At 45.4% G+C, this 126,540-nt stretch overlaps 6 protein-coding genes and 1 non-coding gene across 13 annotated transcripts; 1 reads left to right on the top strand and 6 right to left on the bottom strand.

Moving 5' to 3' along the window:
* Nucleotides 1-726: 726 nt before the first annotated feature.
* LOC121548246 (putative inactive carboxylesterase 4) lies at nucleotides 727-8,447 on the bottom strand. Of its 4 annotated transcripts, none has more exons than XM_045214737.1 (11): nucleotides 8,246-8,447; nucleotides 7,986-8,091; nucleotides 7,587-7,791; nucleotides 7,265-7,403; nucleotides 7,033-7,166; nucleotides 6,746-6,899; nucleotides 6,532-6,636; nucleotides 6,243-6,347; nucleotides 5,933-6,077; nucleotides 5,750-5,830; nucleotides 727-766 (listed from the first exon to the last, which is right to left on the bottom strand). In XM_045214737.1, the coding sequence occupies exons 2-10, from the start codon at nucleotides 8,083-8,085 to the stop codon at nucleotides 5,790-5,792; spliced, it is 1,128 nt and encodes a 375-aa protein (XP_045070672.1). In that variant the 5' UTR covers nucleotides 8,086-8,091; nucleotides 8,246-8,447; the 3' UTR covers nucleotides 727-766; nucleotides 5,750-5,789. The 4 variants fall into 4 exon arrangements, with proteins under 4 accessions (XP_045070672.1, XP_045070670.1, XP_045070669.1 ...); XM_045214735.1 differs by having other exon boundaries at nucleotides 5,937-6,077; XM_045214734.1 differs by lacking the exon at nucleotides 727-766 and having other exon boundaries at nucleotides 5,673-5,830; nucleotides 5,937-6,077.
* A 24,306-nt stretch (nucleotides 8,448-32,753) lies between these two features.
* Nucleotides 32,754-37,641, bottom strand: LOC121548382 (dynein regulatory complex subunit 4-like). Its single transcript, XM_045214731.1, has 11 exons — nucleotides 37,510-37,641; nucleotides 36,865-36,957; nucleotides 36,448-36,645; nucleotides 36,160-36,366; nucleotides 35,957-36,011; nucleotides 35,633-35,838; nucleotides 35,086-35,253; nucleotides 34,717-34,803; nucleotides 33,951-34,160; nucleotides 33,343-33,408; nucleotides 32,754-33,128 (listed from the first exon to the last, which is right to left on the bottom strand). Exons 1-11 carry the CDS (start codon nucleotides 37,510-37,512, stop codon nucleotides 32,979-32,981), a joined length of 1,443 nt encoding a protein of 480 aa, XP_045070666.1. The 5' UTR covers nucleotides 37,513-37,641; the 3' UTR covers nucleotides 32,754-32,978.
* A 177-nt stretch (nucleotides 37,642-37,818) lies between these two features.
* On the bottom strand, nucleotides 37,819-37,891 carry trnav-cac. Its single transcript has one exon. It is a non-coding gene; the product is annotated as a tRNA-Val (tRNA).
* Nucleotides 37,892-45,774: 7,883 nt separating this feature from the next.
* On the top strand, nucleotides 45,775-80,588 carry LOC123484399 (dysbindin domain-containing protein 1-like). Of its 2 annotated transcripts, none has more exons than XM_045214742.1 (4): nucleotides 45,775-46,276; nucleotides 51,983-52,126; nucleotides 62,516-62,653; nucleotides 79,493-80,588. In XM_045214742.1, exons 1-4 carry the CDS (start codon nucleotides 46,246-46,248, stop codon nucleotides 79,618-79,620), a joined length of 441 nt encoding a protein of 146 aa, XP_045070677.1. In that variant the 5' UTR covers nucleotides 45,775-46,245; the 3' UTR covers nucleotides 79,621-80,588. The 2 variants fall into 2 exon arrangements, with proteins under 2 accessions (XP_045070677.1, XP_045070676.1); XM_045214741.1 differs by having other exon boundaries at nucleotides 51,983-52,138.
* A 5,220-nt stretch (nucleotides 80,589-85,808) lies between these two features.
* LOC121562206 (AFG3-like protein 1) lies at nucleotides 85,809-94,875 on the bottom strand. Of its 3 annotated transcripts, XM_045214740.1 has the most exons (18): nucleotides 94,626-94,714; nucleotides 94,339-94,406; nucleotides 93,641-93,728; nucleotides 93,439-93,507; nucleotides 93,200-93,318; nucleotides 92,652-92,801; nucleotides 92,388-92,462; nucleotides 91,998-92,122; nucleotides 91,504-91,774; nucleotides 91,074-91,211; nucleotides 90,627-90,780; nucleotides 90,312-90,419; nucleotides 88,450-88,575; nucleotides 87,827-87,937; nucleotides 87,438-87,553; nucleotides 87,086-87,286; nucleotides 86,788-86,982; nucleotides 85,809-86,570 (listed from the first exon to the last, which is right to left on the bottom strand). In XM_045214740.1, the coding sequence occupies exons 3-18, from the start codon at nucleotides 93,699-93,701 to the stop codon at nucleotides 86,325-86,327; spliced, it is 2,265 nt and encodes a 754-aa protein (XP_045070675.1). In that variant the 5' UTR covers nucleotides 93,702-93,728; nucleotides 94,339-94,406; nucleotides 94,626-94,714; the 3' UTR covers nucleotides 85,809-86,324. The 3 variants fall into 3 exon arrangements, with proteins under 3 accessions (XP_045070675.1, XP_045070673.1, XP_045070674.1); XM_045214738.1 differs by lacking the exon at nucleotides 94,339-94,406 and having other exon boundaries at nucleotides 94,626-94,875; XM_045214739.1 differs by lacking the exons at nucleotides 94,339-94,406; nucleotides 94,626-94,714 and adding an exon at nucleotides 94,752-94,874.
* Nucleotides 94,876-95,817: 942 nt separating this feature from the next.
* Nucleotides 95,818-113,184, bottom strand: LOC121548247 (differentially expressed in FDCP 8 homolog). The gene is given in 13 exon segments (XM_041859663.2): nucleotides 95,818-97,158; nucleotides 97,468-97,537; nucleotides 97,540-97,576; nucleotides 99,202-99,342; nucleotides 101,446-101,526; nucleotides 102,059-102,172; nucleotides 102,390-102,517; nucleotides 105,100-105,264; nucleotides 105,701-105,842; nucleotides 107,187-107,336; nucleotides 107,553-107,650; nucleotides 109,685-109,807; nucleotides 112,569-113,184. Coding segments are annotated over 12 exon segments (1,329 nt in total). The 5' UTR covers nucleotides 109,794-109,807; nucleotides 112,569-113,184; the 3' UTR covers nucleotides 95,818-97,064.
* A 5,124-nt stretch (nucleotides 113,185-118,308) lies between these two features.
* Nucleotides 118,309-123,833, bottom strand: LOC121548249 (tubulin beta-3 chain). The gene is made up of 4 exons (XM_041859664.1): nucleotides 123,742-123,833; nucleotides 120,337-120,445; nucleotides 119,992-120,102; nucleotides 118,309-119,702 (listed from the first exon to the last, which is right to left on the bottom strand). The coding sequence occupies exons 1-4, from the start codon at nucleotides 123,796-123,798 to the stop codon at nucleotides 118,630-118,632; spliced, it is 1,350 nt and encodes a 449-aa protein (XP_041715598.1). The 5' UTR covers nucleotides 123,799-123,833; the 3' UTR covers nucleotides 118,309-118,629.
* Nucleotides 123,834-126,540: the final 2,707 nt, after the last annotated feature.

The raw sequence follows: 126,540 nt of genomic DNA, 5'->3' as shown, positions 1-126,540 counted from the left end.
TTGTCAGTGTAGCTGTAGGTGGGTGTGGTGGTGGAATCAGCGCAGGACGCACAAAGTAAGTCCAAAAGACTTTAGTTGTTTGCAAACACAACACAGCACGAAAACAAATGCCCTGAGGCGAGAAACTCCGCACGCAGGCGAAATAAAGCGGGCGCACAAAATACGCGCACGACAAAATACTCCAATACACAGAAATGGAGCGCAGCTCAACCGAGCAAACTGTATATATAATAGCTAAACGCACGACAGTGAAAAACAATCACACACAACACTAGACAAACACAACGAGAACTTATAGGACACTAATTACACTAAATGATAACAGGTGTAACAACAATCAGACAAAAGCAAACGAACATAGAAACATGCAACGGTGGCAGCTAGTATTCCGGAGACGACAACGCCGAAGCCTGCCCAAGCAAGGAAGAGAGGCAGCCCGGCCGAAACCGTGACAGTACCCCCTTGACGCGCGGCTCCAGACGTGCGCCGACTCCGGCCTCGGGACGACCAGGAGGACGCGGAGCAGGGTGCGTCGGGTGCCCACGATGGAATTCCGTCAGGAGAGACTGGTCCAAAATGTCTCTCCTCGGCACCCAGCACCGTTCCTCCGGGCCGTACCCCTCCCACTCCACTAGATATTGAGACCCCCCATCCGACGTCTCAATCCAAGATGGACCGCACGGGCGCCAGTGCCCCCTCGATGTCCAATGGGGGCGGAGGAGTCTCCCTGATTTCACTTTCTTGGAGTGGGCCAGCTACCACCGGCCTGAGAAGAGACACATGGAACGCAGGGGTTAATACTCTTATACTCAACAGGTAGTTGTAATTTGTAACACACCTCGTTCAACCTTCTCAGGACTTTAAATGGCCCTACAAACCGCCGACCCAGTTTCCGACAGGGCAGGCGGAGGGGCAGGTTTCGTAGAGAGCCAGACTCGATCACCAGGTGCGTACACCGGTCCCTCACCGGTGGAGATCGGCGCTCGCCTTAGACGTCGGAGGGCCCGCTGCAGGTGGACGTGTGCAGCGTTCCATGTCTCCTCCGAGCGCCGCGCCCACTCATCCACCGCAGGAGCCCTCGATCTGGCTCTGCTGCCAAGGTGCCAGAACCGGCTGGTAACCTAACACACATTGAAAAGGGGTTAGGTTAGTGGAGGAATGGCGTAGGGAATTCTGGGCCATCTCGGCCCAGGGGAACGCACCTTGCCCACTCCTCCGGCTGGTCCTGGCAGTATGTTCTAAGAAACCTACCCACATCCTGGTTCACGCGTTCCACCTGCCCATTACTCTCCGGGTGGTAACCCGAGGTGAGGCTCACCGAGACCCCCAACCGCCTCCATAAAAGCTCTCCATACTCTGGAGGTAAATTGGGGACCTCGATCAGACACAATATCCTCGGGTACCCCGTGAGTGCCGGAACACATGGGTGAATAGTGCTTTGGCGGTTTGCAGGGCAGTAGGAAGGCCCGGCATAGGGAGCAAACGACAGGCCTTAGAAAACCGGTCCACAACGACCAGTATAGTGGTATTCCCTGTGAAGGAGGAAGGTCAGTGAGGAAATCCACCGAGAGGTGAGACCATGGTCGTTAGGAACGGGCAGGGGTAGTAACTTACCCCTAGGCAGATGTCTAGGCGCCTTACACTGGGCGCACACCGAGCAGGAGGAAACATAAACCCTCACATCCCTCGCCAACGTGGGCCACCAGTACTTGGTACTAAGACAGTGCACTGTCCGGCCGATACCAGGGTGTCCAGAGGAGGGTGACGTGTGAGCCCAATAGATCAATCGATCCCGAACTCTCGAGCGGAACGTACTTCCGACCCTCCGGGCATTGAGGTGGACTAGGGTCGGGTGCGCCACGCCCGCTCGAGTTCAGCATCGACCTCCCACACTACCGGTGCCACCAGACAAGACTCCGGCAGTATGGGGAGTGGGCTCCACGGACCTCTCCTCCGTGTCATACCGCCGAGACAGTGCGTCTGCCCTACCGTTCTGTGACCCAGGGATGTACGTGATCTTAAATGTGAACCGGGTCAAAAACATATTCCACCTCGCCTGGCGAGGGTTCAGCCTCCTCGCTGCCCGGATGTACCCAGGTTACGGTGGTCCGTCAAAATGAGGAAAGGGTGTTGAGCCCCTCAAGCCAGTGCCTCCACACCTTTAGGGCCTGTACCACGGCTAACAGCTCCCTGTCCCCACGTCATAGTTTCGCCTCCGCCGGACTGAGCTTCTTGGAATTAAAAGCACAGGGGCGGAGTTTAGGTGGCGCGCGGACCGTGCACAGCACGGCTCCTATACCGGCCTCTGACGCGTCCACCTCTACCTGAAATGGCAAAGAGGGATCCGGATGCGCCAGCACCGGAGCCGAGGTAAACAGGTCCTTCAGCCTCCCAAACGCCCTGTCCGCCTCGGCTGACCACTGCAGACGCACCGACCCCCTTCAAAAGAGACGTTATGGGAGCTGCCACCTGTCCAAAACCCCCCGGATAAACCCTCCGGTAATAATTCGCAAACCCCAAAAACTGCTGCACCTCCTTCACAGTAGTTGGCGTTTGCCAATTACGCACGGCTGACACCCGGTCTACCTCCATCTTCACCCCTGACGCAGACAACTGATAACCCAAAAAGGAGACAGACTCCTGGAAGAACAGACACTTCTCTGCCTTGACATACAGGTCGTGCTCCAACAGTCTCCGCAACACTCGGCGCACCAGGGCCACATGCTCGACTCGGGTGGGCGAGTACACGAGAATGTCATCGATGTACACGACCACCCCCTGCCCCTGCATGTCCCTGAAGATCTCATCCACGAATGATTGGAAAACTGAAGGAGCGTTCATCAACCCGTATGGCACGACAAGATACTCGTAAGGCCCGAGGTGGTACTAAAGGCTGTCTTCCATTCATCGCCCCCTATGCGCACTCAAGTTGTACGCGCTCCTGAGATCTAATTTAGTGAAGAAACGCGCCTCGTGCAATGACTCCGTCATGGTCGCAATCAGCGGGAGTGGATAACTGTACTTCACCGTGATCTGATTGAGACCACGGTAATCAATGCACGGGCGTAATCCTCCATCCTTTTTTCTTCACAAAAAAGAAACTCGAGACGCAGGGGAAGTGGGAGGGCCGTATGTATCCTTGTCTCAGAGATTCGTCTATGTACGTCTCCATAGCTCTCTTCTCCTCCTGAGACAGAGGATACACATGGCTCCGTGGGAGCGCAGCTCCTGCCTGGAGGTCTATCGCACAATCTCCTGCCTATGGGGAGGCAACCGCGTCGCCCTCGACTTACTGAACACAATACCCAAATCCCCATACTCAGGGGGAACGTGCAATGCGGGCACCTGGTTTGGACTCTCCACCGAGGCAGCCCCTCACGGAAACGCCTAAACATCGACCCACACACTGGGCAGACCACTCCATCAGAGCCCTCTCCTGCCACGAAATAGATGGGTTATGGGTACTCAACCAGGGCATGCCCAGCACCACCGGATACGCAGGCGAGTCGATCAGAAATAGCTGGATCATCTCCTGATGACCCCCCGCGCCACACATCCTAAGTGGCGCAGTGACCTCCCTGATCAAGCCCGCACCCAACGGACGGCTATCTAGGGCATGAACGGGAAGGGAACGTCAACAGGGAGAAGGGGAATCCCTAAGGCTAAACAAAACTTCTTATCAATAAAATTCCCAGCCGCGCCTGAATCTACCAGCGCCTTTATGCTGGGAATGAGGTGCTACCTGTGGAAAACGCACAGATATACAGAAATGTGCAACAGAGAGCTCTGGGTGAGTGGGGCGCCTACTCACCTGGAAGGACTCCCCCAGTGCGGGACCTGTCGTCCTCTCCCCGAGGAGGCCATCGCCAGCACCTGGCCGCGGTGTGTCCTCCCCGACCACAGTTGGTGCAGGAGATGGACCCCCTGTAAGCCGACCCTCCTCTCTCTAGCGCCAGCGCCCCGAGCTCCATTGGGCACGGCTCGGAGGCGTTGGAGGGTGAAATGGACGGACCCCCTCGGGACGTCCCCCGGGTAGCTAGCAGGGTATCCAGCCTGATGGACATGTCGACCAACTGGTCGAACGAGAGGCTGGTGTCCCTACAGGCCAGCTCCCACGGACGTCCTCGCGCAGACTACATCGGTAGTGATCGATGAGAGCCCGCTCATTCCACCCCTGCATCCGCCGCTAGGGTACGGAACTCCAAGGCGAACTCCTGGGCACTCCTCTTCCCCTGCCTGAGGCAGACCAGACGCTCCCCGCGCCCTCCGGGGATGGTCAAACACCGCCCTGAAGCGGCGGGAGAACTCGTCGAGGTGATGGTGTTAGCGCGATTCTCCTCCACTCTGCGTTGGCCCATTCCAACGCCTTCCCGGAAAGGCAGGAGATCAGGGCGGACACGCTCTCGTGTCCCGAGGGCGCCGGGTGCACGGTGGCCAGGTAAAGCTCCACCTGGAGAAGGAATCCCTGACACCCGGCCGCGGTCCCATCGTAGGCCCTCGGGAGCGAGAGTCGAACTCCTCTGGGTTCCGGAGCGGGAATGGGCTGACTTGCCGATGGTGCGGGCAGGGAGGATGGCGGTGGAGGAGTCCCTCGGGTCTCCCAGCCTCGGATGGTGGTGATCACCTCCTGCAGTGCGGACCCCATCCGCAGGATCTGGTCATTCTGTTCGCGGACCCTGTCCTCCAACGTCGCCTGTGCTGCTGCGGCTCCTGCTGATTCCATCGAGTATGGTGTGTGATTCTGTCAGTGTAGCTGTAGGTGGGTGTGGTGGTGGAATCAGGCGCAGGACGCACAAAGTAAGTCCAAAAGACTTTAGTTGTTTGCAAACACAACACAGCACAAAAACAAATGCCCTGAGGCGAGAAACTCCGCACGCAGGCGAAATAAAGCGGGCGCACAAAATACGCGCGACAAAATACTCCAATACACAGAAATGGAGCGCAGCTCAACCGAGCAAACTGTATATATAATAGCTAAACGCACGACAGTGAAAAACAATCACACACAACACTAGACAAACACAACGAGAACTTATAGGACACTAATTACACTAAACGATAACAGGTGTAACAACAATCAGACAAAAGCAAACGAACATAGAAACATGCAACGGTGGCAGCTAGTATTCCGGAGACGACGAACGCCGAAGCCTGCCCGAGCAAGGAAGAGAGGCAGCCTCGGCCGAAACCGTGACAATAATACTCTGTTATTTTCATCCCAGTGTGTATTTTCCTGCGTACATCATGGTACTAAAGAACTTGAAGTGAAGTTCCGATTGTTCTTTCACCAGCAAAAATATTGTAATCAGATTACAGATACTTTTTAAAAGCGAGATGATTACTTCATGGATTACTTTTACATTTAGAAAGAACGTTTGCGAAAAAAAATACATTATGACACCTTTCTGTTTTCTCAATGACATTCAAGTCAGCATTGAAAAAGGCGCAAGTTTAAGTTTGTTCCACCTGAGTGAGTCTGACTACAAGTCAGAGACCACTATGATGTCAGAGACCACTATGACGACACCAAATGTGTTTGATGGATCCTTTTCATCTTCTTCTAATGCCTCTTAAGGAGAAAGTAATCAAAAAGCAACTGAAAGTAATCAGATTACGTTACTGAGTTTGGGCAATCCAAAAGTTATGTAACTGATTACAATTTTGGACAGGTAACTAATTTAGTAACTCTAGTAGATTACATTTAGAAAGTAAACCTACCCAACCCTGTCTGCCACCATACTTTACTAACCACTTTCTGAAGCATTAATGCCAGTATCATCATCATGTTTTCACGGGTCATTCCAAGATCCCATCCAGGAAATAGGAAAAACTGGTGGAACACACAACAAGGTTCATGAAAAACAATGATAAAAGTACATTTACCTGTAAAATATATGACAGATAGTTTTCATATCTTCATGCAGGGACATACATACATGTGGGAGCATCCATCCATACTCATGGTTGTTGATCCCTATGATGCTGGGGAAGCCCAGGAAGCTATTGGTCTGCAGGACTTCCTCCAGGTTGGTAGGGATGACTGTCCCATCCCTGTGCACAGACAGAACCATCTCCCCCTGTGGAGAGAGAGGATGGACCCCAGAATGGAAGTCACAAACAACAGCCATGTTGTTGCATTCAACAGCGCCATACAGTACAAGTTAGCTAAAGCAACAGCCTGGCATTCAGATACATACATCCCACATACTGTAGGGTGAGTGTGAGGTTCAGACCAAACCTACCAGTGCAGGTGTAGCAGCCTCTATGTCCTGTTGGCTGAGGGTACTGAGGCAGGTCATGAGCTCTGCAGAGTCATCACTGGGACAGCCTGCTCTCTGTGCCACCAGCTGGAGGAGGGAGAGATTGAAACCAGAGCATTTGAATTACAACACGTTACATTGTACCAGAATAATAAATACATAGTCATAAGACCACTGAAGGTTTTACCAGTTATTATATTGTATATTAACCAATGTATGGGATGCTTGAGACATGCTGTTATGATCAGCACACAGTGAAACAGCAGACCACCTGTGCAGCAGGTTTGGGGTCATCCTGGATGAAGACAGGGATGAGGGGTACTCCACTCTGACTGATGGCCTTGTGGAACAGTCCTGATGACAGAGGGGACATCATCTGGACAGACAGAACAATGGATCAGTGCCCAAGGTAAGCCTACATACAGACAGCCAGTGCATCTTTCTGTATCAGCAAGTATCTGTTTTCCTAGATATACAGTGCACACATGTAAAAAGACGGCGACACCACCAGCAGACTCTCCGAAAATGGTGACAGATCCTGGGTCTCCACCGAAGCTGCTGATGGTCTCCTGCACCCAGCGCATGGCACACACCTGGTCCAGAATACCCATGTTCCCAGGGTACTGGCCATCCCCAGTGCTGGACAGTCAAGCAGATATGAGATCAGATATGCCAGGGTTGTGTTCAGTAGACACCAAACAGGAGAAAATGTTAGTCACCCAAATTTGTGCATTGATCATATTGACCAAATGCAGTACCAATAGAAGTGTACCTGAGGAACCCTGGGATACCCAGACGGTATTGGAGGATGACCACCACAACGTCCCCGAAGGCAGCCAATGAGGAGCCATCATAGAGTGAAGCCCCTCCCATGAGGAAGCCTCCACCATGGATCCAAATCATCACCTGCAGATATACTTTTTTAGACTAGACCACCAAACCAAAGACATGTATGCTTGTCTACTCTGAGGTAGATATGGGTACATTCTCATGTCTCTCCTCACTGGTAGTTTCCTTGGGTCTCCAGGTTTGACTGGTGTGTAGATGTTCAGGTAAAGGCAGTCCTCTGAGGTGGTTAGGACAGGGAACCGACCTCCGTACAGGTTCCCCATCTGTCTAGTGTGGTTCATGTTCTGCAGACACCTATGTGTTAAGAGGACAAGAGAGGTGACATCATCTTATACTATCAATAAAAACATGATTGGCAGAATGTTAATGTTTATCAGAATAAGCATGATTCAGAGTTCCCTATAAGACAGTGTAGGCTGTTTATCTGTCTGTCTCCCTGCCTGTCTCTCTCTAACAAATTACTGTTTAGGCTCATACAGAGGGGGGTAGGCCTTGGCGTCTCTCAGTCCCTGCCACACCCGAGGAGGCTGGGGGGCCTGGAACCTCAGGAGCCCGACAGGGGGCTCAGCGAAGGGGATCCCCAGATAGGCAGCCACATTCTTCTGGCTCTCTCTCACTCTGACCAGCCTGCCCTCCAGCAGACCATAACTGGTATGAAGCTGGAAGAGGCTCTCTCTGTCCCCTGGAAAATATTGAGATGTTATAGAAAAGGCATTGTAGTAGTCTGTCAACGGATGCATTAATTGTGAAAGGCGTGATTTACAACCATTTACAAGCATACCAAACTATAAAAAGTATATATAACGTCTTGTTTACAGCTAATCAATGTATTTCGTAGTTGCTAAGAAGTTAATTAAACAGGACATACATTCTTACCTGCGACCGTATGGAAACTCACAAACAGGCTCAGACTTATCCATGTGAGCAGGACTCTTCTGCCCTGACCTATCATAGTGGTGCCAGAGAGATTCTCCATTCACATCTGTAGAATATCAAACCACATGAAGATCTATTTCAGCAGTCGCCGATTTACACAATCTCTATACATTAATGCAAATTGCCTCCATATCCAGTGGGTAACCAAATATCAATACATCTGAGCGAAAAGTATGCCCTCCAGCAAATGGAATACGAACCGTATGGAGCTCCAATTCAGTTAAATGCCTTCAGTAGATCTGTGGGAGACTGAGGATTGAGCTGCTCTTTGTATCACAGGCTGGCATTGGAAACTCCAATAAAACCTGTTAAGGATTTTCTAAAAAGCCAGTCGAGTTGATTCAGTCGCGATCTAATGTCAAACAGCAGTTTGAAAGGGGGGAGTCCTCTGAAAGAACATCCTGGTTCGTTTTAATCTGATATAGCTGCCTGGACATGCACTTTGAAATTAGACGTCATGCTACCAACTCCACCTGTTTATCTTGGGTCTACTTTTCTGCCAAGTTCAGAGTGTGCAGAACATCAATAATTATATGATATCAGCCAATCAACTATGAATACATTAAGTACAGTTTTTACATGAATTTTTCAAACTTTCTAATTTCAATATCTCCTTGGTCATGTGACCTACTGACCTCAAACAAGGTTCAGAATGTACACTCAGTGGGCCTACACATTGCACACCCTTTAGTTTGTCAATTTTCATCTCACGCGGTTTTACAGGATTTTTTTACATTTTTAATTTCAATATTCCCTGGTCATGTGACCTACCACCCTAAAACACGCTTAGATTGTCCACTCACTATGCCTTCATATCGCACACTCTGTTGTTTGTCTACTTTCATCTCACGCTATTAAACTTAAATCTGTAAGCCTGAGACCAAGTAGGTGTGAACATTGCTGCACAGTGGACACCCACACTCAGAAGTATTATTCTCCTGTAAATGGTTCAGTGCCTATAATTTAGGCTGTGTGTAGAATGGGGCATCAAGGAAATTACCTCTACTAGATTATGCTGATAAGGAAAACAGCATACAGTTTTGGCCTGTGCATTCATTTGCCTATAACTAATCAGAATTCCAATATGTTTACATAAAAAAGAGAATACTTAAAAATGAGAAGATCCTGCCATGGAAAAAACGACTCGGTGGACATAAAGTGGAAAGGAGGGGAAATAACTCACTGTCACGAATTCAGCCGAGGCTGCCCCTCCTCCTTGCTCGGGCAGGTTTCGGCGTTCGTCGTCACCGGCTTACTAGCCACTACCGCTCCATTTATCATCACTCCATTTGTCTGGTCTTGTCTTGTCAATCACACACACCTGGTACTCATTCCCTCATTAGTCTGTATATAAGTGTTCCCTCTGCCCCCTTGTCCTTTGTGAGTCATTGTTCGTTGTGAGAGTGAGTAGCTCGGTTGAGCTACTCTTTACTTGTATGCAGCCAAGGTTGATTTTCCCTTGTGCTAGTTTCGTTCTGTCGCTATATGCGCTACATTATTGTACACTGAATAAACTCTTGATTTCTGTGTTTTACCTCCTGCGCCTGACTCCGTCATTCATACCTCATCACACTCACACCATGCAGCAGGACACCTTCAGCTGCGGGGTCTTTGTAATGCAGGTTTGATAGTTATATTTTCAATAATGAATGGTTAGCTGTTATGTGACAATTAGGTCAAAAACTCTATTTTCTTTTTTGGTGTAGATGGCCAAGGAAGTTGCACAGAACTTCCCCAACATCCCCTCCCAAATGGATATAGAACCTTCACAAAAACACATGGAGCAACTGCGAAAAGAAATGGCTGAGGATAAACTAAAAATGTCTGGTATGTAATGAAATTTCATTCAAAGTAAATGTCAATTCTTTATTTTTATGTAGTTGTGTGGGACAACCATATGTTCAGTTCATGCCTATGATTTCAGAGTTCAACAAAGCCAACAACTGCTTCTTGTGTGCCACTGATAAAGAACCTGGATGTGGCCCAAAGACTGACAGGGTTAGTAACTTTATTTAACATGTTTATAATCTTTTGACAACAGTGACGGCATGTAAGACAATTTATGATATAACACAATGGATGGCTAATTCATCATACTGCATTGATATTTGATATTATTTATAACGTGTTACCCTTTGTTCTGTTTTAGATTGAATGTTTTGCATGCCAACGGTGGTTCCATGTGCTGTGCTTAGGGATGAATACAAAAGAGTTCAACAGAGTGAAGAACACAAACTGGAAGTGCTGTCTTTGTTGTTGAAAATGTATGCTATACCCCATCCACACTGAAGAGGAGCTGAAATGTACATCAACCAGGGATAAAGAGAAAGTTAACACTGTGAAATGTTTTGTATTTATTTGAAGTAAAGTGTCTGACATGTTGGAAAAGATTAAAGGTCTACAATTTCTGTTGAATTTGTCAATATTCTATTTTAATTCATTGATTAACTGGCAACCATTATTGTGGTTACATGCAGTGGTGGAGAAAGTACCCAATTGTCAAAAATTAGATTTGTCACTATGTTGATGGTCCTAACTGCTGTTGGTGGACATAAGGAAAACTACAGGCGAATATCCATTGAATATCCAACCTGAATCTGTCTTTACCTCGGTGATTAGAGGCAGCTACTTCATATAATTTGCTAAATAAAATAAGTATCTTGGCTTCACTGGTTGAAAGCTGCTCTCCAGTTGATAACTCGGTGCAATATCAGGGATTGACATTATTAGTCTGTTTAGAAATGCCATAATTTGACAGTCTTTCAATACGAAGGAACTAGAAATAACAGTTTTAGGCTACCGGAATTCTGTGCAGTTTGGTTGTTTTCAGTAAAAAATAAAATGCGCCTGCCCAATGTGTCCACTAGAGACAACCTGTTCCTGCACCCAGAGGCAGTTACTATGAAGGTAGGAAAGACTGAGGCAGTTGTGCTGAATGCCGACAAAGGCATAAAAGGCAGAGGCAGCCTCAGTCTCAGGCTAGCAGGCTCGTGTAAAATGGATGTCTCTATTCCATTTAAGTAAATCAAGCTGCAGTCCACAACAGAAAAACACACCCACCACAAAACTTCTACCCCCAAGCCATGAGACTGCCAAATAGTTAACCAAATAGCTACCCGGACCTTCTGCATTGACCCCTTTTTGCACTAACTCTTTTGACTCATCACATATGCTGCTGCTACTGCTTATTATCTATCCTGTTACCTATATGTACATATCTACCTCACTTACCTTGTACCTCTGCACATATTTATGTATTTTTTATTCAACCTTTATTTTATCAGGGAGTCATACTGCGACCAAGGTCTCTTTTACAGATGAGCCCTGAATTACATAAATTACAGAAAATACACACATCAAAATATATTACAAAATGCAAGCAGAAAGAAAAACATGGTAATAAAAAACAAACACATCAATCAGTAAAAAGGTCCTCAATCAGCTTTTTGAATTGGCCTAGAGGCAGCAAAACATCACATTTCAGAACATTTTAAAGATTGTTCCACAGATAAGGTGCAAAAAAACTAAAAGCTGATTTACCTAACACATTAGAGACCAAAGGAATTTCCAGAGTTAGCCATCCTTTAGATCGGGTGTGGTAACTCGTATGTCTAAAGTTTAGTAATGATGTTAGGCACAATGGGACTTTTAGTAAAAGGGCTTTAAATGAAAACATAGCAATGTATCAACCTATTTGACATCAAAGAGGGCCAACCAACTTTCTGGTAGAGAATGCAGTGATGAGTACTAAAATTGTCACCCGTAATAAAGCGCAGTGTGCTATGATAACCTGTATCTAATGGCTTTAATGAAGTGGCAGCTACATTCATATAGATGATGTTGCCATAGTCTAGGACCGATAGGAACGTTGACTGAATAATCTGCTTTTTATTCTAAGCTTCTTAACTAACTCATCAATATGCTTTTTAAAAGACAGCTTTTCATCTATCCAGATGCCTAGATATTTGTAAGTAGGGACACGATCAATATGGGCACCTTCCAAAGTACATATGCTTAAATCATCAGAGTTATTTTTATGCGCTCTTGAGAACAACATATACTTAGTTTTACTGGCATTCAATACTCATTTCAGGTCAATAAAGTTTTTCTGTAATACAATGAAGGCAGACTGTAGTTCAGATAGAGCCTGGTCAACCGTGGGGGAAAAAGCATACACAACAGTATCATTGGCATACAAGTTCAGGTAAAATTATTTTACAGACAAGTCGATATTGTTAATGGAAACAGTAAAAAGTACAGGTCCCAGATATGACCCCTGTGGGACACCTTTCGTATTATCCAGGAAACCTGATTTAACACCATCAGTAGACACACATTGAGTTCTATCTGTCAAGTAATTTTTAAACCAGTTACATGCAGCCTGGTCTAGGCCAATTGAGGAAAGCCTCTGAATTAGCAATGAGTTATCAACAGTATCGAAAGCCTTTGAAATGTCAATGAAGAGGGCAGCACAATGTTGCCTTTTATCCATACAGTCAACCACGTCATTTATAACTAGGGATGCAGCAGAGATAGTTCTATGACCTGGTCTAAAACCCGACTGATGTACAGTACCAATCAAAAGTTTGGACACACCTACTCATTCAAGGGTTTTTCTTTCTTTTTACTATTTTCTACATTGTAGAATAACGGGCTCGTGCAGTGGAGGAGATCTTCATGGGCTATACTCAGCCTTGTCTCAGGTTAGTAGGTTGGTGGTCTGTTGATATCCCTCTGGTTGTGTGGGCGCTGTGCTTTGGCAAAGTGGGTGGGGTTATATCCTGCCTGTCCGGGGATATCGTTGAATGGGGCCACAGTGTCTCCCGACCCCCCCTGTCTCAGCCTCCAGTATCTATACTGCAATAGTCTATGTGCCGGGGGGCTAGGGTCAGTCTGTTATATCTGGTGTTATTCTCCTGTCTTATCCGGTGTCCTGTGTGAATTTAAGTATGCTCCCTCTAATTCTCTCTCTCTCCCTCTCTCCCTCCCCTTCCGGAGGACCTGAGCCCTAGGACCATGCCTCAGGACTACCTGGCCTGATGACTCCTTGCTGTCCCCAGTCCACCTGGTCGTGCTGCTGCTCCAGATCCACTCTTCTGCCTGCGGCTACGGAACCCTGACCTGTTCACCGGACATGCTACCTTGTCCCAGACCTGCTGTTTTCAACTCTCTCTCTCTAATGCACCTGCTATTTCAACCTCTAAATGCCTGACTATGAAAAGCCAAGTGACATTTACTCCTGATGTACTGACCTGTTGCAACCTCTACAACCACTGTGATTATTATTTGGCCCTGCTAGTCACAAATGAACGTTTGAACATCTTGGAGAAAAAACTGTCCTTAATGGCCATGTACTGTTATAATCTCCACCCGGCACAGTCAGAAGGGACCACCCTTTCAGAGCCTGGTTCCTCACTAGGTTTCTTCCTAGGTTTCTGCCTTTCTAGGGAGTTTTTTCTAGCCACCTTGCTTCTACATCTGCATTGCTTGCTGTTTGTGGTTTTAGGCTGGGTTTCTGTATAGTACTTTGTGACTTTTGCTGATTTAAAAAGGGCTTTATAAATAATTTGATTGATTGATTGATTGATGTAGTACCCTAAAAAGTGTTAAACAAATCAAAGTATATTTTTTATTTGTGATACTTCAAAGTAGCCACCCTTTGCCTTGATGACAGCTTTGCACACTCTTGGCATTCCCTCAACAAGCTTCATGAGGTAGTTACCTGGAATGCATTTCAATTAACAGGTGTGCCTTGTTAAAAGTTTTTTTGTGGAATTTATTTCCTTCTTAATGCGTTTGAGCCAATCAGTTGTGTTGTGAAAAGGTAGGGGTGGTATACAGAAGATAGCAATATTTGGTAAAAGACCAAGTCCATATTATGGCAAGAACAGCTCAAATAAGCAAAGAGAAACGACAGTCCATCATTACTTTAAGATATGAAGGTCAGTCAATCCGGAAAATTTCAAGAACTTTGAAAGTTTCTTCAAGTGCAGTCGCAAAAACCATCAAGCGCTATGATGAAACTGGCTCTCATGAGGACCACCACAGGAAAGGAAGACCCAGAGTTACCTCTGCTGCAGAGGATAAGTTAATTAGTTACCAGCCTCAGATTGCAGCCCAAATAAATGCTTCACAGAGTTCAAGTAACAGACACATCTCAACATCAACTGTTCAGAGGAGCCTGCGTGAATCAGGCCTTCATGGTCAAATTGCTGCAAAGAAACCACTACTAAAGGACACCAATAAGAAGAAGAGACTTGCTTGGGCCAAGAAACACGAGCAATGAACATTAGACCGGTGGAAATCTGTCCTTTGGTCTGATGAGTCCAAATGTGAGTTTTTGGTTCCAACCGCCGTGTCTTTGTGAGACGCAGAGTAGGTGAACGGATGATCTCCGCATGTGTGGTTCCCACCGTGAAGCATGGAGGAGGAGGTGTGATGGTGTGGGGGTGCTTTGCTGGTGACAATGTCTGTGATTTATTTCGAATTCAAGGCACACTTAACCAGCATGGCTACCACAGCATTCTGCAGCGATACGCCATCCCATCTGGTTTGGGCTTAATGGGACTATCATTTGTTTTTCAACAGGACAATGACCAAACACACCTCCAGGCTGTGTAAGGGCTATTTGACCAAGAAGGAGAGATGGAGTGCTGCATCAGATGACCTGGCCTCCACAATCACCTGACCTCAACCCAATTGAGATGGTTTGGGATGAATTGGACCGCAGAGTGAAGGAAAATCAGCCAACAAGTACTCAGCATATGTGGGAACTCAAGACTGTTGGAAAAGCATTCCTCATGAAGCTGGTTGAGAGAATGCCAAGAGAGTGCAAAGCCGTCATCAAGGCAAAGGGTGGCTACTTTGAAGAATCTCAAATATAAAATATATTTTGATTTGTTTAACACTTGTTTGGTTACTACATGATTTCATATGTGTTATTTAATAGTTTTGATGTCTTCACTATTATTCTACAATGTAGAAAATAGTAAAAATAAAGAAAAACCTTTGAATGAGTAGGTGTGTCCAAACGTTTGACTAGTACTGTACATTTAGTATACATTTAAAAGATAAGAAAGATCTTAGCTGAGAATTAATCAAGGATTCTAATATTTTAGCTAGGCAAGAAAGTTTAGAAATAGGGCGATAATTATTTAGGTCACAAAGGTCACCAACTTTGTGAAGGGGGAGTACATGCGCCGCCTTCCAAACCTTGGGTATAGTACCAGATTTAATTGTCAGTGAAAGCGAGCGACCCGGCTCTACATACACTATATATACAAAAGTATGTGGACACCCTTCAAATGAGTGGATTTGGCTATTTCAGCCACACCCGTTGCTGACAGGTGTATAAAATTGAGCACACAGCCATGCAATCTCCATAGGGAAACATTGGCAGTAGAATTGCCTTATTGAAGAGCTTAGTGACTTTCCAAGTGGCACCGTCATAGGATGCCACCTTTCCAACAAGTCAGTTTGTCAAACTTCTGCCCTGCTAGAGCTTCCCCGGTCAACTGTAAGTGCTGTTATTGTGAAGTGGAAATGTCTAGGAGCAACAACGGCTCAGCCACGATGTGCTAGGCCACACAAGCTCACTGTGGTGTAAAGTACTTAACTAAAAATACTTTAAAGTACTACTTAACTAGTTTTTTTGTGGTGTCTGTACTTTACTTTACTATTTATATGTTTGACTACTTTTAGTTTTACTCCTCTACATTCCTAAAGAAAATAATGTACTTTTTACTCCATACATGTTCCCTGACACCCAAAAGTACTCGTTACATTTCGAATGCTTAGTAAGACAGGAAAATGGTCTAATTCACACACGCATATACATTTACTTTTGATACTTAAGTATATTTAAAACCAAATACTTTTAGACTTTTACTCAAGTAGTATTTTACTTGAGTCATTTTCTATTAAGGTATCTTTACTTTTACTCAAGTATGACAATTGGGTACTTTTTCCACCACTGCAAGCTCACAGAATGGGACCGCCAAGTGCTGAAGCATGTAGCGCGTAAAAATCGTCTGTCCTCGGTTGCAACACTCACTACCGAATCGCCATAATAATCATTGGCCAGTACGGAGAATTAAATAAAACCACAAGTCCAAATCCCTATCTCCATCCATGGCTAATTTAGGAAAGGGCCAATTTTAGCTAGCTGGCTAGCTAGCCACCGGAGAACAACAACACAACGAGATGCAACAATTCAAGTTTCTCTGTCAATGATGTATGGTCTCAATGGGTTTTGATAGGAGTGATGCCAAATCCAAGCTGGCTTCCCTTGACACTTTTTTTTGGTACGCCAGGACCATTAACAGTTGAGCTCGCTCAATTTAGCTCAACGCTGATTGGCTAATTTTGTGTACTTTTTTGTCAAGGGAGGCCAGATGCTTGCTGGCTTCCCTAGCCTTCAATGCTATGGGCGGCAACAATGTCATACTCGTTTGGACCAGACAGCATCAGATAGACGGCCTACACGTAGAGAAACAGAAGGGCGCTGTTTCGCTAGCTTGGATGCTTTCTCCTGTGAGATGCATTCAGCCTCTTGCAAATTGAAGAAAAACTATGCAACACAAAGTGACGAAAGATAAATAATTTAATGTATTTTGTATTTTTCTTGGTCTTTTTTGGGGGAAGCATGGCTTCCCTTGGCATCCATGAATACATGCCACTGCACTAAAGGTAATAATAGCCAATACTAATAACAACTTCAGCATATAACATTGTAATTAGCTACGTAGTGATATACAAAGCCAAGTTAATCAACAACGATAACTTACTCTGTGTTCAAGCATTCATTTACATTTTAGTCATTTAGCAGACGCTCTTATCCAGAGCGACTTACAGTTAGTGAGTGCATACATTTTTCAAACTGGCCCCCTTGGGAAACTAACCCACAACCCTGGCATTGCAAATGCCATGCTCTACCAACTGAGCTATACAGGGACATTCCATGCACATATGTCCACCCACACTCACAGACTGGAATAACAAATTCAGGTATACCAATATTTATTCCCTTGGAGAGTGTGGGTCAGGCTGGCTAGCCAATCAGGATCTGGAGAGACTGCATGGCTAGAGCGTGCACAGGAGTGAATCACATAGCTATTGTCTGATTGGCTGAAGCCATGAGCTGGAGGAGAGATTGATCTCCCAAGTGAGGGGGAGAAAGGGTGAGGATGGGTGAGTGTCAGACAGCGCGGCTCCAGAAAGCAAATAATCAAACGCTCACACAAACAGTGATATAGCATCCTGTAGCGCCCTCGGCAGGGGGATTCTGTAACAGCCACCCCTAAATATGTGCAGCATATTTACAAAGAGAAAGGATTCCACTGCCTGAATGTCAGTAGTGGTGCTCCCCGCCTCCCCATGTAGTTACTCCATTCAGCCTCTCCATCAGCTGCAGGTCAGGAACAGCCAGAGGACAGAGGGCTTAAGGTAACCATGCGGGTGGGGGGGGGGGGGGGGGGGGGGAGCGGAGGTTCCCCAACTGAGGCATGCAAGTCCCCCAGTGCAGGAACCAGAGGAAGGCCCAGGGCAAGCCCCAGAGTAGGCCCCAACGGTAGACCCAGGGTCAGGGTCAGATCAGGAGGCAGTGCTGGTGAGTCCAGGGCAGATGGTGGATCAGCTCGGATTCCAGGAGCAGGAATGGGTAGCTCCTGGGACAGGACACTGGAGTGCGAAGTCTGGGTGGTCGGCCCCAGTGAGGTCTGGTGTGTCCACCACAATCACGTCAGGGGTTGAGTCCAGCGGCAGCAGGACCAGGATTGGAGCTGGGTCAGGTGGTGCACGCTGGGCAGGGGTATCCTGAACACAGAATGGGATCCAGGGCTGTGGCTAGGTCAGGTGAAGGTGCACTGTCAGTGCTGTGGTTGGGTCCCCCCATGGGCCCAGGCCATGGCTGGACCGGTCATCGGGTTAAGCAACAGACAGGTCTGTTGCTGCTGGAGGGTCCCCTAGTGCAGGGACAGGCAGAGAGTCAGAGGCAGACAGGTCCTCTGCTGCTGGCGACGACTCGCCGGGTTATTTTAGCTGGTGATGATCTGGTGGTGGTGAGGAACAGGGTCCAGTCAGCAACATAGACTCACTACCGTGTGGCGATGCTGCTGGAATCCCATAGGCCACCCGAGCCAGGGAGAGGGTTCCCCCAGACTCCACAGCAGTGGAGGGGGGATCGGGAATGATATACGGTGTGGGCTCAGTTTCCGTAGAAGGCAACTCCTGAGCACCAGCGGGGGCCGAGGACATGACATGTCCCTGCCCGGTCTCAGTCGAAGCCCCACCTGATGCTGAGTAGTATCCCACAGATGGAGGAGAGGGGACATAGGGTCCATGCTGCACCGTTGGCAGGTGTGGGGTTCCCATAGGCTCCAGAGAGGGGGTATAATCCACATGGTAGTAGTCCACTGGATACCCCGGAACCATACTCCACTGGACCGCAGGTGGGCAGTGCGGAAAGTACCCTGTGTAGTCTCTGTGGGCCGCCGTATTGTAGTGGTGTCAGAAAAAGTTACATATCCGGCGAGGCAAAGGACCATGAAAGAGTGACCCGGCTCTACATATTTTACTGGTTTGTGATTCACTGACACCGCCCCCGGTTAGAGGGGAATAAAGCAGGAACTATAATCACACACAGGAGAAGATTAACATGGGTATGTACATGGGTATGGTTCTGTACAGATGATAATTCTGTGGTGCAATAATAACAACAGCAGAGTTAATGTACACATATTACCTAATACCATAGAAATGGGCCATAGTTTGGTTAAAAATATGGATTAATGATTCAGCAATCGGGGGGCAGAGAGCTGCAGCAAAAATGTATCAAGCATATCAGCCCGTTATTTTTGTTTCATAAATCTTAAGCAAAGCATCTAGCACATCATAGATAGTAAATTGTTGAAATTAAAACAAAGATTCACTAGAAGTTGACAGGTTTACCATCGAGTCAGCTAGAGGCTGGCAGAGGGAAGAGCAGTTGATTGACTGACCAGGGTCAATTAAATCACTGTTTCTCTCAAATAAAAAGCCTGCAGAGATAAAATGATGATTAAAAGCATTATTTTCAGTTATGATGCCAGAATCAGACAGAACTTGCTTAGGCAAGGAAGAAGAGGAATTTGTACACTTTAGTCCATGTATTGTTTTCCAAAATGTAGAAGGATCACCAGCAGAGTCAGAGATAGAACTTAAATAGTAGCTTGATTTAGCTTTCTTGAGATAGTACATCTGTTTCTCAATTGTCTAAAATATTGCCAGTCCACTACAGAGTCAGTTGTCCTTGCTTTGGCCCTAGACAGAGTCTGACACTTCCCCGATCTACTGAGAGGGGGAGTCATCAGACTCGATCTGATTCACCTGAGTTCTGAGCACACCTGTCAGTAATTAGTATAGGATTTAAGGTGTGCTCAGAAGCTCAGTCGGCGCGAGGTATTGTTCCTTTGTGACTTGCTAAGCGTTTTGTTCCGAGTGAGAGAGAGAGAGAGAGTTTGTTGTTTTGATTACCCGTGTCTCCGACCAGTGCCTTGTTAGTTGACTCCCCGTATTGCTTAATCCTCTACTTGTCTACCCCAGTGATTATCGTTCTCGGATCCTGTGCCTGTGACCTCGACTACGACTAAGCCCGCTCCTTTGGTACCTCTGCCTGTCTATGCCTGGCCCGGTTTTGACCACAGCCCGCCCGACCACGATTAAGCCTTTCCCTTGTCTGTACTTTAATAAAGCATCGCTATTCTGCGATTGGATCTTACCACTCTGTCCGAGTATTCATTACAGAATACCTCGCCCTTACCATGGATCCAGCGGAATTACAGAGGCGATGGGAGATACAGGAGAAACGCATGGATGAACTCCTACAGCTACTCAACGCTGGTGCAGCGGAAGGCACCACCCCGAGTACGGTCAGTCCTCGTCATGCACCTCCGATTTCTATACCGACAAGGTACGACGGGGAACCTGGCAAATGTCAGGGGTTTCTACTCCAGATGTCCCTGTATACGTCGTATAATCATTCCATGTTTTCCCGATGACCGTAGCAGAGTGGATTTCATGATTTCTCTGCTAACGGGAAGAGCACTGGATTGGGCTACTGCGCTTTGGGCAGCTGAGGTCCCCGAGCTGAATGAGGAAGTTCAGTTCAAGAGACTGTTTCAAGAGGTGTTCGACCACCCAGTATCTGGGCGTAGTGTGGGAGATCAGCTATGCGAACTTCAGCAGGGCCGTCGCACAGTAGCCGACTATGCTTTAGAGTTCCGTACTATAGCAGCCGGTAGCGGATGGAGCGAGACTGCTTTGCTCACAGTTTTCCGTAGAGGGCTGCGCAAAGACGTACAGACTGAGTTGGCTTGTCGAGGAGATATCACTACGCTACATGAGTTTATCAAAATTGCCATCTCTATTGATAATCTTATAGTGCAACACCAGGCATCCACAGTTCGGGAGCCCTCGATCACTGGTCCTATGCAAGCGACAGAGCGGAGGAGAGAATCTGAGGAGGAACCTATGCAACTGGGACGGTCACCTCTACAAGGGTCGGTGAGACAACAACGTCGGCAAGACGGACTATGCCTGTATTGTGGTCAATCGGGTCATTTCGTGTCAATGTCCGGTACGACCTAACCGTACCTCAGGATATCGCCTCGGAACTGCCAAACCGGTGAGTGAGACTCCGTTTTGAACATTACAGCTAAACAAATGTATGTACCTGTTACCTTATCTGTCGGAGAGAAAGTGCGCCGTTGGAAGGACTTATTGATTCCGGAGCGGCGGCCAGCTTTCTGGATATGGGTCTTGCTGAGGAGTTGGGAGTTCAACTTATTCCTATTCAACCTCCCCTGCGAGTCAACGCGCTAGACGGTGAGCCCATGGGCACTGGGTTCATTACGCACCGTACCGGGGAGATCAAGTTACAAGTGGGCGCCATACACCAGGAGAACATCTTTTTTTTCGTAATCTCCGCTCCACGGGAGCCACTAGTTCTCGGCCACCCCTGGCTTGTCCTCCATGATCCGGTCATCTCCTGGAAATCTGGCGATATCACAGCTTGGAGTGAGGTATGTAGGGCAGAGTGCCTCAATTTACCGTGCAAAACGTCTACTGTGGAGGATGCGCAGGGTGCGGTGTCTACTGTGGTCCCTACAGAATACCAGGATTACGCGCAGGTGTTCTCCAAGGAGAGGGCTACCGTGTTACCACCTCATCGGGCCTGGGACTGCGGGATTGATCTACTATCCGGAGCTACACCTCCTCGTGGAAGAATCTACCCGTTGTCACAGCCTGAACGAGAAGCGATGAGTCAGTATGTTGATGAGGCGCTACAGCAAGGGGCCATTCGCCCATCAACGTCTCCCGCCGCATCCAGTTTTTTCTTTGTGAAGAAAGGATGGCGGACTGCGTCCCTTGTATCGACTATCGAGGGTTGAACGATATAACCATAAAAAAATCGTTACCCCCTTCCTTTGATTCCAGCCGCCCTTGAACAGGTAGGACAGGCCTCCATGTACAGTAAACTGGACCTCAGGAGTGCGTACAATCTGGTGCGTATTAGAGAGGGGGGATGAATGGAAGACCGCCTTCATCACACATCGAGGACACTACGAATATTGTGTCATGCCCTATGGACTTACCAACGCGCCTCAGTATTTCAGGCGTTCATGAATGACATTTTCAGAGACATGATTGATCGATTTGTCATAGTATACATTGATGACATCCTCATATATTCTAACTCGCTGAGTGAACATGTGTCCCATGTACGACAGGTTCTGGATCGGCTCCTACAACATTCTCTGTTTGTGAAGGCAGAAAAAAGCGAATTCCACGTCACTACGATTTCCTTCCTTGGGGCCATACTCACTCCCGACGGTGTTAAACTGGATGAATCTAAGGTGCAAGCGGTACAAGACTGGCCTCAACCCAAGACGGTGAAGGAGCTCCAGAGGTTCTTAGGGTTTGCCAATTACTATAGACGGTTCGTGCGTAATTTCAGCACAACCGCAGCGCCTCTGTCGGCGATGACCAGCTACAAGGGTCGTGGTCTGAACTGGACGGAGTGGGCAGTGCGTGCGTTTGAGACGCTGAAGCAACGTTTTACCACCGCTCCTATTCTATGTCAGCCGGACCCTACCTTACCGTTTATCGTGGAAGTGGACGCTTCGGAGGTTGGAGTTGGAGCCGTGTTATCCCAACGCCAAGGTGAGCCGCCTAAATCACGACCCTGTGCTTTCTTTTCCCGGAAATTGAATGCTGCCGAGCAGAACTATGACGTGGGTAATCGGGAATTACTGGCGGTGAAGTTAGCCCTGGAGGAGTGGAGACATTGGTTGGAGGGAGCAGAGCATCCGTTCCAGGTGCTCACGGACCACCGCAACCTGGAGTATCTTCACAGCGCCAAACGACTGAACTCCCGACAGGCCAGGTGGTCTTTATTCTTCAACCGGTTCCGATTCACTGTGTCTTATATCCCCGGGTCCAAGAATGGTAAGGCGGATGCGCTTTCCAGACGGTTCGAGCGCACGGAAAGACCCGTGGAGCCAGAAACTATTCTCCCCATGAGTTACCGTGCTGGACCGGTGAGGTGGGCTATTGATGACACGATTCAGGAGAGCTTACAAGCGGAACCAGCCCCTCCAGAAACCCCGGAGTCTAAGGTGTTTGTGCCAGCTTCTCTTCGCCCTCAACTGATGGAATGGTGCCACACGTCGCTGGGATCTGGTCATCCTGGAATCACTCGAACTACACGACTCATCAGCCGAAAATACTGGTGGGATTCCCTCGCAGATGACGTCAGAGACTATGTCTTATCCTGTCCAGTATGTGCCCAGTCCAAGGTACCTCGTGCACTACCGGAGGGTAAGCTGATGCCATTGCCAACTCCTCAACAACCATGGTCGCACATTGCTATGGACTTTATTACCGACCTACCTGAATCAGAGGGCCATACTGTAATTCTCGTGGTCATCGATCGTTTCTCCAAGATGTGTCGGTTAGTACCTATGACCCGTTTGCCTAACGCCACTCAGATGGCTGAGACTATGTTTACCCAGGTGTTCCGGCAGTTTGGTGTCCCGGAGGATATTGTTTCCGACCGGGGACCCCAGTTTGTATCCCGGGTATGGAAGGCGTTCTGCGAACGCTTGGGCATTTCGGTTAGCCTAACCTCCGGATATCATCCCCAGGCCAATGGGCAGACAGAACGGCTCAACCAGGAAATTGGGAAATATCTACGGCAACAATGTTCGCGGCAACCGCAAGAGTGGAGTCGATTCCTTCCTTGGGTAGAGTATGCTCAGAACTCACTCATTCACACCTCCCTACGTTTAACGCCCTTCCAGTGTGTTCTAGGGTATCAACCTCCCCTGTTTCCGTGGGATACCGCATCAGGGATGGTACCGGCGGTGGACGAGTGGTTCCGTCGGAGTGCGCAGGTCTGGGAGACGGCCCATCAACATCTCAGCCAAGCCTCACAACAACAAAAGACCTACGCCCGACCGACGCCGGAGACCTACTCCCATTTATCAACCCGGGCAACGAGTGTGGCTGTCTACCCGAGACCTGCGGTTCCGACGGAGCTGCAAGAAGCTCCAACCCAGGTACATTGGTCCCTTCAAAGTACAGAGGCGTATTAACCCTGTCACCTACCGTCTGTTCCTCCCTCGACACTACAGGATAAACCCTACGTTCCACGTCTCCCTGCTGAAACCTGTCCATTATAGCCCGATGTATCCACCAATCGCTCAACAACCTACTACACCACCTTTGGAGGATGAACAGGACACCATCTATACAGTCCACGAGATACTGGAGTCAAGACGGAGATGAGGGGGCATCGAATATCTCGTGGACTGGGAGGGATATGGACCTGAGGAACGGTCCTGGGTTCCGGCTAAGGATATACTGGATCCCGCTCTCAAGGCCACCTTCCACGCTGAGCACCCAGATCATCCAGGACCCCGACCCAGAGGAAGACCACCCGGTAGAGGTAGAAGGCCGTCAGGAGCCGGCCCTGGGGAGGGGGATACTGTAAGGGATCGGGGTTTGGCAGGATCTAGACAGAGTCTGACACTTCCCCGATCTACTGAGAGGGGGAGTCATCAGACTCGATCTGATTCACCTGAGTTCTGAGCACACCTGTCAGTAATTAGTATAGGATTTAAGGTGTGCTCAGAAGCTCAGTCGGCGCGAGGTATTGTTCCTTTGTGACTTGCTAAGCGTTTTGTTCCGAGTGAGAGAGAGAGAGTTTGTTGTTTTGATTACCCGTGTCTCCGACCAGTGCCTTGTTAGTTGACTCCCCGTATTGCTTAATCCTCTACTTGTCTACCCCAGTGATTATCGTTCTCGGATCCTGTGCCTGTGACCTCGACTACGACTAAGCCCGCTCCTTTGGTACCTCTGCCTGTCTATGCCTGGCCCGGTTTTGACCACAGCCCGCCCGACCACGATTAAGCCTTTCCCTTGTCTGTACTTTAATAAAGCATCGCTATTCTGCGATTGGATCTTACCACTCTGTCCGAGTATTCATTACACAGGCCTGATATCTCATCTGAATGAGATCAGATAGCTCTGAAGAAAACCAAGAGTTAGAGCTATCTTTGACTCTGAATTATTTTAAAGGGCCGTGTTTATCTGTCAGATAAATAAATATGGAGGATACATTTTCTAGAGCCAACAGTGGCTACAGTGAGGGAAAAAAGTATTTGAACCCCTGCTGATTTTATACGTTTGCCCACTGACAAAAACATGATCAGTCTATAAGTTTAATGGTAGGTTTATTTGAACAGTGAGAGACAGAATAACAAACAAAAAAATCCAGAAAAACGCATGTCAAAATGTTATAAATTGATTTGCATTTTAATGAAGGAAATAAGTATTTGACCCCTCTGCAAAACATCAATCAATCAATCAATCAATCAATTTTATTTTATATAGCCCTTCTTACATCAGCTAATATCTCGAAGTGCTGTACAGAAACCCAGCCTAAAACCCCCAAACAGCTAGTAATGCAGGTGTAGAAGCACGGTGGCTAGGAAAAACTCCCTAGAAAGGCAAAACCTAGGAAGAAACCTAGAGAGGAACCAGGCTATGAGGGGTGGCCAGTCCTCTTCTGGCTGTGCCGGGTGGAGATTATAACAGAACCATGCCAAGATGTTCAAAAATGTTCATAAGTGACAAGCATGGTCAAATAATAATCAGGAATAAATCTCAGTTGGCTTTTCATAGCCGATCATTTAGAGTTGAAAACAGCAGGTCTGGGACAGGTAGGGGTTTCGTAGCCGCAGGCAGAACAGTTGAAACTGGAATAGCAGCAAGGCCAGGCGGACTGGGGACAGCAAGGTGTCATCATGCCCGGTAGTCCTGACGTATGGTCCTAGGGCTCAGGTTCTCAGAGAAAGAGAGAACGAGAGAATTAGAGAGAGCATACTTAAATTCACACAGGACACTGGATAAGACAGGAGAAGTACTCCAGGTATAACCAACTAACCCCAGCCCCCCGACACATAAACTACTGCAGCATAAATACTGGAGGCTGAGACAGGAGCGGTCCGGGAGACACTGTGGCCCCATCCGAAGAAACCCCGGACAGGGCCAAACAGGAAGGGATATAACCCCACCCACTCCGCCAAAGCACAGCCCCCGCACCACTAGAGGGATATCCCCAACCACCAACTTACAATCCTGAGACAAGGCCAGTATAGCCCACAGAGGTCTCCACCACAGCACAAACCAAGGGGGCGCCAACCCAGACAGGAAGATCACGTCAGTAACTCAACCCCACTCAAGTGACGCACCCCCAGGGACGGCATGAAAGAGCACCAGCAAGCCAGTGACTCAGCCCCTGCAACAGGGTTAGAGGCAGAGAACCCCAGTGGAGAGGGGAACCGGCCCGGCAGAGACAGCAAGGGCTGTTCGTTGCTCCAGCCTTTCCGTTCACCTTCACACTCCTGGGCCAGACTACACTCCAATCATATGACCTACTGAAGAGATAAGTCTTCAGTAAAGACTTAAAGGTTGAGACCGAGTCTGCGTCTCTCACATGGGTAGGCAGACTGTTCCATAAAAATGGAGATCTATAGGAGAAAGCCCTGCCTCCCGCTGTTTGCTTAGAAATTCTAGGGACAATTAGGAGGCCTGCGCTTGTGACCGTAGCGTACGTATTGGTATGTACGGCAGGACCAACTCGGAAAGATAGGTAGGAGCAAGCCCATGTAACGCTTTATAGGTTAACAGTAAAACCTTGAAATCAGCCCTTGCCTTAACAGGAAGCCAGTGTAGGGAAGCTAGCACTGGAGTAATATGATCAAATTTCTTGGTTCTAGTCAGGATTCTAGCAGCCGTATTTAGCACTAACTGAAGTTTATTTAGTGCTTTATCCGGGTAGCCGGAAAATAGAGCATTGCAGTAGTCTAATCTAGAAGTAACAAATGCATGGATTAATTTTTCTGCATCATTTTTGGACAGAAAATTTCTGATTTTTGCAATGTTACGTAGATGGAAAAAAGCTGTCCTTGAAACAGTCTTGATATGTTCGCCAAAAGAGAGATCAGGGTCAAGAGTAACGCCTAGGTCCTTCACAGTTTTATTTGAGACGACTTTACAACCATCAAGATGAATTGTCAGATTTAACAGAAGATCTCTTTGTTTCTTGGGACCTAGAACAAGCATCTCTGTTTTGTCCGAGTTTAAAAGTAAAAAGTTTTCAGCCATCCACTTCCTTATGTCTGAAACACAGGCTTCTAGCGAGGGCAATTTTGGGGCTTCACCATGCTTCATTGAAATGTACAGCTGTGTGTCATCCGCATAGCAGTGAAAGTTAACATTATGTTTTCGAATAACATCCCCAAGAGGTAAAATATATAGTGAAAACAATAGTGGTCCTAAAACGGAACCTTGAGGAACACCGAAATGTACAGTTGATTTGTCGGAGGACAGACCATTCACAGAGACAAACTGATATCTTTCCGACAGGTAGGATCTAAACCAGGCCAGAACTTGTCCGTGTAGACCAATTTGGGTTTCCAGTCTCTCCAAAAGAATGTGGTGATCGATGGTGTCAAAGGCAGCACTAAGGTCTAGTAGCACGAGGACAGATGCAGAGCCTCGGTCTGACGCCATTAAAAGGTCATTTACCACCTTCACAAGTGCAGTCTCAGTGCTATGATGGGGTCTAAAAACCAGACTGAAGCATTTCGTATACATTGTTTGTCTTCAGAAAGGCAGTGAGTTGCTGCGCAACAGCTTTTCTAAAATTTTTGAGAGGAATGGAAGATTCGATATAGGCCGATAGTTTTTTATATTTTCCGGTCAAGGTTTGGCTTTTTCAAGAGAGGCTTTATCACTGCCACTTTTAGTGAGTTTGGTACACATCCGGTGGATAGAGAGCTGTTTATTATGTTCAACATAGGAGGGCCAAGCACAGGAAGCAGCTCCTTCAGCAGTTTAGTAGGAATAGGATCCAGTATGCAGCTTGAAGGTTTAGAGGCCATGATTATTTTCATCATTGTGTCAAGAGATATAGTACTAAAACACTTAAGTGTCTCTCCCGATCCCAGGCCCTCGCAGAGCTGTGCAGATCCAGGACAGCTAAGCCCTGGAGGAATACGCGAGATTCAAAGAGGAGTCCGTAATTTGCTTTCTAATGGTCATGATCTTTTCCTCAAAGAAGTTCATGAATTTATCACTGCTGAAGTGAAAACCATCCTCTCTTGGGAATGCTGCTTTTTAGTTAGCTTTGCAACAGTATCAAAAAGAAATTTTGGATTGTTCTTATTTTCCTCGATTAATTTGGAAAAGTAGGATGATCGAGCAGCAGTGAGGGCTCTTCTGTACTGCACGGTACTGTCTTTCCAAGCTAGTCGGAAGACTTCCAGTTTGGTGTGGCGCCATTTCGTTCCAATTTCCTGGAAGCTTGCTTCAAAGCTCGGGTATTTTCTGTATACCAGGGAGCTAGTTTCTTATGACAAATGTTTTTTCGTTTTTAGGGGTGCAACTGCATCTAGGGTATTGCGCAAGGTTAAATTGAGTTCCTCAGTTAAGTGGTTAACTGATTTTTGTCCTCTGACGTCCTTGGGTAGGCAGAAGGAGTCTGGAAGGGCATCAATGAATTTTTGTGTTGTCTGAGAATTTATAGCACGACTTTTGATGCTCCTTGGTTGGGGTCTGAGCAGATTATTTGTTGCGATTGCAAACGTAATAAAATGGTGGTCCGATAGTCCAGGATTTTGTGGAAAAACATTAAGATCTACAACATTTATTCCATGGGACAAAACTAGGTCCAGAGTATGACTGTGGCAGTGAGTAGGTCCAGAGACATGTTGGACAAAACCCACTGAGTCGATAATGGCTCCGAAAGACTTTTGGAGTGGGTCTGTGGACTTCTCCATGTGAATATTAAAATCACCAAAAATTAGAATATGATCTGCTATGACTACAAGGTCTGATAGGAATTCAGGAAACTCAGAGAGGAACGCTGTATATGGCCCAGGAGGCCTGTAAACAGTAGCTATAAAAAGTGATTGAGTAGGCTGCATAGATTTCATGACTAGAAGCTCGAAAGATGAAAACGTCATTTTTTTTTTTGTAAATTGAAATTTGCTATCGTAAATGTTAGCAACACCTCCGCCTTTGCGGGATGCACGGGAATATGGTCACTAGTGTAACCAGGAGGTGAGGCCTCATTTAACACAGCAAATTCATCAGGCTTAAGCCATGTTTCAGTCAGGCCAATCACATCAAGATTATGATCAGTGATTAGTTCATTGACTATGACTGCCTTTGAAGTGAGGGATCTAACATTAGTAACCCTATTTTGAGATGTGAGGTATCACGATCTCTTTCAATAATGGCAGGAATGGAGGAGGTCTTTATCCTAATAAGATTGCTAGGGTGAACACCACCATGTTTAGTTTTGCCCAACCTAGGTCGAGGCACAGACACAGTCTCAATGGGTATGGCTGAGCTGACTACACTGACTATGCTATTGGCAGACTCCACTAAGCTGGCAGGTTGGCTAACAGCCTGCTGCCTGGCCTGCACCCTATTTCACTGTGGGGCTAGAGGAGTTAGAGCCCTATCTATGTTGGTAGATAAGAGGAGAGCACCCCTCCAGTTAGGATGGAGTCCGTCACTCCTCAGCAGGTCAGGCTTGATCCTGTTTGTGGGTGAGTCCCAGAAAGAGGGCCAATTATCCACAAATGTTATCTTTTGGGAGGGGCAGAAAACAGTTTTCAACCAGCGATTGAGTGCTGAGACTCTGCTGTAGAGCTCGTCACTTCCCTAACTGGGAGGGGGGCCAGAGACAATTACTCGATGCCGACACATCTTTCTAGCTGATTTACACGCCTGAAGCTATGTTGCACTTGGTGACCTCTGACTGTTTCATCCTAACATCGTTGGTGCACGACGTGGATAACAATATCTCTATACTCTTACACTCGCCAGTTTTAGCTTTAGCCAGCACCATCTTTAGATTAGCCTTAACGTCGGTAGCCCTGCCCCCTGGTAAACAGTGTATGATCGCTGGGTGATTCGTTTTAAGTCTAATACTGCGGGTAATGGAGTCGCCAATGACTAGGGTTTTCAATTTGTCAGAGCTAATGGTGGGAGCCTTCGGAGTCTCAGACCCCGTAACGGGAGGAGTAGAGACTAGAGAAGACTCAGACTCAGACTCCGACTCGCTACATAATGGGGGAAAACCGGTTGAAGGTTTCTGTCGGCTGAATGAGCGACACCGGTTGAGCATTCCAACAGTATTTCCCTCCAGAAGCCATGAGAAAGTTGTCCGGCTCGCGGGGGACTGTGCGGGGGATTTATACTAACATTACTATCTGTACTTACTGGTGGCACAGACGCTGTTTCTTCCTTTCCTACACTGATATTACCCTTGCCAACGATTGCGTCTGAAGCTGGGCTTGTAGCACAGCTATTCTCGCCTTCGTAAGGCGAGAATTCTCCTGTATATTATGAGTACAGCGAGTACAGCGACTGCAATTAGAAGACATCATGTTAATGTTACTACTTAGCTTCGGGCTGTTGAAGATGTTGATGAACCATGTCCAGGTAAAGCGTCCGAGTGAAAAAGTTGAATAAGGGAAAAAAGTTGCGATGGAAAAAAGGAAAATAACGTAAAGTTGGCAGCTAAAACGCACAGGAAAATGACTCTTCTGTCTCGGGATAAACGTCCGGGGTGAAAAAGTTTAACGAAAAAAGATGAGTGAGGACAAAACTAAAAAGTTGGTAAATTTGTTGAACACAGAGATTGATTGAAAACATGACTTAGTACTTGGTGGCAAAACCCTTGTTGGCAATCACAGAGGTCAGACGTTTCTTGTAGTTGTCCACCAGGTTTGCACACATCTCAGGAGGGATTTTGTTCCACTCCTCTTTGCAGATCTTCTCCAAGTCATTACGGTTTCGAGGCTGACGTTTGGCAACTCGAACCTTCAGCTCCCTCCACAGATTTTCTATGGGATTAAGGTCTGGAGACTGGCTAGGCCACTCCAGGACCTTAATGTGCTTCTTCTTGAGCCACTCCTTTGTTGCCTTGGCCGTGTGTTTTGGGTCATTGTCATGCTGGAATACCCATCCACGACCCATTTTCAATGCCCTGGCTGAGGGAAGGAGGTTCTCACCCAAGATTTGACGGTACATGGCCCCGTCCATCGTCTCTTTGATGCAGTGAAGTTGTCCTGTCCCCTTAGCAGAAAAACACCCCCAAAGCATAATGTTTCCACCTCCATGTTTGACGGTGGGGATGGTGTTCTTGGGGTCATAGGCAGCATTCCTCCTCCTCCAAACACGGCGAGTTGAGTTGATGCCAAAGAGCTCCATTTTGGTCTCATCTGACCACAACACTTTCACCCAGATCTCCTCTGAATCATTCAGATGTTCATTGGCAAACTTCAAACGGCCCTGTATATCTGCTTTCTTGAGCAGGGGGACCTTGCGGGCGCTGCAGGATTTCAGTCCTTCACGGCGTAGTGTGTTACCAATTGTTTTCTTGGTGACTATGGTCCCAGCTGCCTTGAGATCATTGACAAGATCCTCTGTGTAGTTCTGGGCTGATTCCTCACTGTTCTCATGATCATTGCAACTCCACGAGGTGAGATCTTGCATGGAGCCCCAGGCCGAGGGAGATTGACAGGTCTTTTGTGTTTCTTCCATTTGCGAATAATCGCACCAACTGTTGTCACCTTCTCACCAAGCTGCTTGACGATGGTCTTGTAGCCCATTCCAGCCTTGTGTAGGTCTACAATCTTGTCCCTGACATCCTTGGAGAGCTCTTTGGTCTTGGCCATGGTGGAGAGTTTGGAATCTGATTGATTGATTGCTTCTGTGGACAGGTGTCTTTTATACAGGTAACAAGCTGAGATTAAGAGCACACCCTTTAAGAGTGTGCTCCTAATCTCAGCTCGTTACCTGTATAAAAGACACCTGGGAGCCAGAAATCTTTCTGATTGAGAGGGGGTCAAATACTTATTTCCCTCATTCAAATGCAAATCAATTTATAAAATTTTTGACATGCGTTTTTTTCTGGATTTTTTGTTGTTATTCTGTCTCTCACTGTTCAAATAAACCTACCATTAAAATTATAGACTGATAATTTCTTTGTCAGTGGGCAAACGTACAAAATCAGCAGGGGATCAAATACTTTTTTCCCTCACTGTAAATCAGAGTATAACATGTCATGTAAAAACCCTTGGGGAGAAAACGTTTTAAAAAGTGTCTTGAAATGAGAAACTTGAACCCTGTGTATATAGCCAAGTTAAGCCTACTCATTGTGTATTTATTCCTTGAGTTATTTTTCTATGATTTTCATATTTTTCTCTCTGCATTGTTGTAAGTAAGCATTTCACTGTTAGTCTACACTTGTTGTTTACGAAGCATGTGACAAATAAAATTTGATTTGAATGTGAAACTTGGCTGCAAAATGGAAAATGAACTTTTCCCCTCTTTCCTTTGTCAATAAAGCCAGTAGTATCACATACTGTACTCACAGTCTTTGGTAGTATAGAGCTCGCCAGCTTGTAGTCCTAAAAAGCGGAAATGATTTACCTCTGGTTCGTTCAGCCTTTTCCTATGGGCAAAATGAATGGGGAAAGAATAGGGTTTTGGAATAAACACAGAAAATAAGGTCTGAAGAAAACACAGGCTTATGAGCGCTTATACGTTTTGTTCTATGAGATAATATCAGTCAGTTAACGTGACCTTTTTGAATTATGAAGCCTTTATGTGTGTTTTTTTATTTATTACATAAATGCTTAAAAATTCACAAAAGTGATGTTAGCTGATGAATATTATCTTGTAGAACAAAACGTATAAGATCTCCTAAACCTGTGTTTACCAGACCTTATTTTTAGCATTAATCCAAAAACTCTACAAAAACACCATTCATTTTCCAATAGGCTTTGTTCAACGAACCATGCTAGAATTACTGCCTACAAAAAGACGCCATTACTATTGCTCTCTATAGCAGGCTCCTCAGAAAAATAACTTTGTTGGCAGTGAGATTCAGGAAATCCTGTTAGAGTTGGGGTTTGATGGTCCTGATGATATGCTTACATACCCTGGTGCCTATGTTGCAGGTTTTTGCCTGTCCTTCACATTTAGTGAGATGACTGGACCAACATGGATCTCATCTCGGCATAAAAACATAGATATTGTTGTTCATTCACCATGTGTGAGTATATACACATACAGCAGCTGAGATACTGTTTGAAATATTTTTATTTGGAAATGTTTACAGTGTGATGGAAAAAGACAAGTTAATCTTCGCAAATAGGAAGTTGCTGTTGATCTTCAGTAGTACTTCTATCAAACGTTACAATAAAGAGAGCGAGTGGTAGAAAGAAGAGTCACATTAGCACTGCAGTAAGTGATAGTCTGTGTGGGTCAGGGGAGTGTTTGTGTCTCTGAACCCAGGCTGGGGGCCTCTCATGTGGGGGCAGACACCAGGCCTGCGGGGCCCTGGCCCAGGGAGTGTCCAGCCACACTGCTCTCCAGTGGCTTGAAGCCCAGCTCCTCCATAGGGATCCCAAAGGCCTGCAGCTTGGCCTCATAGGTCCTCAGCAGGTCATTATGGGCCTGCCCATCAGACAGAGATGTTAACATTTGTAGAGAGAGTTACAGTATATTGACAGACGCTATTATCACTTTTGCCTCTAAAGATGAGAATGTATTGATTTTGGATTGGTTAGTTATTCTATTACATAGTTATAATACTGCAGTTTTCGCCTTAATGTACAAAACTAAATAGGGTTCAGACCCAAAAGGCATTGTATTCCGCCAATGTCCTCACCTTACAAACCCGCACCAACTCATACTGCAAGTCTTTGATCGCGATGTTCTTGGAGTCCAAAACTTCCTGTAAGAAAAAAAACAAATAGAGTTGTTCGGCTGCAGAATAGTCTACCGTAAGCTTCCTCCAGTTACTACATTCACAGGCAAGGTTTGCAATTTGATGTGGTTGAAGCCACTTGATTATCAGCTTCTAGGGCAGTAGAGTATAGAAACCTGATAGCAAGGACTTAGCAACAGCAAACATACTCACACGATGGAATGAAGATCACATTTTTCTGTTAAGAACACTTCTCTGTTTTAATCTTGAATGACAACTTGGCATTTATCCAGTATCCACCACAAAGCAGGATTTATGAGGTGTGGTGCTAGTTGTTTTCACAACTCTACTGTTAGCTCAACACAAGAGAGTAGGGTACTAGGGTAGCGTTTTTGGTATGATGGAGTTGTAGTCAGAGTGGTTAGGGTTAAGGTTGTGGTTAGGGTTGAACCAGGATGTGGACATGAAGCTGCAGTTAAGGTTAGGGTTGTGGTTGAGAGTTAGGGCTGAACCAGGATGTGGACATGAAGCTAGGGTTAGGGTTAGGTAGCACAGAGAGGGTAGCATACCTCCAGTTTGCGTGTGACCACACTGAGGGCGGTGTGGTCCAGGTTGGAGGCAGACAGCACCTCGTTGAGCTGAGCCTCCTTCTTCTCCAGGGTGTTGGTCAGAGCCCCCAGTTTCCTCTCCAACAGGAGGTTCTTAAAGCCACTCTTCTGCTGCACCTCCTGGATGGCCTGGGTGAACTTTTTATACAGGTCATCACGCTCCACCTGGACCTGCACCACACAGACAAAAGGGTTGGCTCCGCTCAGTTAGAAACACAGATCAATTAAGCATGGATCAATTTGATAGAATTACATTCGATTCAATTCTGTTCCATTTTATGGGGTAGCCATTGTATGGGTGCAAAGTGTCCAGTTACTAGGACGTTTTTAGTCACCCTAATAAACTGTCTGTGTAGTTGGTTTGTGCTGTGGTCTCAGAAAAAGACCTGTACACAGGGCAAAAGGACTCATCCTTGAACTCTGTAATCACGTCACAGGAAACAATTGTAGGAAAACTCCCCTTTTTTTTATTAGACTGGATCACAGATTTCAGTGTAGACGCCTTTTCAGTTCTAACCCTTAATAATTGGCACTGTGTTCATGATATTTTCTCAGATTCTCTCTGTCCCAAATTTGAAAAGGCTAAACTTTCTGTTGTCAATCAAGTGATAAGTTTATGGAACATGTGAGGACAAAAGCCTTTCTCATAACAAACCAGAGTTTGTGTGCATGTGTGTGTGCGAGCGTGTGTGTACGCTTGTACGTGTGTGTAATTGTAGCTTCTCACCTTACTAAACCTCTGTTCTAGCACTTCGTGTTCCCACCTTAGGTCTTTCATCTCCTTGTCTGCGACCTTCAGACGTGCTTTGGCCCCCTGTCAAGACAGGCACAGTCACCATCACTCCTGTTTACTTTTGCCAAGTACCCTACTACATTTTTAATCATTCTCAGATACACCCAACACAAACTATTCATCATAGAACATTTGAGGGAATTTTACTTCTCCATGTTGCTATATGAATCTTTTTTATGCATATTTGTCATACTGCAACATTGTTGCTCGTTGCTATAAATCTTCTGTTTAATTACCATATAACCAGATATCATGTATTCTATTCTGTGTTTATGTGTGTGTGTGTGTCTGTGTGTAACCCACCGCCAGTGAGGTCTTGTCCTTCTCGTAGTTGCCCAGTTGTTTCTGCAGCTCGGTCACCTCCTCCTTGGCCCTCTGCAGGGGCTCTGTCAAGCGCTTGTTCTGCAGCAGCACCTCTGCCATGTCCTTCTCCAGACGCTCCTCCTTCTTCTTCATTTCCTCCATTTGTTCCTGACACAGACAACACAGACCATGTAACCAACTGGTTGCTAGCTTGTATTGGATTGAAGTGTTAGTGTAACAAACACAGTTTGCCCTCCAGGGCTCCAAACCCTGGCCACTGTCAGTCAGGAACACCACACAGTGAACACTTCTGCTAAAGACCAGGCCCTATCAGTAATCATGCACCTCTCTGTTACCCCTCAGTGCATTGGTGATATCGTCTTGTAATACACAAGTGAGTTGTGAGTTGATGAGGCCTAGGTTAGGTTGGATGATACAGTACGTTGAGGAATTTCTAATCCTCAGTCAGTTGATTGGGCCTAGGTTACTGTTATTGAGTAGAACAAATACCTTAGTTATTAGCTGATATTGTTGTGGTATTGCTAACCTTGAGTGAGTTAATGAGGGCCAGGTTGTTGAGGGTGATGTCGTTGTAGTAGTTCTTGATGTCACTGAAGGCCTTCTCGTGGTTCTTCATCAGCGTGTTGATCTGGCTGTTCTTCCTCTCCTCGATCTCATGGATCTCTGTCTTCCTCCTCAGGTCCTGCTCCTGACGCAGCACCTGCATCTTCTTCTCATACTTGGCCTCAATTTCTACTCAGCAGGTCAGTCAAATGGCAATAGACACAGAGAGATGGCTATGTTTCATATTTTGGGTATATGTACGCATGTGAGTACAGTTTAACGGCAACACAGGTACAGGTATAATCACCTCTCACTTGTCTCTCAAAGTCATTTCTCGTTTTGGTAATTTCCTGGTCGTTTTTCTGTTAAAACAGAAATGGAAAGAATTTACAATCAATGCAATGTCACCATAGACATGTGTGGAAAGCAAATATGATAGAATGGCAGAATATTGATTTGAGTGGTGAGAAGCTCATATTAACAGAGAGAGAGAGAGACGAGGCCACGCACCAGTTTGAGGCCCTTGACGAGGTTCTCGTTAGAGAGCTCCTGCTCCTTAAAGTCCACCTTGAGGGTGCGCATGCCCTTGCAGAGCTCGTTCTCCAGGTCGGCGTGCTCTTTCTGCATCAGCTTGGTAGAGACCACGCCCTCTCCCTTCAGCTCTGAGATGCTGTTCTGGTGCTCATATAGCAGATGCTTCACTTTCTGCTTGTACACCTGAGGAACAGAACAGTAACAGTAAGGACCCTGATAATTATTATAATGTGGTTAAACACTGTTTGTGTGTCTGTACTATACCTTGATCTCTACTTGGTGGCACTCCTCAGCCTCTTCCATCTCCCGGTCTCTGTTCCGCAGGTCTGCCTTCCTCTCGTCCAGGTGTCTCTTGGTGATCTCCCAGAAGGTGTGGATCTTGTCCCTCTCCAGCTGGAAGTAGTTCCTCTCCTCCCTCTCTCTGTCCAGCTCCTCCCGCAGCCGCACAATGTGCTCCTCCAGCTGACACAAAGAACATCATCATGTAGATTCAGATAACCATATACTATGCAGCATAACCCATGGATTATCAAGCAAATGGTTGATTTGGTATAGTTGCTGCTCAGTAGCTAGTACAGTACTTGTTTGCACGATGTATGTTTGCACAGTTAGCTATCACTGAACTAGTAATGGAGCATCTGACTGTAGCTAATGTGTAGAGTTGCATGAAATAACACCTACCTGCTCCTTCGACATCTCCTCCGTGGAAAGGCCATCTACTACTGTGGGCGTCTTCCCTTTGGCAGACTTGGCTGCGGCCTTCTTTTTGGGTGGCTGTAATGCAACGAAATCTAAAAATGTTACTTCTAACTACCAAGCTAGATAAAAGGTAGCGGATTAAACTCCACTCCATGGTGAAGGAAGTTTCTGATCAATAGCCTTTGTGGAATCTAGCTAGCTAACATTACATCGATTCGCCCAAGGTCAATAACGTTAACAGTAACGTTAGTTCAAAAATGACGCCCACCATGTACCTATGTTTTTCCTCAGAAATTGCGTGCCTTTCTTTGATTGCTGAAATACACACTTTTTCAATAAACGTTAATCAAATACAACCACCGACTGGTCTCGGCTCCACTCCGTGGTTAAGTTAATTATAAACTTCCTTTATCATTGAGTGGAGTTTAGTCCGTTTACGTTAGCTAGCTACAATGCAGGCTTGCATGTATTCATGACGCTAGATTAACATTACAGTAGCATTGCTAGCTAACGTCAGTTAGCTAAACGCTAACGTTACCACACTGGCTTTCACACACCAGACTGCACTACAATGAGTCTGACTGTAACGCTTTACTATATTGTTGAAAAGAGAATACACGTACTTACCATTCTGAAATATTGCTACCACGCACAGATATAGCTGATTTCTGAAAGGGGACTATTTTTGAAAAAGTAAACAGCTAGCATGCTGCCTGGCTAAACACATCCATCTGTGATAGCCCGAACAACAACAAAGTATCGTCATGGTAACGTTGATGACTATCTCGCGAGAATGCTCTGTAACAGATCTTTTCGTTTCGCTACTTTTGTAATATCTCTCCTGACTGCATTTTCACTATGTTTTAGATAATGTAACGTTGGCCGAAGAAATTAAACCACTGAATTGTGTACTGATACGCATTAGAGCTAAAAATATGTTTCCGCCCGGTTTCGAACCGGGGACCTTTCGCGTGTGAGGCGAACGTGATAACCACTACACTACGGAAACCGTTACATGTATCTTAACTCAACTCTATCTTAATGGTCCTTCCAGTTTTCTCTCTTCACCTCATCTAATGTGTTTTGAGAAAGAGACATGGAGAAAGGATGTGAAGAGTCAAGGAAATATAATTTGAGATACACCCATGGACTGATCGAAGTAATCAGAAATCTGTATATAATGACGAGATGCTCATGTCTCCGCCCTAACAACGCCATAAGTGTAGGTCTGCTTAAACCCATAGCCCATAGAAACGCACTGGGTTTATTTTGAACAGATTTTGGCGAGAGATAGCTAACCCTCTCGCTTCGCCTCTTCTTCTCAAGTATTATATGTAAATTCAGTTTTCACTGTAAATTCTAACTAACTAAAATAATTATAACAGATTAGGTTTTCATTGGCATGATGATGGGAGCTAAGATATTATACTTTTTTTTATCAACATGACAAATAAATGTTTGAACTTTAGTTATATCGTCAACATCAACTTCGGAATGTGTGTTGAGAAATAATTAATTTAAGTTGGAATATTTGTGACATTTTGGCCTTACCCATGCCTCCTTTAAGACTCCATCATGTTTAATATGTAGGTACTACAGAGCAATAGTTGGTGTCATTAAGTTTTACCTCTTGCTCTGTAATTATGAGTAGTGTTTTGATTTCATATGTTTTTTTGCATTCATTGATGAATATTGAAAATATATAATCATGAATATAGAAATTACACAATTTGTGTCAATATATTGTTGAACATAATATACTCTACGGGCGTATCAAAGTTCCAGAGTGGGATCTCAGGAATGTATATTATCGTGAACAAAAACATAAACGCAACATGCAACAATTTCAAATCAAATTTTATTTGTCAAATGCGCTGAATACAACAGCTGTAGACCTTACCGTGAAATCCTTACTTACAAGCCCTTAACCAACAATGCAGTTCAAGAAATAGAGTTAAGAAAATATTTACTAAATAAACTAAAGTTAGAAATAAACTAAAAAGTAACACAAAAAAATAACAATAACGAGGCTATATACAGGGGGTACTGGTACTGAGTCAATGTGCCGGGGCACAGGTTAGTCGAGGTAATTTGTACATGTAGGTAGGGGTAAAGTGATTATGCAAAGATTAATTGACTATGCATTTGATTAATTGTTCAGCAGTCTTATGGCTTGGGGGTAGAAGCTGTTAAGGAGCCTTTTGGACCTAGACTTCGCACTCCGGTACCGCTTGCCGTGCGGTAGCAGAGAGAACAGTCTATGACTTGGGTGACTTGAGTCTTTGACCATTTTTTGGGCCTTCCTCTGACACCGCCTGGTATATAGGTCCTGGATGGCAGGAAGCTTGGCCCCAGTGATGTACTGGGCCATACGCATTACCCTCTGTAGAGCCTTATGGTTGGATGCCGAGCAGTTGCCATACCAGGCGGTGATGCAACCGGTCAGGATGCTCTCGATGGTGCAGCTCTGATCAGTCCCTACACCCAAACGAGGGCATTGCGTTCATCCACCTCTGGCCTGCTGGCTCCCCTTCCTCTGCGGAAGCATAGTTCCCGCTCAGCCCAGTCAAAACTGTTCGCTGCTCTGGCACCCCAATGGTGGAACAAGCTCCCTCACGACGCCAGGACAGCGGAGTCACTCACCACCTTCCGGAGACATTTGAAACCCCACCTCTTTAAGGAATACCTGGGATAGGATAAAGTAATCCTTCTAGCCCCCCAAAAAAAAAAAAAAAAAAAAAGTGTAAAATGGTTTTTCCACTGGCTATAGGGTGAATGCACCAATTTGTAAGTCGCTCTGGATAAGAGCGTCTGCTAAATGACGTAAATGTGCCCTTGAGCAAGGCACTTAACCCTAATTGCTCCTGTAAGTCGCTCTGGATAAGATCGTCTGCTAAATGACTAAAATGTAAAAATGTAAATGTAAATAACTTTGAGGCTCTGGGAACCCATGCCAAATCTTTTCAGTCTCCTGAGGGGGAAAAGGTGTTGTCGTGCCCTCTTCACGACTGTCTTAGTGTGTTTGGACCATGATAGTTTGTTAGTGATGTGGACACCAATTAACTTGAAACTCTCGACCCGCTCCACTACAGTCCCGTCGATGTGAATAGGGGCGTGTTTGGCCCTCCTTTTCCTGTAGTCCACGATCAGCTCCTTTGTCTTGCTCACATTGAGGGAGAGGTTGTTGTCCTGGCACCACACTGCCAGGTCTCTGACCTCCTCCCTATAGGCTGTCTCATCATTGTCGGGTGATCAGGCATACCACTGCTGTGTCGTCAGCAAACTTAATGATGGTGTTGGAGTCGTGCTTGGCCACGTAGTCGTGGGGGAACATGGGAGTACAGGAGGGGACTAAGCACACACCCCTGAGGGGCCCACATGTTGAGAATCAGTGTGGCAGATGTGTTGTTGCCTACCCTTACCACCTGGGGGCGGCCCGTCATGAAGTCCAGGATCCAGTTGCAGAGGGAGGTGTTTAGTCCCAGGGTCCTTAGCTTAGTGATGAGCTTTGTGGGCACTATGGTGTTGAACACTGAGCTTTAGTCAATGAACAGCATTCTCACATAGGTGTTCCTTTTGTCCAGTTGGGAAAGGGCAGTGTGGAGTGCGATTGAGATTGCATCATCTGTGGATCTGTTGGGGCGGTATGCGAATTGGAGTGGGTCTAGCATTTCCGGGATGATGGTGTTGATGTGAGCCATGACCAGCCATTCAAAGCACTTCATGGCTACCGACGTGAGTGCTACGGTTCGGTAGTCATTTAGGCAGGTTACCTTTGCTTTCTTGGGCACAAGGACCATGGTGGTCTGCTTGAAACATGTAGTATTACAGACTCGGTCAGGGAGAGGTTGAAAATGTCAGTGAAGACACTTGCCAGTTGGTCTGCGCATGCTCAGAGTATACGTCCTGGTAATCCGTCTGTCAATGTTGACCTGTTTAAAGGTCTTGCTCACATCGGCTACAGAGAGCGTGATCACACAGTCGTCCGGAACAGCTGGTGCTCTCATGCATGCTTCAGTGTTGCTTGCCTCGAAGCGAGCATAAAAGGCATTTAGCTCGTCTGATAGGCTCGCGTCACTGGGCAGCTTGCGGCTGGGTTTCCCTTTGTAGTCCGTAATAGTTTGCAAGCCCTGCCACATCCGACGAACGTCAGAGCTGGTGTAGTAGGATTCAATCTTAGTCCTGTATTGACGCTTTCCCTGTTTGATGGTTCGTCTGAGGGCATAGCGGGATTTCTTATAAGTGTCCGGATTAGTGTCCTGCTCCTTGAAAGCGGCAGCTCTAGCCTTTAGCTCGGTGCGGATGTTGCCTGTAATCCTTGGTTTTGGTTGGGATATGTACGTATGGTCACTGTGAGGACAACGTCGTTGATGCACTTATTGATGAAGCCAGTGACTGAGGTGGTATACTCCTCAATGCCATTGGATAAATCTGTTATAAACATCTTCATTTGAAGCAAACTTCATTTATTTGAACATTTCCTATAGAAGCATTAAAGCTACTCCTTGCATTTACCTACCTCGCTTTCTTCTTCTTCTTTGGTATCATGGCATTCGCACATTTAGTTTGTGCATGCCACCACCTACTGTGCGGTAGTGTGTGGTCAATCGTGTTAAATTCTTCATACAAAAATAAAAACCCTCCACCTATATACCACTATTACATACCACCCACTAACCCTCCGCCTATATACCGCTATTACATACCACCCACTAACCCTCCGCCTATATACCACTATTACATACCACCCACTAACCCTCCGCCTATATACCACTATTACATACCACCCACTAACCCTCCGCCTATATACCACTATTACATACCACCCACTAACCCTCCGCCTATATACCGCTATTACATACCACCCACTAACCCTCCGCCTATATACCGCTATTACATACCACCCACTAACCCTCCGCCTATATACCGCTATTACATACCACCCACTAACCCTCCGCCTATATACCGCTATTACATACCACCCACTAACCCCCCGCCTATATACCACTATTACATACCACCCACTAACCCTCCGCCTGTATACACCGCTATTACATACCACCCACTAACCCTCCGCCTATATACACCACTATTACATACCACCCACTAACCCTCCGCCTATATACCACTATTACATACCACCCACTAACCCTCCGCCTATATACCACTATTACATACCACCCACTAACCCTCCGCCTATATACCACTATTACATACCACCCACTAACCCTCCGCCTATATACCACTATTACATACCACCCACTAACCCTCCGCCTATATACCACTATTACATACCACCTACTAACCCTCCGCCTATATACCACTATTACATACCACCAACTAACCCTCTGCCTATATACCACTATTAAATAAAAATGTAAATCACCCCATTCCATTACCTTGACCCTAATGATCCTACCAGGCCGACGGTTTGGGAGGATGGGACTCTCATTCAACACATCTTGTAACTCTTCTGCAGTAAAACCTTGTACAGTCAAGTACTTCTCTGCAGCTGCCACCACAACATCTATTTTCTGTAATTTAAGTTCCATTTTTGCAGTACAGCTTATAACCATGGCAATGAATGCTAAGAAGCCAACCTTACTGAAGCACAAATTCATTTCACTCTGTATTGGCCTAGGCTTACTACTCACCCTTGACCCATCATCCTCCACTCTCTTCACTGCCTCAGCATACACCTTCTGTTCTACTCTGACCCTGGCAATCTCACCTTCTGTTCTACTCTGACCCTGGCAACTTCAACCTATGTGAGAATACTGTTCATTGCATTCAACACCATAGTGCCTTCCAAGCTCATCACTAAGCTCAGGACCCTGGGACTGAACACCTCCCTCTGCAACTGGATCCTGGACTTTCGGACGGGCCGCCCCCCAGGTAGTGAGGGTAGGCAACAACACATCTGACACGCTGACCCTCAACACGGGGACCCCTCTGGGGTGCGTGCTTAGTCTCCTCTTGTACTCCCTGTTCACCCACAACTGCGTGGCCGCACATGACTCCAACACCATCGTTAAGTTTGCTGACGACACAGTGGTGGTAGGCCTGATTGCAGACGACGATGAGACAGCCTATAGAGAGGAGGTCAGTTACCTGGCAGTGTGGTGCCAGGAGAACAAACCTCTCCCTCAACATCAGCAAGACAAAGGAGCTGATCGTGGACTACAGGAAACGGAGGGCCGAGCACGCCCCCATCCACATCGACGGGGCTGTAGTGAAGCGGTTCGAGAGCTTTAAGTTCCTCTGTGTCCACATCACTAAGGAATTAACATGGTCCACACACACCAACACAGTCGTGAAGAAGGCACCCTCAAGAGGCTGAAAATATTTGCCATGGGCCCTCAGATTCTCAAAAGGTTCTACAGCTGCACAATTGAGAGCATCTTGTCTGGCTGGTTGCATCACCGCCTGGTATGGCAATTGCTTGGCATCCAATCGCAAGGCGCTACAAAGGGTAGTGCGTACAGCCCAGTTTATCACTGAGGCTGAACTCCCTGCCATCCAGATCCTCTATACCAGGCAGTGTCAAAGGAAGGCCCTAAAAATTGTCAAAGACCAGCCACCCAAGTCATAGACTGTTTTCTCTGCTACCGCATAGCAATCAGTACCGATGCAACAAGTCTGGAACCAACAGGACCCTGAAAAGCTTCTACCCCCAAACCATAAGACTCATAAATAGTTACCCAAATTGCTACCCGGACTATCTGCATTGACACCCGGTTTTGACTCATCACATACGCTGCTGCTACTGCTTATTATCTATCTTGTTGCCTAGCCACTTTACCCCTACCTACAGTGGGGAGAACAAGTATTTGATACACTGCCGATTTTGCAGGTTTTCCTACTTACAAAGCATGTAGAGGTCTGTAATTTTTTATCATAGGTACACTTCAACTGTGAGAGACGGAATCTAAAACAAAAATCCAGAAAATCAAATTGTATGATTTTTAAGTAATTAATTTGCATTTTATTGCATGACATAAGTATTTGATCAGTAAGAAGGACCTGAAGGATCTGGAGAAGGTCTGTATGGAGGAGTGGGCCAAAATCCCTGCTGCAGTGTGTGCAAACCTGGTCAAGACCTACAGGAAACGTATGATCTCTGTAATTGCAAACAAAGGTTTCTGTACCAAATATTAAGTTCGGCTTTTCTGATGTATCAAATACTTATGTCATGCAATAAAATGCAAATGAATTACTTAGACATCATACAATGTGATTTTCTGGATTTTTGTTTTAGATTCCGTCTCTCACAGTTGAAGTGTACCTATGATAAAAATTACAGACCTCTACATGCTTTGTAAGTAGGAAAACCTGCAAAATCGGCAGTGTATCAGGGCGGCAGGTAGCTTAGTGGGTAAGAGCGTTGTGCCAGTAACCGAAAGGTCGCTGGTTCTAATTGCCGACTAGGTGAAAAATCTGTCGATGTGCCCTTGAGCAAGGCACTTAACCCTAATTGCTCCTGTAAGTCGCTCTGGATAAGAGCGTCTGCTAAATGACTAAAATGTAAATGTATCAAATACTTGTTCTCCCCACTGTATATGTATATATCTACCTCAATTACCACATACCCCTGCACATCGACTTGGTCCTGGTACGCTGTGTATATAGGCAAGTTATCGTTACTCATTGTGTATTTATTCCTCGTGTTATTATTTTTCTATTGGGAAGTAAGCATTTCACTGTTAGTCTACACCTATTGTTTACGAAGCATGTGACAAACACAATTTGATTCAATTTGATTTGACACACTCACACACAGACCAAACTCATGTGTCCGTCCATCCATGTTTTGTCTCCTGCACCTATGTTAGAGAGTGATGTACAGATGTAGGATCTTAATTTGAGCCAGTTAGCTACAACAGGAAAATAATCCTGCAGCAAAAGGAAATGTGATTTATTATGTAGATTATAATTCATGGACATTTTTGTGGTGTTGATACAGTTTTCGTAAGGGAAAATCAAGTCTGAAATTCAAAGTGGAAATTACAAACTTCAGATGCCTTTTCAAACCTCAAATACACTAAAAGTTGTATAATTCCTGTATCCACATTTCCAATGGGGAATGGGCATAGTGCCATCCTGTTTGTGTCTCTCTCTCTGCCTCGTCCCTCTACTAGAGTAAATGGTTTTCAGGAAACGAATCGGCAGTACTGTTGTCCTGTGCTTATCAAACTATTGTTATGCTGCTGTGGGACAAGGCTTAAAACTGGAGGGTTAAGATGTTTACCTAATAAGGTGTTCTTGTCACGGACATTTGCATACACAAGTGGAGAACGACTGCACCTCTCATTGAAACCATGGATGTTCAAGGCCGACTGCGGTACTGCAGGCATTGTTAGCAGAAAAATGGCCATCTTCGTGGTCAATCTTTGTGGTCAATCTTCGTGGTCAATCTTGGTGTAAACATTTTTTAAATGACAATCATGGTACCAATAGTTGCCTTTAATACACCAGATGTACAGTATGTCCTTGAACCAATTATTTTAAAATCACACAGAGAAGAAGGTATAAGGATAATTTAGTTGCTAATAGCCTGCAGTACCCCAGTCAGCCTTCAACTTGAGTTACTCAATGAGAGGGGACAGCACTGAGCTAGCAGGAGTAGCTCCACTTCCTGGAGTAGCTCAAACTGCGCATGTTATGTCTCCATGATATCCATCTTAACCGATTTCATTTGGCTATTGAGTCTTCACATGATCAATGGCTTTGTCCATTCATATATACAGTCATTGGCACACACAGACACACACTCACAAACACAGTGACTGTGATACTTCTCCACCACCCATGTGGTGTATCCAACCCTCCCCTCCTTCCCTTTATCCAAAGCCCCACCAACACCCCTCCCATAGCCCCCGTCTCTCTCTTTCAGTCTGGGCAGTCTGCCAGTGTGCCCATCCTGCTCTCTCTCAATCTCTCTCTCTCTCCCTCTCTCTCTAGATCTCTCTCTCTCTCTCCCTCTCTCTGTATTCTGCATTCGCCGAGCTCTTTCACAATGTGCTTATAGAACAAAGTGGTTCTGCGTTTTGCTGTGTGATCTCCCTCCGTCTCTCTCTCTCGCTGTCTCTGTGAGGCAGGCAGCGCAGCAGAGAGGTGTGTTCTCACGTCTGTATTGGGCAGGCTGGTGAGTGTGTGAGAGAGCACTGAGCAGGGATGAGCACCAGGCAGTAAGGAAGAGAACGACAGAGAAGTAAAAAAGGAGTGCAGCTGGAGTCAGATGCTGTGGAGAACGAGAGCTGGCACACCTCTCTCTCTCACTCTCCCTCCATCTCTCTCTCTCAGTCTGTGTCCCCCACTCCCATGCTGTTGTGATAGACAGCACGGCACTCTCGGCTTGGCTGCATGGAGGCACAGGGAGGGGCAGGGAGCCCAGGTAGGTGCAGCTTTACGTTATTCACTGTTAGCATAGAATCCATCAGCCTAGACCAGACTGTCTATCACCATGTCTTTCCAGACTGACTCTATGTTATTTTATGTCTATTCCACGGTAGTCTATCATACCAGCCTCTTTTACTCTATTGTCACATTTCAATTCTCTGTTAGCCCAGACTTGGTTTCTGAGAATAGGTTCTCTGTTTTAGCCCAGACATATACTCTAGCAGCCTAGACGGTTCTGATAGTTAAGCCATTTACTCTGCCAACTTTGACTGTATGTTAGTATATTAGTATAGTTAATTCTCTTATCAGTGGGTTCTGTTAATCTATTAGCCCACCTGCAGTGCACATCAGTGGACTGCAGATGATACTGTAGAGTAGATGAAACAGTAGCCAACATTTAGGATGGAAATAAGATAGTGGTGGATGTTTTTACAGGTCTGAATTAGAGAATATATCCATACTATTCTTAGTATGTTTAGACTAAATGCATATTAATTATGTATTGAATGCTTACATGTTGATGACATGGTTGGGAAAGGAAGGAAGATGAACACATGTTCAAGTTGCTGTTATCAGATATGGAGGATGTTGTTGTGTGCAGAGCTATTTTAGTGCCCTGTGTTGACACTGCATGTAGTTGATCAGATGTGATAAACAAGATATGATTTGTATGATATCAATTAGACATAATACCTTAATGACATTGGTATAACAGATCATAGCAACATCGTTTCCTGTAGGATGGATTGTTATCTGTGATAAAGGAAAAAATAATGGCTGTTAGAAGAGGGAAATAACAGTGTGGTGGGAGAAGGGTGTGGAGAGGCTTCATTCCTGCTGCCTTTACTGTTGAAAGATGATGGATTTTATTGAACCGATATGTTGAGTTTGAATAAACTGTTGTGGTGAATGCAGTCACTGTGTGTGTGTGTGTGTGTGTGTGTGTGTGTGTGTGTGTGTGTGTGTGTGTGTGTGTGTGTGTGTGTGTGTGTGTGTGTGTGTGTGTGTGTGTGTGTGAACCTCCCCAGGGAGGGCTGATTCAGAGGGTCATGTGTGATTGCTAGGAGCAGTGTGAGCCGAAGCCTGATAGAGCTTCGGACTACAGTCCTTTCACTGTTGGCTGGTGGTGTGTTGACCATGTCCCATTAAACATACTGTGTATGGATGGTCGGCTCATGACACACACACACTGAGTGCTCAGTCAGTAGGTATTTACGGTAGGGGCGCACTGGGTCAAGAGGAGCTTGAGGTAGTGTCAGCTCATTCATCATGTTGACTGACCTATTAGAGACTGTCCTAGTAAATAAGACCACATCCAATTACTCATTTGATATGGCTTGGTTATACCAGAGATATCTGCAGTAGGCTAGGTTAAGTTTATCGCTTTCATTTGATCAGTAGGATTGTACAATAAGCCATTCCAGAGTATTGAGAAACAGATCAACAGTCCTCTCTTTTGAAAAGTGTCTGGCTAGGCTAGCTACCTGACTCATTGACACATTTACCCTAGACCATGTAGGACTGACACTCATTCATCTAGGATTTCTGTCTGACCCACTAAGGACAAAGACACGTACAGCCTCAGTCCCCAGAATCACATATGTACAGTAGCTGGTTTAGTCAATGATTCCAATGAGTCCTCATATGTCACTACCACCGCACTACCCAGCAGATCCATCTAATTCTAGAGCATTCTTTACAGTACACAGATTTACAGTATCAACATTGACATGTGCCATGTACAATAATACTTGGTGGCTAACAAAATAAAGGAAGCAAGGCATTACATACTGTGATGTGCCTTTCATACTATGATGTGCCTTTGTGTAATGGGAATATTTAAGTTCATTTTACACAATGCTTAGCATATCTCTATGTTTTCCTTTTATGTTGGCTTATACACAAAATGTCCAGTGTTCTACTTCGGACACTCATTTGTGTATGGGTTGATGGTCACTAGACCTGATACGGAATGTTATGGATTGTTCTCATATCTGTTGATAGTGATTGACGCCAGACTGGAGGTACAAGGACAGAGGACCCTGACTGTTATTGTATTCTGTGACACTGTGTGATCCTGTAGTACTTGATGTTGTGACTTCCTACAAGGCTCTCGGTGGGTGTTTACAGAACATTGGTGTTGTGAGATTAGAATATGTTTTCTGCTTCTGTTCTGGAGGAGTCTCCCTGTTACAACTTGTATTAAACCAGATTGATTTTGATTGACTTTATCTGTGACTGCTCTTGAAATCCCTAATACACTTTGATTGAATACTATGCGTGTGTCTATGCATGTAAAACATGTACACGACTACACTTGGCAATTGAAATGAGGCGTAAACCACAGGAGGTTGGTGGCACCTTAATTGGGGAGGACGGGCCCGTGGTAATGGCTGGAGTGGAATCAGTGGAATGGTATCAAATATATCAAACACATGGTTTCCATGTATTTGATGCCATTCCATTTGCTCCGTTCCAGCCATTACTGTGAGCCGTCCTCCCCTCAGCAGCCTCCACTGGCGTAAACATTAATTGTGTGTGACTATGGGACAGAGTGGCAGACAGATGGGGGTAACAGACATGGGAAATGAAGCAGCAAACCCGAAATACCACCTCATTATAGAGAAGGGAAAGTGGAGCTGTATTCTCTCAGCTTGTTTGGACCCTCGCTGCAAAAATAAATCGATAGCCAACAGGGAATCCATCATGTTTAGTCTGCAACTTGCTTTGCCAACCCTTTGAAATGCCACACCCTTCTCTGTGTGTGACACACACACACACACACACACACACACACACACACACACACACACACACACACACACACACACACACTCTGTGCCAAAGATACTCTTCTCCATTCCTAAGGACGTGGATGTTTCCACAGTGATTGTGCAGTCTGAGGGACAGCATGATGATGATGTCCAACAGAGGGCTGGGGAGGGAAGCCCAGCAGGGAACCTCTAGAACGCTCCTGCTGCTACTTTCTCACCTATCTATTCTCATCTCTCTCCTCTTTTCACCCACACCTTCATCCCGCTCTCCCTCTCTTCTTTCTCACATATCTCCATCCCCCTCTCTGCTGTGTTCTGCTCTAACGCTTGTTGCTGCAGAGTCAGTGAGGTGGCAATGTGCCACATGACTCAGGGGAATCTGGAGATGGGCTAGAGTTAGTACAGGACACCACCCTGAGACCTGTGTGTGTGTGTGGGTGGGTGTGCGTGTGCACTTACGTGTGTGAAAATGTGCATGGTGTGTGAATGTGTGACAGTTTGATCTAGTGTGTATGGATTTCTACTAGAGGGAGGGAGAGTGCTCTGTCAATGACTGTGCATGTGAGTGTACCAAATGTTCAGGTGTATCTAGGCATGTGTGAGAGAGACTAGAGGTCTCTGTATGTGGCTGTGTGTTGGTTTGTGAGTCTTGTCAGATGCACCTCAGCTCCCTGGACAATATTCCGTGACTCAGAGCCTGGTGGAATGTTCTGTTACAGGAGGGGGTCGCAGTTCCAGAGCGTCCCACTAGGTGTCATCCTCCGACAACCTTAGGCACCTCCTCACATTTACATTTTAGTCATTTAGCAGATGCTCTTATCCAGAGCGACTTACAGTTAATGAGTGCATACATTATATATATACATTTTTTATACTGCCCCCCCGTGGAAATCGAACCCACAACCCTGGTGTTGCAAACGCCATGCTCTACCAACTGAGCTACATCCCTGCCGGCCATTCCCTCCCCTACCCTGGACAACGCTGGGCCAATTGTGCGCCGCCCCATGGGTCTCCCGGTCGCGGCCGGCTACGACAGAGCCTGGATTTGACTCACAGTCTGGACTAATCATCATCCTATTGGTGTCACCTGTGTATTTATGCCCTCACTTCCCTGTGTTCCCTTGCTCAGTTTTCTCTGCTAGTTTCTCTATGCTCAGCAGTACTAATCAGTGTCTGATCAGAGAAGTATGTACAGGTACTCGAGAAGTGTTCTCCCTGTTTCTTTATTATTTCAGTCATAGTTACTATTTCGTATTTTGTCTGTCAGCCTGTTTTTGGAGACTTATTTGCTCCGCCATTCTTTTATCATGTTAAGTCCGTTGTTTTGTATCCTGGCTTCAGGACCACCAGTAAAGATCCTTGTTTCACCATCTCTGCCTACTACCTACTGTCTATCCTGCACCGCACCTGGGTCACACCTCACACCAACCCTTACAGTCTTCCTCCAAGGAATGTGTTGTCTCAAAACATCAGATGAGACAGCTGTTTTCAATTGAAACCTATTTGAATGTCCACCTCAGCCTAGTACACAAACATACCCACATCAGTCTCTTTCCATCACTGTCTGTCCATGACTCACACACACTGGAAGAGATCTAAATTACCTTTACACACAACTTCATACATTCAAACACACACACACACAGAGAGAGAACGTCACAGATACTGTGCATACTACATTCATTTCTAGATAAAACAGATAGTGTATGTGTAAACCTGTCTATGGTAAAACCCACAGCATGCAGGGTTAAGGAAAAGGAACAGAGATATTCAGGGATTACTGTAGATACAGTAGGTGATGCAATAACCTGGGGATTAATGTTACTGTAGATTATCATCAGTACTCATGGTTAACCTTCTGTTCAACCCCTCTTATTACACTACATATTACACTAGATATTAGGGAGTTATTCAATAGAAAGTGGATAATCTAACTGTGTGAGCCTGATAGAAGAGTAATATGAACTTTGATTAAACTCTCATTTTGGTGCCATTTCATCCCCTTAGCCTCTTTGAAAAGCTACACAGAACAAGGGCCCTGTGGTAATTGTAGTCCAAAGGGATACAAATCTAAACACTGAAATTAGTGGGGAAATAAAGGGATAGAGACCACAGTAAAAAGGAGAGTTTGAGAGTGAAGTGGATGAAATGAGAGTTTGAACTCCCGATATTTCCTTTAAATAAAACATGGAGTGAGTGAGTGTATGGAGGCTCTGAGGCGGTGGTTAATTGAAACGGAGGTAGTGAAACTGAAACAGTAGAGCTACTGTCACAAGACAACCTTTTACACAACAACACACATTCTCTTTCCTCTGTGAACAAAGCACAGCACAGGACAGCTAAACAGGCTCTGTAGAAAACCAGGTGCACCAAGATATCTGAAAATAGAACAAGTAAGATAAACGCTTTCTCATCTGACAATTGAAATGCATAAAAACATAATATTCCACTTTGAAATGTGCACTGTGGGGTTATATTGCAGAAAACGTAATAATTATAGATTTTTCAACACTTTTTGAGATTCTAGATAGGTGGTTGTATTCACGTATGTGTGTACGTGTGTGTGCACGCATGTGTGTCTGTGTATAACAGTATTGTGCACAGCAGGGTGGGTCCGTAAACAATATCACACAAGACGTCCTCAGGAGAAGATGGACGGGCATGGCTACACAGAATAGCCTGCTAGTCACTCACTGCTTCCTGAGGCGAGATGCACAGGGGCTAAATATGATTACCAGCACACAGCGTGAATGCATCACAAAACACACCTGCCAAACATGAATAAAAGGAGATCATGGATGCAGGAAGGGTTAGAGAGTGACAACTAACACTCACTCTTTTCTGTCTCATTTTCTCTCTCCCTCTGTTTCTGTGTGTGTGCGTACGTGTGTACTTATGTGTGCATGCGTGTGTGTTTGCCACCACAGAGCCCAATAAAGACATCCAGAAGTTGCTGAAGCCCTCCAGCTCAGGGGACCTTTCGAAGGAGTTGTACCACCTCCCGGTGGGGGAAGAGGAGGGAGGGCTCCCAGGACATACCGCTGGCCTGCTGCATGTCAACGAGAGGAGACGTGAGTACCGGGGTAAGGGGAGCGATGGAGGAGAGGAGAGGAGTGGTGGATGGATGGATGGATGGAGGGGTGGATCGTATGGATAGAAAAAGGAGTGGCGGAGGATGGGGAGGATGGGGAGGATAGTAATTAAGGGATGGCTAGAGGAGGGAAGTTGGATGGAATTTAACAATATAATATGGCTAGTAAGCCAAAATAAAAAAAAGGTTCTACATACAGTAGTACCAAAAAAGGGTTCCGCTATGGTTACAACCCTTGGTTGGTTCTATAAAGGAACTTTCTCAATCTCAAAGGTTCTTTATAGAACTGTACAGGGTTTTTTATTTTGGCTTACTAGCCAAATTCCATAGCAGTTATTATTGTGTTTATTAACAAGTTAAATCAGGTGTGCTAGCTCTGGAACGGCTGGGGGTCCCTGAGGAGATTATTATTATCATTAAAAGAGGAAATAACCCTTTTTTGAGCTGCAAAGAACCATTGAAGGGCTCAAAGGGTTCTTTAGGTCGGTATGGTTCCACATAGAATCATCCCCCTTCCCAAAGAACCCTTGAGAAACCCTCATTTTTTGTGTGTAATAGGTGGGTCATTTTGGGGGGGTTGGCGTTGGGACACAGGTGCACACTGTGGTCAGTTCATCACTTCCTCTGGGGTTCAATTGGGATATATTGCACCCATCTTCCCAGTTCCCCTGACCCCTCTTCCACCCTGTCCTGTACCCTTCCCCACTTCCAAACCCCCCGCTAAAAGGCATCATTGTGTGTCTGTCCCCCCACAGAGGGAGCCCTCTGTGTCCCTGACACACACACAGACACAGGCCTCACAAGGAGGTCTTTATCTACCCAACAACTAAACACCCATTCAGGGAGACAGGGCCACTACAGCCCAGTATCTGTGTCCTCCTGCCTTAATGTGCCACCTGGCGCACAGTTACCCTACAGACAGAGAGGGAGGGAGAGGGAGGGTTAAAGGTGGCACACTCTGTCAAATCCTATGAGTGTCACTTTCCAGAAACCCTTTAGTTACATCATAAAACTAGTAAATGTTTATGTATTGTGGGGAGCGAATAACAATTGGATGAAGTTGTTAATAGCCCCCTTGCTGAGTTTGGCCGGACCCAATTACTTTCTGTTACTTCTAGATAAGGCCAATTCCAGTTCACTGGCTCTGAGCCAAGCATCACACTGCACTATAACCAATACTACTGAGACACAGTGGAAGCCCCTGTTAAAGCCTGAGTGTATGAGAGTTTTTGGGAGTCATTATAGCCTTATTATAGGCTGTTGTTGAGACTGGCTGTTCTATACCGTGCTCATCGTTGTGCTAAAGGGGGAGACCCTTACAACCGTCTCCCTAGCTTACCCCGTCTCCCCCTCGATCCTCATTATAGGCTGCTCCGGCTAGGCTAATGATCAGTGATCCATGGGGAGGCTGGGGGGCCTTAGGGGGGGGGTCAGATACAGAGGCATTGTACTTTTTGATAGAGCCCCCAGTCTCCCCTCCGCTCCCCTCAGCTAGACTACTGCTATTGACAGCCCAGCCTACCAGGCAATTATCTCAGTCTTCACGAGGGCATATTACCCCTCTTCTCCCTCATCTTTCTCTCCCCTGATTTGTTTTCCCAAACTCTTTCTTATCGCTCACTCTCTCTCAATTTTTCTTTCCAATTGAGTTTGTCCGTTCCCCTCCTCTTTTCCATGACATGTATACTCCTCCCTCTCCCCTCATCTTACATTCTATTACATTTTCAATATACAGTACATCCTGGCAGAGAGGCGAGACAGACAGACAGAGAGAATAGAGAGTGGAGGGCAGTGAGAGAAGGCAGTGACAAGAGAAGAAGGGAGAAGAACAATAAAAAGGAAAGACCTGAGGCTGCATTTAAGAACGGGCCAAAAGCCAAAGAAACAACAAAAGTCATTTCTAAGTCCACTTTATTTTTTCCCATTTTCAATTTGTAACCGTCAGCCAAAAACAGCAGGAGGGGTCAGGACAACAAGGACAAGTGGGTGGTTGGTTTGGGTGTGTGTGTGCTTCACAAGTGGGTTACTGCTTAGCATCCTTTAAACATCTGACATGCTGGCCTACTATATGTCTGACACCTTTCCTTCTCAGTGTGAATGTACTATGGGTCTAGTCCCGCCAATGGGCTCCCAGAGAGACACTTAATGAATTGAGAGAGAGCAGCAACCGTTTCTCTCCATCTCTCTCACCAACCTTGCTGGGAGAGAAAATGTGTTACTGATCAATTATTCAAGGAGAAATGGGGTGGGAGAGGGAGAAGACAGGAGAGGAGAGTAGAGGGGGGGGTAGAGGAGAGGGAGAAGACAGAAGAGGAGAGTAGAGGGGGGTAGAGGAGAGGGAGAAGACAGGAGAGGAGAGTAGAGGGGGGTAGAGGAGAGGGAGAAGACAGGAGAGGAGAGTAGAGGGGGGGGGGTAGAGGAGAGGGAGAAGACAGGAGAGGAGAGTATAGGGGGTAGAGGAGAGGGAGAAGACAGAAGAGGAGAGTAGAGGGGGGTAGAGGAGAGGGAGAAGACAGGAGAGGAGAGTAGAGGGGGTAGAGGAGAGGGAGAAGACAGGAGAGGAGAGTAGAGGGGGGGGTAGAGGAGAGGGAGAAGACAGGAGAGGAGAGTAGAGGGGGGTAGAGGAGAGGGAGAAGACAGGAGAGGAGAGTATAGGGGGTAGAGGAGAGGGAGAAGACAGGAGAGGAGAGTAGAGGGGGGTAGAGGAGAGGGAGAAGACAGGAGAGGAGAGTAGGGGGGGTAGAGGAGAGGGAGAAGACAGGAGAGGAGAGTAGAGGGGGGGGGGTAGAGGAGAGGGAGAAGACAGGAGAGGAGAGTAGAGGGGGGGTAGAGGAGAGGGAGAAGACAGGAGAGGAGAGGAGAGGGGGGTAGAGGAGAGGGAGAAGACCGAAGAGGAGAGTAGAGGGGGGTAGAGGAGAGGGAGAAGACAGGAGAGGAGAGTAGAGGGGGTAGATGAGAGGGAGAAGACAGGAGAGGATAGTAGAGGAGGGTAGAGGAGAGGGAGAAGACAGGAGAGGAGAGTAGGGGGGGTAGAGGAGAGGGAGAAGACAGGAGAGGAGAGTAGAGGGGGGGTAGAGGAGAGGGAGAAGACAGGAGAGGAGAGGAGAGGAGAGGGGGGTAGAGGAGAGAAAAGAAACAAAGGGGAGTGGAATGACTGTAACCAGTTTAGAGAGAGAGAAAAAGAGAGAGAGATAGAGTGGAGGTGGCATTTCTTTATAACCCCTTTCTGTCTTCATCTCCCCTCTCTCCCTTTCTCTCCTAACTAATTTTAACTACTTGTCTTCCCTCCCTCCCTCCTCTCTCTCTCACTCTCTCTCTCTCTCTCTCCCTTCCTCTCTACTTCTTTTGCTGGGAGATTCAAAGAGACAGACAGCCGTGGGCAAGCCTATTCCAGGCCTCTGGGGAGAACTCATCCAGTAGAAGCTATTCTCACAGTCTGATCTTAGGCCTGCCCTCCCTCCTTAACACACACACACACACACACACACACACACACACACACACACACACACACACACACACACACACACACACACACACACACACACACACACACACACACACACACACACACACACACACACACACACACACACACACACACACACACACACAGTACCCTACAGTCCTCTTCCATTTGCACACTTTCCCTCCCTCCATCCCTCAATACATTCTTAAACCCAGATCATTTTCTCAGGGAGGGGTTGCACCTGACACATGCCCTGAGGGTGTGTCGGCTTAGAGGACTGATCAAGTAGAATATAGTATGGGGGTATTAGAGTAGGACAGCACCCTCCATATAATAGATTTTGTAGATGTTTTAAAATATGCATGAGCACATTTCATTATCCAGCTTGCTTAGAATCTAGTCTAATGGCTAGAATTTAGCCAAAACTATGCCACATCCCAGCGCTATGGGCTTCATTCAGAACCAATATGGTGCAGGTGTTGCTTCTGTCAGCTCCGTTACTATGGCTATCATGACCCTGTTAATAGGGTAACTAAGGTTATCATGACCCTGTTAATAGGGTAACTAAGGTTATCATGACCCTGTTAATAGGGTAACTAAGGTTATCATGACCCTTTAGCCTTGTGTTATCTCAGCCCCAGAGCCTGATCGAGGCTAATGTCATGCTGTTACGCCTGACAGGCTTTGGTAATGCCTTTTATTAGAGTCGTAACATGGGTGACCGGACCAGCATATACTGTATATCTGGTGTGGTAGTTAAAGAGCCTGGCCTGCACAGATTTATTGGCTCTGCTTAAGACAGTCATGTCCAATTCAATTCCCCGTGTACCGTGTTTGCGCTAGGCTAGTCAAACCATTTCACACCATTATATCTAATTGACCTTATAAGCCCATGTCATCCACGTTGGTAAATATTGATACATTAACGCACGTCACAACCAGCTAAATACTAAAGATTGTTTACCGAGATGGGCTTTTTTTAATGCAGTGCATCTGAAGCATGGTAAATGGATTCAGTTGATTATTAATAATAATAATAATATATGTATTTTATAATAATAATAATAATAATAATATATAGCACTTTTCATACAGAATCTCACTTTGAAAAAACAAACAAAAACGAATTCAGGGAGCTGGCAGTTCATGGGAGATGGTTTCCCACAGCTGGATGATGATGCAGTTCAGTACAGGAGTAGCTTGACTGGAGGTGGCGTCGATGGTCCAGCCAGGGAGGGAGAAACATTGGTCAGACAGGCAGGTCCAGAGCGCTTCATCAGGCAGCTCTGTCTCTGAAGTTCACAGCTACTCCTCCTCTGTAGGTAGGCTGGAACAGATCCACCAACGAAAAGTGTAGCTCTCACCTGGGTGATGCTTCGACAGCTATAGGCACCTGAGCGACCACCACTCCTCTGCAGTAATCAGCAACAGCCCCCTATGAGGCGAGCCTCTGTCATCCCCTCACACCGCAGTCCACATCCTTCCAGAAACTGGGGCAGGTGGAACAAACAGCCAGTGAATCATTCAAATTTAGATTAGCTAAGTGAACCAAGCAGGCCTGTAAAGATTTGCTCTAAGGGAGGAAACAGCTAGCGCACCATGGAGACAGAGCTCTTGACATCCCATAATGCTAATCAGGCCTTTATCACTGCATATGGTTCAGCTGATGCTGTGGAGTTCAGTTAACCCCTCAGACACACACTGACTGACCCGCAGTCTCCCCTAGCTATACTGATCTAAGGTCAGTTGTGTGCTTTTCCATGTAAGCTGATCCTAGATCTGTACAGCAGGCTAGCCCACAGCCCTAGGGAGGTAGAAGTTACCCTTAACCAAAGTTTGAGGATCAGCTTACCCTCCCCAAATCCTAGCCTTCATCATTAAGGTTGGATAATGCAAAACAAACCATAGATCAGTGTCTAGTGGCAACGTCCTCCCATTCAGTGAGGGAGGAGTAGTGCAAAGGGGCAGCCTGAGCCTCCCACGTCATAAAATGAGTGGCTCATTAAGGAAAGGTGAGACAGGAGTGTCTGCTTCTCCGCCTCTGATCCTCTACGGCTGCAGTTGTCTCATTAGAAGACTTCAAACGCCGGTAGAATGTCAATCCACAATATATTTACCTTCCTCTCATCTCTCTCCTCACTAGCGTTCCTCTCATCTTTACTGTCTCCTTCTCCTCTCCTCTCCTCTGTCGTTCCACTTGTCTCCTCACATCTCCTCTCATGGGAGCTAGTGTCTGGAGCACACAGGCAGATGTAGTCAGTATTTGTACTGTCAGTGGACAGGTCTGGTAAAGAGGAACAAGACAATAGAGATTGTTGGAGGATTTATATTGTACTTTTCAGTAAGTCTTGCTGTAGATGTGTGTTGTTGTGAGTAACAGGGTATCCCATGAAAAACAAGGCCACCACTCACTGTAAGAGCCAAAGGTATACAGAGTTTAGCAAACCATCATCCATGTTGGCACACCGTCATCCATGTTGGCACACCGTCATCCATGTTGGCACACCGTCATCCATGTTGGCAAACCGTCATCCATGTTGGCAAAACATCATCCATGTTGGCACACCATCATCCATGTTGGCAAACAATCATCCATGTTGGCAAACCATCATCCATATTGGCACACCATCATTCATGTTGGCACACCATCATCCATGTTGGCACACCATCATCCATGTTGGCACCAAGCATTCAGTGACAATAATACTGTAATCGAGAGAAGGGCTTACCAGGAAAAACTTCCAAATTAGAGGCAGAAAGGAGTTGGAGCAGAAATGGATTTATTTGAGCTCACTTTAATCCATTGTTCAGGACAATTTATATTGTAGAATTCAATTGTCTGGGAACTTTTGGCACCCATTGAAATTCTCCATCTCAAATCCTCTGTGTATCTCTGCCCATATCCCCACACAAATGTGTGAAATACAGCAGAGCCACCACCAGGCTTGCTGATTTAGCATGATTATCGACTCTCTCTGACTTATAATAATGTGGTTAAAGGTTTTTATCTTCTTAAATCAATGTCTGCACTATATATTTATCAGGAGAATGAGAGAACAGTGAGAGAATGGAGCTGTGCAGCAACGGAACAAAGGAGTGTTGAGGAGAGGTCTGTGATGCACCCTGTGGCAGTATACTGACTGGCTGGTAGAGAGAAATTAGCTGGGGAACAGTATCCTTAAAAACCATCTACCCCCGCTCTCTCTCTACAGACACACAGCTATATACACCCACTCACAAGCCAAAAACACTGGCACAGAGACAAGCCTCCTTAAAGGCACATATATAAACACACACATACACGAAGTGCATAGAGTCCATTACTATTACAGTTTTTCTCAGTCGCTTTGGTGCATTTTTCACATCATCCCTAACATGTGCAAAATAATAAGTGCATTTCTCAGAACAATTTGTACAAACTGCAATATACAATAGATATGTTTCTAAAGCTAGCCAGTCACTAAAAATCCTTAGTACATCTCTCAAAAGTAAATATTCATGCCAATGATCATGTCAGTGTCATCAGAATGATAAGTCATTGAGTCATTGTTCACGAACAAGGTTGTCAAAATGTTTAGGCATGTTGTCAATGGAACTGTGTACTTTGACAGTATTACCTGATGTAAACTTAGGCTACAGTTTGGATGACAGTTACTGTATTGAAAATGCACAAGGCTGCACTTCTATGGCATATATCAATTTCAACAGTACTATTTACATATTACTGTATGTGGGTTATTGATTGAAAGAGACTGGACAACCCAAGGGGCACAAAGGAAAAAAACTAAATTAGAAAGAAACACAGGAAACCACCCCTAAGGCACAACTTTGCCCACAGCACTGTTCTAGTGCTGTCTCTACACATCCAGACGTTCCTGTCTGTCAGCCCACATATTCTCATCCACATCACACCGGATATTTTCCCTTCCAATGCAACGTGGAAAGAATCTTTTGGAATGCCTTATCCATCCTCTGCAGGCGTCTACTGTGGTGTCCTCACATGCTGCATCCATTGCAGCCAGCAGGGTCATCTGTGTGTGTGGCTGACGATCGTACACCTTCCACCTCCATGCTGAAAAGAACTCCTCAATTGGGTTAAGGAATGGTGAATAAGGTGGGAGGAATTCTATGAGCATCCTCGGGTGGGTCACAAACCATTGCCTTATGATGTTTGATCGATGGAAACTCACATTATCACAAATGACCACATACTTTGGCAAATCCTCTCTAAACAGACCCCTCTCATCATCAGGGATGAGAGCCCCTGTAGAGAGTCTCTAAAAAGTTGAGTAGATGCTGGGTGTTGTATGGCCCTAAAAGGGGGGATATGGGTTAGGACACCATGCTCCGAAATAGCAGCACACATGGTGATATTTCCTCCCCGTTGGCCTGGCAAATCCACAGTAGCTCTGTGACCGATGATATTCCGACCCCGCCTTCTGCATTTGGTCAGGTTGAAGCCAGCCTCATCCACGTATACAAAGTTGTGAGAGGGTTCACTTGATTCCAACTCCATTATACGCTATATCCCAGAACACACAGTTGAATTTGTTTTGGTAAGGAAGAGTGACATAAAATGTACATATATTGCATGTTCCTTCCACAGCAATGGAAATGTGTGCAGTTTATGCTTACTGTACTATGTAACACTATAAAATGTTGCTGTAAAGTAGTTACATAGATATATGTTTTACCTGTACATACTGGTACCGTAGCTCCTTAACTCTGTCCTCATTCCTTTGGAATGGTACACGGCACAGCTGTTTCATACTCATCTGGTTTCTATGCAGCACCCTGTCGATGGTTGAGATGCTAACCGTATGGATGTTTTCAAAGACATCGTTGTCTTCTATAATGGTCCTTTGTATTTCCCTGAGTCTCATGGCATTGTTTGCTCGGACCATGGTGCAAATAGCCTCCTCCTGTTGAGGTGTGAAAAGGCGTCCTCTGCCACCGGTTTGAGGTAATCTTGCAGTCCTATGTGTGGAAAAATGCAGTGATGCATCGCACACTTTCACATAGACAAAAACTATGCGAACACACATTTTACTGTAAAACATACAGGTGGGTGCATGTAAGGTGCAGTATGTATCTGTATAGAGTATATTTCTGTATGCTGTGAAATACAAGTGGACTACTGTAATATGAAGCATTGTAGGAAGTATACAGTATACTGCTTATATACAGTAACAGTGCACTGTACATTGGTGGACATACCTGTTCTCTCTTCGAAACGTTTGTACTATTGAGGACACGGTTGATCTCCCAATATTCGGCTGCACCCTTCGACCCGCCTCAGCCATTGTAAGGCCATGATTGACAACATGGTCTACAATAGTGGCCCTTATGTCATCAGATATGCGCCTATGTCCTCTTCTGCCTCTTCCTCTGTTTTGCCTTCCACCACGCATCCTTGCTCCTCTTCTTCCTCCTCTTGGCTGTTGACCCTGTTCGTTTCCTGGTCCATCCATTATTGGAAAATTGCAACTCTGTGTTGTGGTCTGTCTATATATGCTTGCCAATTGATTCTTCATGAGATGCACCTTTGAGCAATTTAGACAACTGGTTGATTGTTGGTTGAACTAACACTTTACATTCCTTCATGAGTGAGGGTTCATTTCACCTGCACGATTCAGCAATTTACGTTTTTGTACAAAAGGTCTAATAGAAATGTGTAAAACTATGCTTGACAGTTTATGACAAATAGTTCAACAATTTTGCATGTAATGGCTTATGCAAGGAACTAATGCCTAGATGTTTTGAGGGGTAAGACTATTCAACAGAGAACCATCTACTATATTTTGATCAACATGACATGAGCAATTGAAAATGTGGAAAAAAGCTGACACTTGTACATTATCAATTGCAATATGTACAAAAGCAATTGCAATTTGTTCAAAGGAATAAGAAATTGCTTTAATGATGTGCACAAGTGACTAGATGATTTGGAATTTGTACAAGTAGTATCAAGAATTGCACTTTTGATCTAAGAAATGCACCAAAGCGACTGAGAAAAACTGTAACACCGTATAGAACACACAGTCAGCCGTTATGCCTCACCAATGATCGCTAAAGAATGCCAACTCCACCCAGCCAGAAGCATTGTGTCAGACAAGCATGGTGCTGTAACACTCCATAGATGCTTAGCAAAGCATGTGTGACTAAAATATAAATGTAACTGCCATACTGCGTGAATGCTGCCAGTGTGGAATGTTGCGACTGTCATCCTCTTCTTTTAACGTGAATAAAAACAGTACATGTTAACGGCACCGTCGTGCCGCTCGGGTGTAACAATAGACATTGGAGCAGGGTCTGGGGTATCGGTGACTTTTGGAATCAAGAACAGGTGCCATACACTCAGGACAGAGGGTGAGGAGAAGGAACAGACTGGCCATGTTGTTTCAATACCCTCTATTTCTAGCTTCTCTGGACCTAGTCTTGATGCTCCAGTCAAGCATTGGCTGTTAAGATTGGCATCATTCTGACACAGAGGTCCATATCTCTTACACAGGACAGATCAGCACACAAAGCCAAGCTGTCTCTAGGCCTTCTTTTTATCTTTCTATCACAGTATGGCACAGAGCATCAAAAGAACACGAGAGATAACGTTTGTTTTAAAAAGACATGGATTCTACCGTGTCGACGGTATCGTTTTCAGTTCTACACCAGGGGGTACTGAGAATGTGAGGGAGGGTCAGGAGGGTGTGGGGGTTGTGTGTGTGTGGCGGAGGGGGTGTTCTGGGTGAGTTGTGTGGACAGCATTGAGTTGTAGTGAGATATTACACATCTACTGGGTTGTTATTGAGTTTATCATAAAATCCACCAGCTGCTCCATATCAGTCCATAACTATGACCTTACTAATTTCCTCTCTCTCTGACCCCAAACCCCTGACCCTGCAGAGCCTCTGAGCAGCGTATCCTCCCTGGAGGTGCACTTTGACCTCCTGGACCTGACGGAGCTAACCGACATGTCTGACCAGGAGCTGGCTGAGGTGTTCGCTGACTCTGATGAGGAGAACCACAACGATTCCCCAGCAGGTTAGACCATTTTCAGATACTCAATTAATTCAATTAATCAACCAATTAGCCAATCAATCTACTCAATTTAACCATTGAATGGTGGATTTAACAACCCCCTTGTTCTCCAACCAAGACGACCCTAGTGTGATGGACTGGCTAAAACATTGTCTTTATTCGCCTTGAGAGAACCATTACCCAAATTGAATTTCCTCCTACTTTGGTTGAACACAGTTGGATGTTAGAGTGGATGTTTTGCTCTCTGCAGGAGACAAAACAGAAACACTATCTCTGTTTACTCTGTTCTCCCTCTAAAAACTCTGTCCACTAGACAGACTAATTTACATATCATTCCCATTCTGTAGCATACGACCCCATTACATACAAATCTAAAAGGTTTAGCTGATCGCAAATGTGTGTGTGTGTGTATGTGTGTGTGCGCACGGTCTGTAGAGCAATGAGCACTCTAATAAAAAGCTTACAATTGTGGTCTCTTTGGCTGCAGGGAAAGGGACAATTGGGAGAACTCAATAAAACTTCAGCAGCACATTGGATTGAACATTCCTCTGAATTCTTACTGCAATTCAAGCAGTTCTTTATATTTTGTGATATTGACCAAGATACAGTATATTCCTGTTATGCGTCTCTGGGAGATTCTAATTTCAGTTTGTGTCCATGTCAATGTTGATAGTTATTGGCACCTGATCCCAGGCTGGGTGTCTGATACAGCACAATAGCCTAGCATAGCGCTAATTAGCATTAGTTAGAGGGGAGTCAGATTAACCTGTGATCAGGGATGCGTCCGGGCCCAGGCAAACTGCTCTCCTCACAACCAGAGGAAGCAGGAAATCCATCCCATTTATTATTTATGATCCATAGCCCCATGTTTCCTGCTGAGAGGTAGAACGATATTCATTGAGCTCCACATCATCACTCCGTTCAACTGCTTTATGCTCACACTCTCACCTCATCTCTCTTAAGAAGAGATATGCGTGCACTCTCAGGAGCTGACTTGGGAACGGTACTAAGATGTTCACTTTATAATACACCTGTTCTAAACTCCTGTATATTCTCAGCATGGGGAACCACAGAGAGCTATGTTCAGCTCTATGTGCAAAATATTAAAATGACTTCACAAAGTGGATGAACTTTGAGTAGGTGCACTTTAAGAAATACAGCAATCTTGCTTAGATATCACCCATGCTCCTTCTCCTTGTTGCCCTCAGGATTGACCCTTGCCAATTTATCACATTACTCCCCATAAAAAGGCATTGTGTTGCTCCCCTGTCTGACCTTGGCCCGTAAGTCAGGGGTTCCGAAACCTTCTTGGCCTACGACCCAATTTTTATATTGGAAAATTCTCGCTACCCCAACCATGTGAAAAAAAGTATGTAATTAACAGCCAATGTTAACTTTTTTATTTGGGGCTATGGCAGTCAATTGAAAAACATTCTAAGAGTATTTCTGATTGTCTTCTCAACTCACCATCACATACTTTTAATGTGGGGCTATGACAGTCAACTGCAAATTAATCTTACATAATGTATCTTATCTCACCACCACTAATGACATGGGTGTGCTTGATGCATGTCGTGTCGGAGCTTCTCAAAGTCCAGGGACATGTTCGACAGTGTGCACCTCAGATCTGCTGTCACATCCAACCTGGACCGATATTTGGTTTTAATGCAGACGAGAGCACTGAATCCAGTTTCATACAGATATGAGCTGTCAAAGGGTACCATGAGTTTTATGGTGCTTTCAAGACAACTGGGAACTCGGAAAAAAACAAGGTAAAATAATGATGTCAGTGATCTTCAGGTTGGAAAGTCGGAGCTCTAAGAGGCCCGAGTTCCAGAGTTGGAATTCCGAGTTGGATGACCGTTCACAACTATTATTCCCAGTCGGAGCTCGGAGTTCCCAGTTATCTTGAACGCACTGAAGTCGGAAGTCTGAGATTTCTGAGTTCCCAGTTCCGACTTCCTAGTTGTTTTGAACGCGGCATTAATGTCAGAGGGAGTCGGCAGGATGAGTCAGGAACCAAAACTCCTCCGTAGTGACCCGTGAATGACAGCTCAATCAGCTATTCGATTTTACTTACCAGCATGTAAATTGAGCCAGGATCACAGTAAAAATGGATTGGGAAGTAGGTCCCAAAGTGCTCATCCAAGCGTTGGAGTCATCAATCATGTGGGACACTTACTGATGCTGTTTTCTGTTGGAAACATGCACAGCCGAGGGAAGGGTGCATGGTTCGCTTTGAATGACTCTCCAATAAGAATCCTTTCCTCTGAATCCACTGATTTGGTCACTCATCTGTAGAATGTTTTTGTATTTCCCCTGCATGCTTGCGTTCAGTTCGTTCTATTTCCCAAATATGTCTGTTACATAGGCAAGGAGCCATATTTTCTTTTCATTACACAGAAAGTCAACCATGTCTGTTAATTTTTTTTTTACATCCATTGTGAATGACAACAGTTCTCTCAATGCGAAAAATCTTTCCAACACTCCCCCTCGCTAACCACCAAGCCTCGGTGTGAAATAGAACATTGTCATGCTCTGATCCCATATCTCCACATAGTTTTGCGAACAGTCGTGCGCGCAGTGGATGTTATTTTATGTAGTTTATAATCGAAGTTACCTGCTGCAGTATATCTCTGAGTTCTGTGCTCTGCTCTTTTGTCCCCAATTGTTCTCTGTGTACCATACAATGCGTCCGTCCATAAGGCAGAGGGAGACACATTCATAACTAGAGTGGCGGCCTGCCTGCCATCCCACCATAGATGGAGCCCCATCTGTGCAAAAGCCCACCATTCGATCCCATGGAATCTGTTTTTCGTCAATATAGCCACGCAGCACACTGAACATCCCCTGTGCTGTTTCATGCTCGGGAATCGTGAGACAGAACAATATGTCCTCGTGAATATCATCCCCCGACATGTATAGCGAACAAAGGTCAAGGCATGGGCATCTCGGCCCTCACAGCTAACGTCCATTTTGAGAGCATAAACTGGGGAGTTTTCAGTTGGGGTTTCCTCTTGATTGCTAGCGATAAACCTGTTAAACAAATAATTTATGCTATCTGACAAAGGTATTGATGTGAGTTTCTGTGCCTCTGTCTCCTCACACATTGTTTTCACCATACCGATAGCGGACAGTAATATCAAAGTCTCTGCAATAGTGTGTGGTTTCTTAGCTAGCTGGCCTAGCCATTCACCATGTGAATGCAACCTTTCGCATGATCTAAGGGCACTCTGGTTGAATTTTATATTTTGTATTTGAATAATTTTCATTTAGATTTTTAAGGTTAACCACATTACAATGATTTTGAGATACAAAGACGATGTCATAATATACACTGCTCAAAAAAATAAAAGGGAACACTTAAACAACACAATGTAACTTCAAGTCAATCACACTTCTGTGAAATCAAACTGTCCACTTAGGAAGCAACACTGATTGACAATACATTTCACATGCTGTTGTGCAAATGGAATAGACAACAGGTGGAAATTATAGGCAATTAGCAAGACACCCCCAATAAAGGACTGGTTTTGCAGGTGGTGACCACAGACCACTTCTCAGATCCTATGATTCCTGGCTGATGTTTTGGTCACTTTTGAATGCTGGCAGTGCTTTCACTCTAGTGGTAGCATGAGACGGAGTCTACAACCCACACAAGTGGCTCAGGTAGTGCAGCTCATCCAGGATGGCACATCAATGCGAGCTGTGGCAAGAAGGTTTGCTGTGTCTGTCAGCGTAGTGTCCAGAGCATGGAGGCGCTACCAGGAGACAGGCCAGTACATCAGGAGACGTGGAGGAGGCCGTAGGAGGGCAACAACCCAGCAGCAGGACTGCTACCTCCGCCTTTGTGCAAGGAGGAGCAGGAGGAGCACTGCCAGAGCCCTGCAAAATGACCTCCAGCAGGCCACAAATGTGCATGTGTCTGCTCAAACGATCAGAAACAGACTCCATGAGGGTGGTATGAGGGCCCGACGTCCAGAGGTGGGGGTTGTGCTTACAGCCCAACACCGTGCAGGACGTTTGGCATTTGCCAGAGAACACCAAGATTGGCAAATTCGCCACTGGCGCCCTGTGCTCTTCACAGATGAAAGCAGGTTCACACTGAGCACATGTGACAGACGTGACAGAGTCTGGAGACGCCGAGGAGAACGTTCTGCTGCCTGCAACATCCTCCAGCATGACCGGTTTGGCGGTGGGTCAGTCATGGTGTGGGGTGGCATTTCTTTGGTGGGCCTCCATGTGCTCGCCAGAGGTAGCCTGACTGCCATTAGGTACCGAGATGAGATCCTCAGACCCCTTGTGAGACCATATGCTGGTGCGGTTGGCCCTGGGTTCCTCCTAATGCAAGACAATGCTAGACCTCATGTGGCTGGAGTGTGTCAGCAGTTCCTGCAAGAGGAAGGCATTGATGCTATGGACTGGCCCGCCCGTTCCCCAGACCTGAATCCAATTGAGCACATCTGGGACATCATGTCTCGCTCCATCCACCAACGCCACGTTGCACCACAGACTGTCCAGGAGTTGGCGGATGCTTTAGTCCAGGTCTGGGAGGAGATCCCTCAGGAGACCATCCGCCACCTCATCAGGAGCATGCCCAGGTGTTGTAGGGAGGTCATACAGGCACGTGGAGGCCACACACACTACTGAGCCTCATTTTGACTTGTTTAAAGGACATTACATCAAAGTTGGATCAGCCTGTAGTGTGGTTTTACACTTTAATTTTGAGGGTGACTCCAAATCCAGACCTCCATGGGTTGATACATTTGATTTCCATTGATAATTTTTGTGTGATTTTGTTGTCAGCACATTCAACTATGTAAAGAAAAAAGTATTTAATAAGATTATTTCATTCATTCAGATCTAGGATGTGTTATTTCAGTGTTCTCTTTATTTTTTTGAGCAGTGTATATACACTGTATGTATACAGTACCAGTCAAAGGTTTGGACACACCTCCTCAATCAAGGGTTTTTCTTTATTTCTACTATTTTCTAAATTGTAGAATAATAATGAAGACATCAACACTATGAAATAACACACATGGAATCATGTAGTAACCAAAAAAGGGTTATACAAATCAAAATATATTTTATATTTGAGATTATTTATATAGCCACCCTTTGCCTTGATGCTTTTCCAACAGTCTTGAAGGAGTTCCCACATATGCTGAGCACTTGTTGACTGCTTTTCCTTCACTCTGCGGTCCGACTCATCCCAAACCATCTCAATTGGGTTGAGGTCGGGGGATTGTGGAGGCCAGGTCATCTGATGCAGCACTCCATCACTCTCCTTGGTCAAATAGCCCTTACACAGCCTGGAGGTGTGTTGGGTCATTGTCCTGTTGAAAAACAAATGATAGTGGGACTAAGCCCAAACCAGATGGGATGGCATATCACTGCAGAATGCTGTGGTAGCCATGCTGGTTAAGTGTGCCTTGAATTCTAAATAAATCACAGACAGTGTCACCAGCAAAGCACCCCCACACCATAACACCTCCTCCTCCATGCTTTACGGTGGGAAATACACATGCGGAGATCATCCGTTCACCCACACCGCATCTCACAAAGCCACGGCGGTTGGAACTCAAAATCTCCAATTTGGACTCCAGACCAAAGGACAAATTTCCACTGGTCTAATGTCCATTGCTCGTTTTTCTTGGCCCAAGCAGGTCTCTTCTTATTATTGGTGTCCTTTAGTAGTGGTTTCTTTGCAGCAATTCGACCATGAAGGCCTGATTCACACAGTCCCGTCTGAACAGTTGATGTTGAGATGTGTCTGTGACTTGAACTCTGTGAAGCATTTATTTGGGCTGCAATTTCTGAGGCTGGTAACTCTAATGAACTTATCCTTTGCAGCAGAGGTAACTCTGGGTCTTCCTTTCCTGTGGCGGTCCTCATGAGAGCCAGTTTCATCTTAGCGCTTGATGGTTTCTTCGACTGCACTTTCCGTATTGACTGACCTTCATGTCTTAAAGTAATGATGGACTGTCATTTCTCTTTGCTTATTTGAGCTGTTCTTGCCATAATATGGACTTGGTCTTTTACCAAATAGGGCCATCTTCTGTATACCACCCCTACCTTGTCACAACACAACTGATTGGCATTCAGAAGGAAAGAAATTCCACAAATTAACTTTTAAGAAGGCACACCTGTTAATTGAAATGCATTCCAGGTGACTACCTCATGAAGCTGGTTGAGAGAATGCCAAGAGTGTGCAAAGCTGTCATCAAGGCAAAGGGTGGCTATTTGAAGAATCTCATATATAAAATATATTTTGATTTGTTTAACACTTTTTTGGTTACTACATGATTCCATATGTGTTATTTAATAGTTTTGATGTCTTCGCTATTATTGTACAATGTAGAACATAGTGAAAATAAAGAAAAACCCTGGAATGAGTAGGTGTGTCCAAACTTTTGGCTGGTACTGTGTATATTTTTGGGGGGGATTTTGGAAATTCTCCCGCAACCCCATTTTCATATCAGGTGATCACACATGGGGTCACGACACCTAGTTTTGGAACTGCTGCCGTAAGTGCATGCATGCATCTGCACAGCCTTAATCCCCCAGTGACCCCACCCTCTCTCTATCTCTGTTTCTCTGTCATACACACACGCACGCACCCAGACAGACACACACACACACCTACAACTCTCAGGCTGCTTTAATCACTGCATTGTGCTGTACCCCATAACCTCCTCCTAGAATAATCCCATTTAGGGGGAGGAGAAGGAGGCACCTGACTGGGTAGATCAGTGTGCTGGGGACCCCTAGTGACAGATAGAGAGAGGAAGAGAGAGGCAGGAGGCAGAGAGGGGAGAAAGAGAGGGAGAGAGGGAGCATTAAAAAAGGGGAGGGGAAGAATTAGAGGGAGAGAGGAAGCATTTAAAAGGGAGAGAGGGAGAAACATGAAAGATAAATATATGAGAGGTGGTGATTCCCTCTCCACCGCAGCGAGGTTTCCCATTTCTCCACAGGAGACTTATGGCTCCCTGAGCTCCAGTAAATATACCAGATATCCTGGTCCTGACAGCAGGACCTCACCACAGGGCTCGTATAAACCAACCACAGCTGCTGCTACCGGAGCACCACAGCCCTAAAACTCACAGGGAGAACAACAGTCTGTCCCCATATCCCCAGACATACAGCTATGGCCTCTGATATAGTGCAGCAGTTTTACTGACGAATCGGACAATAAAAAGCCCAGCAGGAGTGTCACGTTCGTTCATAGACGGGTCGGACCAAGGCGCAGCGTGATATGCATACATGTTTATTTAAAAACTTAATAAACACTCGACAAAACAATAAACGAAACGTGAAGTCCAAGGTGAACACAAACAACATACCTTATACAGAACAAGATCCCACAACTCAATAGTGCCAATAGGCTGCCTAAGTATTGTCCCCAATCAGAGACAACAAGCGACAGCCACCTCTGATTGGGAACCACACCGGCCAACATAGAAATACCCATACTAGATAGAAAACATAGAACTACACAACATAGCATATACACACCCTGACTCAACATATAAGCGTCCCCTGAGTCAGGGCGTGACAGTACCCCCCCCAAAGGTGCGGACTCCGACCGCACAACATAAACATAACAGGGTAGGGGCCGGGTGGGCATTCCGTATTGGAGGCGGATCCGGCTCAGGGTGTGACGACCTCTCACTCTTCGCCTCCCTGTTGCGCCCCTGGTCTGGTCTAGACCACGGCGCGTTGCTTCCCCTCTCCTTCCTCCCACGATACGCCAGGCCCAGTCTGGACCCTGGTGTGGGAGACCCCGAACCTGGAGAGGGGCTGACGTCATGGTCTGGACTGGAGCCGCTGACCGGAGCTGGACTGGGCACCGGTGGAGCGGACTACTCTGGCTCCGGAGTGGAGCCGCTGACCGGAGCTGGATCAGGCACCGGTGGAGCGGACTGCTCTGGCTCCGAAGTGGAGCCGTTGACCGGAGCTGGACTAGACCCCGGTGGAGCGGACTGCTCTGGCTCCGGAGTGACGCAGCTGACCGGAGCTGGATCAGGCACCGGTGGAGCGGACTGCTCTGGCTCCGGAGTGGAGCAGCTGACCGGAGCTGGATCAGGCACCGGTGGAGCGGACTGCTCTGGCTCCGGAGTGGAGCAGCTGACCGGTGCCGGACCAGGTACCGGTGGAACGGGCACGGGCCGTGCCGGACTGGACAAACGCACCACTGGTCTGGTGCGAGGAGCAGGCACGGGCCGGACCGGACTGGCGACGCGCACCACTGGTTTGGTGCGAGGAGCAGGAACAGGCCGGGCCGGGCTGGCGACGCGCACCACTGGCTTGGTGTGAGGAGCAGGAACAGGCCGGGCCAGGCTCGCGACGCGCACCACTGGCTTGGTGCGAGGAGCAGGAACAGGCCGGGCCGGGCTGGCGACGCGCACCACTGGCTTGGTGCAAGGAGCAGGAACAGGCCGGGCCGGGCTGGCGACGCGCACCACTGGCTTGGTGCAAGGAGCAGGAACAGGCCGGGCCGGGCTGGCGACGCGCACCACTGGCTTGGTGCGAGGAGCAGGAACGGGTTGGGTCGTACTGGGAACACGCACCACTGGCTTAGTGCGGGGAGCGGGACTGGGTTCCTTTATTAACCCCCGCTCCTTCTGCTGCCTAACCAGCTCCTCTCGCTGTGCCTCTACACTTTCCTTCTCCCTTTTAGCCTCCTGTAGCGCCTCCCTCTGACCGAATAACTCCTGCTCCCTCTGAACCAATAGCCCCCGTAACATGGTGGCCTCCTCTCCTAACCTGCAGATTCGCCCTTCCACGGCCTCCTGCTGCCTCGTCATCCACCCCGTGTGCCCCCCCCAAAACATTTTCTTGGGGTTGCCTCTCGGGTCTCCGTCGTCAGCACGGTTGGCGCCGTTTCTCCTCTCCTACCTGGGCATCAACCTTCATCGCCTCCCGATAACGGACGGCCTCCTCCTCAGTAATTCTCCCTCAACCGAGGAGGACATCTACTAAAGTTACCTCCCGTTGAATCCCCGGCGTTTGCTCCTTCTGGGCACGCTGCTTGGTCCTTGTTTGGTGGGATCTTCTGTCACGTTCATTCATAGACGGGTCGGACCAAGGCGCAGCGTGATATGCATACATGTTTATTTAAACTTAATAAACACTCGACAAAACAATAAACGAAACGAAACGTGAAGTCCAAGGTAGACACAAACAACATACCTTATACGGAACAAGATCCCACAACTCAATAGTGCCAATAGGCTGCCTAAGTATGGTCCCCAATCAGAGACAACGAGCGACAGCTGCCTCTGATTGGGAACCACACCGGCCAACATAGAAATACCCATACTAGATAGAAAACATAGAACTACACAACATAGCATATACACACCCTGACTCAACATATAAGCGTCCCCTGAGTCAGGGCGTGACAGTACCCCCCCCCCCCCCAAAGGTGCGGACTCCGACCGCACAACATAAACATAACAGGGTAGGGGCTGGGTGGGCATTCCGCATCGGAGGCGGATCCGGCTCAGGGTGTGACGACCTCTCACTCTTCGCCTCCCTGTTGCGCCCCTGGTCTGGTCTAGACCACGGCGCGTTGCTTCCCCTCTCCTTCCTCCCACGATACGCCAGGCCCAGTCTGGACCCTGGTGTGGGAGACCCCGAACCTGGAGAGGGGCTGACGTCATGGTCTGGACTGGAACGCTGACCGGAGCTGGACTGGGCACCGGTGGAGCGGACTGCTCTTGCTCCGGAGTGGAGCCGCTGACCGGAGCTGGATCAGGCACCAGTGGAGCGGACTGCTCTGGCTCCGAAGTGAACGAAACGTGAAGTCCAAGGTAGACACAAACAACATACCTTATACGGAACAAGATCCCACAACTCAATAGTGCCAATAGGCTGCCTAAGTATGGTCCCCAATCAGAGACAACGAGCGACAGCTGCCTCTGATTGGGAACCACACCGGCCAACATAGAAATACCCATACTAGATAGAAAACATAGAACTACACAACATAGCATATACACACCCTGACTCAACATATAAGCGTCCCCTGAGTCAGGGCGTGACAAGGAGGAATAAGCAGCCTCATGGTGATGGCCACAATCTCACTCAGTGTCGAGGAGGTCAGGGACCGTGCGGAGATTCTAGGTGTCATATTAAGACCTATGTCTGGTGAATGGGAGTCAGGACTAGGGTACTAAGATAGCAGATAAATGCGATCAAAACACCAATAAGATTGTCTCACTGTGTAATACAGACCCTTATTTTCACATCTACACATGTACTATATGTAACTGAACGTATGCCCCTATACATTATGTTGAATTGGATAAAGTTGATCTTGCTTCACTGTGATCTATTTGCATTCAGTAGATGTATACTGGTTTGCATCCTATCTTCAGTGCCAAGTAGCTCAAAGTGCTTTGTCATTGGCTGGTGTTTTCTCTATTTCCCACTCATAGATCAGACAGTGACAATGTGGGGATCTCTGACTCACTCCAGCAGTGGCACACTGTGCTCAGATATGAGTGTGTTTTGCATTCGGACTCAAGAAGGGATACAGCGATACACAAACCCATGCAAACACACACATACCCATACACACATGCATGACTAACGACTACAGCTGCTCCCCAGTGTCCAGGCCGGATTTTTCCAGACTGTACAGCTGCTCCCCAGTGTCCAGGCCAGACTATCCAGACTGTACATGTTCTAGAGGAGCCAGAGCCAAGAACAGGCTTCTCTCTCCACATTTTTCTCTAGCAGCATCACTCTCTCTCTGGCTGCCTCAGTAGTGAGGATAGTGAGAGTGGGATAATAGCTCCAGATCAGGCTGAGGCTGGTCAATAGATGACCAGGTGTGATAGATGACAGAACCACAACACCAGGTGTTCTGCTCAGTGGGGATTCTTCTGGATCTCTCTCTCTCTCTCTCTCTCTCTCTCTCTCTCTCTCTCTCTCTCTCTCTCTCTCTCTCTCTCTCTCTCTCTCTCTCTCTCTCTCTCTCTCTCTCTCTCTCTCTCTCTCTCTCTCTCTCTCTCTCTCCCTCTCTCTCTCTCTCTCTCTCTCTCTCTCTCTCTCTCTCTCTCTCTCTCTCTCTCTCTCTCTCTCTCTCTCTCTCTCTCTCTCTCTCTCTCTCTCTCTCTCTCTCTCTCTCTCTCTCTCTCTCTCTCTCTCTCTCTCTCTCTCTCTCTCTCCCTCCCTCTCTCTCTCTCTCTCTCTCTCTCTCTCTCTCTCAAAGCTGTGTGGGCACTTATGTTTTGGACACCTGCCAGTCAGGACAGCCCAGGGATCAGAGGTGGCAGATGAGATGGTCAGGGTTAGAGAAGTGAGGGAGGACAATAAATTAGCTAAATGTGTACAGCTGCATTGGTAGGCCCCCACCCAATCCCACCCCTCTGTACAGGCAGTATCTGCTCTGTGTGTGAAATAGATAGATAACAAGAAATTACATACCAGATCTCTACAGAGACTACAACACCATTATCACCTCAGAAAGAGCCCTTTTAAACGAAAAACCCCAGGATCACTTTGACCACCTTAAAGCCCATCTGAGAGAGGAGGAGTGAGGCAGTAGGATGGAGTTGCCCCTAGACACTGATCTATGGTCAATTTTGTTTTCCCCCCCCCATGGTTAAGATTAGTATATGGGAAGGGAAAGCTGATCCCAGATCTGTGTGGGAGTGAGTCATTTCCTCTGCAGTGTTCTCCAGGAGAGCCCAGGCTCTGACAGTCACGCCCTGTGATGACACAGGAGGACAGAGGAGGACACTGCAGCTCTTACACTGAGGTTACCACTTTACCAGAGAGAGTCACAGGCTAGGTGGGTTCATTACCATATAGAATATACCCTTTTGCTGCCTTCAAATCTGCTACCATCGAAGGGGAATGGGCAACGCACAGAGAAGGGGCTTGGTGATGTTTTCAGATCAATACAATCTGTGTGTTTTGATGCTGTGGTTCCTCAGTGTTAACAAGGCAGGTTGAAGCTTTCCGAGCAGACAAAATAACACAACTACCCACTATGTAGCAGCAGCTGTGGGCAAGACTGGGGGAAAATATTTCCATTTAGGCTAACTGTAGTAGCCTTGCTCATAAATCTTTAGGAGTCCACTGGGGCCTCCGAAAGGACTCCACAAAGAGGGTTACCATCACTGACGTCCTAGTCCCAACATGAAACACACACACAACAAACACATACGTACACACGCAGGCACTCACACACACACACACACACACACACACACACACACACACACACACACACACACACACACACTGTACACACAGCACGTTGGCTCCATGCTAGCACTGTGCTTCCCTGTGGTTTAAGAGCCTTTGTAGAGCTCAGGCTGGTGTTTTCTGTGGACTTTGTTTTCACAGCAACACACTGGTTGTGGAATCTGATGGACTGGAGCCAACAGCACAGAAGGGCTTCTTAGACAGAGAGGTTTAGTACAGCTAGACATTGCACACATGGTGGCTGGGAGGGAGGGAGACAGTAGAAGGATGTGATAGAAGGGTGTGGGGGGGGATTGGTGGGTTGTGCCTTTGTGGGCTGATGGGGGATTGAGTTAAGGAAATTGGATTTGGATTGTTCCTGATATTTGGGGATGTTCTGAACTAAATGGGAGGACTCTCAAGGGAGTTGGTTATGAGTAGGTCCTGAGCAATAGGGTAAGGGGTGTTCGGTGGTCCTTATATGAAGGTCTGAGGGTAAGGGATGTTAAATGAGAGGTGTGTGTTTGTGGGGTGAGAGTTTCATCCTCTGATCTGTCTCTGTCAACACCCTGCAGGGAGAAGAGGAGGCTTCTCCCGCATCCATATTCATAGAGCTGTCAATCACAAAACACTGACCAGGGATGGGCTGACAAATACAGCAACTATAGCATTCTAGTCACACACAGACAGGGACACAGATAGAGACAGACTGGTAGAAATGCAGAGACACATCATGAAAGTAGGGACGTACACACACATAAAGACCAGTGGTGGCAGATACAAAGTGAAACATGTTTAACAAGCACTCACGCAAACAGAGCCTTTCAGAATGCAGATGGCCTTTTAAAATCCAATGGAGGCACCATCAATCTTCAGGGATCAATACCATCAATACGGTGTGTGTGTGTGTGTGTGTGTGTGTGTGTGTGTGTGTGTGTGTGTGTGTACGCGTGCCTGTGTGCACGTGAATGCGTGTTTTCGTGTGTATGCTTGTGTGAACATACATCACTGCTGGTTGATCCATAGTTACGGCATTTCACTTATAGAGAGTTAGGGCTGGGACGTGCCTTACCATTAGACAGTAATTGCATTGATGTGTGCAGTAAAGGAGGGTTTAGAAGTGTCTCCGGCTACACCCATTCATCCTGGGATCTCAGTGGTAGAGTGAACAGTGAACAGCACCACCAAGTGGTGTAAAGAGGCAGTGCCTCTTTATTTCTAATGCCCCTTTGTACGACCAATATTCATGTGAACCTGTTTGACACTGGTCCCTTCTGTGCCCTCAAGGACATGCATGCAGATGAACACATATGAGGGGAGAGGGGAGGGGGTTGATTCAAGAACAGAGAGAGTGGGTAGAGGGAGAGAAAGGAGAGAGGTGGGGGGGAAAGGGGAGATCGACACAAAGAAAGAGAGAGGTACAGGGGGAGAGAGACAGAGAAAGAAAGGGTGTAGTAGAGGAGAGAGAGAGAGATGTCGAGGGATATGAAGTGCAGAAGATCAAGTGCAGCATCCTATTTGCCAAAACATTTCATGAACACATTCCTCTGATGTCATCACCTCCTAGCTTCATCACCTAAACACCAATCAGCTTCTCATTTCTACTCACCCTAGTAGTTAGCGAACCAATCATATTCTCCATCCATCATATCACCACTCTACAAAACTGAAGTGGTAGAATCTCTATCTAGCATGCTGATGGTTATAGACCAAAGAGACACTGGAGAGTTGTGTAGTGGTTCTGAGAACTCAAGAACAAACAGACAGGCACGATGAATGGTGGAGTTCTGTTGCCTTGAGCCAGCGAAAAATAAGTATGAGACAAATGTCTGTGACATCCAAAACAAGCAGCCTTTGTGAGCATAATGACCTTGAGAAAACAGCCAGCAGGCTAAATGGAGCTGATGATTGGAGGAGAGGTGACCATGTGACTGTTTAAGAGCAATAACAATGACAGGAGAGGAGATGAGGAGCAGAGAGAGATCAAACTAAAATGATCTATCATCTACTACAGACACATGCACGCGCTTACACACACAGCGCTCCTAGTTTTCTAAACTCCTCCATTTCTCTTGGGATTCGGTGTCCTTGAGACACATTCATGTATAAGCTACACATTAACACACACTAACGCACACTCATTTCACTGCACACTGCCTCTCTGACAAGGTACTTTACATTTTTATCTGCCTCTATATTCAGAGTAACTAAATCATGCTGTAAGGACCTATCAGAATCCCAGAGGAATAGGTCATGTGGAGCTGCATGAACTACATTCTATCTGTACTTTACTGTGTTTGCGATCGAGATGCCTTTCAACCATAGCCAATTTATCTATTCTACAGTAGGGAAACACTGTACCACTGTGTGCTGTTCTAAACTATTTTTGGAGAACCTTGAGCAAACATAATTGAGTGAACAATGGCATAGAGAAAGGAAGCTTGTAGATGCATTAGGTGATTTCAGGGAGTTGACAGCCCCTGCTGACTTGATTTACTTTGTTAAATGAGTTACAGTATCGTGGCCATTGGGGAAAGTGGCAGGTAGCCTAGCGGTTAAGAGCGTTGGGCCAGTAATGGAAAAGTCGCTGGTTGGAATCCCCAAACCGACTAGGTGAAAAATGGGTTGCTGTGCCCTTGAGCAAGGCACTTAAACCTAATTGCTCCTGTAAGTCGATCTGGATAAGTGTGAATGTTAAACTCTTTCGTCACTGTCCTGACCAAATGTTATTTATCACATACACGTGTTTAGCAGATGTTATTGCGGGTGTGGTGAAATGCTTGCGCTTCTAGCTCCGACAGTGCAGTAATATCTAACAAGTAATATCTAACAATTTCACAACATATACCCAATACACACAAATCTAAGTAAGGAATGGAATTTAAGAATATATACATATATGGACAAGCAATGACAGAGCGGCATGGACTATGATACAGTAGAATATTATAGAATACAGTATATACAATGAGATGAGTAGTTCAAGATATGTAAACATTATTAAAGTGACTAGTGTTCCATTTCTTAAAGTGCCAGTTATTTCAATAGGCAGCAGCAGCCTCTAATGTGCTAGTGATTGCTATTTAACAGTCTGATGGACTTGAGATAGAAGCTGTTTTTCATTCTCTCGGTTCCAGCTTTGATGCACCTGTACTGACCTCGCCTTCTGGATGATAACGGGGTGAACAGGCAGTGGCTCGGGTGGTTGATGTCCTTGATCTTTTTGGCCTTCCTGTGACATCGGGTGCTGTAGGTGTCCTGGAGGGCGGGTAGTTTGCCCCCCGGTAATGCGTTCGGCAGACCGCACCACCCTCTGGAGAGCCCTGCGGTTGCGGGCGGTGCAGTTGCCGTACCAGGCGGTGATACAGCCCGACAGGATGCTCTCAATTGTGCATCTGTAAAAGTTTGTGAGGGTTTTAGGTGCCAAGCCAAATTTCTTCAGCCTCCTGAGGTTGAAGAGGCTCTGTTGTGCCTTCTTCACCACACTGTCTGCGTGGGTGGACCATTTCAGTTTGTCAGTGATATGTACGCCAAGGAACTTGAAGCTTTCCACCTTCTCTACTGCGGTCCCATCGATGTGGATAGGGGGGTGCACCCTCTGCTGTTTCCTGTTTGGGACAGACGTGTGTATGTACAGTATAGGCCTATTATGTGACTGGTATGTAGGCTATGTGTTTTCAGACATGCATGGACTCACTGAGTGTACAAAACATTAGGAACACCTTTCTAATATATTTTGTGCTCAGAACAGCATCAATTCGTCGGGGCATGGACTCTACAAGGTGTCAAAAGCGTTCCACAGGGATGCTGGCCCATGTTGACTCCAATGCTTCCCATGGTTGTGTCCAGTTGGCTGGATTTCCTTTGGGTGGTGGACCATTCTTGATACACACAGGAAACTGTTGAGCGTGAAAAACCGAGCAGTGTTGCAGTTCTTGACACACTCAAACCAGTGTGCCTGGCACCTACTACCATATCCTGTTCAAAGGCACTTAAATATTTTGCCCATTCACCCTCTAAATGGCACACATACACAATCCATGTCTCAAGGCTTAAAAATCTTTCTTTAACCTCTCTCCTCCCCTTCATCTATACTGATTGAAGTGGATTTAACAAGGGATCATAGCGTTCACCTGGATTCACCTGGTCAGTCTATGTCATGGAAATGTTCCTAATGTTTTGTACACTCAGTGTATATGCTGTACATGTGACAGACAGGAAGGTGCGGAAACTTAATCCAGGGCCTCTGGTCAGCATGTTTGAGCTCTATAGAGCGGTTTTAGTCATTTAGCAGACGCTCTTATCCAGAGCGACTTACATGAGCAATTAGTGTTAAGTGCCTTGCTCAAGGGCACATCGACAGATTTTTCACCTAGTCGGCTCTGGGATTAGAACCAGCGACTTTTCGGTTACTGGCACAACACTCTTAACCACTAAGCTACCTGCCGCCCCTAGGCTGTTAAAAATATCAGGATACGTGAGAGGCGTGCACCTTGTCCTCACCTTGTGTGTACATGAGTTTTATGTGTGTGTTTAAGAGACGTGCATGTCTGTATGTGTGTGATCCCTAACCTACCCCCTCTCATCACATGTATGTCATGTGCATAGCTTGACCCTTCTCCTCATTATCATCCCCAGGCCACCACCAGCCACCCCTGCCCAGAGGAGGCTACATGCGCTCCCCCTCGTGGACCCGCTGCAGCAAGGCTGAGCCCCCAGGGAGAGGAAGCACCACAGCGACTCCGACACCACTGCAGAGCCCTTAATGAAGCTGGAGAGGCCTAAGCAGCCCTGAGAGCCTGCGGGACTGGGGGAAAGGCCCAGGGCCCGGAAAGAGCGAACACACCGAGAGCAGGCACAGAGACCACACCAACTGCCCCACCCCCTGCGCCAGGCACTGAGACAACCATGGTGCTGAAGACACTACAGACTGTATTATAAACTAAACATGAAACGATGGCTGTGAGTGAAATACACACAGATACACATGCAAACACACACAAAATGACACACGCGTATCTGCAAAACCACACACATGAACACACATGCATATCTATTGTGTTTTCCATGCAAGGGGTTCCTCTGGCACAAACACTGGATGGTCAGTGTGCTTTTTGAGGCTTTGTTTGGGGTGAACAACAGGGTATGAGGCTGTCCCAGTGTGGGGAGAATGCTTGGCTACAAGCCTCTCCATCCCTGCAGCATCTTAGGGGTGGGAGAGTGGGCTTGGAGGGGTGGGACAGACCCTGAAATCCGTGACAACCTCGACTACAAAATATAATGTGGCGAGGTGAGGTTAAGGAGAATACCCACTCCATATGCAAATAAATGACTGGAATATGGAGGTCATTATGGGATAGTACAGCAGGCAATCTGGAAGTATTTTTTGTAATTAGAATAAGAGTCCAACCTGAATCTATTGCACAATGTTCTTCCTTAAAGTAACAGGGCCATCTGCTCTCCCTGAACTAACAGGACACAATGGGGCCACTCTCCATCGCTCTCTTTTCTTTCCATCCTCTCTTTTTCTCTCTTCTTCTACCTCTCTCTACCTGAGAGGAAACCAGTGTGGCCCCAGTAAACTAAATGTCTCTGCAGATATGATATGTGATAAGACAGCACCCCTTCTCACCAACATTACATTCAACACTGTGGATCTCGTCCTTTGCCAAACCAAGTGATGTGGGGATGGGTGGTGAAAAAATTAAAGAATTTAATGCAAACAAAGTGAATTTTCTCTGTGGGTGATTTTTGCATTAGAGCACTAACCAAACTGTGCAGCTGTAGGTTGTCTGATAGGGTATTATGAACAGCAGTCTGAGCTTTCCATTATTTATGCCCAACACACCAAACAAACAACTCTCTCGGATTCCTGCCAGGAACACCGTGGAAGAAAACCAGCATCAGCAACATGAAAAGAGTTACATTGAAACCACAATGAAATACTTCAGAGTACACACTTAATCACACAGTGGATAGAGAAGTACTGAATAGCCATAATGCTTAAATGTTCAAAGAAATAACTTTAAATTTACTATTGTCAGCTTTGCCTAAATCAATGGGCTCTGGCACTTCTGTAGAGGTTTAAAATGCTTGCTTTTTAAATCGTGACTGCAGGTTCCTAACTGAGCAGATAGAGGGCAGAACAGAATAAAGTGGGGAATGCAGATAGACGTACAGTATACAGTCATACACATATCCATAAACAGCTTCATACCATGGCATTGTTGAATACATTTTTCCTTTTGGCTTGAAGGGCATTCTAGAGCGTGCATTATTTCCTTATAAAGCAAGGTATATTTGCACGGTAGAATTCAATGGCTATAGTTCATTCTTACATGTTCTATGTTTGAGCTGCTTTTGAAAGCAAAAGTCGAATTGAAACATTATTGGCCTTGTTGAATTTGATTTTCATAATGGCAAACTAGGACTGATGGTTTGGTTAGCTAAACCAAAGATGTTTAACTAAACCAAGATAGACCACTGCCTGTCCTTTCCAATGGGAACAAATTAGTCATAGTGGGCAGAACAAGCAAGGAGGTGGGCAGAGCCAAGCACGCGCTAGCGAGGTCCTATTGGCGCGTTCTAGCATAAATCTGCATATTTCCGTTAGGGAACGCCTACTCTGCGAAGTGCGCGTGTGCAATAACTCATTTCGCTTTTGCACTCCTACATAGCATGATTTTTAAAAACTTTTGTGAAGGGTAAAGTCTACAAAACTTAGTCCACTCTGTTCATAGCAGATTCTAGTTTTGGGAACAGAAAACTGTATTCAGAGCAAATGCTTCATCGATGAGAAAATGTGCAGAATGTTGGCCAAAATTCATCTCGTTCCATCTTCTCCCACTGCCCGCCATTGGGCTTCCTCTCACTAACATATTTGGCAGTGAGTGGAAACGCCATTCGGATGCTTCACATTTATACATCCAGTGAAATATCTGTCTCATTGTTCTATCTATGGCTAAACTACCAAGTATGTTGGTTTGGTTACCACGGCAACTACTGTAGCCATCTAGTAAACTTGCTAGCTACTTCAGTGGATGTTCAGCATTTCTACCGGCAAATTAACACATTTCTAGCAGCAAATGTGTTAAATTATAGCCATGGTATAAAAGTGACTCGGGGCTCTATGCGTTCTCTGGAAAATAATGCAATTCCAGTGGAAGGCCAAAGTCCTTCCCCCATTCCCCCTCTCCTTTCTGTGAATCCCCAATGTTTGGCATGACAACAACCTAGGAGTTGGCTATTCAGCACAAACATATCTGGGCCAGGCTACTGTATCTATGGAGCATATATGGAAATGTTGCCCAGTCACTCAGCTGCTGTACCCATCAGAAGGAGTGGAGGGGAGTTGGAGCTGGCAGGTGGTGTGACAACAGAACAGACGATAGTTTCATCTGTCTTCCTTCCCCACCAAGATGGTATGTGCCACAGAGGTGTGGCGGGTAGAATATAGGGCAAGGCAGTTAGACACCATGAAGGCTCTGCCAACACATAGGAGTGATACTGCTGCAGCCATAATAGTGACACATGATAAACCTGTATTTGCGCTAGTGGCTAGTTGAAAGGGCAAGGAGTGATACAGGTTATATGTTTCACATCCCCTTTGTGAGTAGAATGAGGGAGAGTGAAGTCTGTTTACCAGCACCTGTTGCAGACACCATCACACATGTATAAAGGAACCACAGGAGGCTGCTGAGGGGAGGACAGTTCATAATAATGGCTGGAATGAAGTGAATGGAATGGTATCAACAACATGGAAACCATGTGTTTGATGTGTTTGATACCATTCCATTTATTCCGTTACAGCCATTACTATGAGCCCGTCCTCCCCAATTAAGGTGCCACCAACCTCCTGTGATAGGAACACAAAGAGGCATGGACTGTGTACAGGTAACTGCCAAAATATAGGAAACACATGAGTAAATGAGGCATACAAAGTATATTAAAAGCAGGTGCTTCCACATAGGTGTGGTTCCTGAGTTAATTAAGCAATTAACATTCCATCATGCTTTGGCTCATGTATAAAATTGCTGCCCATTATTTTTGGCTACCATCCACAGGGCACGGGTGCTCACTGAATGATTTGATTAGCATTAAACGATGTAAACCATATGCCATGGCCATCTCAGTCACCAGATCTCAGCCCGATTTAACACTTATGGGAGATTCTGGAGCGGCGCCTGAGACAGCTATTCCACCACCACCCTATTAAGACACTATGTTAGTGTTTCCTTCACTTTGGCAGTTACCTGTACACTACTGTATATAAATCACAACAAAATGTGCCCTCTGTTCCTATGGTATGGGATCCCACATCCGGTATAACCAGTGGCACCAATACTCCTGAATTAGGTCATCCTTACAATACTGTGAGGTCAGATAACTAATAATATTACATAGATAAGCATTAACACTGGGACAAAAATTATGATTTTTTATTGGTGAATGTCAGATGTTGATTAATATATCACATCACAAACTTCACATTTCTGAATGTATTTTAGTGTTCACTTTTAAATCCACACAAAAGGCTGCTTTTTGCATTGAAACAGTCATATCCACATTCCTTATAGTGCTTTAAGCAAGATCACTATAGCCAAGCTGAGCCACAAGAACCAGCATTCAGTCAAGCAGGCAGAAAAGCAGGACTGGAATTTAAACACAGTTTAGGCTACACCAAGACATCTGGGATGTACTCTAAAAACATTTGTCTTTTTTGTATACGGTAACCCACACAACTAGGCATAGAAGTAGAAATGTACGAATCCATGAATCAATGTAGGTAATTGCGGAGTTCCAAAAACGGTCAGAAATACTGAGATTGAGTGAGGTAGTGACACCTTCATATTCGGCAGTAAAAGAAGGTTAAAAAAATAAACTTTACTGCAGATCGGTACAACATCATCTCATTACTTCTCCCAAACCCCCAAATTCTGAGAGGTGAATACCAAAACCCCTCTACAGGGTTTCCCCAGGGGTGTGGGAGTAAGCACGGCTCGGCTGGCATCGCTATGGAGATATAGTTTCATTATCCCTGTCCTAGATCTGACAAGACGGTGTCACAACACTATGGGATACCAGGGACTGGGAGAGAGAGAACAGCGGGGCACCCAACCAACTTTCTGTGAGACCCAACTGCAAATGTTAGTCCCATGTTTTCCATACACACAAAAAGCTTATTTCTCTCAAATTTGTTTACATCCCTGTTAGTGAGCATTTCTCCTTTGCCAATATAATCCATCCACCTGACAGGTGTGGCATATCAAGAAGCTGATTAAACAGCATGATCATTACACAGGTGCACCTTGTTCAAGGGACAAGAAAAGGCCACTCTAAAATGTGCAGTTTTGTCACACAACACAATGCCACCGATGTCTCAAGTTGAGGGAGCCTGCAATTGGCATGCTGACTGCAGGAATGTCCACCAGAGCTGTTGCCAGAGAATGTAATGTTCATTTCCCTACCATAAGCTGCCTCCGACGTTGTTTTCGAGAATTTGGCAGTACGTCCAACCGGCCTCACAACCGCAGACCACGTGTAACCACGCCAGCCCAGGACCTCCACATTCGGCTTCTTCACCTGCGAGATCGTCTGAGACCAGCCACCCGGACAGCTGATGAAACTGAGGACTATTTCTGTCTGTAACAAAGCCCTTTTTGGGGGAATAACTCATTCTGATTGGCTGGGCCTGGCTCCCAAGTGGGTGGGCCTATGCCCTCCCAGGCACACCCATGGCTGCGCCCCTGCCCAGTCATGTGAAATCCATAGATTAGGGCCTTTATTATTTCAATTGACTGATTTCCGTTTAAATTGTTGCGTTTATATTTTTTGCTCAGTATGTATCAATAATTACAAAAGACGTGTGAAGCTCATCTGTTGTCAGTTGACTTGAGTTATAGCAGCATTGAGAGAGCATAAGTGAGAGGTGAGGTATTTTACACTAGTCATACTCAGAAATAAAGCTTGTCGGAAGCTGTTTTCCTGTGGGGAAAAGTGGGCAGGTAGAGGTGTGGCTGTTGTTTCTTTCAAAAGACTGAAAAATGACATTCAGAAGATGTGTTTTTCTTCAATTAGGCCTAGTAACAGTTTGAACCTCACAATCAGAAACAGAGGATAAAAATCTGTTGATGTGCCATTGAGCAATGCACTTAACCTAATTGCTCCAGAGTCGCCGTTGATAATGGCAGACCCTGGCTGTGACCCCACTCTCAGAGGGGAGTTGGGATTTGCAAAAAAAAACTTTTCCAATTCACACATGCGTATTAATACACATATGTGAAATAGGACAAATATGTATTATTACAATGGTGCAACGCACACGTACATAGACCTTCATGTTCCAATCTGAAAGAAAACATCTCACTTCAAATGAAATATGTACATCAGGGATGGGCAACTTTGATGGGGGTGGGGGACACAAAAAAAACTTAACTTATCATGAGGGGCCGCAGTTGCTCGCGGGTCTGCGTACCTACATCATCCCCCCCTTCCCCTTATGAGCAAAACATTTTAGTGCCCCCCTCTTGACAGTGGAGACTTTTTTTTAAACGTTTATTCCTGCAATGCAACACGGTTTACCATAGGGTGGAGAGAAATGTTTGTAGTTTTTAATATGATATCTGAGTGAGACTGACTAACAAAATCAATGGGGGCCTCCCGGCCGGTAGTTCGACCATGACATCGAGTTTAGATAGCTGGCCGCTAAACTAACTCTGCAATCTAAAAAAAAATAGCTGACATTGGCTAATTTACTAACTGTCAGTGACTGACATAACAGGAAAAACTGCTGATGAGCAACCAAATTTAGAAATTGCACCTTGTGTATTCTAACTTGGGGGGGTTGATCCAAGGGCCTTCAAAAGGGGGGCTGCCGCCAGTTGCCCATTCCTGATGTACATGATCATATATTCATAAAAATTGTGTCTGTCAGACATACTCATCCAACACACAATGAAAAGGTCAAATAATGACTTTATGAATACTATACAACTATAAAAACAATATAATTTCTCTGTGAGGAAGATGTATCCAAGGGCGACAGGATGTGACGACCATGGACCATGGTCTCTAGGGCCTTAGTGCATTCCAGGCCCTGAGCGGTCATTCTATGGTCAGGATAAAGGAGGAACATAGCACAGCAGTGAATCTCCAGGGAAGGAAAGAAGCGGCATGGTGAAGTGGATATCCTTCACAGATTGACGAATCTCATTATGCCCTGCATTCCCATATGAATTTTAAAAAGTCTACATGAGAAATTGCACAATCTAGGCTGGTGCAGCAGACCCCCTGCTGCACCCCACAACCCTCAATCTGTAGCCATCAGGGACACGGTGCCGTATTGCCTATTTAAACCTGACACCCTCCCCTGATATCAGTCTGTCTGGGTCATGTCAAGTGCCCTCCACTCCCCCCAACCCTATGAAGTCTCAACATGTCCCTCCAGTGGCCTGGTTGGGTGGGGGCCAGGTCAGACGTGGTGTGTGTCAAACAGGTAGAGAGCCTGTTTGCGTTGCTGCTCCTGAGGGGGCTCTTCCGTCCCCCGGTCCTTGTTCCAGTTCTTGAGGCCCTCAGGAAGGGAGGTGTCCTCCTCCATGGCCCCCGTCCCCTCCACAAACTCTTCATACGTAGACTTCTCCTCGTAGGGGCGAGGACCCAGCAGCTCCAGCATATCAGCCTTGTCCAGAACCTCCTTCTCCAGGAGACGCCTCCCCACCTGGAGGGGAAACACAGGGGAGGGGATGGAGGTTACTGCAGAGTAGACCACTTTTCAACCATGTTCTATACCTTTCTGATACACTGTCGATGCGATTGCCATCCTATTTCTCCCCGTCTTAGGGTTAGGAGATTTGGACCTCCTCTCTCTATCCCTCTCCATGTCGCCCTCCTCTGTCACCATCTCTCTCCTACATAGCCCTCTCTTTCCCCCTCACCTTCTCCACCACATCTCTCTTCTCAGTGATGAGCTGGTGTGTGCGTTGGAAGGCAGTGTCTATGAGCGAGCGGACCTCCTGGTCTATGAGCTGGGCCGTGGGCTCGCTGTAAGGCTTCTCCATCACCATCTCTCCCTGCCTGGGGAGCTCAAAAGACACTTGGCCCACTGCCTCACTCATCCCAAACTGAACCACCTGAGAGAGGGATCGAGGGGGAGAGCGAGAGGTTAATTAGTGTGTGTGTGTGTGTATATATATATATATGTGTGTGTGTGTGTGTGTGTGTGCGTGCGTTTACCTGTGCGTAGGCAGACTGCGTGACCTTCCTGAGGTCATCCTGTGCCCCTGTGGTGATCTTCCCAAAGAAGACCTGCTCTGCCACGCGTCCCCCCAGCATCATACACATCCTGTCAAACAGCTGCTCCCGCGTGAACAGGTACTGCTCCTTAGGGAGGTACTGAGCGTACCCCAAACCCTTCCCCCGGGGGATGATTGACACCTGGGACAGGAGTGCAAACCAACAGGTAAGATCCTACATTCTGCTCAGGATGAAATTGAGGGATAGGTAGAACAGGGACAGTAAGGACAGAGAAGAGACAGTGGGTGGGAATAAAAGGCGATAGAAGAGAGTGGAGGAGAGGGCCGCCCACCTTGAGCAGAGGGTCAGCGTGTTCCAGGTACCAGCCCACCACAGCATGGCCAGCCTCGTGGTATGCTACAGTGGTCTTCTCTAATGGCTGTAGCACCTGGGTCTTCTTCTCCAGACCTGGGGGGAAAGGAGGGCATGTTGACAACCACTAAAAGTGTGTGTGAGTTTAAGGTCTCAAGGCTGTACTTGTGTGTGTTAGGGGAGGAGGCTTGGTTACTTGTTCAGGAGTAAAAGAGTGGCCTCACTGGCCCCAGACAGACAGACAGACAGGAAGGTCATGTCAACACCAGTCAGTCTGATAGTTACATTCCAAATATTAACTTCCTGTTTGAGCCTTGATCCCTGACATCCACACTCCCCACCATCCCCCAGTCAGTGACAGTAGCTTACCTCCGATGACCCTCTCGATGGCCTGTTCAAAGTGCTTGACGTTGATAGACTCGTTAAGGTAGCGTGCTGCTATCAGGGCCGCCTCATTACACACATTGGCAATATCAGCTCCTGTAACAACAAGGGAAGATTATAGATTACCCACACAACTACCTGTAACATGACCAGGAGATACTGTAAAGGTTTATGACAAGCAGCATGATTACTTCAGGGGCTTCGAATACATACAGTATGTACTTAGCGCAGTATGTTGAAAGAACCATGTACTGTGTTCATTACGTCATTACTTTTAAAGGGGTAGTTCGGGATTTTGGCAATGAAGCCCTTTTTCTACTTCCCTCGCGAGCCAATGCTAACTAGCTTAGCGCAAAGACTGGAAGTCTTTGGGTAAAGCTGGCGCAAAGACGAAGTCTTGCTAACACTAGTCAGGATTGGCCTGCAAAGCTAACTCTAACTTCCTTTCTACTGGACGTAGAGTCATAAGAATGGTATCCACAAGTTCATCTGACTCTATGGAAGTAGATAAACGGCTTCATTGCCAAAATCCCGAACTATCCCTTTAAAACGCAACACAGCTAGCTGTCAACGTTCATACAGACAAACACACCTGGCCCTGCACTCACCAGTGAAGCCAGGTGTGAGGGCAGCTAGTTTCCTGGCCAAAGCTTCAGAGTCTATCCTGGAGTCCAGCTTCAGAGGCCTCAGATGGACCTTAAAGATGGACGCTCTGCCCTTTATGTCTGGTGGACCTGAGAGGAGAAGAGAAGGAGAGAGAGAATTTGAAATACAGTAGGGATAGAAAGGGAAAAAGAGGGGGATCAGGTTTGACAGGGAGGAAGTGAAACAGAGTTATGGGGATGACTACTGGCCCAGGCGGGAGAGGAAGAGGGAAAATATTTACACCCTAGTGAGATGGCCCAGGGGAGCAGCTTGCCTCGCCTCCTATCCCTAATGGTTACTGTCCCCCGGTTACATAACCTTTCAGTTTATAGAAGCTCTCACTCACGCTGCAGTTAGTTTCCATGACAGACAGAAGAATGCAGGCCAGTGAGGCCAGGCCGGAGCTGCCTACCATTGTACAGCTGGACTGGACTAGGGGGAAAATGGATCCCAGCCATCAGAAATCTCACCTCACCCACAAAGAGTACATCCACATAGCTGACATAACACGTTACTGCAATGTTGGGCACAGCTAAAATCAGACTGCTATCAACACAGATAAGGCAATTAGGTAAGTTATGATAGCGCTGATGATGGCAAAACATTTTGCACAGTCAGTGCTTTTGCACCTGCACTTTTGCCAAGAATGTGACCAAATATGTTTGTTTTTTTATCTCTGTGCACTTATAGTTTTCACTTCTAAAATGGTTTGATTACAAGGACTAATTGTGAGGACAATTTGCATTGCTTTTATTGTATTGATGAAATGGGGTCATGTCAAATTCTAATCATGTCGGCAAGGGCTGTAGGAAGTGGTTTCACTACCCAGGGAAAGGTGACAAAAAAAGCCTCTGTGTATTAACCACAGTAATTTCAGCCAGGGCTGTCTGGTACTAGAATATGGAGACTGGACAGTGGTCTAACATACATAGACCTGGAGTTTTTCCCTGACCACATGACCCAACCGCAAAAAACTCTGGGCTCTAGTTAGAATTTATAGCGCTGAGTTTCTTGTTCAGGTCAAACTCCTTTCCCTAAACACACAGGACCAGGCTAGCTCGTTGCTATGGTAATGGCGGTCAGGTCAGGAGAGGCGGGACGACACTGAACAGGCATGGCGTGCTAATGTCATGAGATAGGCCGGCCGGCTCAGGCTGGGTAATCCCTCAATACAACGCGCTGAAGATTGCTAATCCAATGACAGGGCAGAAAAACTCATTCTGCTTGTGAGCTGTGTTGACCAGAGAGTGGATGGAGGAATAGTTGTCAGAGAGCAGAGCCAGAACAAAGAAAGAAAGGCAAATGCCACGTTAATCCAGGGGACTGTAATCCAGGTAAACTATGTTTAATCCAGGTAAACTTTGCTCTTTGTGTCACAGTACTGAACACACTGATAAAGTAGCCTATACTGTAGAAGTAAACAGCATTGTGTATACACTACAGCGGCTAGGTAGCAGCATCTACCCTACTCCACATACTGTGGCTTATATCTAGAATGTACTGTATATGTGAGGTACTGATAGAGTTGGACTCTGAAAGAGGGGCCAATGAATTGTCTGATAGTCTGTATCAATGGCTGTGTTGATCTGTGCCGACAGGTAGAGACAGATTAGGCCCTGCTAAAATTAGACTCTCTCTACCTACTACAGTATTTAGATCATTGACAGAATGTAGATCTATGACATAATGTAAATCTATGACATAATGTAAATCTATGACATAATGTAAATCTATGACAATGGGTACAGTACAGTTCAAGGCAAATAAACAGTTACAGGCCACACAGATTTTACTTATAGCAATTTATGGAGTGGAGTGACTGTACCTATGTAAATCTGTCTGTCGAAGCGCCCAGGTCTCATCAGTGCTGGGTCCAGGATATCTGGTCGGTTGGTTCCAGCCAAGACGACCACATTAGTGCTTGTGTTGAACCCTACAGACCCAATAGAGAAGTGATGAAAAAACAGTTGAGATTGTATGGAAGGGTCACATAATATACAGGACACAGATAACTATGGTTAATTAAACATGGCACAGTCATTGAGTGTCTTTGGGAATAATTTCCCTTTTCTGGAAAGAAAGTTGCTTCAGTTAACCACCATATTGTACCTACAGTGTAAGACCATAAAACCAGACCTACCATCCATCTCCACTAACAGCTGGTTGAGTGTGTTCTCCTGTTCACTCTGTCCCCCAAAGTTCCCTCTGCCTCTCTTCCTGCCCACAGCATCTATCTCATCGATGAACAGGATGCAGGGAGCGTTCTTACGGGCCATGGCAAACATGTCCCTCACCTGGGAAAAAAAAGGCATGGGTTACATTACTGGGAAAGGCATGGGTTACATTACTGGATAGGTCCACAGTACAACAAATCAACACTTTAGCAAAGTTTTGCATGCTTATTGTATAAAACTGATGTCAATACAGTGATTCAGAGAGACACATTAATTTATTCCCATAGAGGAGTGAAACAAGTGCGTGACCTCAAAGCAAATATTTAGACAAAGAGAGGAAAAGCGAACAGAAATACACCCTGTAATCCAACTGTCCCTCCTCTTCCTCCCCTCTCCCCTGGGGTAGTACTCACCCTGGCTGGGCCCACGCCAACAAACATCTCCTGGAACTCAGATCCGTTGACGATGATGAAGGGGACATTGGCCTCTCCGGCTGTGGCCTTGGCCAGCAGGGTCTTCCCTGTGCCGGGGGGACCCGACAACACTGCACCCTGGGAAGCACATGGTCATAGCTGGTATAGGTGGACACTCTTGTGAGTACTTGGAGGTTAGAGTGCAGCGGTGAATGAGATGCAAAGGAAATGTCTATGCAAACAAACAGCCAATTAACTATAATCTCAGCTCATCATACTGCATAGACAAATTAAACTGCACAGTGTTTTCCTGACATGGCCATGAAATTCAACATACTGCTATTTTTTCTCTTGGTGAGCATCATCCTGTACAACAGGGTTATATGAGTAGTGTTTCAGATGCTGGTATGGCTTCTAAGGAAAGTGTTACCTTGGGGATCTTGGCCCCCAGGTCCTGGTACTGCCGGGGGTTCTTCAGGAAGTTGACAAACTCTAGGATCTCCAGCTTTGCCTCTTCGCAGCCCGCCACATCCTTAAACCTCACGTCAATGTTGTCCTTCATGATCTTGGCCTTGGATTCGCTCATGCTGAAGGGGTTGCCCCGCCCACCGCCACGGCCTCCTGCCATTGGTCCCTGGCGCATGGTGAAGAGCAGGAAGCCAACCAGCAGCAGGGTTGGAAGAATGCTCATCAGGAAAGTACTATATATATATATATATATATATATATAAATAAATAAATAAATAAGAGAGAGAGAGAGAGATTAGCATTAATGGGCCAATAACTCTATCAACATCTCCAGGGTCAGTGAGAGTATGACAGAGAGGACCTTCAAATGAGCTCCAACCCCACAGCTCCTAATCTGAACAACATTCAAATAAAGTCTTCCTGCTCCCACAGCTCTCCATCCCTCCCATGTCTCACCCGTCACTCTCGCTTCCGTAGACCACAGGTACTCTGTGTGTAGAGTCCAGGCCCATGTCCTGCTGGGCCAGCTCCAGGTTGCGTTCAAATGTTTCCACGCTGCCGATGTTGAACCACAGGTAGCTCTGTGACACACAGAGAGACAAGGGGATGTGAACACACTTATAACTGTTGGCATTCCTCATTCCTTATTAGTTAAGTTCTAAGCAAACATTATGGAACATCACCACATCAGACTAAAGAATAGAAAAGCATACTAAATCCAAATGCATATCTTACTAACTTGTAAACTCTCTATACATGTCTTAAATGTCCAAAGGGGGCCTATGGATAGTGTCAACAAAAAAACAAGGCTCCCAAATGTCTCCCTTGTGATTATTTGGTACGTACCACCTCTGACGTATTGACTCCATGCACTGGGATGACTCGGACATACTGTTTGTTGACTACCTCCAGACGTTCCACCTGTACAGAGAACACATCAGACACATCAAAGAACGAAGACCTCAGACTCACTGTTTCACACACAAACAATGACATAACAGCACCAGGCATGAAAACACATGCAATTATACTTTACTTATGGGTCTTATAAAATGTTATTACATAGTAACTAGTGAAGAACAGTAACCTAGTATATCCCCCGTCTCTCACCAGTCCTCTGGCCAGGTAGCTATGCACAAAGTCCTTCCAGGAGACTTCCTTTCCTGTCTCTCGGAAGTAGAAATACAGGAACGCAGAGGCCATGCCGGCGAATCCGATCACGACATTGCGCATGGTCTTCTCATCCCAGGGGAAATAATTCTGTCAGATTCAGAGAAAACAATGAGAGGGGAAACAGGGTGGAAATCAACACACGCACAAGCGCACACACACAGACACAGACTGCCTCCCTCTCATGGCAACTGTCAACACCCATTAGCAGTATGATAAAAGGTGACCCTTTATCATCTTACACAGCAGCCCTTTATAAATAGGAACTCAACTTTTTTTTACATTCCTCTCCCATCCATTACATAACAGGCTGCCAAACAAGGCATTACTGACTGATGTGTTTAGGTAGTCTCTGGTTCAGATCAGGTAGCTTAAGGGGTGGAAAATCAAACATGAGTGATGACAGAGTGCTGTTGTTGTGGAGAAAACAGGCACATCTTGTTTGTTTACATGTCTGATCTGTAGGTAGCTGAGGCTTTGAAACAGACCTGGAAGCGTGTCCACCAGTCTGATTCATCCTTCCTTCCGCCTCTCCTTTCCCTCTTGCCACCTCCATTTGGCCCCCCTTCTCCTCCGCCCTGAGATTCTGGCTCTTTGGTCTTCTCATCTAAACAAGCAAATTGCCACAGGAAATTAAATCACAGACAACTGGCTGTCCATCGTTGACATCCCAGTGTTTGAACAGTGGGCCAGCAGAGACACACAGGATGTAGGCCATCAGTCATACCTCTGGTCTCTTCAGATGATTTGTTGACTCCAGGAGTGTCCTCACTCTTTGGAAAGAACTTCTCAAATCCTGAAGCAATTAAAACATTGAATTAGGACACAATCAAACAACAAAAATGAATTGCACAGTCAATGGTAATTGCCATGGTCATTACATGCATAGATGATAACATCAACATATTCCTGGTGTTAGAGTAATTTACCTGTTGGGGGTTTGGAACTGAGCAATCGAGCCAATGTGAAAGGGCATTGATTTAATCCCATGGCATTGATTTGTTTTAATGCGGAACACTGTGAGGAGAGAGCAGGATTTGATTAACACAGCCTACCTTGAATCTCATACTCAAAGGGGTTAAAATATCTGCATTAAGCTACTGATATTCAAGAATACACAGTTGAAGACTATTCAGATGTTATTCACTGAATATTCTAATTATGCTCCCAAACATTTAATGGGGATAGCAACCGACTTTATTTTTATAGTTTACTCTCCTTTAGGCAGCCCCTCTACAAAACATTTTGGGGTGTGCATCATTTTATGCCTTTTACTATTCAATGAATAAACAACACATCATGATAACTCAACCAGGCAAAATTATTATTACAGTAAATAATATTAAAGTCCTTCATAAACAGATGAACTCATTGAACTGATGTTGGGCTATAAAACCATCGATTTGGCAAAAGGCACTAGAATGTTTCACACTATTTGGATCATGGCTAGAATCATACGAAATTCTCTGAGACCGTTGCAACCGGATCCAGTTTGTCAGATTTAGCTACGTAAAAAGTTTTTTTTATTTTAGCTAACCCTAGCTATTTTCCTAACCTTAACCCAATGATCCTAACCTGCTACGAAAAGTCAAATCTGACGTTAGTTTGACAAAAACTGGAGTGATACCTTCTAGCCATGACCCACAACTTGCTGCAGCTGAGACGCCCCCTTCCCCACAGAACGCAGCAACTCGCCTTGTTATGAAATGAATGAGGGAAAAAAGTTTCATAAACAAGGACGAGACCTTTATGCAAGAAACTATTGATGACAGAGTTCACCAAGCAAAGACAAACAAGGCTTAATCATGCATTTTTAAATATATTGTAAATCTGTCATCAATGTTGTATGAGAACATTACATGGTTATTTTGCAAGTTGACGGCCGAAGCATTATTTAAAGAAATTACACTCTACCTTCGATAATGCGCTAACGTTACTGTGGCGAAAAGCTGCAGGGATGGTGGCACAGCCTCTGCCCCAAGCCTGCACCCCGTTCCGCAGGGGCCCAACACTCACTGAAAGCAGCCCCATCATACGAACCATATTTCGGCTGGAGCAGGCAGAGTATCCCCGCTGTTGTTGAGGTGGATCGACTCCCGAGCCTCAACAGTTTACAACTAGCTGCGATTACACCGAGTGAGAAAAACCAAGTCACCAACCTTATATAAGCCTGATGTAAAAAATAATGTTTAAAAAATAACATGATTACAAATATGTATCTATACATGTATCATTGCTGTCAATCATTAGTTTTGTGAATTGTACAATGAGAAAATTCGATGAATTCGAGTTAAAGTCTTTCGATTGTTATTGCATTTATGTTCGTGCATGCCCACGACCTCCTCGGGTCCTTCGAAGGACCGGACTGCTGCTTTGCGATTGGTCTATATGCGTGGAACGATAACAACAACAACAAGTGAAGCTTATGAAAATGAGGGAGTTCTATTAACCTGAGCCGCGGTGCACCGGACTATGACCCGTGACGTGAACGGGAAATAACTGTGAGGCAGGAGCGCCCCTCTTAAACCGAACAGTAATCTGCGCCGCTCGGCCATGTTGTCAACAAGGCAGCTTGGTCCAGAAATATACATCTCCTTTCCATAAAATATATGTTCGAATTTTCAAACTAGTTTTCATTGTGCAGATAAAACGTTTTTATAAAAATAAATCACTTATACATGTGAAAATACCGAATCCTACTCTTTACTCCACGTGCTTGATCTAGCCTAGGCTACATCACTTTTCTTTGGAGCAGAATTCACCGTGGGTTTGAACCACTGAGGTGGGGGCACCTGGCTCACGCCCGGGAGGCAGCCCGGTTCCAAAACGAATGCTCACCAAAAAACTCCTCGCAACGGGGTAAACCGGGCCATATAATTTAATCCCCTCATTCACTGGTCACATTTTCCACGATGATCTTTTTTATTTTTTTGATCAGACAGAAACAATCCCTCTCACCTGTTCCCATTTTTTCAAAATACAGTTTACTGTTGCTACACTGTTCAAAACAACATTCAGTAGCCTCTGTCACCGGCCTGGAGCCGAGGGCTACATTGGCAAAGGCTGCCACAGTGTTAGCTTATAAAACACTCTTCACAACATAGAATTTATTAATACATTATTCACAACATAGAATTTATTAATACATTATTCATGCTTAACTTCACATGATCTTACAATTCATGTCTATATCTGGATTTTCACTAACACATGGAACATTACATTTGCATGTTATCAAGATCATTATGTAGAGAAAAACATAACACAGCCAAACATTCATTATTTTAAAACAAATAATTTTTTGTCAACATCAACATTTACATGCTCATGTGTCCCGAGGTATCATTCGCCAGCTTTCTCATCTCTGAAAATAATGTGCTATACTTTGAGGCGGGCTGCAAAAAAACAAAAATACTGTAAATAGATTACTTGATCAATGGGTAAATGTACAGTGTTCAATTATAAATCCAAACATTTCAGCACACACTATGTCAACTTAAGATATGGTTAATCAGTGCATCATAATGAGCTCTCCTTCACTTTACCCTTGACATGCTTGACATTACATGACTGCCCAATAATTATACTGTAAAAAGGTACTGGATTAAAAGCTCCCTAGGACATAACATACAAACCACATGTTCTCTCCTCAAGTGTTTCAGGCAGATCATTTTATGTTCAAACAAATAAACAATAAAAACCTATTTTAGTGTCATTGTCCATCACGTAACGCCTCGTTTCACAACAGGGGGGTGACATACCTCATGCTCATAAGGAGGTCGTTTTGAAGAGCTATGTCATAACCTCACTAAAAATAACTGGCTCTTGTTATCGATGTCAGTTAAGGCCTGGAGGTGAATAGTAGTTTTGTTAAATTGATTTGTTAAGAAGAATTTGGAATTTAACACCTACTTCAGGGTAGTTAAAGATATTAGATTGTTAAGAGGTAAAGACAGTTATGTGACTCGCATTACAATTCATGCCTGCAACATGATGCCTATACAGTACTCTCACACACAGTAACACATAGTCACACACATACTGTACAACATTGGCTTAGTGCTCAGAGTGTGTTTCTGTGGGCTATACAATGCAGCCAGTCTCAGAGTATCACACTTCATCACCGTATCATATAAAACTCTAGTATCCTGCTACCATCTTCCGTAGTCCACTGAACTGGAACAAAGACACTTAAAAACATCCCCACAAAACAACAAAGACAGAGAGAGCGCAAGAGGGAAAGCTAGTCATGTTTGTGTCAGAAGAATGTCTTGATGGTCCGCAACATAAGAAAAAGTGCCATGGCCACTCCCACAGGTTGTCAGTCACAGTGACAGGATTGGATCGACAGGGCTACGTGTCTTTCAGATCCGGCGGTTCGTCGTGCTTGCGCTCGGTCATCCGGGCACATTTTGGGCAAGTTGTGGAATTGTCATAGAAACAGTCCCTAAAGAGAAACAGCACACAGGAAATAGCCAAGTGTCAACCAATCATTGATTTTACACATAAACACTACATATGTTTGATAAACGTGTCTGCCAGGGGAGGCTGGTGGGAGGAGCTATAGGAGGACGGGCTCATTGTAATGGCTGAAATGGAATAAATGCAACAGAGTCGAAGATGTGGTTTCCATATATTTGATGTGTTTGATACCGTTCCATTTATTCCATTCCAGCCATTACCATGAACTAGTCCTCCTATAGCTCCACCCACCAGCCTCCTCTGGTGTCTGCATATAGCGGACTAGGGGACTGACCTGTGGAAGACAGCAGAGCAGTCGTGGCACACTGTGGTGTGGCTGTCAAAAGGGAACAGGATGTCTCCTCCTTACACAGCTCACACACAAAGCCTTTGGCTTGGCACCGCTGGAGGGAGACAGGGCAAAAGACAGGGCACAGGTCAGTATCACAGGTCTCTACAGATTCAGTAAAACATCTGCCTGCTCTGTTTCATTGGTTTTCTCCCCAGAACGATTCCCTTTCTTCCTCACCTTTGTGCTCAGATGAGATGAGTAACATTGTTTATTAGCTCTTTGCCACATTTTCCTCCCTGCTGAATCCCCCCTCCTCTCTCAGTGGATGACTTCGCTCAACCACTTTGAAAAGAAGGTTGACGACATCCGATCCTCGTTTGTTAAGTCTAATGACACTGCTGGTCTTACTCACACTGCCCTACCCTATGCTTTGACTTCTTTCTCCCCTCTCTCTCCAGATAAAATCCTGCGACTTGTGACTGCAGGCCGCCCAACAACCTGCCCACTTGACCCCATCCCCTCCACTCTTCTCCAGACCATCTCCGGTGACCTTCTCCCCTACCTCACCTCGCTGATCAACTCATCCTTGACCGCTGGCCATGTCCCTTCCGTCTTCAAGAAAGCGAGAGTTGCACCCCTTCTCAAAAAACCAACACTCGATCCCACTGATGTCAACAACTACAGACCAGTATCCCTTCTTTCGTTTCTTTCCAAAACTATTGAGCGTGCCGTCTTTAGCCAACTCTCTTGCTATCTCTCTCAGAATGACCTTCTTGATCCAAACCAGTCAGGTTTCAGGACTGGTCATTCAACTGAGACTGCTCTTCTCTGTGTCACGGAGGCTCTCCGCACTGCTAAAGCTAACTCTCTCTCCTCTGCTCTTGTCCTTCTAGACCTGTCTGCTGCCTTTGATACTGTGAACCATCAGATCCTCCTCTCCACCCTCTCCGAGCTGGGCATCTCCGGCGCGGCTCACTCCTGGATTGCGTCCTACCTGACCGGTCGCCCCTGCCTGTGCCATTAAACCCCTACAACTCATCCAGAATGCCGCAGCCCGTCTGGTGTTCAACCTTCCCAAGTTCTCTCACGTCACCCCCCTCCTCCGCACACTCCACTGGCTTCCAGTTGAAGCTCACATCCGTTACAAGACCATGGTGCTTGCCTATGGAGCAGTGAGGGGAACGGCACCTCCGTACCTTCGGGCTCTGATCAGTCCCTACACCCAAACGAGGGCATTGCGTTCATCCACCTCTGGCCTGCTGGCTCCCTTCCTCTGCGGAAGCATAGTTCCCGCTCAGCCCAGTCAAAACTGTTCGCTGCTCTGGCACCCCAATGGTGGAACAAGCTCCCTCACGACGCCAGGACAGCGGAGTCACTCACCACCTTCCGGAGACATTTGAAACCCCCACCTCTTTAAGGAATACCTGGGATAGGATAAAGTAATCCTTCTACCCCCAAAAAAAAAAAAAAAAAAAAGAAGTGTAAAGTGGTTATCCCACTGGCTATAGGGTGAATGCACCAATTTGTAAGTCGCTCTGGATAAGAGCGTCTGCTAAATGACGTAAATGTGCCCTTGAGCAAGGCACTTAACCCTAATTGCTCCTGTAAGTCGCTCTGGATAAGAGCGTCTGCTAAATGACTAAAATGTAAATGTAAATGTATTACGAACTACATTAGCTAACCATTGGGCATATTGTCCAAGAGACCGTTTAGACAAGTCCCGTATATAAAACTCACGTCACAGTCCAGTTTGATGTGCTTGGCAAAGGTAGTGTGGATCTCTGTGAGAGAGCAGCTGAGTCTGCCACTGGAGATGTCAATCAAATCCTGCAGCGAGTACATGTCATTGTTCTCCACAAAGTGCTGGCGATCATGGAGCTAAGAGGGGAAGAGAGATTCATATATCCATTTCCATATCCATTAAATTAGGTTAACTGACTGTAACCAAATGTTAATTAATAGAATGTAATAACTAAAAGCATTGCCTGAAATTTGAGTCCCTTTCACTGTTAAAACAAACCCTTACTTGGGACAATATTTTCTAACCCCCTTTTTTTAAAACATTTGCATATGAACTAGAATAATCCCCTCTAGTGCTGTATGTATCATATACCATAACTGCTCACAACTCTACATACAATGCATGTCAGAATGTACAGTAGCTGTGCAACATCGAGGTCACCCATTCATTCACATATCTTGACATTTATATATGGCCTCGCATTACCAAGACCATTAGCCCTACCTATATGTACATATCTACTTCCATTTCCTCGTACCCTTGAACATCGACTCGGTACTGGTACCCCATGTATACTGAACAAAAATGTAAACGCAAAATGCAACAATTTCAAATGTTTTACTGAGTTTCAGTTCATAAGGAAATCAGTCAATGGCTGTGCAAAAACGCTGGATATTGGTGGAACTGGAACACGCTGTCGTACACGTCGATCCAGAGCATCCCAAACATCATCAATGGGTGACATGTCTGTTGAGTATGCAGGCCATGGAAGAACTGGAACATTTTCAGCTTCCAGGAATTGTGTACAGATCCTTGCAACATGGAGGCGTGCATTATCATGCTGAAACATGAGGTGATGGTGGTGGATGAATGGCACGACAATGGGCGTCAGGCTCTCGTCACAGTATCTCTGTGCATTCAAATTGCCATAGATAAAATGCAATTGTGTTCGTTGTCCGTAGCTTATGCCTTCCCATACCATAACCCCACCGCCACCAGCAAACCACTCACCCAATCGACGCCATACACACAGTCAGCCATCTGTCCGGTACAGTTGAAACCGGGATGAATCTGTGAAGAGCACACTTCTCCAGCGTGCCAGTGGCTATCGAAGGTGAGCATTTGCCCACTGAAGTCAGTTACGACGCCGAACTGCAATCAGGTCAAGAAGATGAGCATGCAGATGAGCTTCCCTGAGATGGTTTCTGACAGTTTGTGCAGAAATTCTTCAGTTTGTCAAACCCACAGTTTCATCAGCTGTCCGGGTGGCTGGTCTTAGATGATTGTGCAGGTGGAGGTCCTGGGCTAGCGTGGTTACACGTGGTCTGCGGTTGTGAGGCCGGTTTGACATACTGCCAAATTCTCTAAAACGATGGCTTATGGTAGAGAAATTAACATTACATTCTCTGGCAACAGCTCTGGTGGACATTCCTGCTGTCAGCATGCCAATTGCACGCTCCCTCAAAACTTGAGACATCTGTGGCATTGTGTGTGACAAAACAGCACATTTTACAGTGGCCTTTTATTGTCCCCAGCACAAGGTGCACCTGTGTAATGATGATGCTGTTTAATCAGCTTCTTGATATGCCACACCTGTCAGGTGGATGGATTATCTTGGCAAAGGAGAAATGCTCACTAACAGGGATGTAAACAAATTTGTGCACAAAATTTGAGAGAAATAAGCTTTTTGTGTATATGGACAATTTCTGGGATCTTTTATTTCAGCTCATGAAACATGGGACCAACACTTTACATGTTGCGTTTGTATCTTTGTTCAGTATTTATAGCCAAGCTATCATTGCTCATTGTGTATTTATTCCTCATGTTACTAGTTTTTTTCTATTATTATTATTTTATTGTATTCTGCATTGTTGGGAAAGGCCCGTAAGTAAGCATTTCACTTAGTCTACATCTGTTGTTTAAGAAGCATGTGACAATTTAAACTTGATTTGATTCTTAGATCAGTATGTTATTAATAAAAGGCCAGAGGGTGGCGCTGTTGCAGCACATACTTTCAGCCATGACCTCAGAATAAATAGGTTCCTCTGGGTTGTTTAACAATACTGCTGGAAGATCATTATGCAAGGCACTGGACGCAAATGCAATGTCCTTTATACAGAGATTGTAATGTGTCATGTTTATGTGATGTTTTGGCTGTGTTGATGATGTCGTGGGGGTGTTGGGATGATGTTGTGGGGGTGTTGGGATGATGTGTTGATATTGCGGGGGATGTTGCTGACCTGCAGTAGTAGCCGTGCCTCCATGGCCTCCTTACAGGTGATGAAGTAGGGCTTCATCAGTAGGATGTCCTGACGGAGCTTCTGCAGGGAGGAACACATTCACATACTAGCGGTCAGTCACACCTGGATTCCATGGGCCAATGTCAGACACAACATGTTCTATGGGAAATCGCTTTTGAATGTGCCCCCCATCCCATATTTCTCATTTCATGGAACTATCTGATGAAGCTACTTCTTTTATTTTTGATACACCATTAGCAAGTGTTTTTCTTCTCTGGCCCTACAATCTCCCCACTGACAGAAACAGCTGTCTATCTCCCTCAGTAATCTAATCCCTCACCACAAAACACACTGGCACAAATAGAACTGCTGACTGGTGAGAATCTCCTGAAAACAAAAGCCTGGTCTACTGTTTGGTAATACAGAGAAGGTAGAGCTCCCAAAATAAGTTCTATAGCAAAACCAGACTTAATCCCAGTTTAGATGGAGTGGAAATGGAGGGCAAGACAAACCCCAAAACTGTACAAAAAGACAAAAACATTTGAATGAATTTATGTCAAACATTCAGTACACTCTATTCATGCAGAGTCCCTGTTGCTGATATGTCACCCACCCTGATCTCCACTAGTTCCTCCACAAAGTTGAAGAGCAGTGGGTTGATCTCCCTCAGTTTCAGTACAGGCCGGGGTATCATCAGGGCCAGGTAACGCATGGAGGAACGACATACCTGACCAGAGAGCAGGGGACACACTGTTAGAGATAGGACTGCACAGAGTGCAAATAGGCATTACATGGTCACCAAAGGAAACAGCGGTGCATTCTCTTACCAGCTGCTCATCATGTAATATAATGTAGAGTTTGTTGAAGTTCCTGGTTGTGTAAAAAAAATCAATATTGATAAGGAAAAACAGTGTGCTATTAGCATCTCTCTCTCTCTTTGGTACCTTGCGTGGCTCAAACTCCCAGTTGTGGATGACGCGTGCAGGGATGACAGCGGTGTCATTCCAGTGGCAGGTACTGCAGTAGTATTGGCCCGTGTAGTCACACTGCCTGGCCTCGCTGGGCACGCCCCCTACCGGACAACACAACACAGCGCAGCATGGGGCTCCGTGAGCGATTATAACACCACCCCACACAACTCTCACTGATGTAACGGTCTCAGAGACAACTCTCACAGTGTCACACACAACTCACTGATCATGCAACTAACACTGACACACAACACATTATAGAACAAATATCTTCTTAATCACAACATGATTAAACTCTTAATGAGATACAACTCAGCATAGCTTTTGATGAATATTCAACACATCTCCCAGGGAGGAAAATCCTGGCAAGTAAGTAGATTGCGGTAACTTTTAATTATCACATTACACGATCAAAGCTGATTTAACTCTCCAAGCTTGATGTGAGTGCATTAGATCAGCAGGCTGAGTTAAGTACCATCTGTTCTATTAGCATAGAGAATGAATGAGAATGACTAAGTGCTCTAGCTAAATCTCTTTAGATCCCCACAGAGGAACACTAACAGTTATTGGGCTCCAGGTTTATCTTGTATAGTAGGTTTAGTCACATTAGTCTGTGAGAGGAGAAGAATGTCCACACAGCCTTTTACAGGCCATTGACCCAGAGGTTAGCCATTCAAGGACACTTACTGCTTTTATAACTGTGATTGTGTTATTAATACAACAATGGTCCATAGACATCATGCCCGGCTGGGCATTTTGCTTCGGCTGGCCATGCTTTCCACCTGGCTACCCCTACCCCGGCCACCAGCTCTGCAACTTGCCCATGCCCCCCCCTACCCTCCGAGCTGGTCATGGTTGTACCTCAGCCACGCTCAAGGTCCTAAATGATATTATAACCCCGATCGATAAAATACAGTACTGTGCAGCCGTCTTCATCGACCTGGCCAAGGCTTTCGACTCTGTCAATCACCGCATTCTTATTGGCAGACTAAATAGCCTTAGTTCTCAAATGACTGCCTCGCTTGGTTCACCAACTACTTCTCAGATAGAGTTCAATGTGTCAAATCGGAGGGCCTGTTGTCTGGACCTCTGGCAGTCTCTATGGGGGTGCCGCAGGGTTCAATTCTCGGGGCCGACTCTATTCTCTGTGTATATCAATGATGTCGTTCTTGCTGCTGGTGACTCTCAGATCCACCTCTACGCAGACGACACCATTTTGTATACATCTGGCCCCTTCATTGGACACTGTGTTAACAAACCTCCAAATGAGCTTCAATGCCAATACATACATCAGTGGCCTCCTTGTAGCTCAGTTGGTAGAGCATGGCGCTTGCAACGCCAGGGTTGTGGGTTCGATTCCCACGGGGGGCCAGTATGAAAAATATATGCACTCACTAACTGTAAGTCGCTCTGGATAAGAGCGTCTGCTAAATGACTAAAATGTTCAAACTGAACATGACCCAAGCACTCCTTCCGTAGCCTCCAACTGCTCTTAAAACGCTAGTAAAACTAAATGCATGCTCTTCAATCGAACGCTGCTTGCACCCGCCCGCCCGACTAAAATCTCTACTCTCGGCGGGTCTGACTTAGAATATATGGACAACTACAAATACCTAGGTGTCTGGTTAGACCGTAAACTCTCCTTCCATACTCACATTAAGCATCTCCAATCCAAAGTTAAATCTAGAATCGGCTTCCTATTTCGCAACAAAGCCTCCTTCACTCATACTGCCAAACATGCCCTCGTAAAACTGACTATCCTACCGATCCTAGACTTCGGCGATGTCATTTACAAAATAGCCTCCAACACTCTACTCAGCAAATCGGATGTAGTCTATCACAGTGCCATCCGTTTTTGTCACCAAAGCCCCATATACTACCCACCATTGTGACCTGTACGCTCTTGTTGGCTGGCCCTCACTACATATTCGTCGCCAAACCCACTGGCTCCAGGTCATCTATAAATCACTGCTAGGCAAATCCCTGCCTTAACTTAGCTCATTGGTCACCATAGCAACACACACCCGTAGTATGCGCTCCAGCAGGTATATCTCACTGGTCATCCCCAAAGCCAACACCTCCTTTGGCCGCCATTCCTTCCAGTTCTCTGCTGCCAATGACTGGAACGAACTGCAAAAATCTCTGAAGCTGGAGACTCTTATCTCCCTCACTAACTTTAAGCATCAGTTGTCAGAGCACCTTACCGATCACTGCACCTGTACACAGCCCATCTGAAATTAGCCCACCCAACTACCTCATCCCATATTGTTATTTATTTTGCTAATTTGCACCCCAGTATCTCTATTTGCACATCATCTTCTGCACATCTATCACTCCAGTGTTAATACTAAATTGTAATTATTTTGCACTATGGCCTATTTATTGCCTTACCTCCATAACTTACTACATTTGCACACACTGTATATAGATTTTCTATTTTCTATTGTGTTATTGACTGTACGTTTTGTTTACCCCATATGTAACTCTGTGTTGTTGTTGTTTTTATCGCACTGCTTTGCTTTATCTTGGCCAGGTCGCAGTTGTAAATGAGAACTTGTTCTCAACTGGCTTACCTGGTTAAATAAAGGTGAAAAAAAACCAACTATATATATATATATAGATTTCAATTTGTGCTGACTGCTAATTGGCTATCAAGTCGGTATATTAAAAGCTGAACACTCACTTAGTGACACAGGCGTGCGGCACTCGGCACAGCGGTAGTCCTGCCGGTCCAGCCCGATCTCTGGGCAGATGCTGAGCTCGTACGCCGACTGGTGGCTGACCTTTGACCTCACACAGGGCTTGTTGATGAGGTTCAAGCACTTGCTATGGCAACGGTAGTAACAACCTGCGAGAGGGACAGGGGAACAGAGACAGTCAACAGCTAACTACCCTTTTAAAATTCAATATGTGACTTAAGATTCTTTAGAGAAAGTTGGCCATACTTTACACCAATTCATTCCACTTTTCTCTCCTACTCAATTCATCCTTCAGGGCCAACGTCGACCAATAGAAGGCCACAGGAGGGCAGTGTTGCCTAGCAACTGAACGCTATTCAGTTTTGGTTGCTTAGCAATGCTCTCTCTTTCATATGTTTACCCAAGTTCATTTACATTTACATTTACATTTTAGTCATTTAGCAGACGCTCTTATCCAGAGCGACTTACAGTTAGCGCATACATTATTTTATCGAACCCACAACCCAGCCATACAGCTGTAACCGTTCAGTGTCCATTAGGTTTTACCACTGAGAACATTTTGGCTTAGTTTTAATGCACTCTTACCTGTGCAGGTGTACCAGGTCTGGATGAGGCCCCAGATGATAGTGCTGCACTTGTCACACGTCTGTTTCACACTCTTACTCTTCTCCTTGGAGAAACGATGCTCCAATAGCACCCTCAGGTTTGGCTCATCCTCCTCAGGGTCCTGTTGAGTGACAAGGAGCAGAGCCAATCAGAATGCAGCACAAGAGCACAGCATTGTGTCAGAGAACTACACTACAGTATCTGTTATTAATCAACTGGACGAGTTCACTGCAGCACTTTCAACCCACTCATTCTCCCAATGTGTGAATGACACCAAAACAACCCATATATGTTGAAAGCAATTCAGGCAATCCCAGCAGAATCCAGAGACTGCATGAGCTAAAAGGGTGGTTTCACATGTTCTTTTTTAAGTTAGACGTGACACAACCACAGTGAGAGACTGCCATAAAATGAGGAAACATGGACACGAAGACCAAAACAAGAAGTACAGTGCCTTCAGAAAGTATTCATACCCCTTAACTTATTCCACATTTTGTTATTACAGCTTGAATTAAAAATGGATTAAATACCCCATAATGACAAAGTGAAAACATGTTTTTAGAAATGTTTGCAAATGTATTGAAAATGAAAAATCTACATAAGTATACATTTTTTGCAGTCTTACTTTAGTGCCTTATTGCAAACAGGATGCATGTTTTGGAATATATTTTATTCTGTACAGGCGTCATTCTTTTCACTCTGTCATTTAAGTTAGTATTGTGGAGTAACTACAATGTTGTTGATCCATCTTCAGTTTACTCCCATTACAGCCATTAAACTCTGTAACTGTTTTAAAGTCACCATTGGCCTCATGGTGAAATTCCTGAGCGGTTTCCTTCCTCTCCGGCAACTGAGTTAGGAAGGACGCCTGTATCATTGTAGTGACTGAGTGTATTGTCACACCATCCAAAGTGTAATTAATAACTTCATCATGCTCATGCAGCTTATTATGAGACTTGTTAAGCAAATGTTTACTCCTGAACTTATTTAGGCTTGCCATAACAAAGGGGTTGAATACTTACTGACCCAAGACATTTCAGCTTTTCATTTTTTATTAATTTGTAAAAATTAATAAAAACATAATTCCACTTTCACATTATGGGGTATTGTGTGTAGGCCAGTGACACAAAATCTTAATTTAATAAATGTTTAATTCAGGCTGTAAAACAACAAAATGTGTAAAAAGTAAAGGGGTGTGAATACTTTCTGAAGGCACAGTAATATTGTATTGACATTTCCTGGGGTAGTGAATGATTTGTGAATGGCTTTCATGCATACACAGTTCATGTTCACAAATAAGTGCTCTGAAAACAGGTATTTAGTTGGTTGACTCTATTCTACATAGATACGATTACCTTATTGCCATTTACCTCCAATGACCAATTCCTTACCCCCTTCACTCATGGCCCCTGGGTAGGTCAATACTTCCCTCCAGCCTCCCCTCTTCCCCTCCCCCTGGTCTTACCTTGAGCTCCTGTAGTTTGAGGCGTAGGTGGATGAGTTTGACCACAGTGTCCTTCTGTCTCTCTGAGTGCTCAGGCAGCTCCAGTATTAGTCTCTTACACTCCTCTATGGCCATCTTCAGCTGCTCAATGTCCGATGCTACAAATGAGCCCTGCACAGGGACATACAGTAAAAAACACATGCACGGACAGACACAGGCACCAAATCTTACATTAGCACCTATTGATTGCCATTTAAACTGCACATAGACAGACAAGTGTATCCATCACAGTCGTGTTTTCACTAAGAATTACTTTTCATACAACCACACCGACTCTGGTCAGTGGTTCACCAACATCCAAAATGGCCGTATAAGGATTGTCCTTACGACAGGTCGAGAGAAGTGGTCCTCTGCCAGCCCCAGGTCCATGGCTCGGTCCAAACTCTGGCTTCTGCTCTCAGAGGAGAAGAGCTCAGGTCTCATCTCTGAGGAAAGACGGACAAGAAGTACTGTAAGCATTGTTCTCCCTCTCTCACACACACAGGCCTATACACACTCAGTAAAGCTCACACGCCCACTTAAACCTCACACATGACTAAACACACACCAACCTTTTACAGAACACACATTTGTCTAAAAGGAGTTTCACCCTCAGGGCAGATAAAGGAGTCACAACATACTGTTTTTATCCAAATATGTGCTCTGTTTAAATCCAGAAGGAAACAGGAAAGGGCTACTGCCTTTGAAGTGCAAAGGTTGCTAGGTAATAGATTTAGGCTTTACAGCCTCCAGATTAACAGGCAGAAATGATTAACCTAACAGTCCCACTGTACGGATGAGGTTATGGATATGGGCCAGACATCAGTTTACGGTCCCACAATTTACACCTCACCTATTGGATTTAACAAAGGCTATCATCCATGATCTGTAATAATCTGATATAATCTTATTCTTCTTCATAAAACTACTTGGGCTTGACAACAAAGAACTTGAAAATTATAGTACAAAGATAAGTAATGACAGATAGAAGCCTTATTCTCTGACACCAACTCAAATGTGGGTTGCTGTATTATGAGACTAATCACACAAATCAAAGCAATCTGACAATCTGATACAAAAAGTTATCCTTGGTTTAGCTCGGCTCTCAACTCCAGCACCAGAGCATACACAGTTCAGCACTTCAGCCATTAAATCAAAGGGAGTGCTGATAGGCCTGGGGGCATGTAAACTGATCAAATATTTAAAGCCTTAGAGGAACCAGAGAGAGGCTTTAAGCCATTTTGTGTGGTTTTGTGCCAGGGTACAGAGTGCCAGATATTGGCTTAGGGCTAAACTCTTTGAAGCTCTAAGCTTCTACATCTCCAAAGAACGCTCCCTGATAAAAGGCTGCTTCCCAAAGCTTTTACTTTTGGCTGGAACAGACGCCTCAACACAGTAAGAAGCAGATCAATTAGACCTAAAGATCCTGAGGGACAAGTTTCCCCTCCTATCATCATTAAAAAAAACATTACGAAAATACAGAGATGCTACATCTCATATGCTATTACATCAGCAGTTAGCCTGGATCACAAACAGATGTTTACGATCAGCAAGAAGCATTTTGGGTGTCTAACAACTGACTAGTTCGTCAGATAAGCCTAAAGCCAGAACATCTCATTACAAACATAAACAACATTCAGCAGGGCGCAGTCTCAAGTTAGCCTGTATCAAGTAAACCCATAGCCAATCTCACTATCTAGGCCTGCATATTGTTTGTACCTGCGTACACCTCAGATGACATCATGGTAGTGAGAGACAGGATATCCTGAGTTGCTAGCTGCCAGAGAGAGATGAAGAGGCAGACAAATGCAGCTGCAGCCTAGACAGTGTTCTAGTGAACTGAGCTAAGTGTAGGGATACGATTACAGAAACTGTTCTGAACCACAGCACCACCTAATGATCCTGTCTCAGTTCCTCTCATTACTTTTGGCTACAGATCCAGGGTCAGTTGATGTTGTTGATTAGCTCATAATGGTTAGGGCTGTTGCAAGAGTGGCACTAAATCAGATAGTAAGAAACAGAGATATGGAAAAAACAGCAGCCTTCCTCTTTCAGTCTATGCTGTTGTCCAGCTGTACAGTCAGTCACATCATTTCAAAATGTATAGATTGTTGCATCTCTTGCAGACTATAGTTCTGCAGACAAAGCTTGCTCTGGTATAGGATGCAGCTCTAATCTTGCAGATGCAGCCTGGCTGCACAGACAACATGAACTGACTTCACCCCAGGCTACTGCACTACTCCATCTTCATACTCATACGCAATAAGAGACTGCTGCAGTGTCATCAGGTTGTCGGCCTATCCATTCTCCATGCCTTTGCTGAGATGAGTAAAACACACAGAATCTGCCTCTGCAATCTCTTCTCATCACATGGCAATCACATTCAGCACTGGTGTTAATACATTTCACGTTCTATTACACATGTATACTGTGACCCATCAATGAACTAGGCTACTACCCAACCCGCCAGTCACACTCACCATCTCGAGGGGGGGTTTTACCCCCTGGGGGGCCGTCCTCCTCCTCCCCCCGATCAAAGGGGTTGAGGCGGGCTTGGCGAAAAGAAGCAGGTCTCTCATGATATTCCATCTCACCAGCTACATCTGTGGAAGACACACAACACATGGGCAAACAGTCGTGAACCAGAAGGATGAGAGACACATGGTCTAGGCTACCTACCACCAAGCCAAGCCTCATGAGAAAGAGAGGGGGGGGGGGGGTCAAACTCAGTCTCACTTGACACTCCCTCAAGGACAGAGTGGTTATTTTGCTACTCCGGCATGGTTGATCTGCCATGTTATGATGTCTTGTAGGGATCAGATATTGACACATCTAGTATGCATTATCATAGACACATAACCGTAGCAGTCATCAGAGCTGCATGATCAGCTCAGATGAGCCACTACACAGTCTGAAAACAAGCAAGACTCCCATTAAAAGCACTAGTTGAGGGGGTTGTCACTGTTTTTGCTTTGACTTGTTTATAGCCTAAACATATCCTCAAACACTTTTTTTTTTTACATGCATTTTAGAGCCTATTTATCAGAGGTGGGACCAAGTCACTATTATTCGAGTCACAAGCAAGTGTCAAGTCACAAGGTCCGAGTCTCAAGTCGAGTCCCAAGTAGAACGGGTCAAGCCTCAAGTCAAGTCCAAGTCGTGCATTCTAAGAGAAAGTAAAGTCCATTCAAGTAAAAAAATAAAATCTATACATGCAACGCCTTGTTCAACTACAAATCTTTGTCTATATATTGAGGACAGTTCATTACCAGACAGCCCTTTTCATTATTTTGTCTACAACACATTTTGATTAGACTATGTAATTGTAAAACAGGGACCTTGTAGAAGTCGTAAGGGCATGAAATCAGCAGAAGGCAAGGCAGTTTGACGTGCTCAGAGTGTAGATTTATTTACAGGTCTTGGTGATCCAATGGTGAAAGCACCATATCATACAAAATATACAAGTAGATTTACCAAATATACACCGGCAATAGCCCAAAACAAATAGCCTCTGTATCATGCTTAACCGGTCTTATCTGAATGGACACAAGTAAAGGGCAAGACTGTACAGCCTCCCCCTGTGACATGCTGACCAGACCGCACGCGCATGTTGATTTTGTCCATCCACACCAAACGCGATCAGGACATGCAGGTTGAACTATCAAAACGAACTCTGAACCAACTATATTAACTTCGGGACAGGTCGAAAACCATTAAACATGTATGGCAATTTAGCTAGCTAGCTTGCTGTTGCTAGCTCATTTGTCCTGGGATATAAACATTGGGTTGTTATTTTACCTGAAATGCAGAAGGTCCTCTACTCCGACAATTCATCCACAGATAAAAGGGTAAACCGAGTTAGTTTCTAGTAATCTCTCCTCCTTCAGGCTTCTTCTTCTGACTTTATATGGCGGTTGGCAACCAACTTTAAGGTGCATTACCACCACCAACTGGACTGGAGTGTGGACCTCAGTTCATCTTTCAATCACCCACGTGGGTATGCGTTCCTAAAAACCAATGAGGAGATGGGAGAGGCGGGACTTGCAGCGCATCAAGTGTCACAAATAGAACCAAATTCTATTTTAGCGCCTGGCTACGCAGACGCTTGTTGACGCGCACGAGCAGTTTAGATGCAATGATTGAATAACATGTATGAGTACATTTATTTTGCCAAGCTCAAGAAGTAACGCGAGCTGTGTGTCAGCATGTCGGTGCGTCTTCGCCACAGTAATAATTCATTTTAACAACAAATTCAAAATGCAAACTTCATAAGTAAATTAACAATTTCAAGCAATTGTTACATACCAGAAGACCAGTAGACCTATGCTAGTAATTGTTGCCCCATTGCTGGTGAGCTTACAAAGTAAACAGTTAATATTCTTGTTCACCAAACAATTTTTGGAGCTGCATATGTATTTATTATGGCAATCATCTCTTCCTACAATTTGACGTTTGCGCTGCACTCAATCTTATAGTTGTCACAAATCAGCAATCTCTTCGCTAGCTCACCCGACCTGTGTTGAATGACAGTTTGCTGGTCCAATCAGAGTGGCGAGTGTGCGTTTCACTAGCCAATCTGTTGCAGGTTTTTTGCAAGGGTGATGCTGCGGCTACCATCTCTGGCTACGTGTATAGTAATCAATCCACGTATACTCTGTGCCACAAAATGAGTGACAAAACCTGGACATCAATCTCAGGTCAAAGTCGACTCCCGAGTCTTGAGGCTCCAAGTCAAGTCACTTTATTTTCTATCAAGTCGAGTCTCAAGTCATCAAATGTGTGACTTGAGTCAGACTTGAGTCCAAGTCATGTGACGCAAGTCCACAACTCTGCTATTTATACAGAAAATGTGTATAAAACCCATATAATTATATGACAATATTTTAGGTTGACAATTCTATTAAACACATGCCTTACTTTTATTTTCCTGCATAACTAAAATCAGAAGTATTCCTCTACTGCCGTTTATTCTTGCCTAGTTAAATAAATATATATCTATTCCATTTAGACAGGTTTGGATTTCTCCCTGACCAACATGGCTGCCATATCACCCCATTCGGGAACTTCCGAGGGTTTATGACATAACCCCTCTAGCTAGTAATTTAATAGCATCTCAATTAGCTAGTTAGCTAACGTTACCTACAAAACGAAAGGGTGACACGCACGAAGGGTCAGACTTTTAAAACATTGGAAGACTTGCATGAGACAGGCAGCCAGCAACTATACACTGCAATGGTATCAACAATGTTAGCTACGAAAACTAAAATCAATGTAAATATTAATAGCCAGCTTGCTAGCAAAACAGTCGTTAACTTAGCTAGCTAGCTCGCCTGCTTGCTAACATTCCTAGACAGGAATACTTACCCCATTGTCGACCTCCAAACAACACGACTTATTCGGATTTCATCCGTATATGATTGATGTTGGACACTTTGAAAGCTGTGCATTCAGTTTTCTTCGCAAATATAGCCTGTATCCTTCTTGTGTTTTCTGTCATCAGCATCACACAGAATGATTCCAATGTTTTTCTCTGGATGTGTCATCGCAGGAATACTGCTCGGAAGCGACACCTCGCGGACAGTGTATGTAACAACAACCATGACGGGTGTTTTGCAGGCAATATTGGTATGCATTCATGCGTGCATTAAATATGGAGCCAGATAGCTGCCAAAAGGTTGAACGTACGTATCGTTAGGATCGTATGAAAATCCATACGTAAATTGATAGGATCGTAAGAAAAGCCATGCGTGAAACATGAAATGTAACCGTTAAATTAGATCTGTAAACGTACAAACCCTATGTTACAACTATGAATGAATATTTGCACGTTCAATTAATATTACTTTATGTCTCCCTTTACTCGGTTACAGATCTGTTTTATACGTACAAACTTTTGTCAGGAATGTGGCATCATGAACCGAATGTAGCTAGTTGGAGTTAGCTAGTCAATCAAGCAACTCTAGCCCAGACGTTAGAGTTGTTTTGCGGCTTCCGGTTTCATTTCCAAAATAAATGTCTAGAGCTTGTTTTAGAATGGTATTCAATAACAACGTTATACCAGTAGATGGCGTAGTATAGGCTTCGGCCTTCAGCAAATGACTTATGTGAGAATGATACTATAAAGACACAGAAGAGCCTTGTCTAGAATAACTGCCTGAGCTGCAAAATAGAAAGTAAATAAAATGTAAATGTAAATGTAGGCTTATTCCATTATCTAAATATGCCATGCTGTTGTGTGTTATTTAATGGCCATATAATTGCATAAATTATTTTTATAGCCGCTTGGGGCTGCTGTGGTGATCATGTAACCTAATGAATCACACTTTCTCCAGTATTTGGGAGCACGGACTGTAGGCCTTATATTAGGCATTTTGACTGTTGTATTTGCGAATTCCACTGTATGTAGGCTTGTTATAGCCATTTGAGTTGCACAACCCCATCACGCAAAGGCTATATCCATATCAATAAATCAGACAAAACAAAATATGGATTAGGTCTTGGCTATAACCTGTCCTGAGGAAATAGCCAAGGGGTCCCAAATGGGCAAGACTTTCTATAGCCTATTCTTATTACCAGATCTGTTTTCCCTATCAGCCACTGCATGTGCTTCTTCAACTAATTTGTTGAAAATGTATTTAATGGCTATATTTAGAGGCCTGTGAGCTAGGGTCTCTTTTTAAGGGGAGGCCTATAATAAAAACAGATATAAAACTCAAATAGAGTTTTAAAATTATTCCGCAAGACACCAGTACTCAAAATGATAGCCTAAATTACAATGCCTACAAGTTGAAGGCCTGTTTTTTGGGGGGATAGGTCTAAATGAAACATTGAATTATTAAAGTGATAGGCTAAATAACTTTGGAGAATTTAGATAATTTTGAATACACACATGGATTTCAATAAACAAATGGATAAGACTCTTCTATTCTCTTTGATTTAGTTCCTATTGCAACTCAGACAAATGACAGAATGGATGACATACTGACTGACTGAACTGAATGAAGGATGAATTAAATGTTCAAATATGTTGGAATGATGAGTTGCATGCATCATGCATGCTCTGCACTTTATTTGGCTAGTAGGCAAATAGGTCTACATTAGGGTATAATGACTCTATGGCTGCATGCCTCCAGAAGGGCATCTTCTGAGGCTGAGGGGTGCTTTTCGGAAGGCGCATGGTGCTGTGGTGCTGCATGGAGATCACAAGCTCTTCAACTGGGCAGCAGTGTCGCAATGGAGGGAATAGCCTATACAGAAACTATTTAAGACCACTGCAACAGAGTTATTGTAAAGTGTGGGAATACGCTTATGCAAGACTTAGCCTACATTTAACCTCTCCCTTGTTCATTTCAAAGTCCATATGTTCATGATCTGATTCATATAAATCATGTCAAATTATTTTAAATGTATATTAACCCCTCCTACAGAATATGATTTGGCAAGATTTTGAGTGATGAAATAAATACGAGTGGCAAAGACTCCAGTGGTCATGCATGATTCATAGATTCACCAAACATCTATTATTATTCCTTGTTTCATTATTCCTGGTATATACTACATATGATTGCAGACAGAGCCCAGAGCATGGGATGGTGCAATATTGAATTAGTCATATTTTGATAAGGTGCATGCACGGGGATGTCCACGTCACCCAGAGATATGCCCATGCTGTAGAGATACACCTAGCGGACTGAAACTTCACTGTTGTAGGCATAATACAGCTAGAGCTATCTAGACTTGCGCTGGGAAACAAATCCATTACATTAACTACCTAAATTGGAAGTAAATTCAACTGAGGAGTAATAGAGAATGGAGACTTTTAACTTGAAAACGTGCAGGATACCTCTTTCCGGTTTCCGATTTTTTAATACTGTGTTATGCTTGTTCGCGTAGAACTCCTTACAGGCGTTTGTGTATGTTTTTTTTGTTGGTGAGATGAAACTGCCAAAACTCTGAAAGGTATTATTGTACATCAGAATTGCAACATAAGATTTGTTCAAGCCTAAAATGTTAGTCCGTAATCGTAACATGGTGTTTGTATGTTCACAGATGAAATTTCACATTTGTGTTTCATGTTTCACGCATGCCTTTTCTTACGATCCTTACAATTTACGTATATGGATTTTCTTATGATCCTAACGATACGTACGTTCAACCTTTTGGCAGCTATCTGGCTCCATAATTATACAACGTTTCTGAAATCAACCTGGATAAAGTGGCATTTTGCTTCTTGAATCACTAGGTCTGTCTCAACTCCTCAAAAAGAGAGCTACAAAAATCTGAGTAGCATTTGGTGAAAATTGCTTTGGGACAGTGCTTTTTCGGTCATTATCTGCTTGTTTAAAACCAAGCAGATAATGCCAGAGCAAGAAAGGAAAATATAATTATTGCTTTTGTGTTGGGGTCATTATAGAGCCACCTCTCAAGTAGCTCTTCTCATCTCTCCTCTATAATGTGTTAACAGAACTAGATATGGCCTTTACTTTGCTAGCAGTGTCAAATACCTTTAGTCTACCATTTATGGCAGTGTTGTCTGGGAATAGCTTCCTTCCTATGCCCCTCTATTATCATACGTCCTTGTTTCCTGTGGCAGGGGAGAACAAATAGTATGAGGAAGATCTATCTAATTATTTCAACTGTTGTACTGAACTCTCACAATTGCTGCTGGATTGGCCCCTCCATACCTTCTGTGTGTAATGATCCAGTACATCAGCCTAGCTGGTCTGAGCTTTGAGCAGTATATGTCTCTTTCCTCTATAGCTTGGCTGCAAGTGAGACACTGACTCACTAGGCCTCTCCCTACAGTCCACAGGCCTGCTTCATCCCTATGCTACCCATATGAGAAAATATTAGTTTACTATAGAATACTACATAGAATTCTATAGTAAACTGTAGAATAATATACTACACACTAGTATCCCTCAATCATGTGTAGTACTTACTATAGAATGTTATAGTATACTGTAAAATACTATAGTAAATACTACAGTATTATCCGCAAAATAAACACTGTAGTAAATACTACAGTAATGTCTGCAAAAACACTACACTTTGTTAACTATAATAAATACTAAAGTATTCCATTTGCATACACCCTGCTAATTCCCCTCCCCCATATCACAATTTGTGCCAGCCATAAGTGAGAAACCTACATGCCAAGTATAAACCATATATTGTATTCCCTACAGGTTATAGAAGACAGCAGAAGCTCTGAGCTAACCGTTCAGACCCCCAGTCCTATATACAGGTTATGGAAAATGTGCCCTATTAGTATTTATCCAGTAGGTTTCCTGAAGGACAAAGCCTCCACTTCTATGTCAAAGATAATAAAACAAGAACACTAAAGTAAATACTACAGTCATGTCTGCAAAAACATTACAGTAAATACTACAGTATACTAGTCTGCAAAAACACTACAGTAAATACTACAGTATACTACAATATGCAAAAACACTACATTAATTACTAAAGTATATACTAGTTTTCTTTTACCACAGTATGTATACTATAGTTAACTGTAAATACTACAGTATACTACAGTAAAAGTCCACAAAAACACTATAGTTAATTATATTGTATTTATACTATTGTATTTTTTCATGTGGGTAAACACTTCTGTTCTAATGCAGTCCTAAATGATGCAGCAGCAGTTTTCACTACAGGAAATGAGGCCATCAGTGAGATCCTTTGGTGTCTCAATCACAGGTATTATCTCTGTTTTCCTGAGTGCTGGAATCTGGGTCTGAATAGTGACACCTATATAACAGTCATGATAGCCCAAAGGGACGATGAGTTGTTGATATTAATGAAGTCAGTTGTTTGTGTCTAATGTGTAGCGTGTGTGTGTGTTGTCAACACTCACTTGAGGTAAGGCAGAGACATACCAGAAAGACAGATGCTGCCTTGTTCTCTATAGATATTTACTGTATGAGGAAGCTGGAGGTGGCAAGCCTACTGTGTTATGTGGGGATGCATCTTTGAGATTAGAGAGGCCATGACAGGGTCTGTGTGTTCTGCACTACTGTATAAAGAGCTGCTCTGTTCAGGGCCTCTCGCCACAGGCTCTAAGTGCTGAGGCATCGCCAGCATGTGATCCACCCAGCCAACTGGCCCCATACATTGCAGAGAAGAGAGAGCACAAACAGCCTCCATCAATCTCCCTCCCTCTCTAACCAGAGAGCTAGAGTCACTTCTCTTCCTGTTTCTTCAGGAAGTGCAGGTGTTCACTTGGGATTGTTGATATGTTTTTTGAATGTGTCATATTCGGGGCACTCTCCGCATTTGACCTGTTCCTATTTGTCCTCCTAATCAATTGGCTCTAACCATATGGACTAGAGTTCCTGCCTCCTTTTAGACCAGGGGTATGCAACCGGATTTTGCTCCAATAAGGCACCACACCTGACCAACTAAACTGATTGATCAGTTCAGTGATTGCCTAAACTCAACACACCTGGTCTTCCAGGTCAGTTAAATCCAAAACATGAAGAGCCTGCAGCACTCCAGGACCAGGGTTGCCCACCCATTTTAGACCATGCAGATAAGTGTATATTTGGAAGGCCGTCAGCAGACGATCTTGTAAATCAAGGGTGTCAAACTCATTCCATGGAGGGCCTAGTGTCTGCTGGTTTATATTTTTTCCTTTCAATTAAGACCTAGACAACTAGGTGAGGGGAGTCCCTTACTAATCAGTGACTTTAATTAATCAATCAAGTCCAAGGGAGGAGTGAAAACCCGCAGCCCTCTGTGGATTGAGTTTGACACGTGTTGTAGATCGTCCACCATCTTAGCTCCTCACAGCCTGTCTCTGAGAGAGCCTGTTCTATCCAGACTCCATCCAGGCTGCCCAAGGTGTGCCTCAACCTCCAGGGGACTGAGATACAGTATTTTTATCCAGCATCTAGGTCACCTCCACATGGGACAGTCATGCAGTGGAGTCCACGTTCAACAAGGCTCTGCTTTATACTACTTTCCTATAAGAAAGACACTGTCCCCGTTTCCACTAAAAACAAATTCAGAAACCATGAACACAGTGTAGCAAAACAAGATGGTGTCCCTTATTCATGTTTAATATCCCCAAACAAGTCAGAAAAACCTCAGTACAACGTAGGCTTGAACATGTTTATTATAAGAAATTAAGGGCTACTCGTCATCAGTTTATGAGACACTTTCTTTTTATTTCACCCATTCAACGTAGTGGTCTGTCTGGAGGTTTTTATCAACAGGAGGCCCTGACTTGGTCAGAGGGCTAAGGGAAGTGGGGCTAACAGTTAGCAAAGACACAGTGCGAGCAGGGAGGGGGATATAGGAAGGGAGGGAGGGTTATACAGTACAGTGTACATGAGGCAGATAACCCTGCTTCAGCCTGCTAAAAAGACAAAGCTCTGTCGGCTGGGTTTACACAAGCTTGGCTCTTCTTCCAAGGTGTTCACCGGGCCTGGCTCTCCGACTCTTCCTCATCGTCTTCATACATCTCTCCCTCCTCCTCGGTGGTGGCGTCCTGGTACTGCTGGTACTCTGACACCAGGTCGTTCATGTTACTCTCTGCCTCAGTGAACTCCATTTCGTCCATGCCCTCTCCGGTGTACCAGTGCAGGAAGGCCTTGCGGCGGAACATGGCGGTGAACTGCTCGGAGATGCGCTTGAACAGCTCCTGGATGGCCGTGTTGTTCCCAATGAAAGTGGCGGACATCTTGAGACCGCGGGGCGGGATGTTACAGACGGCCACTTTGACGTTGTTGGGGATCCATTCGACGAAGTAGCTGCTGTTCTTACTCTGGATGGCCAACATCTGTTCGTCCACCTCCTTCATGGACATCTGACCACGGAACACCATGGCCACGGTCAGGTAGCGTCCGTGACGCGGGTCGCAAGCGGCCATCATGTTCTTGGCGTCAAACAACTGCTGGGTGAGCTCGGGCACGGACAGTGCGTTGTAGCACGCACTGCCACGCGCCGTGAGGGGGGCGAAGCCAGGCATGAAGAAGTGCAGGCGGGGGAAGGGCACCATGTTGACAGCCAGTTTGCGGAGGTCAGCATTGAGCTGGCCGGGGAAGCGGAAGGAGGTAGTAACACCGCTCATGGTGGCCGACACCAGGTGGTTGAGGTCTCCGTAGGTGGGTGTGGGGAGCTTGAGCGTGCGGAAGCAGATGTCGTAAAGAGCCTCGTTGTCAATGCAGTAGGTTTCGTCTGTGTTCTCCAGCAGCTGATGGATGGACAGGGTGGCGTTGTAGGGCTCCACCACTGTGTCTGATACTTTAGGGGAGGGCACCACGCTGAAGGTGTTCATGATGCGGTCAGGGTACTCTTCCCGGATCTTGCTGATGAGCAGGGTCCCCATGCCGGAGCCTGTGCCCCCTCCCAGGGAGTGGGTGAGCTGGAAGCCCTGGAGACAGTCACAGTTCTCACATTCCTTCCTGACTACGTCCAGTACTGAGTCCACCAGCTCTGCCCCTTCTGTGTAGTGGCCCTTAGCCCAGTTGTTACCAGCTCCACTCTGACCTATAGAGCAACACAACACACTTCAAGATAGCACTTCAGCAGTTATCAACAGTGCATTTGTACAGGATCTACACATTTACATAATGTTTGAATGACATTTGGGAGCATTTACCGTAAGTAAACGCAAATGTCTTTAATGGAAATATTACATCAGACTATTTATGTTGTTAGTGATAATGATGGAAGAGACTGTAAATGGCAGATTGACTGTTACTGCCAACCATCCTCTTAATGCAATCACTGAGCACGGTGGCCATATTTAACCCATGTTGGATAGACAGACACTGACCGAAGATGAAGTTGTCTGGTCTGAAGAGTTGTCCGTAGGTCCCAGAGCGAACACTGTCCATAGTTCCTGGTTCCAGGTCTACTAGGATAGCTCTGGGGACATACTTAGAGGCTGGGAGAGACAGCAGATGTTGTTACCTGCAATGCCCTAATAAATACTACTGTATATCACAGTCAAGTTCAGTACAATAGGATTCAAGTGGATATTTTCAAGTCTAGATAAACACCAAAGAGTGAGAGAGTGAAACAGGCCATTACAAGTATTGAGCAACAGAGCTTGCAGTGTTGTGTTGTTTTTGAGCTTGTGTAGATGTGTATTTAGTATGAGTTACAGTATCAGACTCACATGAGGCCTCATTGTAGTAGACACTGATCCTCTCCAGCTGCAGTGGGGAGTCGCCCTCATAGTTCCCTGTAGGGCTGATGCCGTGTTCATCACTGATCACCTCCCAGAACTGTACAATACACAGACACAAACATTAGCAGTAACACCTTTTTATACAAGCACAGTGGATGTAAACTTCTCAGCAGATTGATAGTCGGGACCATATTGAACTATCACTGGGGTACTTGGAGGTGAAATTAGTGGGGGGCTCTAGTAAAAACAGTTAGGAGTGTGGGCCAATGTAAGTTGGGATAGTGGGTGTCTAGGCTTTGTCTGCCATCCGTCCTGGGTTCTGCTCCATTGATCCATGACCTCATTTAAGCCAACGGTTAGTCCAGCTCTGTCCCCACCCTCCCCCAGGGCTTCAGGGCGCTAGACTCATACTGAGGTAGAGGCCCTCTCAGAGGGGCCAGACTCCATCTGGAGAGGCTCTCTCTGCTACAACACACACACACACACATATCTATATCTATATGCCTGCACACACGCACACGTACAGGAAGTGTGTTGCTAGGTAAAAAGACAAAAGAGGACACTACCAAATGAAGTCCCCTTGATCACTTCAAATGTGTATACTGTCACTGAGTGTATCGGCCAGTGTGTGTGTGTATCAGACACAGAGCGAGAGAGCGAGAGAAACAGAGAGAGAGCCCTATGAAAGTCTAAAATAGAACACAGACAGACCCCTGCAGGCCCACACACAGACACAGTCATCACTATCAAGGGCAAACACAGGACATGCACTGGAAGGAGGATGCCAAATGGACATATCAGATCACAGATTAGATATTGTCAATTTTACTGTGCTAATCTCAGATATTGTTCTCATTACTATGCAAGAGAATGTCCTTATCTGCACAGTGCTGTTCTAATTTAAGCAAAAAACACCATCTGGGCATTCACTAAAAGACACAAAGACACAAAAAATATACTGTAAAAAAAAGCCCCATATTGGTGTCAGTTTGTTAATCCCATATCTGTGTCACAGCCAGCCAGATGGAGTGGCATTAATCCCATATGGTGTCAGTGACCTTTCCTCCATCCCTCTGTCCAGACTGCTGTGACCAAGGGCACCACACCCAGTATGAAGACCATCTTTGGTCTGAGCTCCGAACAATGGTGTCCCCCTTCCTCTCCCCAGGTGCTGTACTCCCTTCCTTTCCCTCCCTCCCTCCCTCCCTCCCTCCCTTCCTTCCTTTCTATCCTCTACAGAAGATGCTCCTTAGTTCTCTAATTATCTATCCTGTCCCAAACAGATGTCCCCTGCCATCTAAATCAGTAATTAGGAGTTCCTCTTGTTCTTTAATTATGGCTCTGTAACCCAATCTGGCAATATCTCTTCTAGGGGACAAACAAAGAAACAGGAAATAAATAAGAAAGGGAGAGACTGTAAGAGAATAAAAGGTAAACCGCTAGACAGCGTTAGAAAAATAGAGAGTTAGATGCCTAAAGAGTTTGTAGGGAATTTTTGCTGTCTCATTCTCAGTTACTGTAGCTACACTGGCAAAAGTGTAGATTTCTTCTGTTTTCATCTGACTTCATCCTGAATTGCATTAGCAATGGTAGATGATAACTCATTGTCACTACAGTCTAGAAGATCACGCTTAAAGTGTGTGTAGTGTGTATGTCCTGATAAAATATATGGGGGGTGGTCTGATAACTGAATGTGGCAGATGTGTGGTGCTAGTAGACAGACTGCCATATCATAGTTGAGCATCAGAATGAGGTCACCATTGCAGTATATCAGATTACAAAAAGTCCCACTCCCAACACATTCTCTTCAAGTATGTTCCAGCTGATGCTGTAGTTGTAGATTTGGTTCTGGGTAATGGTGATTATGATGAGGAGGAGGAGGAGGTTACGTAGCTGTCCGAAATCACTACTGAGGCTCAGAAAAGGCTGCCTTTAATGTTATGAATAATAAATGCTATCATCAGGCTGATGAAACAGTATCATTAGCACCCCTATGGCTTTCACTCAGAAATTATTACCATATATGATCCACCATGCTGAACAAATCCATGATAAATAGTCTCCAGCTCCGCTAGAGGATCATAGATCATAGAGAAAGAATGTAGGCTATCCCCAGATGGTCAAAAGACAACAAAGGAGGGTAAGAACTGTAGACCTGTTTAGTTTTAGATGGACACATACAACATCACCTGATTGGCTGTAAGTGCAGGTGATGTCATCCAAAACAGAGCAGCAACAAAATAAGAAGCTGTCTACTGTAGGCTAAAACACTACCTCAGTCACACACTGTAAACAAATGCATAACAGCTTTCAGCATTTAGGCAATATCCTTCCCGAAGACTCACTATCTAATAGACCATCAAACCTGACAGCAACCCAAACCACTAGTCAGTGCGATTGTAGGCTATATGCAGTAGTAACTGGGGCGGCAGGTAGCTTAGAGGGGTAAGAGCGTTGTGCCAGTAACCGAAAGGTCGCTGGTTCTAATTCCCGAGCCGACTAGGTGAAAAATCTGTCGATGTGCCCTTGAGCAAGGCACTTAACCCTAATTGCTCCTGTAAGTCGCTCTGGATAAGAGCTAAATGACGTAAATGTAACTTAGGTCCAGTTATCATAATTTGATGCTCCATTAATAAAACTTTGATGAACTGATCCATTCAGTTTGCTGCGAAGTCAAATATGTCATAGGTCTATATCTATATAGGCTATTAACTACCACATCTACTGGAGGCTGGCAGGCTGCTTAGAGAAAGAGAGCTATACTTGTCATTGTGACAGTGGCCTGTAAATTGTGCTCGGGCCCTCAGTGGAGTGTTTGCGCAGCGGGACCAGCCCCAACAGTCCGAGCCTTTGTCTGGCCCCCCTGCAGTCCACCCGAGGGCGTGGTGGTTTTCAACAGTGTCTCACCACGCCTTTCTGTGCATCATACACTCGCAGTTTACAAAAGATGGTGGATCTCTGGCCGTTTACCATTAAAACAAATGGTCACAGTTCCGCGTTGCTTAAGGTGTGGGCTCTCCCATAGGCACCAATGCGATAGCATCTGGGTCAGGTCTGTTTACTCTATTGACTGTGTATGAACCAGAAAAAAAGGAGCGACTGAAATGCCTCGCTTCTTCTCTCGTCTCTGAGTTTAGTTCCATCTACCCGAACTACGCATCTCTTTCGCACTCTGCGACACAGCCGGGGATCCCAAACTATTCAACTAACCTAACGTTACTGAGTAAACCCGCTGCCCCACAACTTCGGTATAACAAAAAATATACGGATGCATTACATGAAAAAAAGATGACAATACAATGCTTTAAAATGGCACAATAGCACTTGCGTAAATATATTATAAATAATCATGATTAAACTAGTCAGCGTTTGCGAAGATTATTTTGTTTATACCTTAGCTCCGATCTGGTTGCCACACTGGCCGGCTTGAAGGTGAACGATTTCTCTCATCCTGTCCTCTGTGTGTTATGTTCGTCTTCTTGCGGATGTGGGCGAGTTGGAGAGAGCGCTGGTCCCAGTCGCACACGGAAGCAAAGGGATTGGTATGTGCTGAGTGGAGGTTTTATCTTGCGCAGGTCTACTGTGTGGCGAAACCGGTACTATGTTCCACCAATTGCAGACGTCATCTATGTCCTGGAGAGAGACGGTCGCTGACCAATGGCAGAAACCTGCCGCACAGCATTCCAGTGTGAGTCAGGGAAAAACTAACGGGACGTGGCTGACGTGCAAACCGATATTTAATTTTCGAATTGGTTAAGGTAAGGATCAGTAATAGATTTAGGCTAGTCGGGGCTGTCAAAGTGATGCTGGTCAACACACACATACACAACACACCACCACGACCACCAACATTTGAAAAATCCCAGAGTCATGGTGGAAGCAACAACACAGTTTAGTTAGATGTCAGGGAGATGAGGGGAGAGAAAAGGATCTTAAACACTGAACAGTGTGACTGATTCTTGCTCTGTGTGAACATAGTCGTGTGGCATGGTGCATTTTTCTATAGACTAGGAGATTACTCACACCTATGTATCCTTAAGGACAGAGATAAACAATTTCTGACAGTAAAATAATATTTCCCCAAAGTCAGTCCCGTAACTGTCATCTCAGAAACATTATGATTCAGTATCAGCAGATTCAGGGAGGAAGAAGAGTGGAGCACAGTGAACATTGATGACCACAACCTTGCTGTGGCCCTTATTAGCATGAACACTGCAATCATTATACAGTGAATAGTCTGGGCCAAGGATGTTTATCTATGCCTCAACTCTCTGCAGTCTCTGCCCGCTGAGATATGTATTGATCGCTGAGTCAGGCAGCAGATGTGGTTAAGTGCTCTGAGGAAGACTCCAGTGGCGCTCCTCATGGACAGATGGTCTGCCTATGAAGCAGGTCCTGTTTGTGTGCGTGCGTGTCTGTGTGTGCACATGTGTGTATGAGACATCTACAGTACATGCATACAGTACATCTCACACTGTAAGTTGCCTCTGATCCAGTAGCTGTGTGTTCTGATTTCCAGAAACACGATAGGATGAGCCATTAGTCTGTTTGGACGTCTGGGCCTGCTTTGTCTTCTCATCATACAGAGCCTGTGGAGAGGATGACAAGCCAACACCTGTGAAACCATTTAGAACAGCTGAGGAACCAGAGCACAAAGACCAGTATGAGCAGCCACCACAACCCCCCCCCCCCCACCAGTGTCTGCCAACCACTGCTGCTTAGCAACTAAATCCACACAATGTGAGCGAGCCTCCGTTGCTAATCAGCCACACAGTGTGGGATAGCTGTTGATTTCTTGTTCGTCTGCTGATACAGCTGAGCTAACTGTTCTTTAGTAGAAGGGCGTTCACCTGTTAGAACATCAATAAACCATAGTGTCACTCTAAAGATGACGCTAACACCAATGATTACGTTATTGACCACACTGCCATAGACAAGGGAGTGGAAAGCTAGATCAGAGGGATTCTGTATGGAATCCTACTGGGTACTTTAATTAGACATTGTGGATAGTAGTCCTACTCTCACTGCTCTGGGTTACTGGTAGTCTGCTATGACTCTGTTGAGGATTTAATGAGAGTTGATTCATGGATTATGTCACTGTTCTTTAATCCCAAAAATCTCCACATCCTGTGGGTCTCCAAGACCATGCACTGCCAATTCTGGGGACAGTGAGAAAAACTGAGGCTAAATGTTTTGCCAACACTGGTCAAGAGTTGCTTGTCCGCCCCTCCCATGTCTCAAAGCCAATATGGCCATCTAGTGGTCAGAAATTGCCAGAGCCACTCTAACGTTTTCATTTACATTTTAGTCATTTAGCAGACGCTCTGAGTGCATACATTTTTCATACTGGCCCCCCCGTGGTAATCGAACCCACAACCCTGGCGTTGCAAGCACCATGCTCTACCAACTGAACTACAGGAGGCCTAACATGTTTGATATAAAGGGCCCCAATAGTGGCACAATGCCACAGAGTGTGGTGAAGCTGATGAAATTGATGCTACTGTCATATAACACTTCTGTCAAAATGATTAAATCATGCATCTCATAACTTATCTATCCTTCTCTGACTCTGCATCATGCCAGTAAGGTTAGAGAGGAGGATTGCCATGATGAGTCACACAGCACCAGTTCACGTGGAGAAGATGGCTGCCGTTTTACAGCCCTCTAACCAATTGTACTATTACAGTGGGGGGGGAAAGTATTTAGTCAGCCACCAATTGTGCAAGTTCTCCCACTTAAAAAGATGAGAGAGGCCTGTAATTTTCATCATAGGTACACGTCAACTATGACAGACAAATTCAGATTTTTCTTTCTAGAAAATCACATTGTAGGATTTTTTATGAATTTATTTGCAAATTATGGTGGAAAATAAGCATTTGGTCACCTACAAACAAGCAAGATTTCTGGCTCTCACAGACCTGTAACTTCTTCTTTAAGAGGCTCCTCTGTTCTCCACTCGTTACCTGTATTAATGCCACCTGTTTGAACTTGTTATCAGTATAAAAGACACCTGTCCACAACCTCAAACAGTCACACTCCAAACTCCACTATGGCCAAGACCAAAGAGCTGTCAAAGGACACCAGAAACAAAATTGTAGACCTGCACCAGGCTGGGAAGACTGAATCTGCAATAGGTAAGCAGCTTGGTTTGAAGAAATCAACTGTGGGAGCAATTATTAGGAAATGGAAGAC

The sequence above is a fragment of the Coregonus clupeaformis genome, unplaced genomic scaffold (genome assembly GCF_020615455.1).
Source record: "Coregonus clupeaformis isolate EN_2021a unplaced genomic scaffold, ASM2061545v1 scaf0302, whole genome shotgun sequence".
NCBI lineage: Eukaryota > Metazoa > Chordata > Actinopteri > Salmoniformes > Salmonidae > Coregonus > Coregonus clupeaformis.
Note: the sequence above shows the minus strand (reverse complement) of the source record. Positions and strands in the feature narration are given on the sequence as shown.

Coding starts and splice junctions, on each gene's coding strand:
- LOC121548246 (XM_045214734.1), bottom strand. CDS start 8,085: ATGGAGAATCTCTCTGGCACCACTATGATAGGTCAGGGCAGAAGAGTC. Junction 7,792..7,985: donor GAGTTTCCATACGGTCGCAG/GTAAGAATGTAT, acceptor AATATTTTCCAG/GGGACAGAGAGAGCCTCTTC. Junction 6,078..6,242: donor AGGCTGCTACACCTGCACTG/GTAGGTTTGGTC, acceptor CTCTCTCCACAG/GGGGAGATGGTTCTGTCTGT.
- LOC121548382 (XM_045214731.1), bottom strand. Junction 35,839..35,956: donor CTTTGAGAGACAAGTGAGAG/GTGATTATACCT, acceptor CCTGCTGAGTAG/AAATTGAGGCCAAGTATGAG. Junction 33,409..33,950: donor TGGTCACACGCAAACTGGAG/GTATGCTACCCT, acceptor TTTTTCTTACAG/GAAGTTTTGGACTCCAAGAA.
- LOC121562206 (XM_045214738.1), bottom strand. CDS start 94,754: ATGGTTCGTATGATGGGGCTGCTTTCAGTGAGTGTTGGGCCCCTGCGG. Junction 93,729..94,625: donor ACGTTAGCGCATTATCGAAG/GTAGAGTGTAAT, acceptor CTCTCCTCACAG/TGTTCCGCATTAAAACAAAT. Junction 92,463..92,651: donor GCTACCTGGCCAGAGGACTG/GTGAGAGACGGG, acceptor TTCTCTGTACAG/GTGGAACGTCTGGAGGTAGT.
- LOC123484399 (XM_045214741.1), top strand. CDS start 46,246: ATGGAGGCACAGGGAGGGGCAGGGAGCCCAG. Junction 46,277..51,982: donor GGGAGGGGCAGGGAGCCCAG/GTAGGTGCAGCT, acceptor TTGCCACCACAG/AGCCCAATAAAGACATCCAG. Junction 52,139..62,515: donor GAGGAGACGTGAGTACCGGG/GTAAGGGGAGCG, acceptor CTGACCCTGCAG/AGCCTCTGAGCAGCGTATCC.
- LOC121548249 (XM_041859664.1), bottom strand. CDS start 123,798: ATGAGAGAAATCGTTCACCTTCAAGCCGGCCAGTGTGGCAACCAGATC. Junction 120,103..120,336: donor CTACTACAATGAGGCCTCAT/GTGAGTCTGATA, acceptor TGTCTCTCCCAG/CCTCTAAGTATGTCCCCAGA. Junction 119,703..119,991: donor ACCAGACAACTTCATCTTCG/GTCAGTGTCTGT, acceptor GTTGCTCTATAG/GTCAGAGTGGAGCTGGTAAC.